Source organism: Pyrus communis, chromosome 14 (genome assembly GCF_041283825.1).
Source record: "Pyrus communis isolate YQ-2024b chromosome 14, ASM4128382v1, whole genome shotgun sequence".
In the NCBI taxonomy this organism is placed as follows: domain Eukaryota; kingdom Viridiplantae; phylum Streptophyta; class Magnoliopsida; order Rosales; family Rosaceae; genus Pyrus; species Pyrus communis.
Genome location: NC_142578.1, coordinates 18,544,297 through 18,661,668, shown reverse-complemented (window position 1 = coordinate 18,661,668; position 117,372 = coordinate 18,544,297). Strand labels below are relative to the sequence as shown.

Below are 117,372 nucleotides of genomic sequence, written 5' to 3'. Positions count from 1 at the left end.
GTTGTGTCAGGTTATCGGGTCATGTCAGAAATTGCCAGGCCTATATTTTATATACAAAACTTGGCTTTAATCTATTTCTTTCCAAACAAGAAACAATATATGTCAATTAATAGGGGAGTGATGACTACGCACCACCTATTTTATCTACTGCACGTGAAATTTGACTTCAATCTATTTATTCCCGAACAAGAAACAATGTGTTAGTTGTAAAGTGGAGTGATTATTGTGGTAGCAAATTTCTGCCATCTTCAGTGTTGACGAAAAAGTACTTATAAAACAATTAACACATTTGATCAAAGACCAAAGCCTCATAGTCTATCTGAAAAGAATGAGTGTCGAGGGTTTTCTGTATGGTGAAAAGCTTACCACAATTTGGTGGAAATTGAGGTATTTATAGGAGGGTGTGGCGGGCCTAGGTGTTAGGGTTTTGCCCTACACATGGCATCATCCTATTGTTCATGGTGTGTCGTCTATTGGATGAATGAGGTAAGAATATTCCCAAGATATTAGTTAGGAGATAATATCTTGGTATAATGATGGAAGTATTCCTAATTGATTGAAATATGGATTACTTACTTGGTGGATTTGATCTTCAATTGGAAATGTATTAAAGATAGGATTTAATAATTAATTCTAACTTTAATGTCTTTGACTTTTCATTTCCACAAGCAAGGGAGCTTTGAGCAGTCGTAGTCCACTTCTTGAACTTCAAGGGATGCTAAGCTGCACATGGGGACGCTTGAGAACCTTGCCCATTTAATGAGGGAGTCTTGTCTTTCTTGGGTAAAGGTCCATGTGTTGCCTTGTGGATTTTTGGGATTATTTTTAGCTCCACAAATGCCCCCACACCTGCTGGGCTGCTGGCAGAAAAGGGCAGTATGTATAGAAATCCCAAGCTGCTTAAGTAAGTAGAAAAGTTGTTTCCCAATTTGATATAGATCTTCTACTTTGACTTGGAGATAAATTCTTCTAGGAGAGGGGAACAAGTTACCTCTAAAATCTATTTAAATATGCCTTAAGCAGGGAGTTAAATAAATTTGGAGAGCAATTTTTATCCTACAAGAAAGAGATAAAGCAAGAGGAAAAATTGATTCCCCCTTCCCTAGCCTTTTTCTTCGCTTGCCCTTGCAAAGAATTGTTTTTCGTTGCTTTTCTTCCTCTCCGCACCACACCAAGGTAAGAAAAAATTAAATTTTTGTTTTTCTTAATTTTCTGAAACTCCGGAGCTTGAAATTTTGGCTTAGCAGGGGCCGAGGATTTGAATAAAAATGGCTAGAAAGCCACGGTTTCTGCAAGGAGTAGCTCAGGGCTGTTGCAGACAGGACAGCTTGGCTGGAAGTTAAGGTGTTTGCTCGACACAACACAAATTGGTTGGCTGACACCAAGTGCCAACTCGCCTCAGGCTAAGGAAGTGTTGGGGCATTAGGAAGGTGGGCTGGGCTTGGAATCGTGACAGCGAAAAAGACAAAGAATGAGCGAGGTGTTGGGGAGCCAGCCCTTTTTTTCCTGTTAGATTAGGTCGTGAAGGCCTTTGCGCTAAGGGAGATTGAGAGCAGTGTCTGGTGTGCTAGGCCTCCTGGTGTGTTGGGGCGTCTGGCGTGCTAGCCTGGTCTGTGAGAAAGCCTGGCGCGCTGCTCCACGTGCGTTTTCATTTTATTTTTATTTTTATGGGCAATCGTCTAATATTTTTTTCCTTGCACTTTTGTAGGACTTTTCTAAAAATGTCTCATTCAAGCCATAAAGATGACGAGTATACTTCGTCATTGTATCGTCAGGGAGGGTCTTCTGGTAAGGTAGGCTACTTCAAGGGTGCTCATGTTAAGACCAATTATGACGAGTTGTTCAAGGACTTCCTCGAGGCGTACAAGCAAGTGATTCCATTTGGAGTCTGCGTGAGGCGTGCAAAAGAAGAGCCGTGAACCATGCAATGGGTCTCCTAAGAGGTAATCTGCTCCATGAAGTGCACTCCTACCCAATGTTCTCTAAATGAGATTGGCATGATGGTGGGATTCTTCAATCTAAGTAGGTTTTTTAACTTGGACCTGACTATAGATGAGTTCTGGCAGTTCTTCGACATATGTCATATTGATCGAGTTAGCCTGCTGACAACCCGACATAGGCTCCTTGATCTCTTGAGAAAATTGGATCACGATTGTTCCAAAGACACCTTGGATATAAGTGGAAAGTGGGAATCTGACTCATCCCTGAGTTGCGTGTTCCGACAGCCGTCATTGATGGTAAGTGATTTGTTTCATCTTTGGGCTGTTTTAGGCTGCATTGTGCTTTTGTTGAGCTACTCTTGACTTTGATTTATTGAATGCCTTCTTCTGCTTATGTAGATTCAAAATTTGGCTCAACTCCAAAGACTTCGTCAGATATAAAGAAGGTACATGTTGCCTTAGGCATACTTGCTGAGTATCGTGAGTGGCGCTAACTATTTAGTCTTCTTCATCAGGAGAAAGATAGGCTGCCTCCAACAGAAGAGATTAAGCAAATCAAGGAAGAGGTGTTTGCTCGTCCGATACTGTTATAGAGTTTACTACTAGTAGAGGTGGAAAAAAGAGATATTCCGCTGCTCGTGGGAGTTAGCTCGCTGCTAAGAAGCTGGTCATTGACTTGATTTCTGCTAAGGGGAGGAAAAAGATTGTTGATTCTAAGCTATCAAAGCATGTTGCTCCAAAGATGGCTAAAACCATTGCTGAGAGGATTGCATAGCGCAAATTCTGTTGTGCCCTTGACATCTGGGTCTACATCAAGATGTCCATCTAGAGCTAACTCTGGTTTGGCTTCCGAGAGGCTCACCGCTATGAAAAGAAGGAAAGTGGATTCTGTTGCTAAAGTGGTGCCTAGCCATGTTCTCCTTCTGCTTTTACAACTGATCCGTCTGCTGAAAAAAAGAAAATTGATCGTGTGGGCAGTGGTGAGAAATCCAACCAAGTTTATTTCTAGAGAGTTTATTGAGATTTATGCACTACTAAAGGTTGACCTACTCGAGGACCTTGATGTTTGTGCTAAGTTCGTTGATAATGTTGGGAATATTGTTTGCTCAAGTTCCTTCTGGAAATGTCTTCCCAACTATATGAGGATTTCTCTGCTTACTGCGACGCATAACACTTTGATCTTGGCTGCCAAGTCAATGAGTGTCAACTAGAATGTGATTGAGGCTGCTAAGAAAGTTGAGGCAGCGATGGCAACTCAAGCTCGCTCAACTGCTAAAAGGATTAAAAAGTTGAAATCTAAAGTCATTGTTTTAAAAGGTCTGATGTATCTGCCCCCACCTCTGTGCAGCTGGAAGCTGTCTGCCAGGAAGTTAGTAGCTTGATGGCTAGGCTTGATGCGACTCAGGTGATGTTAGAGGCTACAGAGAAGGAAGTTAACCGCTACGTGCCTCAAATCCAAGACCTTGAGCATGTCAATTCGAAACTTCGATCAACCTATTGTGCAAAGGATGTGGAACTTACCTTCACCCCTAATAATGTGACTTGTCTTCAGAAGGTTGCCAGTAGACTTAAGTCCAAGGAAGTTGAGCTACAAAATGTGTTGTTTGCCAATGAGAACTTGAAGAATGAGTAGGATCTCGTATTGGGTTGATTAAAAAAAAAATGAGCAGTGAAGGAATGAGAATGTCGGCCTCAAAGTCATGGTTACTCAGGGTCAAGCTGATTTCTACAAGTTAGTCCATTTAGATTATCTACCGGGTAAACCGTTTCATTATGAGTTTTCTAAGAAGAACTTCGAGACATTATCCATTTCTCCAAAGAACTTACTTGACTTTTCTTTTGAGGTTGTTGTTGGTGGAGCAGTTGGTGATGGTGCTGCTGAGGCTGGGGCAGCTGAAGGTGAAGTGTTGAAAGGTGTCGCTACTAAGAGCGGTGCAGCTGCTGAAGGCGTGGCGACTAAGTAGCCGATAAGTGTTCTACAGTTGTTAGACAGGCGTTGGGCGTTGTTGCCTTGGGCCTGCAGCTGCCTAGCCTGTTGGATTGATGGTGCTACACTATGGGTCTACTGTCTGCAGCTCATTTATTATGGCCTGAAGATGCACTGTGGACCACTGCAATGGCGGCTGCCACTGCTGGCATGGTCACAGTGGTCCTGGTGGTGGTAGGGTTGAACCCTTCACGGCGATGAGCCTTGATGAACGACGGCATGGGGCTATATCACGATCTCCATTGTCCAGTTCATATCCTTAAACATAGGATGTTCCATTAGTCGTAGTTTCAAAATTTCTCATCATCATATTTCTTACACAGGGCTATTTCAAAGAATTTATAAAAACTTTAAGAATAGGAATGTGTGGAAACATTAACATATAAATGAAAATTTTGAAACATTGAAAGCGAGAGTCTTCTTCGAGCGTTTAAATTAGGCTCTCGATGAAAGCACCAACTTGTGGTAGCAAATTTCTGCCATCTTCAGTCTTGATGAAAAAGTACCTACAAAACAATAAGCACCTTTGCACGCCTACAAGGAGTTTTTTTTTTTTTTTTTTTTTTGGGGGGGGGGGGGGAGGGGGAATGCTTGGCCAATGGACCTCCGATGCCTAAGTTAGTCTCTCTGAAAATAGAGTGTTTAAGGTTTTCTGTATAGCAAAAATCTCACCAAAATTTGGTAAAGATTGAGGTATTTATAGAAGGGTGTGACTGGTCTAGGTGTTAGCGTTTTCCCCTACACATGGCAGCATCCTATTGGCCATGGTGTGTCATCCATTGGATGAATGAGGTAAGAATATTCTCAAGATATTAATTAGGAGATAATATCTTGGGATAATAATGGAAGTATCCCTAATTGATTGAAATAGGGATTACTTACTTGACAGAGTTAATCTTCAATCGGGAATGTATTAAAGATAAGATGTAGTAATTAATCTTATATTTAATGCCTTTGACTTTTCCTTGCCGCGAACAAGGTAGCTTTGAGCAGTTGTAGTCCGTTCCTTGAACTTCCAGGGATGCTGAGCTACACGTGGGGACGCTTGAGAATCTTGCCCATTTAATGAGGGCAGTCTTCTCTTTCTTGGCTAAAACTCCACATATTGTCTTGTAAATTTTTCGCTCCACAATTACTACACCTTTTTTTTCTTTTTTGTACTCTCTTACTTCGAGTGCCTATCATGTTCCCTGGAGACTGAGGACCATTCTTGCTGATATTCAACGGTTGGTGAGTTTCTTTGAGGATATTTGCTGGAAGCATGTATTCAAAGAAGCCAATTTCCTAGCAGATGCGGTCACTAGTGTTGGTTTCTCAGTTAATGACTTCAATGTTTGAGATAAAACTATTATGTTGGTTGCTCGTCCAACTTTTTTCTTTGATTGTACTCGGACAAGTTGCCCTATGGGCTTTTCTCTTTATTTCAGTTCTTTCCTTTTCTAGGGAAAAAAAAAACAAGAAGAAAATAAATAAATTAAAAAGCGCAAAAATATAAATGTGGGTATATAAGTTATTTAATATTAAATATAAATATGGGGGTGTATTCAACATTTTGTGAGATGCTAATAAAAATAGTCATTGTAAAACATTGCTATGCTTAAACATGTACTTAAACATGACAATGCATGTTTTGGTAACTACAAAAACCCATAGAATTTGGTGTTATTTTTTAAATGAGACGCAACTTTTCAAAAAAATCAAATTACCAAAAGTATTAGAACACACAATTCAAGTCATTCTTCCGTATGTCTACCTTCTAGGCATTTGTTAACTATTGACGTGGCTAGTGTGGAGCCCATATTTAATAACTTCAAAAGGAAAGATGTCATTTTTTTTTATCAATAATAGCCAAAATTTAACACCAAATTTCATAAGTTTCATTTTTTATAAATTCTTTTAAATATAGCAGAAAAACCACTTAAATAGATATAAATACCCTCATAATTAAAACCTAATAAACATAAAAGACAACACCCTATTAGATCAGAATTAAGAAAAAATGAGAGGCACGTTTCGTGATGTCAAACCAACTGTAAATTGGAAACAAAAAGAAGTCCTCAAATGAAATTGAGAAACTCCATGTCACCAAGAAGAGAAGAAAAGAAAGACTTAAGAGGAGTACAAGAAACAACGCGAGCAAAAATGTCAGGACCCGTGGTAGTACTACCGACAAAAATTATGATGCCAATGAGAATTTAGAGTCCAAAGCTAAGATGGAAAAGAAGAGTAAAGGGCCTAGGCTTGGAGGAGTTTGAGTTATTGTGGACAAAATCAGACCATAGGGAGGTGGTACGGGATGCAAGGATGTTCGGGGATTCCATCTTTTCATTTCAAAACCTTTGAGTTCCTAAATCCCCAAATTGCCCAACTTAACATCAAAAAGAGGTCGAAATTTGGGGATGATTTGTGAAACATGGACACGGATACGGCGATACGATACGACATGACACGGCAATACGAAAATCTCTAAAAAGTAGGATATGATACGTGATAGGTATGGCAATTACAATTATAATTAAGAACATATTTTGATAAAATAAAAATATATAATTTAGAACATATTTTGATAACACAAGATCATCCAAATTCAAGTTCATTTGATTTGTTGGAGAAGAAAAGTTGAAAATCTAATTCCCTTGATATATATAAAAGAGGGGTGACAGTTGTATTCATAGTTTCAATTAGAGGTGGGCTCTTCATAATTCATATTCACTGATTTCAAATAAAGCTCCGCCTCTTATTAATTTTTTCTTTTTAATTTCTTATTTGAAAGTGTAAAAGTATTCTAAAAGCATGATACTTTTATCCCAAATGTGGGATACGTGTATCCATCCATCCAAAGTGTATCCGTTAACCATGATATGTATCCGATGAGTATCTGAGAGTATCCGGCAAGTATCATATTCGAAAAGTATCGAATATGGGATATGCAACCAAAGTAAAGTATCCATGCATCATAGGCGATGATAGTTCCCCAAACAAAGATGCAGAGGAGATCTATTCAATTGTTTTGGTTTTTCTATGTGGTTTTGGATATTGAGGACATTTAGGTCTATTCATGTTAATTTTCTGTTATATTTGAAAGATTTTACACAAGGTGACCTTTGTGAAAATGGGTGTTAAATTTGACTATTATTGATAAATTCTCGCAGTAAGGTAACAGGTCATCCATGCTAACACATCAGCACAACAGATGTTGGTAATCACTAATCAGCGGTCCCTTCTCAGAACTAAATAGCTGAGCTTTCCATATGATGATCTCCTAGCTAGCTGTATTCAAGTAGGCTAGTAAGTGAGACTGCAAAAGGAGAACCAACTTCTATGGCAAGATAAACCCCCATTGCAGCGGTTTAAGGCAAAAGGGTGGATGGCCCCTCGCACAGCTCCTCTAGGGTGAATGGCACTTGGTGTGTTTGTGTTGGTGTCTGCTGGCTTCTTGCTGCTTGGTATGCTGCAAGAAGAGTACAAAGTTAGTTTTGAAATGTGCCTTTGTGGGGCCTTAGGTATAGGCCTTGAGGCTCACAATCAAAACTAACAACAACCATGGCGTGCCACTGTTATCTCAGTATAACAGATGTAGAACATATTTGGTTTAAGTCGATTACTTACACTCCAAGTTACTCAAACTTCTTGTTATCAAAGGATTGTCGCAGATTGGTTAAGTCTACATTAAGTTCTTTTTTTTTTTTTTTTTCTTTTGCCTTATAAACAAGGACTTTTAGTTCATGATCTTATATGTTCAAATGAAGGGAGTCCAAAGCCCTTTTAAACCATTTGCTTGATTCCATGTTGTTCTTAATGAAAACAGGTTCCTTAGATGCTTGCTAAAAAGTAAATAACTGGATATAACTTGAATACATGCTAAAAAGTACATTTAGATGACAAATCTACCAATTTAAAAGACAAACAAAGAGATTTGGGCAAGATTTCACCATGTCTGGCAAGGTTGAACCTCTTGCAGCCACTTCTCTTTAAGTTTACAAAGGTTGTGCACTAAAAGTGATGGATGGTAAACATGTTTTACATGAGGGAATCGATACTACAACACTAGGGAAGGTAGCAGAGCCTTTACACTAGACAAAAGATAGCTTTTCTAAGGAAACTATTTCTAGAGGACTGAATCTGGGTTGATTTCAGCTTTCTGGATGCAAATCTTACTTGAGAGTAGAGTTTTGTTTGGTCATTTGATTGGTTAAGTGTCCTTGTCTCAGATGCTTGCTTTCCTTTTTATAGGCAATTTGGCCCGACTGCTTTTAGCTCTACTTTTGCACGAAAGCTCTTTGAGGGTAGTGAGTCTTTATCTTTTTACTTGTAGTGCCACTAAAAAGTGTTTTTTGGCTGATAGTAGGTTGGTCTCCATCACTTGTCACTTTTTTCATAAACACATGGTCTATGCCTTGGTTGAGAAGGCTTTTAATTCGCATCAGGCTTCAAGGTTGGGCTTCGGGTAATTGCGACCTATTTTAGCGCATTTGGGCTTCCTTTCTACTAAGCCCAATATTCAAATATTAAACCCAAACAGTGGCCCCTTTAATCATTGTTAAATCTGCAATACGAGGTGGTAATGGTGATTAAAACGAACTGCATGCTCTTACTCGAGACTTGCACCATTTTAAACAGCCGTTTTAACTAAACCTTTGCACTAACCCATAATCCCTAACGTTTACCATATAACCTTCACCTAAATCCTTCAGCCAAATACCTTAGCCATTTTAATCCTTCAAATTTCCAGAACTTCCTTGCCTTCATAGTTCTTCTTGCTTTCTATCTTCGATTATATTCCATCCTCTTTTCACAAATCATCGGCTCCAAAGACTTCTCGCCCTGCATATAAGTTTGGAGAAGGCCTTGTTAACATGTGTCGCCTTCTTAATGGCCTTCATCGTCTTCAGGCAGGCCTGAATACTTCAATTTTCTTTGAAGAATGATGAGTACACTCCATGGGGCCTACTTAAACTTCCAAGGTCTCTATTGTTGGGGAGAACAATATGCCCAAAGCTGATTGGTTCACCCTTAACCCATACTCGACCGAATCTGGCATTTCTTCTTCTAAGTGGTCATCCCACAGAAGAGGTTTCCCTCTCATGAAAGATAAAGCTTGGTTGAAGTGGGTAAATGAGCTCAAGGCTATCTTAAAAAATAAGTGGATGGACAATGGCCTCTACGAGCTCATCATGCTCTCTAAAGTCACGGTGGTTGCTAAGCTTGAGCTCCTGACCACAGCTCTCCTTTTTCTGGAACACTAGGACCAACACATTTGACTTTGGAATGGGTTATATGTCCCAAATTGTCCTCGACATGGCTCAAATCTTTAGGCTAAGGCCCTTGGGCAAATGCTTAGATGTGACCTATGACTGGTCTTCCCCTTCTTGACCGACTGTTAAAGGTTCGGGCGACCCTGACTCCATCATTCAATTAGAGTACAATTCTTCAACATTCAAGAACTATGGGACCTTATTCACCGGCTTCATCCCTTTTGCCAAGAAAACCTTCAGCCCACCTTCAACCACCGTAAATAGGGACTAGGAGCACGTGTACTTTCTTTTGTACTAGCTCAACAAACACATTTTTCCCAATAAATCCAATGGGGTGAAATTGGAGTGGATCCCTTTGCTGGAAACCCTTCATTCCTTCAAGGATAGCCCTTTCTTCTCACCATCTCTACCATTTATTTTTGGAAATGACCAAAGGCGAGCCATTTGAGACCAACCTCAATGGGCCAGCCTGGATAGTCTAATTGTGGCTGCAATGGTACTTCCCTGAGCTTCGGGCGCCCAACCTGGAGTTCCCCAAGGAAGTAGCTCATGCCCGAATTTTGGCTGAGGTATCTCCCACCAATCACTCAACATTCTCCTAGCTCTATTTCTTCCGAGTTTGTAGAACTCGGGCAAACTTGGAATGGGGCACCTCGGTCTTGAGAAGATACCTCTAGTTCTCAGGCCAAATTTTTCAAGATGCATTCGGGGAGGATGTTAGCAAATTTTGCAATGAGAAGTTCATTAGCTACATCTAACTGAGGGATCTGGCATGGGTAGTTCGAAGCGACCGTCGTTATCAACGCGGGCTAGAAGTTTTCCACCCGAATTTCTGTGGTAGGCATCTAGGCTTCAAGTGAAGGAAAAATTTGTGAAAACAAGTTCATTTGAGCAACATCTATGCATGCAATTAACAATTAAAAGGCGGAATCATGCTTGTATGCACTCAAAAACAAAACTTTACCCATGAAATTCAAAGCCTAGTAGTTATGGTGAACGAAGACTCAACTTAAGAACAAAGGGAGTTGAGAAATATTATACCTTTGTTGATTCCTCTTTGCATAAGCAAAGGCTAATCACCCAAGAGATAGGGTCTTCATTTGTTACTTCTTACCTCCATGGATTTCTTGGATGAGGATGGTGAATGGATTCTCCAAGTTCCCAAAATAGAGAACCTCTAAGTCTCTACACCAAGGAGAGCATTGATGAAGAGATGAGCAACCTAGAGGAAGTAAGATTGCTAGCTATTTTCCTCTAGGGTGGCCGGCCTCTTAGAGAAAAATGAGAGCTTTGTGTTCTTATCTTTTCTCCAAAAGAAACCCTAAGGATGAAATGGCTATAAAGTTGCCTTTATACCACCTCACAATGGAGTGGCAAACTTGCAATTAAGGTAAGTTCACTACCCCTCTCTATACGGTCGACCATTGTAGGTTATTTGGGCTTTGAAGCCCTTTGTGTTTTCAAGTTGTCATACAACTTGAGTTATTAGACTTGACATTCAAATCCCATTGGGCCTTACGGCCCAAAACTAACCTGAGGTCTATAACAAACATATTTGTTTGATTAATTAACATATTAATTAATCCTAACCATAAATAATTAAACCATTTAATTATCCTTACTCATCTCCATTGTTTCTTCAATCTCTTCCTTACTCGGTGTACAATCCATTAGGTTCCTTTTAGCGAGGCAGTGGGCGATTAGAACTCTTCAAATCAATTGTGAATTGAAACTTACTTTTAATTCTCCCTTTAGTGATAATACACATTTAGGGCTTCCACAAACCATGAGTGACACCTAGCAGTATATCATGGCTACCCAAGCTAATCAGAATAGGTGGAGAACCTATTCAATTTAGGATTACAATGCAATACGGTCTTTCTCTAATACAATACTCTTGACCACATTGTTTGGTTTAATAGTTTATTCATATCTACTATCCAATGTAATTCATTTACTTATATGTTACCTTGAATGTGATTTGGAACGACTTCCTAAATCTCATTCATACTCTGGCCAGAGATTCTTAATGTTATCATGGAGTATTCTACCTTAAACGGTTTGAAGGTTAGAGACCCCTTATTGCGCATTCACTTGCCTCTATGGCTAACTGGCTTAACCCCAACTATGCCGTGGACACCCTTTGACAGAGTGACTTTGACATAGTCAAAGATCAAGGACCTAACCACAAGACAACTATGATGCCTCAGGTCAAACGACTACTTTGCATTATCCCAACCATGAGTTCTCATGTGACATGAGTATGAGAACTCCTCGTTTATCGTGTTCAGTGGACTCATTCTCTATTGAGCATATACATGCTTGTCTTGGTGTCAATCACACTAATGACTCTCGACTAGTCACTCTCCCTAAGAGAAGACATAGCACGTACTAATCTTAATGGACTGTCAATGCCTAATTGGCAATCCTATGATCAGGAACGTTTAGGATATGTATACGAAAGAGAATGGTTTCATGAATCTAACTTATTTAGATCACATTCTCCCAATTACATATTCCTTGGACTTATTGTTTAAGCATATAACATTTATATGAGATGACTTTAAACAATAATTTTTGCCCTTCATATATTAAACTAGATTAATTTAAGATGTGAAATGTTTGTAAAGTATCATCATATGATTGGCTTTAGGGCACATTTCCAACATCAAGCAAGCCATCCCAGTGCCCTTTTTTTACTTTATGCACTGTGGCACTTCCTACCACCTCTGTTCTCCCCAAGAAGTCACTTTTCGGACAACCTGGTGCAGTCATGAAGTGTTAAGTAAAATCACCCGAAAGTCCGTGGTGTTAAATTTTGAATACACTCCTTCTTTTTCCACTTGGTGAGAGGCCAAGTGGACCAAGAAGTATGAGGGAGACTTGTTAGAGGTCCACGACCGTCTCTTCAGGCAGTTTACCATCAAGTCAAATCCCAAGTTAGATGAACTTGAGAACTGAAAGGAGATGTTCCACCAAAAGAACCAACTTCTTCTGATAGGTATCTTCCATTACTTTAACCTGTATTTTATAATGTTTCTATAATCTGTCTTATCTTAACACTTCTTTGGTTAACTTAATCTTTGCAGCCCAAGGCAACACTGAAGAAGTGGATGTCAGGCTGGATAAAGAAGCTATGAATTCCTTGGTCATTCAGGAGGCTACCAAACAGGAAGTTGGGTCCAGTCACGCTGTTATTTGGAGACTCTGAGGATAAAGCCAAGCGCAGGAGACTCGGGCAACTCGACGGACAAGGGCGACTGTGGTAAAGTCCTCTGAGTTTGAGCCCAATGAGTAGCCTCAACCTCAACTCTTTATTCCAGGTCTACAGACAACCCCCATGAAGAAGAGAACTAAGGCCCAAACCTCCAAAGCTTCTAAACCCTCCCCTCCTTCTTTAGTTGAAGCAAGAAGGAAAAAGCAGAAGTCTTCTAGTGATCAATCTTTTTTTCTTAGTTGTAGTTTCAATTGTTCTTGGGGTATGAGCTAATACCTTCTTCTGTCTTATGAGTAAGGCCTCAAGCAACCAAAAGGCCAACTTTTGCTTCAAAAGATAAGCTATTAGGCGTAGAGATGTACCAGAGGGATAAGAAGCTTCTTGACACTATCCTTGACGAGTTAACAGTATGGCCTCTATTCTTTTGAGCACTTAGGTCTTTTCACAATCATCTCCCTCAATATTTGCAATGATTCCTAACTTATGTTTTGAAATAGGACACTAGAGGTGAAGGGACCACTCAACCCGAGCCTTCTTCTCCTCATGCCCAAGCAGTGCATGCTTCCCCTTCTCGGGCTAAGTCTTCAAAGGTATACCCCTTTCTCACTCTTGGCTTTAGGCTTATGAATTTACCACTTTTGAAGTTAATGATCAACTTCCATTATTTTATAGGCCAAGGTTTAAGAACATACGCCTTTAGTTAGGCAAAGCTCTGCTCCTACTCATTCGACTCCTCATTCTGCACTGGTGGTGACTCCAACTTCCCAGTTTAATCCAAGGACTGAGGAGATGCTACACTTCGTGGAGGACGACAATAACTTGCTGAGTACCTCTTCCTTGAACCTTTTTTGTCTTTAAGCTTTCTCTTTATTTTTACTTATCCTCTAGTTTGCCCTTTTTTAGTCTTCTCCAGCACAGAAGGCCTATCAACATAAGCATAATGAAAAGCTTTCCCTTTTTCAGTCTTCTCTGTGGGATGTTAGAGATTGATATATTGAAGAAGTATAAGCATATTGAAAAGGGTTAAGGTTACCCTGTGCAGTCGCCATAAGTTGAACTTCAAAGTAAAGTAAAAAGTGAGTCAAGAAGGAAGTTGAAAAAGGAAGTCATTTCATTAAAAAAAGGAAGTTACAATGACCCTAGCCTAACAGATTTACATCTTCACCCAAAGTGATTATTCTAGAATAATAAGTTTGTAGAATTGTAAAGATTCTATTAGGTTCAGCTAAGATAGTACTGCTATTAGTCAATTGGGATTCATCATCCTCTATTTCCATATTCGCCTTCTTCACCTCTTCAATTTTTTGGTGAAGTTTACAAGAAATGGTCATTTGTTTAATCTTCAGCACAGAGAGCTACTCATCTAACTTCTGGATCTCAGAAGTCACCACCTTGATCCTATCTTCCATGACTGAACCTTTCATCCACTAGCTGTTGTATGGAAGCCGAAGTTCTAGAATGTTTCTCCTTAAAGCACTTCACCCAATTGGCTTGTCTATCAACCCACTGATGCTGATCCTTCAGAGCTTTCAAGTTCTCAAAATAGGAAAAGAAAGACTAGTATTGAACCTTCAACAGTTGATTGGCTTGTACAATTTAGTAATAGCCTTCTCTACATCATGAAGAGCCCTAAGACTAAAGGAAGTTGAGAAATCCCTCAAAGACCACTCTCGGAAGAACCGACGTTGATCCTGAAAACTTTGAGGCTCAAAGGGATGCCTTGGGGACCTTAGCCTTATCTTAAGTTGCCCGAACCTTCTGAAGCGCTCGGGCAAAGATGTTGTCACAGGAATGGATGAAAATGGTAGGGGCATCACTCCAACACCTTCGATGGTGACAGAGAGGGCAGCTATGGTTGGAAGAGAATGAAGAGGCCCAGTAGTAAGAATGGAAATGGCAGTAGCAGTCTTCTTCTTCTTTAGCCGAGGGATAAAGATCCCTATGATCCCAGGTGGCCTAGGAAAATCTACTTTGCACACCAAGGGCGGAGGAGAGTGGCCCGAGCCATCGCCAGAACACTGTTGCAAACCAAGGAAAAATGAGTTAAGGGGATGGTCCGCGAATGAAGTTAGAGAAAAACTAGAAAAGAAAACTTGGTTTACCTGAATTGAGCCTGGAGCCTTGGAATGAGGTAGAGGAGGTGTTGTTTCCTTTAGTGGTTGAGGATGATTAACCCTGCTTGTTGAATGAGGAATAATGCCCGAGCCCTCATCAGAGGCCTATGAACATCAAAAGAAAAGACAAGTGTCAGTGAGCTAGTTTGTACAAAGCAAAAAATAGAAGTTTAAAAACTAGTATACCAGATATGCAACTTAAGATTATTGGTGAAGTATTTCTGTTACCATGGAAATCTAGGAAACCCTTGGGCTAGTCACATCTGAGACTACAAGGATCTTAAGGACTATTGGCTCCCCAAATGAAGAGACAAGGAAGGGTTTGGAAGCTTTGGGCCCTAGTTCTCTTCTTCGTGGGGGTTGCCCAAGGACCTGCAATAGTGAGTTGAGGTTGAGGCTGCTCCTTGAGCTAGGACTCAAAGGACTCTACCACAGTCGCCTTTACCCACCGAGCTGCCCGAGTCCTCTCCAGCAACGTGACTAGACCCAGCTTCCTGTCTGGCGGCCTCAACTGTAGCCTTCTGAACGACCAAGGCATCTGTAGCTTCTTCATCCAGCCCAACGTCCATTTCTTCAGTGTTTCCTTAGGCTGCAAAGATTAAGCTAACCAAAAAGTGTTGAGAGAAGACAGATTTTGGAAACATCGTAAAATACAGGTTAAAGAAATGGAAGATACCTATCAGAAGAAGTTGGTTCTTTTGGTGGACCATCTCCTTCTAGTTCTCAAGTTCATCTGGCTTGGGATAAGACTTAATGGTAAGCTGCCTGAAAAGATGGTCGTGGGCCTCCAGCAAGTCTCCCCCATACTTTTTAGTCCACTTAGCCTCCCACGAAGTGGAAAAAGAAGAAGTGCATTCAAAATTTAACACCACAGGCTTTCAAGCGATCTTGCTCATCACTTCAAGGCTGCACTAGGCTACCCGAAAAGTGACTTCTTGGGGAAAACGGAGGCGGTAGGAAATACCACGGTGCATAGAGTAAAAAAAGGGCATTATGATGGCTTACCTGAAGCCTAGCTGCTTACCACAGAAATTCGGGAGGTAAACTTCTAGCTCACGTTCATAACCACAGTCGCTTCGAACTCCCTCCGCCATATCCTTCAGTTGGATGCAGGTAATGAACTTCTCCTTGCAAAATTGGCTAGCATCATCCCCGAATGCATCCTGAAAAATTTGGTCTAAGAACCAGGGCTATCTTCTCAAGACCGAGGTGCCCCATTCCAAGTATGCCCGAGTCCTACAAACTCGGAAAAAATAGAGGTAGGAGAATGTTGAGTGATTGGTGGGACATGCATCAGCCAAAATGCAGGCAGAAGTTACTCCCTCGGGGAACTGTAGGTTGGGCGCCCGAAGCTTAGGCAAGTACCACTACAGCTCAACTAAACCATCTAGGCTGGCCCATTGAGGTTGGTTTCAAATGGCTCGCATTTGGTCATTTCAAAGAGTAAACGGTAGAGATTGGTAAGAAGAAATGGCTCTATGGCCACATCGTTGAAGGAATTAAAGGCTTTCACCAAGGGGATCCACTCCAACTTCACCCCTTTAGATTTATTGCGAAACATGTGTTTGTTGAGCCAGTACAAAAGAAAGTATATGTGCTCTTAATCCCTATTTGCGGTGGCTGAAGGTTTTCTTGGCAAAAGGGATGAAGCCCGTGAATGAGGTTTAAGAACCAAGGGTATCTTCTCAAGACCGAGGCACCCCATTCCAAGTCTGCCCAAGTCCTACAAACTTAAAAAAAATAGAGGCAGAAGAATGTTAAGTGATTAGTGGGACATGTCTCAGCCAAAATGCAAGCAGGAACTACTCCCTCAGGGAACTTCAGGTTGGGTGCCCGAAGCTCAGGGAAGTACCACTGTAGCCACAACTGGACCATCCAGGCTGGCCAATTGAGGTTAGTCTCAAATGGCTCGCCTTTGATCATTTCAAAGAGTAAATGGTAGAGATGGCCGAGAAGAAAGTGCCCCATGGCCACATCGTTGAAGGAATTGAGGGCTTCCACCAAGGGGATCCACTCCAATTTCACCTCCTTGGATTTATTGGGAAAGATGTGTTTGTTGAGTCAATACAAAAGAAAGTACATGTGCTCCTGGTCCTTATTTGTGGTGGCTAAAAGAGGGCTGAAGGTTTTCTTAGCAAAAGCGATGAAGCCTATGAATAAGGTCTCGTAGCTCTTGAAAGTTGAAGAATTGTACTCTAATTGAATGATGGAGTCAGGGTCGCCCGAACCTTTAACAGTCGGGTAAGAAGGGGAAGACCAGTCATGGGTCACATCCACGTATCTACCCCATAGCCTTAGCCCTAAGAATTGAGCCATGTCGAGGATGATTAGGGACATATGTCCCATTTGAAAGTCAAATGTGTTGGTCCCAGTGTTCTAGAAAAAGATAGATGTGGTAAGGAGCTTAAGCTTGGCAACCACCGTGACTTTAGAGAGCAAGATGAGCTCGTAGATGCCATTGTCCATCCACTTTTTTTTTAAGATAGGCTTGAGTTCACTTACCCACTTCGACCAAGCTTCATCTTTTATAAGAGGGAAGCCTCTTCTGTGGGATGACCACTTGGTAGAAGAAATGCCAAATTTGGCCGAATATGAGTTAGGGGTGAACCAATCAGCTTTGGGCATATTGTTCTCCTTAGCAATAGGGACCTTGGAAGTCCAAGCAGGCCCCAGGGAGTGTATTCATCCCTCTTCGAAGAAAATTGAAGTATTTAGGCCTACCCAAGGGCTATGAAGGCCATTAAGAAGGCGACGCATGTTAACAATGCCTTCGCCAAACTCATATGCAGGGCAAGAAGTCTTTGGAGCCATTGGATTATTTGTGAAAAGAGGATGGAAGAGAATCGAAGACAAAAAGAAAGAAGAACTGTGAAGGCAAGGAAGTTCTGGAAATTCGAATGATTAGAATGGCTAAGGTATTTAGCCGAAGGATTTAAGTGAAGGTTATATGGTAAACGTTAAGGATTGTGGGTTAATGCAAAGGTTTAGTTAAAAAGGCTATTTAAAATGGTGCAAGTCCTAAGTAAAAGCATGCAGTTCGTTTTAATCATTATTAACGCCTTGGATTGCAGACTTAACAATGATTAAAGCGGGTACTGTTTGGGTTTAATATTTGAATATTGGGCTTAATAGAAATGAAACCCAAGGGCGCTAAAACGGGGTCACAATTGCTCAAAGCCCAACCTTGAAGCCTAATGCGGATTAAAAGCCTTCTCAGCCAAGGCATAGGCCATGTGCCTATGACTGAAGTGACAAATGATGGAGCTCAACCTACTATCAGCCAAAAAGCACTTTCTAGTGGCACTACAAGTAAAAAGATGATGACTCACTACCCTCCAAGAGCTTTCGGGCAAGAGCAAAGCTAAAAGAAGTCGGGCCAAATTGCCTATAAAATGGGAAGCAAGCATCTAAGACAAGGACACTCAACCAATCAAACAACCAAACATACAAACTCTGCTCTCAAGCAAGATTTACATCCAGAAAGCTGAAATTAACCCAGATTCAGTCCTTCTAGAAATAGTTTCCTTAGAAAAGCTATCTTTTGTCTAGTGTAAAAGCTCTGCTACATTCCCTAGTGTTGTAGTATCGAATCCCTTGTGTAAAACTTGTTTACCATCCATGCCTTTTAGTGCACAACCTTTGTAAACTTAAAGAGAAGTGGCTACAGGAGGTTCAACCTTGCCAGACAAGGTGAAATCTTGCCCGAGTCTCTTTGTTTGTCCTTTAAATTAGTAGATCTATCATCTAAATGTACTTTTCGGCATGTATTCAAGTTATTCCTAGTTATTTTCTACCTAAGTGTCCCATTTGCATCCAGATCTGGTTAACTTAAGGAACCTGTTTTCATTAAGAACAACCTGGAATCAACCAAATGGTATAAAATGGCTCTGGACTCCCTTCATTCGAACATACAAGATCATGAACTAAAAGTCCTTGTTTACAAGGCAAAAAAAAGAACTTTATGCAAACCTAACCCATCTGCAACAATCCTTTGATAACAAGAAGTTTGAGTAACTTAGGGCGCAAGTAATCGACTTAAACCAAATTTGTTCTACATCTGTTATACTGAGATAACAATGGCATGCCAAGCTTGTTGTTAGTTTTGATTGTGAGCCTTAAGGCCTATACCTAAGGCCCCACAAAGGCACCTTTCAAAACTAACTTTGTACCCTTCTTGCAACATACCAAGCAGCAAGAAGCCAACAGACACCAACACAAACACACCAAGTGCCATTCACCCCAAGGGAGCTATGCGAGGGGCCATCCATCCTTTTGCCTCGAACAGTGGCATCTTGTGTCAATCAAGCATCATGTGAAGAACTCATAAGTGACGAATGATTCACATGAGACACCACTTATCGATGCTAAGAAAGTCTTTCTCATAAGAGACACATACCTCCCAACCTTCAATGTGAAAAACAAAAATGTTCATTTACCTCTAAGTAACCGATTCTTTTTCTTTTCGATCAAGCAAAACAAAATTTCCTACATGATCCACTCATGGTGTAACCTTCCTTCCAAGCTATATACAGTAATGAGCTTATGCCTAAGCAGCACAAAGGGAGAAATGTTGGAAAAGTTTGATTTAACTCGAGCCGACTAAGCCAGTCCCCTCATGCCGCATAACCAAGTTTTACCAAGCTTCCCACAAACGTACGAGATAACTTATCGACCTCCATCCGGTATGACATTATAACCGTTGAAGACCAGATGATTAACAGTATTGAACTAGATTGATAGAGTAACCAGATTCACGCCAACATACATAAAAGAATATTAATCGGACATCTTCAATAGCAACCAGCCAACTGACCAAAATAACAAGATAGCAGAACTTTCCATATATATTTGCAGTGTAAACTTGCCGAAATGATGGCAAAACATAGTAAGCATTATCAAATGATTAACATAGCAGGAGGGAAAGAACCTATTAATTCCCCCACAAAATACATTGGATTTAAAGCTATTTTTTCCACAGAAAATAAAAGGTGTGGAGCTGGAGAATTTGTTACCCTATTCTCAGTCTGATAAGGGTAATTGATAGCAAGTCATTATGAACACTATTGGCTTATGGCTATCAGTATCACCTGCGAACCAATGCGGAAACAATCCCAGCTGCTATAAGCCCAACAGCACTAACAGTAATGCCGATTCCAACAAAGCCATCTGCATTTAAAACAATGTGTTTACGATCCATCTGATTTGACGCTACAATGCAGCCACAAAAATATAAACTGGAATTCTAGTTAATACCTTTAGCTATTTTATCCTTGACGGTCTTCTTAAGGGTCAGAGCCTGTCTCCATTCAGGGGCAATCTGCAAATCGAGCATGAATATTGTACGAACGTTAGAAATCAAAAAAGCAGGAAAATGCAGGAAACTCATTTTTAAGCCAGCAAAAGGTCAAAGTCACAAAGTTTCTAACTACAAGACTGAGTTAAATAATAAACGACAAGTAAATGTCACCATGCTAATAATCCGCTAATTACTAAAGATGCTCAAACACAGTGCACACTCAACGTTCCAGAAACGGACCACGCATTTGAAGGTTACCTTCAAAATGTCAACTTTTATTGATGGTTCAATAAACAGATCCTACGTACAAATAGCATTGTTCTGGCCAGACTTTCACTTAAAGATGGTCACCAATCATATGATCAATGCAAGACACATGAACATGTCGCAGGTAAGAGAGGTGACTATGTCCCTACAAGTTTTCTAGTAAAATTTGGTGCAATCCAAAGAAAGTTAAGAACAAACCTCTAAGCATTGCTCCACTAGATGCCGACAAGTTGAATATTCCCCGGTTCTGAAGTATCCAACAGCCAGAAGGTAAAGCTTCTCTCTTTGATGCAAAGGGGAGCTACCGTTGGCCAATGAAGCTGTACTAACAGAAACATAATCAGGTCATATGAGAAATTATATAATGGGTCAGGATTGGAGGACACACTTTATGACAAACATTTTGACACCCATTTTTGTAGGGTCCATTCTGTAACTTTTTCCAACAATTTGAACCGTTTATCTTTTTAAATGTTCTTTCAAAGATCATGTCTACTAAAAATCACCCAAATCCAAAATCATATGACCGTTGGATTAAATGATAGTCATTTTAGCATTTCTTTGCAAAATCGTATTCGTCTATTTTTTTCACTACAAATGAATGTTTTAATGGTTTTGTATTTGTCTAATTTGTTGCAAAAATGATCTATGAATGATAAATATAAATATAAACGGCTCGGATCGCTGAAAAACATTGCAAAGTGGGCTTAACAAAATGATTGTCAAAATGTGTCTCCTAACCCATATATAATACTTTAATTTTTTTTTTTTTTTAAATGAAAAGTACAATCAATGAAATAATAGATTGGTAGAATTTTGGTATGCAGAAGTTATCAATTACAAGAAACGGGGAAAGGCTCAGCTTGTTGTAGTTTATAAAATTTGTTGTGTCATGGATGGTTGGGTTCCAATTTTTTACGACAGAAAGAAGCAAAAAGCAACATTACTATAGTTAATTTATGGTCCAACATATCCAGAAAATACGAGGCAAAAAACTTCTTCCCCCTTTCTCCTTCACAAATCTCTTCTCGTTTTCATCTTCCATCTCCCCTCTCCCTCTTCAATAATCATAAAACAAAAGACAACCGGTCCGTTTGATGAACATTTTGTTTTTGTTTCTGTGTTTGAGATACAAAGGAAATACATGGAGAAATGAGGGATATAGAAGAGTGGAGGAAGGATAGTACGAGAGATGAATAAGAAATACATAAGGAAATGCACATTATTAAAAAACCATAAATTATTCTGCGTTATTTTCACTTTTCAAGATTTTGTTTTCATTCATTGTTCTCTATTTCTTCCCCACTCTCCTATCACCCCTCTTCATCCCTCCCCCCTATACTTTTCTCATATCCCAAACACAACAACTGAAAACGAGATAATTATCAAACATGCCCAAAAATTAACCCAGGAAAATGTTGTATACCCTTGGAAACACTTTTAAACAATTAGAGATCAACCGTGAAAGTAATCATGAATTCAATGGTCGAAGAAGAAATCGAAAACACCAGCTCAAAACCAGAAAATTAAATTAACAAAAGCTAATAGCTTAAGCCAAATTTGCAGAATTAAATTAAAAATTAGATGAAATGCGGCTTATGGCTATTAAAAATAATAATTATAAGCAAAAATGTTACCTTCAAGCATTGCAATTCCACGCTGCACATCTTCCGGTTGCCTTGAGTGAACAAGCGCCCATGACAACCGCATAATGCTTTCGCTCTTGTGTTCATCCGAGTCACCCTTGTTGGCCTCTGCTACTTCTTTCTCACACCCCTAATAATTTTAATCAATTCAGAAAAATAAAAAAGAACAAACGACTTTGGATGAACAAAGAGGAACCCAATAGATTACAATCAAAAGAAAGAGGAACCCAGATCTCTGATTGGATTTTCTTTGGGAATTTTCTCGGGAAACAAACGGAAAATGAGCAATGTAATGTATGAACTCACGTGGATGACGTCGCCATCGCACCAGGGGATCTCATCGCCACCGCCACCGCTGAAAAGGTTAGCGACGGAGTCGAAGAACTTGTCGAACAACTGTTCCATTTTTGTGAGAACGTCAAAGATGAAAAATGGTCGACTCTCAATTTGCATGCATGGTCTTACTTCGTGGGGATTGGTTTGGATTGGATTGCTATCTATAGGTTTCCCCAAAGATATTTTCGAATCATTTTCTAATTTAGATATTTAGAGGTCTTTAGGTATTGTCTTTTGAAAGAAGGGCTGAAATTTATCAAAATTAATGTGAATGATCCACGTTGAAACAATGAAGAAATAGGAAGCACTAATATTTTGACTCGAAAAGTTTGTTGTATTCCGCTTTATGGCATGCACCAGAACAATAAAGAGTAATGAATTTTTCTTATTTTTCTACGAGTACGAGAAAAATTGCTATTGAGAAAGCAATACTCACACTCACTACAAATTCTCAGTAAAAATTCTCTCTGTTTTCTAATTCATAACTCGTTATCATCGTGGTAGTAGTCTATTTGATTTATTTGAATGCTTTGCATAAGGGCATTGTTGTTTTATACATCTCTTCATCACCAACTATGTGCTCACGTCTTATTCCCATAAAGACATGAAAATGCTTTGCCTTCTCATAGTTTTTATGTTATTGCCTGCTTGTATGATTTGTTATTTGGTTTACCACCGAGTTAATTATAATGTGAATGGTGTGGTATTAGCTAGGGGTGGGTACGATTCGGTTCGGTGCGGTGCGGTTTTGAAGCTAAAATCAAAATGAAACCAAACCGTTTGGTTCAGTTTGGTGCGGTTTCAAACAGTATCGGTTCAGTTTTTAAGAAAAAAATATACAAGTTAAAATACAAAACGCTCGTTATCTGAAGCTTTCCATGAATGCAATCAACAAAGAACTTTTTTTAAGAAAACTTATCTAGAAGAAAAGTAGTTTCTAGTAAGATCATAAATCATAACTTGAAATGAAAGATTAGAACATATTATTAAGCATTTACCAATCTAGACATGTTAGAGAGTACTCTGAAAGGGTATAAATTAAACTTAAGTAGTAGCAAATCGAACCGCTACAAAATGTCATAAATCCGTATATAAAATGAAATTAATCCCTCATTAAAAACCAGTAAAAAGTCCTCACAGAGCAACCTTATTAGCTAGCTAGGTACCAATTGCCACGCAAAAATTTAAGGCTTGGGAAGAAGAAATGAATGAACGGTTTGCAACTTTACATGCATACTCTGTGTAGTAGATAACATGTATGAATGATCCAATGTCATGGACTCAGGGCACATATATATTATAATTGCCCACCAAACATACTTGCATAGTTGCACCCTCAAATCTATGAGGAAGCTATGCATTATTTCCCTTGCAATTTCGATTTCTCAACGTCCTTTGTGTGGAACATTTTACCTGTTGATCACATATCCAGTGTAGGACAATGCACTCAAGTACCCACCCCTACTGATGAGTGATGATATTATGTAGAAGAGAAAGAAAGTGATAAATGATGATATTCTAGTGTGGTTGAGTTCATACTAAATGTATGGACTCTAAGAAACAACCAATTAAAACATGAAATCTAATATGGGCATTTAATTAAATGCTTATTAATATTTACAGTGCGGTTCAGTTTCGGTGCGGTTTTTGAAAACCAAAACTGAAACCAAACCGTTTCCTACTTTGTGATTCGATTCCAAAACCGAAACCGTTTCAAAACTGTAAAATCGAACCATTCGGTGCGGTCCGATTTGGTTCATGTTTCGATTTCGGTTTTCGGTTTTAAGTGTCCACCCCTAGTATTATCGCTCTTCTCATAAGATAACTACCCACAAGTAGTCTTTTAATTGTACTCAATCATTAAGGAAGTATAACTACCCAACTTTTAAGGGTGATTTCAAATTAGTCCAAACATTTTAAAACATTTAAAATAACTACTCAACGTTTTGAAAAATGAATATTTATTAGGTGACTGGCGTTAAATTAATGATGGTATAAACAAATATTGAAGCATTTGGGAACTCTCTCACTTGTGGAGCTTTGAATCCCAATATCGACCCCTTTTAGCCAAGCAAAAATTAGTGTTTAACTCAGCTAAAGGGGCCAATTTTGGGATTTAGAGCTTCAAAGATGGCTATCAATGAAGACAAACTTCAAATTTTGTCCATGTGTGACAAAATAAAAAATAAAAAATAATTTGTCCATGTTATTATTTAAAAATAATGACATCATCGCTTGGCGTGGTAACATCATCCCTTAACGTTGATGGCTTAATGAATGTAACTATTTAAAAATAATGTCTAATTTTCAAAACGTTATGTAAGTATTTTAAATATTTTTAGAGGTTGGGGCCAATTTGGCTCAACCCCAAAGGTTGAGTAGTTATGCATACTTAACCCTATACTCAAAGCCATAATGATATACACCACATGGATGGTGCAATTTTTTTTTTTTTTTTTTTTTTGGGGTGGGGGGGGTTCAAAGGGAAGATTTTATTAAAACACCAAACACACACTTACAAACAAACAAAGGCCCAACTTACACCTATAAACAGACAAAAAAAAGAGCCTAAAAACAAAGAAAAAACAGAAAGTGAGCCCAACAACAGGCCCAAAAACAACAAAACTTCCGAGAAGCATCCACTGCTTTCTCCATCGCTAATCCGAGAAGCATCCAGCCATTCGGTCTTCATCCACAGCCGATCATCACCTCCTCAGACGCCACCTGTGCATAGCTATAAGCAAGAAATAGTCGGCAACCAAGAGAGAGAAGCCAACCACCTGTGTGAAGCTCAGGGAAATCCCCAAGCGACACTACTAGAAACGGCAGACAAGGAAAACGTGGTGGTGTTGGAAACACCCGAGCCGGTGAAAGTGCCGAAACTCTACACACGAACTCAACAGAAAACATGGCTGAAGATCGAAGCAAGGAAGAGTTGGGAAGAGGTATAGTCCATATTGAAAAATTGGGAGAATCACCAGTAGATGAAAGGAGAAAAGAAGGAAAAGAGAGAAAATAGGACACAGCAACATACCCCAACTGAAGCTAGGGCCGGTGCCACCAAAGATGCTTAGATTTGAAGTCTCACAAAAGCAGTGAGAATGACTCTCACTTCGGAGAAAAGTACACTTATGGATGGTGCAATTATGCATCTATAAATACTAGTGTCTACGGTGAAAATTTGGAATATAAATGATTATTTCCACATTACTACGTTATTATTACTCGTAATTCTTGCAAAACTAAACAAAAGCCCAAAATGTACATAATGTTGGGAATTTTAAAATGAATAATGATAGGGAGACAGAAAATTTAAATCAAATTTATAAACTAAATGATGTCAGTGTCACCAATAAGAAACAAAGCACGTTAATCGACACTTAATTAATAATTCAATCATCTACAACCACATCATTTGGTTTGCAAATTTGGCTTAAAAAATTTGATCTCCCTAGCATTACCTTTTTAAAATTGCTAACTATTAAACATGCGCATAATTTTCAGTTTATTGCGACAAAGGCTTGTAGCTCTCTTGAGTGATTAAAAACATTTCTCCACACCCAAAGTCCTATGCTTTGAGTTTTCAATCTTTTGTGAATGGTTGGCAAGAAAAAATCGGCTCACGATGTATGATGATCTATCGAAGGAAGTCTGGTGAAGGAAAATAATCAATTTCTTATTAAACTCAATTTTCAAACAAAGTATCTAACTATTTGTTACAATTGATTGACTAAATACAGTCTTTTGATTAATTTTTTGCAAAGATAATATTTACATAGTGATTTATAATATGAATGGTTCTAATCATAAACATAAAGTCCTGTGAATCGGCCACAAAATTTTTTGAGTAGAAATTCCTACTCATTCTTGACTAGTCAAGTACTATTCAATTTCAAGTACTGTCCTAAAGTACTAGTAAAGCCTGTTGATAAGTTCCAACATAACAAAAGACGCTATTTACTAAATATCATTATATACTTAGGTGACGTGTGGTGTTTAGGATTAAATTGGATAACTCACTCATTTGTTGAACGAAAAAGAAACGAATGTCAACTATCTAAACACCAAACGAGGCCTTATAATGTCATCTCTTGTTCCTATACTTTGGGCAAGGCTGGGTGAGCTACCTTCATCTTTTCCTTAAGTTTTGGTAGGATTTGCGCAACATAAGAAGGCAGGTCTTTGATTGTTGGTGGGCATTGTTCTAAAAAGCTCGCCTAGGCGGCTGGGCATCATCTCGATTAGTCCTTAGACGTTTGAAATTTAAGAAAGTACGCCTAACACTAAATTCTAAACCCGCCTAGGCGCTAGATCCCAACCTACCGCCTGACTAGCGCCGTCTTTTAGAACCTTGTTCGTGGGGTCAGTTTTGGCAGATCCAGTTGAGATGTACCTCTAGTGCCGTCCCTTTGTGAACCGTGAGTTTTTGTTACCACAACTCTTTAAGTAACAGCATGAAAAATACCTAACTGAAAGCTGAAATGATAACCCGAATAGCGGCATTAAAAGCACTTCGCCTTTCGAAAAGCTTGCATTGCATGCTCATTAAGCACGTTACATTACCAAAACACAATGAGGAAATTGCCGTCGTTTACTTGGAGCTCCATTATTCTTAATTCACAATCTTAGAACAAATTTGAGATGATAACTCGTCCTAGGATATAAGGCCAGGAAGTTACTCCTGAACTTACAATTACGATACGTAGTTTGACCTAGATTATCAGCGTCAGAGCTACAAAATTTCAATTAGCCATTCAGCTCAATCTCCTTCATTCATCTGTTTCTTCCGCTTTCTCCGTTGATCTCTCAAACCTGAAAGGTGTACCAATATCAACAGAGTCAAACAGAGCCCACAGAAGCTAAACACCAACCACCCCTCACATCCTCCACCCAAAAACACACAGAAAGAAAAGGGAAGAAGAATGTACGTGTTTTCTCCTCTTTTCTTTTCCTCCTCAAAGTCACCATGTTTCTTCGCTTTTGAGCCACCTCTTTCCCATCAATGTGTACCTGAGTGAGAGAGAGAGTATAAAATACTGGAACCAAACGGACATAAAATAGAAAACGAAAGATCTTACTCTGAAGGCTTATTATTCACCGCAATAAAGTTTGTTAAATGAAAGTAAATTCCAAAAATTTTTCATGTAGTAATTTCAATATCACGTTCTCATACATCTGCCGATAATCTTATGGTAATTATATTTTATCATGCATCATCTATTCATGCAATAAAACTTTAAAATCAGATCACAAGGAGAATAAGTACAGACTGACTATAGCATCTAGGTACTACCTCATGCCCAGCACTCCGAAGTGCCTGGAGTGGTTCCACGCAATCCTGACCAATTACTACCAATTTGCTTCTTTTCTTATCTCCCGAGTCACTGCTATCGCCAAATTTTTGCTTAGCCAATTCTTCGAATTGATGTAGCAGGAAAGGTGAAACACCAGCCTAAGAAAATAATAATAAAACAAAGGATCAATCTCATGTGCACAAAACTAATGTGATTAGTGGCCATAGGTGCAAACACAACAATGCTGAATCCCCTTATAAAGTTATATATGTATCAATCAAAATACCCTTGGTGGAGATCATACTCATATTATTTGGTCGAGCCAACCAATCATTAGTTCAATTCCAAAGCTCTCGAAAACCCCAAATGGGGAAGAGAAAGTTATTAAGAAATGTCAGGTTACAAACAGAAGTGATTAATTCTACATTAAATGGCCTTTCAATTATGAGTCACCATTATTTGGCCCTTCCTTCGCGAAACAGTCTATACTCATTTTCAGACCATTTCGAGGATACTCCATTTAATGCAATTAATCTTATTAGGTGGGTGTTTTGAGTTGAATGTTATGCTCTCGCTGTCAGTCAAGCTTTAGGCTGATATCCTATCTTTCCTTGTAACTCATCTTTCTTTTCATGGATATTAGTTTTTGTTTCTACATTTAAACAAAATGATAGCATGAAAAACTCATTCTGGCAAGATTAACAACTAGCTTCTAGAAAAGGTCAAAGTGAATAAGATCATTTCCCATCAAAAAGGAAGAAAGTCATTTAAGATCCTGAGATAGTTACCCCTGTCAAATAACGATGTGAAAATGACTTCGGTTGTAATGGGCGCGAAAGTAACATCTTGAGCTCCTGTGTTTCCAAACAAAAGTAGATCAGCTGATATAGCTCCAAACTGTAGACTATGCATACTTAACAATCATAAGAGGCACTTTCAGAAATCAGAATCTTCATATTATTAGCAACCTGCTGCAACTTCTTTAAACTCGCAGAGCTGGCTTTCTTTTGCTTATGACTTTTCACCCTTTCCTCCTCACTGTCATCATACTCCACAACTAATTCAATCAATGCTGCATTTCTTTCGAACCAATTTTTCTTTGATTTCTCCTGAAAAATAAAATAAACAAGTCATCACAAGAAAATTTAATAAAAGACATGAAGGGGAATTAAGAGCAGACTCGAAAATTAAGGCCATGCAGATGAAACATAATATAGAGAAACAGGAAAGGAAATAAAAAAAAAAAAAAAAGAGAGAGAGTAATATGATTGTAATGATTTAGATACAGCAGAGCAGGTAAGGCACAAAGAAGAAAGAAGAATTAGCAGATTAATAACTTCTAATCTAAGAAAGAAAAACAGCAAACACCCAGCAAGTCAAAGGACCAATAGAATGATACCGGTTAAGAAGCTTGTGTGGGAATAACTAATCAATGCTTCAATACCCTCTTCAATCAACGCAACCAGTGTCCAGTTACGAGATAATAGGTTTCATTAGGACTAAAAATTAACCCAAGGTATGATTTCCAACCCACGTTATTTTATTGATCAGGCATGAATGATGCATGGAGCCGGTCCAATGGCATACAAAAGCAGGACAGTCCATATCGAGTTGATTGAGACTCAGCTAGAGCCAGCTCAAACAGCATTAGACACAACACAAGGCCTATTTGGTTGGGCCTTGTGTTGTGCCTATTGGGTTGAGTCTTACATTACAACATGTTATATTTATGTTATCCTTAGATTATAAGATATAGTTTTGTTAAAGAATAAATTATTCTACAGTGATACCTTAAGTTATTTGTATTTGTTCAACAAATATTAGTAGCAACTTATTTCTAGACTAGAAACATCACATTCACACCCATGTAATGAATGAGCAATGTGATAGACGTTTCTGTAGTGAGATGGAAGTTACAAATAAGAGAGAGATAAGATATGGTATGTGAGATAGTAATGCAAAGAGTTTGTTTAATACCATATTAGCCTTCATCTTAACATAATATCATTTAATAAATTTTAATGTACAAATGATATACCTGACATTTTCGATATTTAGGTTGACAAAAAAGATTCACGTTTTCTTTGGGGGGTGGGTGTTTAAGGAGAGTTCACATAGTAATAATCTAGATTATTTAACTATTTAACTAGTCGACTTTTTAATTAAAAAAAATGTTAAAAAGTCAGGTAAAGCTTTGTGAGTTCTAGGCTTGTTCTTATGGCCCATTCAATCGTTTGGACTAGGGCATTGGCCAAGCTTTTCCTCATCTGGGTCAGAAATTTCAGCCCAGCACCCAGTCAAAAAACCAGGTTGGCACCCTGTCAATTCACTCCAGCCCGTGCGTTTGCCTGGCACCCAGCCCAAGCTGGTCTCCAGACCAGCCCATTTTTGACAGACCTTGGGACCGGGCCATTTGTGTTGTTGCACCTGGCGAGTGGCGCGTGGGCACGAGTAGCAGACAACAAAATCAGAGGCGGGGCCCAGCGGCACAGGCGCACTAACATCTCCCCCGGGTGGGCGACGTGGCCCAATTTCTGCCGTTGGATTTCCAACGGCTAGTTATTCTAGACCATTGGATTTCCAACAGTAAAAAAAATTTGAATTTCACTTTTAAACTGAACCGTTCGATCACACATCAACGGTCCACGTTTTTTCCCCAAAAAAAAAATTTTAAGACAGAAATTAAAAATAAAATAATTAATTTTTATTATTTTATAATAAAAAATAATAATATTTTAATAAAATTGACCAGCCTATTTTTTGTTTTAGGGGTGGAGATGCTTTGGCCTATTACTATTCATTAAGGTCTATTACTGTTCACTTGAGTGGATAAATGCGCTGGGTGCTGGCGCGAAGTCTTTAGGGGTGGAACCCTAGGGTGGGTAAGGCCTAGCCTTTCATGCCTCAGGCCAAGTCAGACAGGACCAACCAATTTTGCAGCCCCATTGAACACTAGAATTGCACAGTAACAATCTAAATTGATGTAAATACCTGGGAATCTTTTCGCATAATCTTGTCTATTTGACGTGCAAGAGATAACCGTTTCATGACCTCAGGCAAGTATGCACTGTCCATGGGAAATCGCTGAAAACTTTCCTGGGTACAGAAGAAGAAACATAATAAGGACAACTGTGGACAGAAACCAGACTGAAAACATTAAGTGCTGTCACTGCTAAATTCAAAGTAGCACTTAATTTTTCCTTAATTTTTCCTTGATGTAATGTTACCTTGGAAAATGATTTGCACAATGAAGCAAATTTGGAGGTCTCATTTGGCGCAATTAGTGCAATGCTGCACCCATCAGCAGAAGCTCTAGCAGTTCTACCACTTCTGTGAACATAAACCTAGTGAACAGAAAAAGAACAAAACAGCCCAGTCAGAAAATGTAAGGACCTCATCAAACATGGCAAAAAGCATCCAGATGTTTACTTCTGCGGAATGTGGGAGCTGGTAGTGAACAACAGTTCGAACACCAGGAATATCCAGGCCTCTTGCTGCAACATCAGTGGCCACAAGTAAACCATGTTCATTTCCACGAAAACGATCAATTGCCTGCATTCAGCACCATCAAGAGCGGTAAGCCTTCAAGTCCATAACCAGGGATCTAGAATCAGGATATACTTTTGAGTTTTGACACAAAATCAAAGGTATCCAAAGAAAGAAAATACCACATCATCATAACTAAACAGAAAATTATGTCTGCATCTCCATGTGGCTCCAAGCACAGTACAATGTAGGAAGTTCACAATAACAATATTTTTCGATGAAGCCTTTCAAATTTTCATCCTCTTTACCAAGTATGAAAAAGAAAACAAATAGTAACAGTTTACTATTCGTGTACGATCGTTTATCATAAAGAAAGGAGAAAGGAAAAAAGCCATCAGATCTGTCCGTAGTCATGTTGGCTAGGCCAAAAAATTACACATTTCAGATTGAACTCTAGCAGGTTTGGTAAGATGATTGTAAAAGTACCTAAAAGAAAAAAAAAACAAAACAAAAGAAGAATCCCTTTGCATTTCATAGTTTGATTCATTGGAATTATACTAATTTAAAATAGGTATTTGTTTATTCATATAACTGCTCTCTTTAAATTACACCAAGTGGCATGTGGTCCAATATCCTAGTGGATAGGATGTTGGGTTTCTACCCATGTGTCCCGGGTTCGAAACTCCCCCTCCCCTAAATTATTGTAATAGTTTCGAACTCTTCCCCCTCCCCTAATAATAGTAAATGCAAAATAATTAAAAAAATACCTACTGCCTTCAGGTCCTCAAAAACTTGAACTGAAAATGTTGAAATTCAAATTTTCTTTCCTAAATAACCATTTTAGTAGTGTTGAATACAAACAATCTTTATGAAGCATTCACATCACCAAAACTTACACCGCAAATCTGAATTTGTCTCTCAGCAATAAAATTTAAACATAACTTTTTCTTCGCAATATATATCTGGTACAACCTTATTTAACTTAATTGGAAAAGTGAAAGTCAAACCTTCAAGCGAGCTCGCTGCTGCATCTGAGCATGAAGTGTCCAGACATTGATGCCAAGAATGCGCAGGAGTGATGATATGTGTCGCAAAGCTGCAACTGATGTACAAAATACGATTGTGCGACCTTGTCCATGAACACTTAAAATATAATACAGGTAGGCGTCTTTATCTTCTTCCTTGCATCTGCAATTCTAAAATGATTAAGTAACATTCCACTGAAAGGCTCATGAACTAAAACCAGAGAGACAAAAAGAAATGGCTAAGCAACTGTATAGCACAATCCAAGTAGTCATCTCGCTCAAATTGATATTTGGAATATCAACCACATGATTAGGTGCTAACAATAACACCGAGTAAAAAGCTTTGAGGAAAACTTCATGATGTATCATAACAAAAGCCAATGCCTACCCAAATTTTGCAAAAGGGTGCAACAATACTTCAATAAAATAAAAAATAATCACTTGACTTTGTAACTAATATGACTTCAGTGAAACATAAACATCCATAATCTATTAATCTCCCATGACACTTATCAAGATCTGACAATTTCACCTAGGTAAATGAATCTATAATACAAGATTTAACTACATACATACAACTATTAGGCAACTGAGTAATAAAGTTTCCTCATTTCATAGGCAATAAGAAGCCACGAAGGAGTGCAGGCACAATAGAGAGGCAAGAGCATATTGAAGGTACACTGGCTTTCTGATATGCCAATGTTTGTTATCAGGTCCTCTCCACAAAAAAGTAGACACCCTTCCACGCTTTGCACTAGAGGAAACAACACTCAGTGTCCAAAGAGGACCTATTTAACACTTGCGTACGTCTGTACTAGAAAATTTTCTTTATTCTATAAACATTTGGAAAATATGAAGAGTCTAGGCATCATAGTGAGGCAAGAGCAGATTAAAGTAGAGAGCACTGTTTTTAGTCAAAAGAAGGGACACTCTTCCTAGGTCTGCATTAGAGGAAACAACACTCGGTATCTTGTGAAGACTCCTTTACAAAGTAACTTGGTGTAACAAAACTTCCCTTGTTTTAAGATGAAGGAAACTACTAAAGAGTGTACTCATCATAGTGAGCCAAGAGCAGATTGAATATACAAAGCACTGGCTTTCTGAGATGCCATTATTTGTTATCATGTCCTCTCTTAAAAAAGGAAAGAAGACAATCTGAGGCCTGCATTGGAGCAAACAGCACTCCATGTCTTAAGAAGACCGCTACTTTGCCACTAAAGCTATTAGGTAACACATTGGAAGAAAAATCTCTTTATTTTTTTAGAAAAAGGAAAACATGAACTGTAGGCATCATAGCGAGCCAAGAGCAGACTGAAAGTACAGAGAATTAGCTTTCTGAGATGTCATTGTTTGTTATCAGGTCCTCTTTTAGCCAAAAAGGGAGCCACCTTTCCGAGGTCTGCATTAGCAGAAAGAGCAATCCTCGCCTTCCAAGGACCTTTTCTTGGGATTCACATTCTTACTATTAAGCATATACATACAGTGCAAACTTAGTGTAGGATATCAGCAAATGACAGGAAGGCAACAAGGCAAAAGATGACCAGGCTTCACATGTACAAATGAACGAAAACAGGGAGAGGAATTCACTGTTTGAGCATCTATGTCTGATCACTGAAAGACCTATTGCCCATATCTTCTTGTAATTTAGGAAAATATATTATTGCTTCCTATCATAAAATAACAAGGATGCAGGAAAGGAAGATAAACTAAAGGAGAATGAAGGAAATAAAAAATAAAGAGAAAAAGATTACAGGAGGAGAAAACAAAAAAGGCAGAATGAGAAAAAGATAAATAATACAAGGAGACAGAAAAACTGGGATAAGTAACTTCAAACCAATATTTGAATGATGTGTGAAAATCATCAACCCTACTACAATTTATACAAGCAATCTGAAAATAATAAGGCACCAAAAATACACCAAAAGGAATACTTGAATAACATGACAACTGAAAGCCAACACAATAACAAATCGTAATAGAAATGACTCAACTCTAAATTGTGACGTGGAGATTAAGTTTGTGCTCAGGCCTAAAATAACTATACTTTCATTCTGAGGAAAACTAACAAAAAGGGCTTGAAAATTTTGAGTTTTAATGATAAGGACAAAATAAAGAGTAAAGTGAATAGTACCAGGATTGACTTTTTAGTGTAAAAATGTGGTTTTTTGTTAAAGTGAACAATACCGCAGGCTTTTTGTTAAAACTCCCTTCATTCTTTGCATCCATTATGAAGGCATTGAACCTTAGCTGGAGCTAGTCACCAAGCATGAACCAGTTAAACTAAGGTATAGAAGTGATTTGCACTAGCCCTATCTGAAAGAAATAAAATGGCATCAATTGTACAATCACATATTTTTTTGGGGACAAATTACCAGATATCTAGTGTTCCGGGAAAAGTTAAAAATTGTGTGACCAACTTTTGTCGGAATAACTAGAAAACAAGTTAAGGTATAAAGAAAACACAAACATATTAAGCTTCACATAATTCAATGGACAAACAGAAATTTCAAAAAAATCAAAAAGTAAAATGGCTGAATTAATAAAGTGAATCGACTTCGAATAGACACTTCCAGAAACTATATTAGCCATCTCACAACGAAGTTCTTATTATTGGTCAAACATCTAATAACTAAGTACACGATACTACGTGGAGATTTGTAGCTCCAGAGGAGTGAGTACTTATATCCTAATACCTTCAGTAAAAGCTCAAACCCACTCCCCCCACTTCGTACCAAGAAAAAAACTACAATCGGTTACTTATGATGCACAATGGATTGAGTATGTTAACCTACATATTGGATCTAAGGTGTAAGATGTCCTACCATTAACTTAGTTACTAACGAAACCACCAACAGGCCTATGTGCATATGTTACGGAAGTACGCATGAAAGTATATACATAAATATTATATATATATTGGAGAGAGAGAGAGAGAGAGAGAGAGAGAGAGAGAGCTGAATGGAAAAAAATAAATTGAAAACACTACTCTAAAATGACAAAGTCGGTAAGGTGAAATGTATTCTCATGAATAAGAGTTCCACATGTCAAACAATAGATGGATAGGTTCTCATGAAAAAGAGCTCCTCATGTCAGATAATAGATGGAGAGGTGAAAGGCACGTACTCAATGAATGACTCCACAAGCTTATTTGCCAAAATGGATGTATTTGTTAGATCAATGATGGCAACATTGTCTCTCATCCCTGCTCGCTCACTTAGAGCTTCTATAGAATTCACCCCATCAGACATTGATTGGTTGGGTTTTTGTGAACTACGCTTTAACTTCTTACGGAAATCAGGAGAAAGTGCTATAGTAGCAGAGAAAACAAATGTTTGTCTTTTCTTCCTCTGGAAGTTCGAGATCGCAACAGAATTTTGTGCATTTTCAGAATGAGATTCAGTTGATGTATTCCTCACTGGAAGCATGTCAATTATTGACTGCATTTCATGAAAATGACCATTTTCTATCATTCGATCAGCCTCGTCCAGCACAAAAAAAGACAACGAATGTAACTGCAAAAGCAGAAAAAATTAGTCAAAAATCAGTTTATCTATACATGTCAAAGGTGTACGCATGCATGTAGCTCATTAATGAGCCTGAGCACAAGCACTACTTGATACCACAATTGCAACTAGTCATCATATTTTTTTTCTAAAATATGGACCAGTGAAAAAGCTAGAACGGGATAGCCTCTTCCAATCAAGGCTACATACATTAATATTAGCTTACATGTATGACATCACAAGTTACTTTAGAGTGATCAAACAAATGAAAAACTTCAACGTCGTACAAGCTCTGCTAGAGTTCACAATCCTCCTAAGATGTTTCCAGTTTTCTTATTCAGTAATTACTTCCACCTCTTTTTTGTAGTGGTAAACTTGTCTTCGTGGTAACATAGTTATGCCTGGTCAACTGGAAAATACAATCAGTACACACATGTAAACAAGTCTAACTAATCTTGAACTCCTAGGTCTAGTCTTTAGTAGTCCAATTTATAGAGAATCAAATTACTATTTTAATCATCACGCAAAAACAAGACATGAATACTAACAGCACATTGCACAATAATGATAATTCAGAAACTGAAAATACTGACATGCATCAAAACGGGAAAAAATGAAGGGAAAAGCAAAATTTATTGTGAGAAACAACATCTTGTCTTGCATTAAGCAAATGTTAATCTTCGTTCAGTACTGACCTCGACAAGATGCTTTTCTCCACCAGACATAAGTTCCCATAATCTCCCTGGAGTCCCAACAACAATCTCAGGTCTACCTTTTAGAAGTCTCTCCTGCTTTTCCATTGACATCCCTCCAACTATTGGAACCATTCTAATATCAGTATCCTTGGCAACTGCCTTTAGATGATCAGAGACCTGGAAAAGGAAAATCGAAAAATCTCACATTAAAATCTCAACATGCAGATTCTGAATCGAACAAGGTTCACAAAAACCCACATTTTCAACTGATTCAAAAAGAAATTTCAGTATTGCTGTTAAAAAACAATATGGCAAGGCATGAGTAAACTGTTGCTTCCCAAATAATGCAAAAATAGCCATGAGATACATTACACTTTTCAGAACCTTTAACAAACTTTTGTGGCCATGCTAATATAAGTGCCAAACAATCCTAACATTGGCTGCAGCCAAACTTTGCATTTTCTTACATGCTGATATGAAAATATACACAAGAACACCAGTGGCAAGAAAAACAAACAGTGTAGTAGTTTGTTGTTTCTTCGGTTGCTAATACATGTTCCCACTGTTGCATTGAGCAATGCGAAAAAATTTCGCCAAGACATTGTGCATAGATCAGGAAATATTTTAGGAGCTACCATACAGAAGAGTCCCTCTTGGAAAGCTCACAGGGTAAACTTATATGCTCTCTAGTCACTAAAAATGACATGGGGACAGAGAGCTACAGAAATTATATGAGGTTACTGCTTAGTGTATTTACTAGTTCTCAAATGGCATCTAAAATCTTTAATCCTCAAAACACAGTAATGCCCTTCTCCTTTGCTTGCATGAAGATTTTAGTCCTAATAACAAAATCCTCAATACCTGTGTCATGGAGGTGGCTTAATTAAGACAAAGGGAATGACAGATTGTAAGGGCTGATGTTATCAAATCTAACACTATTAAGGAGATATATCTCTTTCAAGTTTTTAGGCTCACAAGTTGGGCTTAAACATGAGTGCAGCAGAATTGTAGACTTCTTGTTTGGCCATTATCAAGGGTCTTCGAATTGTATTGGCTTCTCTTCAAATTTACTTAGCCACTATGTCTGCTTCTTCCACCAAGCACATGTAGCACATAGGACTTACACTATCATTTTCTTCTATATCGTCGGACATTTAGTTCAGATATACAATTTAGGGGAACTTCAGGCACTTGATATACAAGCCTTTGTAGTTCCTACACTCATGTCTTGTTTTAGTTACATGGAATTACTGACAACCACGGAATGAAGAAGTAGCTGGGTCAAGGTAGGTTGGTGGGCTGTTTATCATATATCCATTCCTTCTCATTTATTATAAAAGTAAGAAGTACGTAAACATGCCCTCAATGTTAACTTGAAATAAGGAAATAAAAAGACATATGGAGTACATGTCGGCCATATATGTAGGATTCCTGATGCATGATTTGGGAATGAAAATCATTCATTCACTAGGAATGGACTGTCATTTATTAGAGAAACCAAATGCTTAATAAAAAGAGTTTCCAGAAAAGGAAAACTGTTGTTTTGTGGAAAATTACATGAACAGAATCAACTGGCAATTACCTGAAGTGCAAGTTCTCTTGTGGGAGTAATGATAAGGGCCCGTAGAAGACCTTTTGGAGCAAACTTCTCTGCTTCCACCCCCTTTTCATCAAACATCTTTACAGCCTTTTCCTTTTCATCCAATAAGCGTTGCAAAATGGGCAAACCAAAAGCAAGGGTCTTTCCAGACCCTGTTTCGGCAGCACCAACAACATCCTGTCATATAAACCAATTTAATGAGTACCAAACAAGAAATGATCATTGCCCATCAAAAATGTTACATAACAACCTTAACCAACCTTCCCTTGATGAGCAGCAGCAGGAATACAAGCTTTCTGTATTGGCGTTGGGTTCTTGAACCCAAGCCTATATATTGATCTCATGATCAGATGATGGAGTCTCAACTCATGCCATGCATAATACTCATCTTCATCGAAACTCTCTTCGTCAATTTCTTTTTTTCCTTTGCTATCGTCATCTAGAATCACATTTCAATGCAGAAAGTGATGAGAGTATCTTAACATAGCACGTCCAACAAGCATTGTCAAAATTACATGTGCTTCAAGAAAATATACAATAAGTTCAAAAACTGAACTAAACGTGTGAATATTTTAATTTGAGTGAAGAGAGTGGCAGGAAAAAGTGATCAACCTAATGGTGGTTCACCACCCAACCTGGCTAACCACGACCAGAAAGTAAAGAAATTACACATGCTAGCATGTAGGTTTAGCCTTAGTATAAGACACATCAAATTTTATACAGAAGAAATAAATTCTCCATGGCATTCGCCTGAAAAATCAATCAATTGAAATTTGAAGGTGCAATTCTTATCAAAGAAAAGATAATGAAAGTGCAGTTCAAATTCTGGAAAAAAAAAAAAAAAATCCCTAATTCCATAATCATTAATGCAGTTAATATGCATGAAGTGATGTTTGACAATAACATTGAATTGAGATTATCACCAATCCATCAACATATTAAGGGCACATTTCATAATTCTTTGTTATTTAAATTATGGATAAAAGAAGAAAGTAAAAAGAGTGATGGCAAAGATGAGGGGAAGAGGAGAAACATCATATTGGAAGGTCTATAAATAAAAACCAAAACCAACTTCAAATAGTTGTTTAGTTTTAGTTTTAAGTACTTTCGCCCGTTTCTTCTTTACCTTCTCATCTCACTCTCTCCTTCCCAACATAAGTAACACAAACAATTTTGAACCATATAATGCTCTAAAATCATACAAATTCGATCAAGTTTGTCGTGGCATGCCCAGTGCTAAATCTCTAACAAACAGCACGGCACCAATGCAGAAAATAAAACATAAACAAATAAAATAACGAAATCAGCACTAAATTTTCTATAAGTAAAAAAAAATACAGGACTAACCAACTGTACTCTCCACATTTTCCAGGGTCTTCTTGGCCTTGCTCTTCTTCTTCCTGTTCTCCTTAGATTTCACATCCTCATCCTTACTTTTGTCTTCAACCTCATTGTCACCATTTCCATCAACATTCTCAATTCTCTGAGCTTCGTCGGGCTTCTTTTTCTTTTTCTGTTTCTTTTTCTTCTTTTTGTTTAGCTCGTTATCATCCTTACCCAATCTCTCTTTTCCATCCGCCTCAACCCCATCGCCAGCACCCCCATTAACTCCGCTGCTGCGCTTCCGCTTCTTGGACTTTTCACTTTGCTTACAGTGTTCCTTGCTATTCCTATTTGCTACTTGTGGTTCAGGAATTTGAAACCCATATGCGGCCTCATCAATCTCCTCAAGCATTAGGAAACCTGCATTCATTCATATAACAACAGCAAACTTAAACCCGTAAACCCCAGAAATCAACTTTCCCCTATCTTCTTTTCCAAATTTTCCCAGTAACCAAACAGAAAAACAAAACGCAAGTCGTTATCACTATTCAATCAATGGAATAGGATAGAGAGATGGCACGACGAACCTCCTTCGAGCTCGTTGTTGCCGACCAGTTGAGTGAAGGCGTTGTCGTCGTTGGGGAGAGAGGGGTTCCATGGGAGCGAATCGAAGCGCTCGAGCTCTGCGTCTTGCTGTTGAATTTGCTGCTTCTTGGCTTTTCTCTTCAATCCGCGGGAGAGAGGTGGTGGCGCCATTGTGACAGGAAGGAGGCAGCGAGTGAGGAGGCTGCAGGAGTAGGGTACCGGGCTGGAGGGAGAGGGTTGGGGAATACTTATAATTTTGGGTTTTTGCATGATTTTCACTCGACAATTTTGAGATTTATTTCATTTTGGTCCCTTTAAACTTTTTTCCGTCCTAGATTGGTCCTTGTTTTTTCATTTTGGTCCTTAAATTTCCCTCCTCAATTTGAGCTCTAATACTTTAGGGGCCATCTCTAACCGAGAAAGGTCTTGTCTTCAAACCAAAACATGGTCTGATTTGTCTAAAAATTCATCTCTAATCGATGGCTAGGCTGTTACTTATGGAGCTCATCAGACCATTATTTGACCAAAGGGGTATCAAGCTGACCAAATGTAGCCCCCCGTTAGCCCTTTTTTGGGATTCAGCTCCTCAGTTGCAATAATTTATTCAAATTCAACAACTAGAGTTGAAAACATCAAAATGTAGTTTAATTCAATTAATCAAAAAATTTTAAGTATAAACTTAAAACTAATACTTTATTGAGGGGGTTTTATTTACCTTCTTCGGTTTGAGATAGTATATGAGTATGACTTGACACTGTTCATTTAAAAATAATTTTTTGCAAGGCTATAATTTTGAACATGACTATATTTAGCCATTTTTATTTCGATTAAAGGACATAGATTTCAACTTGAGTGCAAAGGGAATGTGTATAATTAGAGTGCATGTGGCAACAGAAACTAACAAATCAATCAAGCTGGATTAGCTTGGCTTTAAGCCTGGCAAACAAGTCATGTTTGTCGTATTCATATCATTTTTGTGTAATGCATGTTATGTGAACAGGTCGTGTCGTGTCATATCCATTATCATAACAGGTTCTTAAAGGGTCGTATCATTTTACCTGTTAAAATTAACAGGCAAAATGACCCGACCTGATAAGACCAGTTAAGAAAATAGAAAATTAAAATTAATGGGTTGTCTCAAACTTTGTTCTTCATTATATCTCACTATTGTCGTTAATGGTTATTTCTCATTCTTTATTGTCGTCTCTATAAATTCAAGTATGATTAAACTGAAATGTACCACCATTCTTTAAAAATAAACATTGACATGTACTAACACAATTTATTCTCAAATTGCCACATAAATATATTTATAATGTGTTTTTTTAGTAATTTAAAATTATTAAATTAATATTTTTCTTATCGTTAACGGGTTACCCACGTGTATGCCTAAACCAACCCGTTATCTTAACAAATGCTTATCGAGTTATACGATAACAACCCAATTTGTTAACGTGTAGCCCCAAAACTTATTAATTTCGTGTTGTTTCGTATCGAGTTATATGGTCGTGTACGAAATTGTTAGGCCTACCTAGCTCAAACTAAGCAGGATAAAAATAGTAAAGTGTTTGATACAGTGCTAAATTAGGTCTCAGAGTAAAATATTTTAAAACCCATGTTTTTAAAATTATGAAACAAATACAACGCCATATTGAATGCAAGATTTTCAAGGCTAACTACCTTTGAAATCAATCATAACTCCTCATTGCTAAATCAATCATAACTCCAAGATGCAACCTTTGAAATCTCATGGCCGACCCTAGGTTGGTTTAGGCACTACAACCTAGGGTCGGCCATGAAATAACATGTTGGCCGGGAAAAGTCTCAACTCTAATCGCTGACATGAGCCTGAAATTGCATCCGTGGCGCTACGGTAATGAACACAAAATCAATAAGATGAGTTTATTATTACTAATCTTATTTTACCTCTGGAAACGATTTGTTTTCTCCCCAAGCTATGGAAGAGAACAAAAACTGGTTTTCATTGCGATGACAGGAATACGTGCTGAAATAAGAATGTCACTATCTATGTCTAGCTCTTCGAAAATTCTTGGCTGCGCTTGGCAGCAGCGACGACCGCATTCATCAATATTCCACGGAATCCACCCTTCTCCAGCTCATGAATGCCGGCAATGGTAGTTCCACCAGGTGATGTTACATCATCTTTTAGCTGACCTGGATGCTTCCCAGTATGACAAGCCATAGATGCTGCTCCGAATACCTGGCAAAAGACGCAAAGAATCGGACCTCCTCACAACTCGGAATTGAAGAGAAACAAATCGACAAAATGTTGATGAAACCGAGATCTATACTGTTAAAGTTTGTGAGAAATAGAGACACATTGTGTGATGGTTTGATGATGCAAATGACTTCTTGATTACTAAACCAGCAAACAATACAAACAGACTTACAGTTTGAGATGCTAGACCCAATGCAAGTTCTCGAGGTAGACCTGCAGCAACTCCTCCATCTGCCAAAGCCTCTATCGCCAAATATATATATGCAGGACCACTGCCACTGTATGTTTATAAAATGTATTAATCAACCCACAATTTATGAGTCCACCTCTCACGTTACAGGTACAATTATTGGGACAAAACTTAATGGTTGACGAACCCAAAAACTTCTCTGTAAGCTAGGGTGCCAGGGTACTTTAAAGGCAAAAAAATGACTCTAATTTCAGTGGTGAAGGGATCAGAATCATTTTATGATAGACAAAGTCACATACCTCAGGCCAGTAACTGCGTCAAAGTATTTTTCATCAGCTTTCCATGTCTTGCCTATTGATCCAAATACTTTAGCTATGAGGTCCCCATCTTGTTCTGTTGCACCTCCTCCCAAGCTCAAAACTATTTCACCAGAAGATAGAGGCGTGTGAAATTTTTCATCCATTATACAAATATTGGCACACCAAATTACAAATAATATGAAAACAAACCAAGGAAAATGCACATAAGATAGAGGGAGACTTGAGGAATTCTAAAATACATTGACTAAACATAACTAATCAGCATTTCACAAGTCTTGTCACGATCACATGTCATAGCAGCATGATCTACAGTGGCCAGATATCATATTCCAAGCTTTTATCTAATTAATACTAAAAATATACTTTTCTTCAGTATGCAAAAAGTTGATATTTTATATAGGGAGTTCTATAGGCGAGAGAAAGTATTAACATAAAGCTTATATTGGGAGAGTTCTAAAGAAGAGAGAAAGTATTAACATAAAGCTTATAAAGGGAGAGTTCTTTAGGCGAGAGAAAGTATAACATAAAGCTTAGTAAATATTACTTTAGAATGGCTCGACAAAAACAAAATATAATTTTAGAAAGAAAAAAAAATCCTACCAACCTATTAACAACATAAACGGCCACTATATCCTAAATTTTAGTTTTTTTTTTTTCCTCAAAACGAGCCATTGGCAAGGAATTGATGCACGGAATCTGCTGCTATTGAAAGAATTACCGGCTTTCACTGAAAAGCTGATAACTATATGGACCATATAATTGTATGTTAGCATTGTACATGTTAACTTAAACAAATCACACTGTAGCAAGCACAGTTTACAGGCCATAAAGAAGACGATTATCATACATTTTTAACATTCAATATGAAAGACTAAAATATTAAAAGGATAACCGAAGTACCTGAAGCTGCTGCACCGACAGCTGAAGGAGTATTTGGCATCACCCTAATAAATCGGCTGTGACCTGCCCATTCCTGAAAAGGTTGGAACAATTTTGTTGAAAAAATAGTTGAAAAACTGGACATCAAGAAAGACAGAAAAGGATGTGCTCATACAAGTAGGTATTACAGAACTTAGAGAACAGAGGTCAAGAAATAGCAAGAGATAGTAGGTACAATATATTGTAGTTATAAGAATTCACATTATTATTTGCAAAGTATAAACTGATAAAATTATTTATTCCAAACAAATTAGAAACTTGAAAGTCATTTCCTGGATCACGCCTCCCTGGTAGCATTAAGAGCTTCCAACCCAATAATTATTTAGAGATAAATGGACCAAAACAAATTATTCTGTTCCTGAAATCACAAAAGTAGAAACCCCAAATTACTAAAATGGCTCTAGATATTTGGAAAGTCAAGGGATAAGAAACTTCAGTTTTCATTACTGTGTAGTCACAATTTGAAGGGTGAAAACAGGTTAAATTTAGGAGTGGCTAACTGTTGTAAGTGTAGGCAATTGATTCACGTTGTGGAAAGAGAGAAATGCCTTGTCAATATCTCTCAGAGTCAGCAATGTTATTGTAAAAACAGCAACATACTCTTTCTGGTTGTTGGCACATTCAAAAATGGGATTAATGACTATTACACTGTTATTGACACTGACTTGCAAGGAAAGCAAAGGAGGAGAACTGCATGTCCCCAAAATTTAATTCAATAACGGATGATAAGGTGATGACATTTGATGCACACATGATATATTGCTCTTCCAGTTCATCAAATATAGTGTGTATGTTTTGTTTTATTTATTGCTATTTTATCCTCTATATAGTTAACCGACTTCACATTTCTCCAAAATAAAAAAGCCCATCCTACTTTGTTTTCTATGTCTACAATTTGGTGAAGAGTAGCATCATATTTTCCATTCACTTGACACTGCAAGGAAACCAAACGTGGAACAGAACAATAGATATATTCATCTATGGAACTAGACAAAGAAAAGAGCGACTCTTGATGTTCTTTGGGAACAAATGTCCTCTTTTACTGTCATCTTCTAATCAGATCCATAGGGCAGAGGCAGAACTAAGAATTCGCTCGGCAGTCAAAAAGATTACATAAGCATGAAAGACTGACATTAGCCCATCCCAGCTCTTTCGTCCTCCCTTTTCCCCTTTGCAAAAAGTTAATTTCTGACTCTCTGCCATTCTGCGACCACACCCTCTGACCCAGCCCTCTCATAGTCAATCTAGAGAGTTGCAAAAGGGCAGGGATGCAAAAGAGGGTTGGCCTGTGTTGAATAACAGAGAATAAGGGGAGCTAATTTTACTGGAAGAAGGGGTACGGCTAGCCAATGTGCTTGCAATAATGTGTTAAAAAATAAAGTTATACATGTAATATTCAGTTATAACCACACAAACTCTTAGCTATGCCTTGCATTGCGTATTTTTCTTGTTTCCGCTTGCCTTTTTGTGCCCGACAACCATGTTAATCTTTTCTTACGTAGTACTCAGAATAGAGCTTATTCAACAACTTGGTTATTCTATGTGCAACACTGGAATCAGCAGTTGACACATGTAAAATGCTTAGAAAATGATTTCATTTTCCTTTCGGATTCCTTTCAGAAGCTGAATAGAAAACAATGAAAATTGACACACTAAAATTGGAAGATAGAGGTTCAAAAATGAAATACAGAGTGTTTTTGGCCAATCCATACAGTCAATGTGGATAAAAGCAAGAAGAGTTGTAAGTGAGAGACCTGCAGATCTTTCAATTTGACACCAGCAGCAATTGAAACAAGCAGCTTCTTCCTGGAAAGCAGCGGCCTCAACTGCAAAACTACATCTTTAACTGCACGAAATCAAAACCGCGACGATATCATTATCTAGTAAACAATCGCAAAATCACCACCAAAACATTCATGCCCATATACCTCTACAATCAACCCAAATTATTTCAATCGTCCAACACCAAAATAAAAAATAAATTAAAAAACCAATATATAAGAACAATCAAATCCTCCAATTAAAATCATTTTTCCAAACAAATCCGAGATAATGGAAAGTGGAAATACCAACTTGAGGTTTGACCGAGAAAATGACGACGTCACTCTCTTCGACCACCTGCAACGACACAACTTCAGTCACTCGGCCAATTAGATACAGAGAAGTGTAAAAACAGGGAAAATGGGAGGGCGGGAAAGGGGTCGAACGTCGTCGTTTTTGGAGTGGAGATGGACTCCGAAGGACTCGAAGGCTTGGCGTCGACTGGCGTCAGGGTGGAAGGTAGCGATGCGATTGGGAGGGAGAACGCCCGATTGGACGATTCCTCTGGCGATGCTCTCGGCCATTTTACCAGCTCCGATAAACCCTAGCTTGTATGTTTCCGTCGGGATGGGTACCGCCTCCATGGCTGCAATGCGACGCGGTATCGTTGCTAAGTCCTCTGATTCAGTTTGCTAAGTAGAGGCAGAGGCCCGAGGGAGGGAGAAAGTAGTTTTTTTTTTATTTTTTTATTTTTGTAACAAACATACCAACGGGAAAAAAGTGGACTTAGCATTACAAAATTACATGTCAATAATATAATTTAAATTTATTTTAACGGGATATCGAACTTAATATATCTCATATATAAAGTAAAATAAAATATAATTAGACGTAGTTCTTAGCGGCATCGCTAGTTTGTTGTTTGTTTGTTTGTTTTGGAATGATCCTCCAACCCAAAACAAAAGGAAATTTGATTTGATATTGGATTAATGGATTGGATGCCACGTGAAAGCATGGGTATTGGTGGGGCGATGATGTGTGACACGTGTCGTATTGTTTGATGTTGGATTTAAATATCAAGTATGCTTTTCATCTGACGTGTGAAGAAAGTAAATTGATCGATTTTCTTTCCTTAATTTTCGTATTTTAAAAGTGTTTAATTTCCTTCAGTCTCCCATTTTTATTGAACAATTATTATGGCATGGTTGTTAATTATTAATTTTTCTTCTTGCCATTTAGTATTACGATCTAATAGTATTCATATTCACTGGTAAGTACGAGATCTTAGGTTTAATTTTCGCCAAAGGTAAATTTGAACCACATTACTGGTAACCCATTGTAAGGCTTAGCACAGTCTCTGACCTCCTTAGTGTAGATAATTTCGTTTGTTAAAAAAAAAAAAAAAAACTATTAATTTTTAGTTCTTAACTTCCATCTTTGTATATAGAGGAATTGATGATAGATGGAGAATGCAAGTGGATAGTAACTCAGTTAGTTAAGAGTATTTGTCTTTGCTCCTAAGGTTCAGTATTCAATTCTCCCCTTTGTGTAATTTAAATGAATGTAATGTAGATTATCCTATTAAAAAGATGGGGAGAGAATAGTAGTAGATTTATAAAAAAAAATGTGTAGAGAATAAATCAAGTAGGTGAGAGATTCAGTATCAACTCGCCCTCAACCCTTAGATTAATAGGGCAGACCCCACATCTAATAGTTGGGTAGCACTAGACAACCACCTTAAAGGTAGATGACTAAACAAAATGATCATCAAATGTCTTAATATTTGAGCATTTCAACTTGTTGTCAACTAATTTTGAGGTGAATACTCCAACTTAACATGGTGTTAGAGTAAAAGACCTACAATTATTTTTGTAATATTTCTTTAAAATAATCAACTTCACATGGCATTCAAATATACATTCAAGCACTAGGCAATGACTCAAACAAGGAGCAACATGTTACAATTTTCTGTGAATGGTTAGTCTCCAGCATTCAAATAAAGTTTACATCGTCTTTGTCACGACACCGCAGGCAACCTTACTATGGCTAAAATTAACATGTGGAAAGCAAAGTCATAGGTCAATCTCATGGCTACGCTTATTCGTAACAACAATCTCATTCATCATGCTTGCATGAAATGCACCCTTCTCAAGCTCATGAATCGTGACAATGGTGGTTCCTCCCGGTGAAGCAACTTGATCTTTCAGCTGACCTCAATATTTTCCTGTTTTCATTATACCATGGATACTACTCCATAGAACTTCAACACAAGACAAGACAGATCGAAACGAGAAACTATAAACTAGAGGCTCAGGTTGTAGGCAAAAAGTGTAGCATATCATGAATCTGCCTGACATTTTTGACTTAGAAAAAGGGCTTTGGCTGATAACGGCAACTACTATGATCATGTGGTTTATATACTGCTTATTGTCTATCGAGTGTCCTCCCAATTCTATTCTTTAATAAAAATTTGTAACCGGTTTTGTTCATGTGTATTTCTCTTGTTTTAAACTTTTTATTTCCCAAGTGTCAATAGAGTAGCAAGAAACTTAAACTAAAGGCAAATATGTGCTTCTTAGGTGTTGTGGATGCAAATTTCTGCCATATCTTGATTTGACGAAAATGCATCTGTAAAATAATAACACCTTTTATTAAGACCAAAAGCCTCACGCACCAACGATGAATGGAGGCTTTGGCCGAAGAATCTCCAATGCCAAAGTTAAAATTTTGAAAAGAATGTGTTTAGTAGTTTCTGTGTAACCAATAGCTTAGCATTTTAGTGACATAAAATAGGTATTTATAGGAGGGTGGTCAGCCCTTAGGGTGGAGAATGGCCAGCCATATATGGTGGTATTTGGAGAATAATTGCAAGATATTATGTGAACTAATATCTTGCAATTAACATGGCAATTATTCCTAAATTAAATAGGGAGTTTTGGGAGTTACCTTTTGAATAAAATCAATAAGGGATTGATGAGAGAGATTTGAATAAATACTATATTGATCACCTTTGACTATTCCTTGATTGAGCCGTTATTGTACGTTGCATGCCCGTAGAAATCCCAGTGTACCTCGAGGGTAATTTTGTCATTCTAACCCAAAAGTCCACGTATCACCTCTATAATTTTTTGGATTATTTTTTGCTTCACAAATGCCCCCACATCTAATGGGTTATTCGCAGAAAAGGGTAGTAGGTGTAAAGATCTCCAACTTTAATGCAGATTCCCACTCAGACTTAGAATTAGATTCTTCTAGGAAAGGGAAATAAATCGCCACCAAGGCCTTTTAAGCCTACCTTAAGTAGGGGATTAAATCAACTTCGGAGAGCAATTATTTATCTCTATAAGAAAGAGAGAAAGCTAGAGGATATTTGTTCCCCCTTTCCTATAATTCTTATTTGCTTGCCGTGCAAAGAACTATCTTCCGTTGATTTGTTTTTGGTCTTATCCTTGTCGCACCAAGGTAAGAAAAACTTAATTTTCTTTGTCTTCTTCTTGGGTGGTGCTATCACGGCGTAGTTGTCGAGGTGGTGCGACACGTCTAATGGCAAGGGCAATGAGTCTGCTTAGCAAGGGCTAAGGATATGGTGTGGCAGGGGCCACGGCTTGGCTGGAGCCAATGGCTGGCTCAACATGGGTCGATGAAATGGCGTGGCATGGGCCACGGTTTAGGCTGCTCGACTTGGTTAAAACCAAGGGCCGCTGCATAGATGAGGTTAGGGCTTAAGGCGCTGGTGTGCAATGTTGGTGTGTTAGCTCGCTTACTGGACCTTTAGTTGAGAAGAAATCATTCTGCTACTAAAGAGACGTTAAAGCCTACTACTTTTGCTACTACAATGTCTATGCTGCTTGCCAAGAAGAAAAAAACTGCTTGAGTTTGATTTCTTAGTTTTCGTAGATGGAGTAATCGAGGATAGTGCTGCCAAGATCGGAAATACTGAAGATAATGTGTCGAGTGAGCAAACTGCTGAGTGTGAAGTGGCTGCTGAAGGCATGATGGCTATTGGAGAGCCCAAGGTCATCCAAGCTGTTAAATGAGTAGTCTTCTCTATTTAGCTTGTCTTGGATTTTGGCGACCTTTGTATAAGTTTATCAATTTGCTAGAAATTTAATAAACTGCTTTCTTCGCTTTACTCTATCTTTGTTTTTCTTGAAACTTTGCTTGCTTGAAGCGTACTGCAAAACTTTTAGCCATATAACCTTCGGTCGAACACGCTACTTCGAAAAAGGCTGACGAACCCACGGAGTCACTATGGCCGTGAGTTTTGGCATATTGCAGCGTTGAGCTATTGAGATTATTGTCGACTACTACCTCCCGACCATTTGCTTAGCTGGTATTCGAGTATTCAATCCTATGAGTTGCGTGGCCTGCATCACAACATGATAAAGATCTATAGAATATGAAAATCTTTAACTAATCACATCAAAATAAGTATATATGTGAAAATTCACGAGCAATTTTCCCCCTTCCGTTGAAGAGTAGACCCGGATGGATGACAAAGAATTAGTTTATCCTCTCACAATGGAGAGCAAACCTATATAGGTGTCGAGGAATTGGTTTATCCTCTTGCATAAGAGAGCAGACCTAGATGAGTGTCGGGGAATTGGTTTATCATCTCGCATTAGAGAGTTTACCTAGATGGGTGTCAGGAAATTGGTTTAACCTCTCACTAATTGAGGTTTTCCTTCTTCGTGCTAGAATATGTTTAGTATAATGGCACAAGTAAGGGTGTCGAATCCACAGGGACTAATTGGACCTATATAATCACTTGTTTTGCAAGAACTTTTTACTAGAGAAATAAAACTAATCAATGTAGGCAGATTTGTTGTTGTAACTTGAAAGCATAAGGAAATGAAGTAAACACAAATAAATGAATCAACAACTAATAAAATGAGATAGTACCAATGGAGATGAAGCTAGGGATTCGATTTTACCATTGCTAACCCAAGGCCATGTTTGTTAAATCAGTTTATACTCAGTCATCTACCTATTTCTTGAGTTTGTTTCACTTAGATATGATCAACCATATGATGTGTGGATTTGATCAAATGTCTCTAATCATGAGCCTAATTGTGATGTGCAACTTTGGTTCCTAATCAAGAATATGTAGTGCACAAGAAACTTTCACAAAACCAAAGGGAACACTCAGCAGGATGTTTGCAAAACATTCCCTTCATTCATTCACATATCCACCAAGATTATGCATGATGTGTGCTTTAATCTTGGCTAAACAACCTGTGGTTAATTCAAATGATGATTAAGCATTAAAATCAACACATTAAGTCACAATTAAATCGGAGAATGAAACAAGAAATAGATAGATTAAATGAGAATTCTGAATTAACTACATGGCAATCTTGCAAGGCTACATCGAATCCCTAGAGAGAGATTAGTTACACTTCATGTTTACAAAAGGTTTGACATAAAAATATATAACATGAGTGAACATAGGATTAAGAAGAAAGAACCCTTGAAGCAAAACTGATGTTGAAATCCCTTAAGAGTTGCCTTCGGTGTTGGTGCTCCAAGTGTGTTGTAAATGAAGGTGGAGCGGCTAAGGTTGAATGGTTTCTGCAAATGGGAGAGTGTATGGAATGGAATGAAGCCGAGAAGAGATTGTGTAGAAATGGAATGGGAGCTTGCGGCAAAGGGGAAGATTGGATGTGTTTGTGGTGTCTTGTGTATGAATGCATGGGTTTTTATAGGGGGAATGGGAGAATATGTGGGTGATTGTTTAAGAGTGAATGTGGTTGTTATGATTGAGAGTGCATGTGGATGAAATAATGATGGAAAAAGAGCTAGGTTGTTGGTGTGTGAATGCATGTGTTGAATTTGTGATGCAATGATGAAAGAGCATGTGTGTGTGAATGGTGGTGCAATGATGAAAGAGTAAGTGCATGTGTGTGTGAATGGTGGTGCAATGATGAAATGATGAAGTAGGAAGGTGGAAATGCATGTGTTGAATTGGTGGTGCAATGATGAAAGAGTAAGTGCATGTGTGTGTGAATGGTGGTGCAATGATGAAATGATGAAGTAGGAAGGTGGAAATGCATGTGGCTAAGGGTTGTTGATTGGGCTAGAGGTTTTGCATGGCTCAAATGATTGTTTGATTGGGCTAGGCCCTTTGTTTTATGTCCAAAGTGCATACAAGGCTTTCAAATTCGTCCAACACTTTGGCTCCAAGCATATACTATCCATTCCAAGCCCAATTTTGCTCCAAAATGCTCCAAAATGCATCTTTTTGCTTCCTTAGCCATATGAACCTAAAAACACACGAAAATGGCTTAAACTACTAAAACAACTATGAATTAACAACATAGATGCACGAAAAAAAGCTAAGTAAGTCGCCTAAATATGCTCCTATCACTCACCCTGGGGACAAAACCCAAATAGGTGTCGAGGAGTTAGCTTACCCTATCGCACTAGAAAGTTTACCCAAATAAGTGTTGGGGAATTAGTTTACCTTCTCGCACTGGATAGCAATTAGTTTACCTTCTCCCACTGGAGAGCTTACCCATATGGGTGTCGAGGGATTGGTTTACCCTCTCGCACTAGAAAGCTTACCCAGATGGATGCCGGGGAATTGATTTACCCTCTCGCACTAGAGAGCATACCCAGATGGGTGTCAAGGAATTGGTTTACCATATCGCATTGGAAAACAATTAGTTTAATTTCTCGCATTTGAGAGCTTACCCAGATGGGTGTCGGTGGATTAGTTTACCCTTTCGCACTAAAGAGCATATAAGTCGTTGTCGTTAGCATAACTGAGGAAAGCTAGACTGTTAGACAACTGAAATAATCCTCAGCCTGTGAGGTCTTGTTCGGCAATCTGCTTAAGACTTCGAACTGCTTGTAGAGCCCACGTAAATATGTAAGTGGGAAGCACGGTGTGCTGCTTCCGAACCATCGTGTATTCTTCTAAGGCTTAGTTGATCGTCAACTGAGAATCTGAATGAATTGCAAGCTTCTTCACCGCTAAGTCTTTCACTAATAGGGGTTGTTAGCAAAGCCTCGTATTTTGCCATCTCTTCCTTTGACGAAAATACACCTGCAAAATAATAACATCTTCGATTAAGGCCAAAAGCCTCATGCGCCCATGATGAATGAAGGGCTTTGGCCGAAGAATCTCCGATGCCAAAGTTAGAATTTTGAAAAGAATGTGTGTTAGGAGTTTGCGTGTAGTCAATGACTTAAGACTTTAGTGGGATAAAAGGGGTATTTATTAAAGGGTGGTTGGCCCTTTTGGTGGAGAATGGTCAGCCATATATGGTGGTATTTGGAGAATAATTGCATGATATTATGTGAAATAACATCTTGCAATTAACATGACAATTATTGCTAAATTAAATAGGAAGTTTTGGGAGTTACATTTTGAATAAAATCAATAAGGGATTGATAAGGAGTGATGAGAGGTATTTGAATAAATACCATATTGATCACCATTGACTCTTCCTCGATTGAGCCGTTATTGTCCATTGCATGCACGTGGGAATCCATGTGTGCCTCGAGGGTAATTTTGTCCTTATCACCCAAAAGTTCACATGTCACCTCCATAATTTTTTGGATTATTTTTGGCTCTACAAGTGTTATTGCAGATAAGACAAGTATGAGAAAATCCATATGTTTTTATAACTTCTTAGCTTATAGAAAGCTTCAATTTCAGAAACATGCATCCAATACAACATATAAATCTCTTGCTTGAAAAAGGACAGCATAACAAATGTGAGAACAAGGAATAATTGTAATCTAAAACTACTTCAGCAATGACTGCAGCGGTACAAGGAACTAACAAATCGACCATGACTAGCGCATTCCTGAGTAAAAGATTTGAACAAAGTAATCAAAACATGAAAGTTAACTTTACCCTAAACTAAAATTAATGATATCAGAAAGCTTTTACAAGCACATCACAACAACGTTAGGGTAAGTTCCTTTTTTACTTACTAGATACTTGATTCATCATTTTCATTGTTACTGTGCCTGCTGTATCATAGTAAAAATATACAAGAATGACTTTCAAACATGAACAAAATAGATTTGTCTATCAAGTCATAAAGATTGCTTCTGGAAATTGGTCAAGGAAACATGCCTTTCGATTTATAACAGCACTTATCCACCAAATAAAATTGCAACACTATAACAGGTATATTTTAGCTAAAAAATTCCAATGTTCATAAACTACCTAATGGTCTACGCTGATTCGCAATTAGATAGTAAGCATAACTGATTACTATTGGTTATGGAGAATAGCAATTTAGTAGATCCAATTTAAGAGCCGATGCATAAACTTGCCCTAAAAAACCAGCTTGTAAAGAAAGGGTGCCCATAAAGCTTTTAAACCACTTGAATATATGTTATTTTTCCTGTGTGGGACAATGGGTTCCTAATGTGAAAACCAACAATAGTGTAATTATACAATAGCCCAAGATCAACAAATCAACAAACAAAGGTGTGGAGAAGAACAAGCTAAAAAGATGAATCAAAACACTCCAATTTCTATTTTCTACACAAAAAAGATCTGGCATTGGGAGGATCTGCTCCAACCAACAAGCAAGGCCCATAACGAATTTAAGGGGTGAACAACATATATGTTGCATGAGTTTCTCTCTCTGTTTGATTTTATCATTCTTCCAAATAACTCTAGGATGATCAATTCTTGTTTAAAAGTTTTGGTTTTAGATACTTGGATGTTGGTTAATTATATTTATTATTACTGAAGATTTGCGCAAGTGTATGTTGAACAAGATCATCTCACTAGCTATAGGTAATATTCTTTTTCTCTTAATTATTTATTGATTCGGATCAAATTTTGATCAAGTTCCAAATTAGACTTGTGAATGAACTAGAACTTGATCAAAATTTGATCCGAATCAATAAATAATTAAGAGAAAAAGAAGAATACCTACAGCCAGTAAGATGACCTTGTTCAACATACATTTGCACAAAACTGCAACAACAATAAACATAATTAATTAGCATCCAAGTATGTAAAACCAAAACTTGTAAACAAAGAATTGATCATCCTAGAACTATTTTGAAGAATGATAAAATCAAACAGAGAAAGAAACTCATGCAACATATATGGTGTACTGTGACTACCCGTCCCAATTGTCATTATAATTTTCTCCTCGAGTATGTGAGATGACGATTTTGCCCTCGGTGGCTTAGTGACGTGGATGTACATATGCAGTTTTAAATAATCTTCCTCGCTATCATAATTAAATCGTACTCAACGTCATGAGCGCGTCGGTGCGAGTTAAGGTCGAATTGGATTCCTAATGAAAATGTTACAACAATTAAAGAATGAGTTAGGGTAGAAATATATTGTTGGGTTAACTATATTTTATTCACTAATCAATTAGTGCCTGTCATGTCTAGCCCAATCAGATTTTAGGTTGAATTGTTAATTTCCTTAGGCTAATTGGAACCTAAAACTCTCTCTCTTTCTTTTTCTCACGGCAGCCCAATCAGGGCCTTACTTCTTTTTTTTTTTTGGCCAATCCGTGACCACACACATACATGTACACACACACACACGTATCCATGACCCTCTCATTCTTTCTCGATTCTTCTTTCCGACTGTACAACCGTGACGGCCAGCACGTCTCAACTTCGATCAGGGTGTGTCATGTTCACCCCTTAAATTCGTTATGGGCCTTGCTTGTAGGTTGGGATACATGAACATGAAATTAGAGATTGCGAGCGTGCCACTACTAGTTTTCACTAATAGATGGTGAGTGTGTGATAGAAATTTCACTATTTAGCTTCTAACAAATAGATTGCGTCATTAGGTGAGAGTGGCTCAACTTTATATTCTTTCTTTGCCTTGCTTATTAACGACTTTACATATGTAAAAAAAGGAGTTTAGGTGGCTTACTTCGATTTTGAGAGAGTTGAGATAATGTAAACTACTACTTGATATTGAGAGGAAATTAGAGAAGCAATGATTTAAAGAGGATTACTTGTGAAGACATAAGCTATGATGAACTGAAAAGGAGCTTGCTAAATTGAATAAAGCTTTGAATAGAGAGGATGCCGTTATTGGATTTTGAGAAGTGTTGTTTGTTGGATTGAGTGTCTTTTTTCCCCCTTACTCTTCTATTTATAGTGCTCCACAAACCCCTAGCCTTCATCATCCTCACCAAAATATCTTCTTTTGTGGACTATAATCAAGAATGCCTCACCACCACATGATTTTTAACCATAACTTGACAAGTTTTCCCCTAAGGCTATAAGAGCATCTCCACCTATCCCCCAATTGTCCTTTCAATTATGTTGAATTGCCCCAAATCCAAAAAAATTTGTTCCAACAGAGGAAAAATTGGACGGCGTTTGGGCCTATAAGGTTGTTGTCCCCTCAACTACCCATGCTGAAGCTGCATAGGCTTGCGCCTATTAGCTACAGAAATTGCCACTGTGTGACCCACCTACGTGCACAACCTAGAGGTGCTGCCACCCCGCTCTTGCTTTCACAATCATTGAATTTTCGACATTAGAAAATTAAAATTTTTAGATTGTGCCACATGGCACAATCTGGTGCCTTTGATTTAAAAAAAAAATTTGAAAATGACACACCTCAACCTAAATCTAGGCATGTCGGCTGTCACATGATGGTGACGTAGCCATGTGCGTAGTGCGAAAGTGACAGTGATATGAAGATGCGAGAAATCAAAAAACCAATTAACTAATGCACACAAGACAAGTAAATAAGTGCGGGAATAAGTGTTAAGAGTGTAGATACACATAGTCAGAGCGTAGGTGCCAAGACGCAGTCCAGCAAGCTAAATACTAATTATACAGGGTATGAAAGAAAACACTACATTGATGGATGTCTGTCAAAACCGCCGTAGAGTCCTCATGAGCCACCAACACGTACTTCTATCTAGAACCTGGAGGGGCGCAAAACAGAAAACGTGAGTGGGCAAAAACAAAGCTTTTCAAAACCATTTCTCTTTCCAAAAGTAACAACCCCTCACCGTAAAACCCGTATAGTTTCCCAGAAAATAAAAATACATACGTATATAAAAATCACGCTCGAGAGTAGTGAAACTTAAATATATGCCATGTTAAGTATCCCAGTTGGAAATAAGTAACTAGGTGAAATAAATTAATGTAAAATGATATGTCAGCTGGAGTCACCTAACGTGACCTATACGACTGAACCTATAGCTCATCAAATATGCCTGCACATGAGTCGGAACCAGCTATTATGGTCTACATGACAGGGCTGGGTGTAAATAAGTACGCTCAAGTGGTACAATCATGTGAAGGTTGTACGAATAATTCCGGATCACCTACAAGTCGGAACAACCTAATGTGGTATGTACAACAGTGATGTGCACCAAACTTGGATCCAAGGTAGGCGTGCGGTGTGGAAGGTGAACATCACGTGAAGGACTGTGCCCTGGCCACGGATGCGAGCACTAGCACCGGGGTATAGGATAATGAGTTCTAAATACGTCTACGTATAACCACAAACAATGCATCTACTATCATCAATATATATATATATATATATTCACATAAAGCTTACCTGAGTGTCCGCAACATCAAGCAACAATATGCATATCTATACTAATGCATACTCTAAAGCATAATGCAATTGACATGGCATTTAAAACGTAATTTCATTTAAAACAAATTTCTGGGAAAACGCAAAGCATATATACGTAAATATAGAAAACCAAAAGCCCACTCACTGATATGTAGTTGGATCATAACCCCCGAGTCTCGCCTGACTGGGCTCGTCCTCCGAAAACGTCTCACCTATATGTGAAATATCTATTTTAACATTAATTTTAAGTACATAACCAAAATCGTGTAACAACTTCTCAAACATTGCTTAATTGGGGTGTTTGATATACCATCGTGGCATACTCAACACCACGAGCATCCCCATATTTTTAGAATAATTTTCTGACGTCCCACGCACCCTCACGCGCTGCCCACGTGTAGGCACGTGCCTGGCACACGGACGGAATTTTAAACGCCGTTAGGGAATATTCCGCTAAATAATAGGATATTCCGTTAACTTTACCTATTATGCTAAATAATAGAATATTTCGTTAACTTTACCTAACGCCGTTAGTATGTTCCATCAAAGTTGACGGAATATTCCCCTTCCTTCTCTGGTGGTTCGCCGGATTCTGGCGCCGATCGCCGTTACGTCGCCGGAAACTAGAAAAAATTCAAATTTAATATCTCACTCAAATCTCAACCAAACTTCACAAACTTTACATGGATTTGAAACCCTGAATGTGTAGAACATGTTCTTACCACTTTGAAGTCCTAAAACTGACAAGGACTAGTCGAAAAATCCTTCGATATTCCGGTCAAAACTATAACTCGAGGAACTGACCAATCCCGACGTCCAAAACCTTCCAAAACTTCTCTATGATCTATTCGAAGTTGTTTTAAGACTCCCTTGAGCCCTGAAACTCCATGAAACGTCCACGATCATGATGGAGTAAAAGAGCACCTTGCCGGAGCTCGCGAGTTCCTGGGTTTTCAAGGTTCTTTCACAAAATTAAGCGTATGATTAGGTTCCTGACCTTGCGAGGAACTCGAAAGTGACCTCCACTAGTTCGATCTATGCAAGATGAAGATGGTTAGGTGTGTGTGTATACGGACTGGACGAACGAATGAAAGATCGAGAGAAATGATGAGGGTATGTATGTGTGTGTGAGTGTGTCCGTGTGGTCCGAATTGGGCATAGATAAAAGGGATCTTAAGCCCTAATTGGGCGGCATGTTTAGGGCTAACAATTGACCCCAAAACAAACCTAAAATTCTAATTGGACCCAAGAAAGTAGGAGGTGTGGTGATTGGTTCATTTCCTTCGCCCAATTACACAATCGTTTATTCGTAATATTTTCGTTACGAACCCAACTTGGCCCTAAATCATAATTACGTCAACGGAAAAAATAATTTAAAACCATATACGTACATTCACGTCAATACGACTCGATGGTATAATCGTCATTTTCACACAAAGCCCAATTACACAATCATTTATTCATAATATTTTGGTTACGAACCCAACTCGGCTCTAAATCATGTCAACACTCTTGTGACATCGAGTATGATTTAATTACGTTAACAAAAATAATAATTTAAAACCATATACGTACATTCACATCACTACGACTCGAGGGTATAATCATCATTTTCACACAATCGAGGATAAAATATATATTAATTCGGGATGGGTCGTCACAACCTACCCCCTTTATAAAATTTCGTCCCCGAAATTTCTTTACACTAACATAAAAAACCACTAATATCCATAAAATAAGCGTGGATACATATCTCACATATGATCTTCCATCTCCCAAGTGGCTTCCTTCACCGAGTGGTTCCTCCACAAAACTTTCACCATGCGTACAGTTTTGTTCCTAAGAACCTTATCCTTCCAGTCTAAAATTGTCACTAGTTCCTCATCATATGTCAAGTCTGGATTAATTTCCAAAGGCTGAGGAGGTATCACGTGTGATGGATCGAAGACATAATGACGAAGCATAGAAACATGAAAAACATCGTGCACCCGTTATAATTCTGGAGGTAACTCAAGTCTGTAGGCGACTTCACCGACTCGCTCAGTGATTTGGTACGGTCCAATATAGCGAAGACTTAACTCACCTTTCTTACCGAATCGTACAACGCCCTTCCACGGGGATAGCTTCATAAATACCCAATCTCCAACTTTATACACCCTATTAGTGGCGTGTTTATCAGCAAGGCTTTTCTGTCGATCATGGGCCGCTTTTAGGTTAGCTTTAATTACGTGAATATTCTGGGTAGTCTCATCAACAATCTCTGGGCCCACTAACACCCTCTCACCAACTTCTAACCAACAAAGAGGAGTACGACATGATCTACCATAGAGTGCCTCAAAATGTGACATACCGATACTAGAATGGTAGCTGTTATTGTAGGCAAACTCAATTAAATCTAAACGCTTATGCCAAGCGTCGCCAAACTGCAATACTGAAGATCTTAGCATATCTTCTAGTGTTTGGATAGTTCTCTCAAATTGCCCGTCTGTCTGTGGATGATACGCCGTACTATAGAGCAATCTCGAACCAAGAGCTTCCTGGAAAGCCACCCAAAACTTAGAAGTGAACTTAGGATCCCGATCAGAAATAATACTAACCAAAACCCCGTGGTATTTAACAATCCCTGATATAAATAACTCAGCTAATCGGCTTAAAGAATAGTTCTCTCGCACTAGTATAAAGTGTGCTGACTTAGTAAGTTGATCCACTATCATCCAGATGCCATCGTAACCATTTTGCGTACGAGGAAGCTTGTACACGAAATCCATAGTAATATTTTCCCATTTCCACTGGGGAGCAGGAAGTGGCTGCATCAGTCCAAAAGGCTTTTTCCTCTCAGCTTGACTTGCTGACAAATTGCACACATACTCACGTATTCAACAATCTCTCTTTTCATTATAGGCCAATAGTAGAAAGGTCGAATAGTGTGATACATCTTGGTACTCTTAGGATGCATCGCATATGCCGATATATATGCTTCATCGAGAATATCTTTCTTTAGTTCTTCAATATTTGGCACGTACATTCGACTTCCCTGCATAAACATGCCATTAGATTCCTGAATTCTAAGATCTTTCTTCTTTCCTCATGATACTGCCTCGGCTAATTCCTGAGATTCCTTATCTTCTGCTTGAGCTTCTAGCAACCAATCAATTAAAATCGATCTGATATGGAAACTAGCAAGTAAAGCTTCTTCCCGATCTATCACTTCCAAATCAACTCCAGTAGATCTCAATTTTGTGAGAAGAGGGATATGGCAAGCATAAAAAGCATTAATATGGCCTTGAGATTTCTTGTTAAGTGCATCTACCACCACATTTATACAACCAAGATGATACTCAATTGTGCAATCATAATCACTGAGTAATTCTATCCATCTCCGTTGTTGAAGGTTAAGATTTTTCTGGGCGAATAGGTATTGGAGGCTTTTATGATCTGTGAAAATCTTGCACTTTTCTCCATATAAATAATGTCTCCAAGTCTTCAGGGCGAAAATGATGGCTGCTAGCTCGAGATCATGGGTAGGGTAATTCATCTCGTGTGGCTTCAACTGTCGCGAGGCATATGCAATCACCCTACCATGCTGCATTAATACGCAACCTAAGCCATTTAAAGAAGCATCATTGTAAATCTCAAAATTACCACTGTCATCTGGAAGCGCCAAAACAGGTGCGTAAGTGAGTTAATACTTTAGTTGCTGGAAACTCCGCTCACAATCATCGTCCCACTCGAATCTAACTTCTTTTCTAGTCAACCTCGTCAGTGGTAACGCTATGGTTGAAAAATCTTTAACAAACCATTGATAATAACCTGCTAAGCCCAAAAAACTTCGTACCTCAGTGACTGCTCTTGGATGCTCCCAATTTTCAACTACAACTATTTTATATGGGTCCACTTGAATACCCTAGGTTGATATTACATGCCCCAAGAATGCCACTTGATCTAACCAAAACTGACATTTGCTAAACTTAACATATAATTGGTGCTCCCTCAATTTCTTCAAGACCAAATTGAGATGTCAAGTATGCTCTGCCTTAGACTTAGAATACACCAAAATATCGTTAATAAAAACAATAACGAACCTATCAAGGTATGGCTTGAATACTCGATTCATCAGGTCCATAAAAACTACGGGTGCATTCGTTAACCTAAATGGCATCACGAGGAATTCGTAATGACCATATCAAGTCCTAAAAGCCGTCTTAGGTACATCTTCACTTCTAATCTTTAATTGATAATACCCAGATCCCAAATCAATCTTGGAGAACACGTAAGTACCTGGAAGCTGGTCAGATCGATCATTTATACGCAGCATTGGATAACGGTTTTTAATTGTTACCCGATTCAACTGTCGATAGTCTATACACAACCTCAAAGTCCTGTCTTTCTTTCGTACAAATAAAACTAGAGCCCCCCAAGGTGAAGTACTAGGCTGAATGAAACTTTTATCAACCAATTCCTGCAGCTGGGCTTTCAATTCCCTCAACTCCGCGGGAGCCATTCGATGCGGATTTAAGGAAATAGGATATGTACTTGGGAGTAAATCAATAGTGAATTCCATTTCTCTATGTGGTGGTAATCCAGTTAAATCATCCGGAAAAACATCAGGAAAGTGCCTAACTACCCGTACATCCTCCACAAGGTAGGCGTATCCTCATTCAATACCACGTGAGCCAAATATCCCTGACAACCTTTCCTCAATAACCTTTTAGCCCTCACGGCAGAGATAATGCCTTGCCTTAGTCCACTACATATACCCATGTTGGCACGATTGTAATGTAACCAATCCATCTTGGCACGATTGTAATGTAACCAATCCATGCCCAGAATAACATCAAAATCAACGATATCTAATGAAACAAGATTAGCTGACATGACGACGTCCTCTACTAGAACAGCTAACATAACATGTCTCACCTTTAGGCATCGAAAACTCTAACTCATAACCGAGAGTTGTAGGGTAGGGTAGGGTTGCGTTGTTTGAACAAATGTATGAGAAATAACAATGTGTGTGGCATCATAATCAATTAATACTCTAGACAAATGGCCAAGGATATTTAACGTACCTATAATCAAATCGGGGTTGTTCTGAGCATCCTACAATGTGATATGATGAACATGGCCCTGAGGCTGTTGTCGTCCTCCACGACCCCTGTTAGCTTGGTTCCCACGTCCTTGTGTACCTCGTCCCTGACCAGGCTAGTTAGGCTGCCTCGATGATCATGCACTGCTAGAAGCAACCTCCACGTTCTGGGACTGTCCTTTGGAATACCACTGCGATCCACTACCTGAATATGACGTTTAACCTCTTGGATACTGAGCGTAACCGCTCTGATGATACGGATCGTGTGGGTACTGATACCGTCCTCCAGAATATGGAGCTATGTCCCCCTGATAATGATATGCTCCACCATAACTCGTCTGGGTATAAGTACTGGGCTCCGGGACTTGCAAAATAGGAGCTAGTGGTGGCAAGGTTGGTGGCTGGGGCTTCTGCTGATTGGGCACTGAATAGCCCGATGTCCCATCTGGCCATACGTGAAATATCCATTGCTACCTCGCCTACATTCCCTAAAATGACGATTATTGCATCTGCGACACAGTGGGCCACATGAACTGCTAGAATCTCTCTGTCTCTGGAACCGAGAACCTCCTAAAAATCGGCCGCCTTTCCGCTACGCAGTGGAACTCAAACCCCCACTAGAAGAACTAGAACTAGTACCACTTCTCTTAACACTCTGCGTTTTGCGAGGTCCCTGGAATGACTGGCCTTTATCTTTATTATTATTTTTCTTTTGACTATTATCTTTTTCTTCTTCTTTTTCACTGTCACTGGGCATATTTTCATAATCCTCAACCCGCAGTAGAATCTCATAAAACTCCTGATATGTAGAGCAAGGAGTCGTGGTCGCCATAGAACGCCACTTCTTTCGAGTACCCCATTTGAATCGTCGAAGCATCTTAGCAGGATTTTCAGCAATCTCCAGACAATACCGAGACAGATTAGTAAACTTTCTAGAATACTCAATAGCTGACACTTTTCCTTGCTTTAATTGCGAGAATTCTTGCCTCCTACAATCCAAATACTCTGGGCGTACAAATCTCTTCTGGACTAATCGCTTAGAAACCTCCCAATATGCAGCTTCTTCCGGTGACAACTGAAAAGATTCTTGGCTCTACCAGGATGCAGCCTCCTTACCCAAAAACCAAGTGGTCGTCTCAACCCATCTACCCTCACGAAAATTCCCATGTCGCTGCATCACTCGATAGGTTTTCTCAACATGGTTAAGCCACTGTTCGGTTCCCTCGAGTCCCTCATTACCCACAAAATTATTCAACTTTAAGTTATATATAGTCTCCAAGGGAGTTCTCTGGGTGGACGAAGTGAGGACTGAATGGCATTAGTAATAGTCTCCCCAAGTCTCAGAAGAGGTACGTGGCTCTCTATAAGGTGGCATGAGGTGGCATGTAGGACTCTCTATGAGGTGGCAGAAGAGGTATGGTTCTGACATAAGACATCAAAATGATTAGAATACTCACAAAATATGCAGGACTGTCAAACCTAGGCTTTGATGACAAACTAACACACCCCGACCTAAATCGAGGCATGCTGGCCGTCACGTGATGGTGACGTAGCCATGTGCGTAGTGCGGAAGTGACAGTGATATGAAGATGTGAGAAATCAAAAAACCAATTAACTAATGCACACAAGACAAGTAAATAAGTGCGGGAAGAAGTGTTAGAGTGTAGATACACATAGTCAGAGCATAGGTGCCAAGGTGCAGTCCAGCAAGCTAAATACTAATTATACAGGATATGAAAGGAAACCCTACATTGATGGATGTCTATCAGAACCGCAGTAGAGTCCTCGTGAGCCACCAACACACACTTCTATCTAAAACTTGGAGGGGTGCAAAACAGAAAACGTGAGTGAGCAAAAACAAAGCTTTTCAAAACCATTTCTCTTTCCAAAAGTAATAACCCATCACCGTAAAACCTGTATAGTTTTCCAAAAAATGAAAATACATACTATATAAAAATCACGCTCGAGAGTAGTGAAACTTAAATATATGCCATGTCAAGTATCCCAGTATGGACATAGATAGCCAGGTGAATAAATCAATGTAAAATGATATGTCAGCCGAAGTCACCTAACGTGACCTGTATGGTTGAACCTATAGCTCATCAAATATGCCTGCACACGAGTCGGAACCACCTATTGTGGTCTGTACGACAAGGTTAGGTGCAAATAAGTATGCTCAAGTGCTACAATCACGTGAAGGCTGTGCGAATAATCGCGAGTCACCTACGAGTCAGAACCACCTAATGTGGTCTGTACGACAAGGCTGTGCATCAAACTTGGATCCAAGGTGAGCGTGCGGTGCGGGAGGTGAACATCACGTGAAGGACTGTGCCCTAGCCACGGGCAGGAGCACTAGCACTAGGGAGCCGGATAATGAGCTCTAAATGCATCTACATATAACCACAAAGAATGCATCCACTATCATCAAAACATACTCACCTGAAGCTTACCTGAGCGTCCACAGCATCTAGCATCAATATGCATATCTATACTAATGCATACTCTAAAGCATAATGTAATTGACATGGCATTTAAAACGTAATTTCATTTAAAACAAATTTATGGGAAAGTGAAAATCATATATACGTATATATAGAAAACCAAAAGCCCACTCACTGGTATGTAGCTGGATCATGACCCCCGACTCTCGCCTGACTGCACTTGTCCTCCGGAAACGTCTCACCTATATGTGAAATCACTATTTTAACATTAATTTTAAGTACATAACCAAAACTGTGTAACAACTTATCATACGTTGCTCAATTGGGATGTTTGATATACCATTGTGGCCTACTCAACACCACGAGCATCCTCATATTTTTAGAAGAATTTTCCGACGTCCCATGTGCCAGCCATGCGCAGGCATGTGCCTGGCACACGGACGGAATTTTAAACACCGTTAGGGAATATTCTGCTAAATAATAGAATATTCTGTTAACTTTACCTAACGCCGTTAGTATATTCCGTCAAAGTTGATGGAATATTCTCCTTCCTTCTTCGGTGGTTCGCCAGATTTTGGCGCCGATCACCGTTGCTTCGTCGGAAACTGGAAAAAATTTCAAATTTAAATATCTCACTCAAATCTCAACCAAACTTCACAAACCTTACATGGATTTAAAGCCTTGAACGAGTAGAACATGTTCTTACTACTTTGAAGTCCTAAAACTGACGAGAACTAGTCGGAAAATCCTTCGATATTCTGGTCAAAACGGCAACCGAGGAACTGACCTATCCCGACATCCAAAACCTTCCAAAACTTCTCTATGATCTATTTGAAGTTGTTTTAAGACTCCATTGAGCCCTGAAGCTCCATGAAACGTCCACGATCATAATGGAGTAGCAGAGCACCTCGCTGGAGCTCGTGAGTTCCAAGGTTTCCGAGGTTCTTTCACAAAACTAAGGGTATAATTAGGTTCCTGACCTTGCAAGGAACTCGAAAGTGACCTCCATTAGTTCGATCTATGCAAGATGAAGATGGTTGGGTGTGTGTGTATGCGGACTGTACGGACGAATGAAAGATTGAGAGAAAGGATGAGGGTATGTATGTGTGCGTGTGCGCACGCGTGTGGTCCAGATTAGGCATAGATAAAAGGGATCTTAAGCCCTAATTGGGCTGCATGTTTAGGGCTAACAATTGACCCCAAAACAAACCTAAAATTCTAATTGGACCCAAGAAAGTAGGAGGTGTGGTGATTGGTCCATTTCCTTAGCCCAATTACACAATCGTTTATTCGTAATATTTTCGTTACGAACCCAACTCGGCCCTAAATCACGTCAACACTCTCGTGACATCGAGTATGATTTAATTAAGTCAACGGAAAAAATAATTTAAAACCATATACGTACATTCACCTCACTACGACTCAAGGGTATAATCGTCATTTTCACACAATCGAGGATAAAATATATATTAATTCGGGACGGGTCGTCACAGAAAATCAACGATCAAGATTAATCTAAAAGTAACAAACCCAAAAAATTACCAAAAATTTTCAAAAAAAAAAAAACAATTTTATTTCTTCAACACGCTAAAAACTAAACACGCTTAAATTAAACACACTTAAACAAATTAACTAAATATTTTTAATTAATTATGTTTGTTTGTAATGCTACGTTTGCTTTGTATTTAAAATTAAATTATCGGAGTTAAACATAATGTTTTATTTTCAAAAAACAAACTTATTAAGTGGACACTTACAAGGCATACAAAATAAAATAAAATAAATTATATTTATGAATAGTAATCACTCTTGCCTTTACCCTTCATCTTCTCAAATTGATAGACTTGCACAAAAACAATTATTGTTTATAGTGAATGGGAAGGGCAATTTCACTGCCCTTGCCCTTGCCCTCGCCCTCCTAAAACGGGTGGATGCTCTAAGCCAACTATTTACAAGGTTGTATAAAACATAATAATGATTACAACGTATTTTTAGGTTTGTTGGTTAAGAGGGTCAACATTTACACCCGAGGTCCCGACTTCAATACCCCCTCTTCTATTATCGCTTGTATTGAAAATAAGCTGAGTCATTGTGAAGTAAAAATCAAAAGAATAACATGTTTTCATTGTAATCAACTTAAGGTTAGATATAATACAATCGCAATCTAATGGTTAGATATACTCATGTGAATATAATACAATCACCATCTAATCGTCGAGATCGTGAATCCATTTAGTACATGTAAGTATGTTGTAGCCAAATCCCCAAATTTAACTCTATCTTGATAAAAATTTGGGTGTTAAACAGCTCAAAAATAAAAGAAGCAAAAATAATGAGACCACACTTGTGCAACAATCATCGGATCAACAGAAACACTGACCCGTTTACCAGTTCTCCAATAACGCAAACAAAACTATATATAATTTTACAGACGCAATCATACAACAATAAGTCTAGTGGTGCATTACTCTGACGTGGCTAGAGCTGAATGCAATACATCTTCGAGATACTTCTCCGCAGCAGCATATTGTCTTTTCTTGTCCTCGATTGCTAAAGCAGCCAAAGCTTTATCCTGCACACATACATATCTCATCAACCTCCCGATCTTTCTAGGACCTAAATAAACTGTGATCAATTAACCTAAGTAGAAAACTACCGGAGGCAAGTCTTGGTAGCTTCTCAAAGTATCAAGGACGGGCTTTGTCTTCTTCTCTAATTCCTTTCTGTGATCGGCCAATTCAACCAGCATCCCATGGCTAATCTCTGGGGTGTAGCCCACGCGATTAAGAGTTTCCTGTCCAATAAGTTTATAGCACAACTCTTTTTAGGAATAAATAAAGAAAATTGGGTTTTTGACAGCCCCATATTTTACAAAATAACAAAAAATTTGGATGAGAAAATGCGTTCTTCTTGTGACTTAAATATGAAATTTCAATATACTAGCCAATAGAGACCGATGAACAATTATTGCTAATTTTATATCATCTACCAAGCAGAAATTTACCGGCTACATTCTACCTATAGCATGATTGCTCCCAAACTAAGCTACTCTTAGGCAATCACCAAAAGTAAGAATTGACAAGCTGCGACAGGTTGAACTCCCAAATTTTCTATCAATCGTCACCATTCATAGAAAGCCCACTTTCTTTATGATAAAGGCTATGCAGATGCTTTATGAAATGCACATTTTGTCATAATCCTGATTAGTTCTGTGTTCCAGCATTCTGGAAACATAGGCATGCATTCAAAAACCAACAATATAATTTGTTATCAACTTCATGCAACTGGACCTTAATTATTTTCACAGTTATAGAATTGTAAATTTATAAGATCCTGGAATACATATCAAAGTTCTATGCGCCATTAACTATATATTTTCTTTTTCCAATTCCAAATTTTCTTTTCACCTCATAGGAGGTATATCTTTATTTGTATAGCACATCTTCTCCACTAGCACCACCCAAAAACTCATGCATGCATGAATATTATATATATTGGCACCACTCCACTAAAACGGTGCCAGAGTTGTTGCTTCAGTTTGGATGTATAACAAGATAACTCTTCAGATAATGCAATTTGTTCTATACTCTTAGATACTGATGCTCAAGAAATATCCACCCATACAAACTGGAACATGCAGATGATGCAGTTTGACATATGAGCCTCTTACCCAGAGAATCCTTCTAATCACCTTCTACAACCACCGCCTAATATTTACACACCTAAAAACAAATGGTAACAGTACCATCTACGTAGTCTGTTCCATAGACTTACCCATTTCATGTTATCTCACTATAAATGAAATTGATTTGAGTGCATGACAATCTTATATTCTCTGAATTCATTCTCTACAAGTCATTGACCAAATTTTGACACCAACAAAACAAAGTGCGGGAGCCGAAAATAAATACCTTGAAACGGACAGTCTCTTGATTGTACTGTTTCTCCTTACCAAGCATGAGCACCAAATTGTTCTTCCAATGCTCAACATGCGCCTCACATTGGCCTGCATCATCTTCTAGTTGAGCAAGTGTTCTACCAAAGTTTGAAAACTCAGCACATTCAGAAAAACCAAAATCCTACATTAAAAACCATACTCTTAACTTTACAGTTCTTGGAATATATCCAACAAGATCATACCTTTTCAAATAAGTTAACCTGGAAATCGCCTTTCGAGTGTAATCAAGAAGAACATTAGACTCTTTTTGCGCTTTAGCCCTCTTCTCCTCCACACCCGTCTTCCTCAACGATATATCCCCCATCGCCACAAGAAAACTAAAAAGCAAATCTCCGATGTCAGTCCAGCATTCAAACAATGTACAACCCACCCTTCATATGTCATCTCAGAAATCAAACAACAATGTAATACCCACATTTATTATCATTATTTCAGGTGAACGAGTCAGTATTCAAAGCAAAATGTAAATCCAGAATTCAAAAATACACACCTGCTGAGCTCAGTGTCTCTTATATTCAACAAATTGGCTACATTGGCTAAAACCTGAGCTGATGACACCACATTCGAAGGCAAACCCTCCTGTGCCAAACCCACACTCTCCAATATCTCTCTGATCCTCGCAGCTAACGCCCACAAGCACAAAATTTCAAATTTTGAAAAGAAAAACACGTACAAAATATACAAATTAAACAATATATATATATAGGAAGAAAATTGGAGCAGCAGATACCTTGGGCTCGGTATTCGGAGGCTTTGAGGCGGAAATCGGAAGCGAGGATCTTGGAAGCTTGAGTTTGGGCCTGGGAGAGAGTGGCAAGGTTGTGTAAATACGCCACCGAACGAGGGGTATATTCGAAATCGGGCACTTCTTTTCCGGCTTGGGAGAACTCTTGAGTGAGCCATTGCTTTACGTCGCCGATTCGAGATGCGTCCGAACCGCCACCGCCGGCGCTGCTGCTCTTCGACGTCGTATCGCTTACAGAGGAGTCGGTCATTGCGGAGGGATTGCTGAGTCGATTCAGTGCACCGTTGGCTCGTTCGTTGGTTTTTTAGATTTGGGGAATTATTTGATTTGAATTAAATTCAAACTTTCGTATGTTTGCATTTTAATTTTTACGAGAGTATTTCACACCACTCGACTCTATTTCAAAGGGAGGAGTCATTGGTTAAAATATTAGCATCGATGAAAGTAGCGATATGTAAATTTGTAGAATTATTTATGAATAGATTAATATTGGTTGATTTGCTAAAAAAGAGAATTTAAAATTCGAATGTTAAATATTGATTTAGACAAAATAGAAGAGTATTTTCAATATTTAATCGATGTTATCGAAATTTAAAATGAAATTTTAGGTAATATCAAACATTTGTTTAGACAAAATGTAAGAATTTATCTTATATTTAACCGATATGACAAAAATATTGACAAAATCTATGGTTTTTAGGAAGAAATATTGACATTATCGAAAAAAATTTAAAACATTGGGAGGAGTTCAATTTTGTAATTAAAAGGTTGTTTTCTAAAACACGGGTGATGTTATTTTAATTTATACATACATAAAAGTATGACAATGAATCTGTAACTTCAAAAGATTGAGGTTAATTGTATGGCCGGCACTGCAGGCGGCGGCAGCCGAAATAACCGGTTACCGGGCACCAGGTATGCTGGCAGAGTCATTTGTTGCAAAATTATAGGTTTATTTTTAGTTAGTCCGAATTCTAACTTAGAGGCATTCAGTTATAATCCAGCGCACGATAGCTTCACGCCACTGATTTTTCAACCAGCGCAATGACCAATTGTGCAAATCAACTACATGTAACTCGATTTAATCTCATTTTGTTCCTATAACTCAAAAACCGACGCTCTCAAAATTCGCTTCGCTTTGCCCTCTAGAACTCTGTTTCAAATTTTTTATCCCAACTTGCCACCTAAAACATGACTCGTCTCTATAAAGCTCAAATTTTGCTCAATATTGACTTAGTCTGCTCGTTTCTAGTGTAGATTTAAGTCGGATGAGACTGGCTAATCAATTTCTTTTTTATTTTTTTTCTCTTTAATTTCTTTTAAACCTAATATTTTCTGATTGTTAAATGCTGAAGCATAAGCGAGATTTACAATCAAATTTATTGCATATATAGCATAATCGTATTGGGTCGTGAGTCACATTTATGCTTAGGAGACGGCTTATAAATTTCAAGAATAAGAGAGAATACACAAGTCAAAGTGTAACAAATTTTGAGTTTCTCGAAGTAAAGTGATGACTTTCAAGATACAGAAGGCAAAGCAAGATTAAAATGGAATTCCAAAAACATAGCCAAAAATAAGCCAAAATGTTAAATTAAAGCTATCCGACTGCCAATAAATTTGTAAACTATATAACATCCTGTTGATCATGATAAGTCCCAACTTTGGAGCAATTCATAAATCGCTTAGTTCAGTGACCGATGTTTGAGCGTGTAACGCTCGAACAAGCCGTCACTGAACAACACTCTCCAGAGAAAGGAGAATTTGACCAGTGAAAGGCTAAAAGCTTACCAGAACCAGGAATCAACCATTCATTAGCTACGGCCGGACCGAGAAACGAAATTCTTTATCCATTTGACAGACATGATACGAAATGAAAAGGTTTCTAATCGTCAAGGTTGAAAATACATGACATCACATAAACTAGACACTAGAAACTAGAAACTAGAAGGGCCACATTCCTCAAAAGGATATGATACAAAAGTGCACCCAGAAGAAGGCATCACCAGATGCAACGGTATGTAACATGAGACTCGGTAATATCACCACTGTAAGTAACTTTCACTACCTGCCCCTTCTCAAGTCCGTAGTACCTTGAAATTGCGTCTTTTCGTGACAGTCGGGGAAGCTGCAGGAGAACAGTTGATGAAATTAAAACAGCGCAAACATTACAGTTTAGCTACCAGTCAGAAGCCAACCAACCATCTACGTGAAATGTAATAGTAATGTACAGTTTTTTTAAACTAGAATGCAACATTTGATGTACGATTATACCAAAGCACTTCCAATACAAACGTAGGTGATTCTTCTTACTGGGACAGTCCAATAGTAAAATTGACCGTTTCAAGGAATCACGGTGGGTGGAAAGAGAGAGAAACAAGACTGCTAGATGACTACCATAAGTTAACCAAAGATAAGAAAGCCTCCAAAGCTCGAAGGCTTATAGGACCAAAAGAAGGGAGATCCATGAATCGTGAGGTAGGGACAGTCAGAGTTTCCTCAAATTGGGGTCATGGAAACCAGTTCACCATAGTTTGCTCTGCATAATATACGTCTATAGGCACAAAGTAGTATCAGTTGCCATTTCGATATGCAATCTCAGCTGAAGTTCCCAATAGAGCAATATAATGAGATAATCACATATTGATCAACAATAACATTAGAGAATTCCTTCAATATGTGGCCACTTAAAATATGCCCACTTGAACGTTTATGTGTCAAGTTTTGATCTGTACTTATATTAAAGTTTCAATTTAGTCAATGCACTTTTAATTGTTTTAATCAAGTGTTCCCCCTATCATGGTATCCTGGATGCATCAAAGATGTTAGACAAATTTACGTGGTGATTCATCACTGTCACCATTTGTATTTCCTCTATCTAAATATGGAGTTAATACGAATGACATAACATGGGTCCAACCCAATTCACTCACCAAACCATCCCTACCAACCACTCACACATAAAATCGTAACACTCTTTTTCAACAACATATCAGAAGAAATTTCAAACAACAGCGGGCAACCACAGCGAAAGTCAGATAAGCAATTCAAATCTATTCAAGATTATTCAGAAATTAAGAACGATATGAAGGATCTCCAGAGAAAGAAAATCAGAGTCTGGTTTTTCTTTACTTAAGTTAATAAAATAACCTGCTTTTCTTCTATGTTGTACTTCTTTAGGAGTTTTTGTTTCTCTTTGTCCGTCAGCACCCTATGCTTTGGCTTCAAGACATGCTTCGTGATATTAACAAGCAAGTCGGTAATCTGCCAAACAAAAAAAATATATTATGACAGGAGTGAGAAGGAGAACTTCTAAGTGAACGAACCATTAAAAGTAAAAGGCAGAAACACTTTTACAGTTATCAGTAAGTGTTTTCGTATAAATGCTGTAAAAATGCAATTAAACAACCAACTAAGGTGGGTTAACAAGGAAACAACAATAATTTAATATGCTACGTGAAAGTGAGAACAAATGTCAAGGGAAAAACAAAAGGCTAAAGAAACTGTTAAAAATCATATTTTGAAATGCTTTCCGTGAAAACCTAAAGAAATAACAAAAACACAACCGTACGTACGTACCTTGGTAAAAAAATTAACCAAGCAAATAATTGAGGAATTTTCGGATACCACAAAAGGGCTTATTTTTAGCTATGACACTTGTACTCTTCACCAAATCTCAATAGCCCCTACACTCTATATTGGCTCACTTAAACACCTGCACTCTTCCTCAATGTCCCGCTTTACCCTATTTCATCAAATAAGTTAAAAGGAGCCGTTGATTGTGCTAGTGTGGCATGGACAATTTAGTCTTTTCAACTATGTTAGTAAGACCCATGAATGCAAGGATGTGGGCTAAACTAAAACCAGGGTTTGATTTCTTCATATTAAGGAAAATAAAGAAGGGGAGAGCAATGAGGTAGAAAGTCTCCCTAAGAATCTTTGCAAAAGGATCCGAAAACATTGAAATTGATTCACGAATCTTGAAATTCAACCCTCTAAATTTTATATTTTTTCTCTTAGCCTGGAGAAATCAAACCCTCATGTGAGTTTAACCCACCTCCCATTACCCATGGGTTCCACTAACATGCCACGTCACATGCCACATAACCAATGTAGTTGAAAAGACTAAATTGTCCATGCCACGTCAACACAATTAACGGCAGTTGACCACCCTAAATCACCTTCCCCAATATTCTTTATGCCTAGATATAAAGAAGCCAACTTTATCGCTGCATTTTGATCCTTAAAGGCTTAAACAGCACTTAGTTCATCAATTGTATCTTCTAAGAGAATGCTTATAACGCCTCTCCAGTCATAAGCCATCCATAAAGCTAATCCAGAGAATCAGAAACGTAGTCAAATGTAATCACCTTGCAGGACTTGTTATGTAAAAGAATGAAATGCAAAACATAATTGACATTCGGAGACAAACCTGGAATATTTCAGTTTTGAACGGATAAAGCTCCAGAGTTTTTAGAGCTTGGTTTGTTACTTGGTTTTGGGTAATTAATATGAGCCCCGTTAAAGTGTCCTTATTAGCAATCTGAGAATGTAGCCCACGAATCACATTAACCTTCACGATACCAGGGCCACAGTAAATGACCAGCATCTGCAATCCAAACATTAATCATAAATACCAATTGCGCATAAGTTATTACTAGGATCACTCACACTAATTTCAAGTGAAGAGCATAGCATATACATCAGTGCTACGGTTTATGCCTTTGTCTAGTATCCATGCATAGTACTTTAACATTTCAATTCGATGGTAGGTAGGAGAAATCACATTGACTAAAGTGTAAGGGAATTGTGGAAGCAACCGAGGTTAAGTAATCATATCTGGTCTGGATAAAGTCTGCATGCATATCACTAACAAGTAACAACATATCTAACATCCCCTTTAAGCTGTAAGCCTGTAAGGAGGACCTTCCAGCAGCTCAGTTTGTACTTGGTGGCTTGGCCACATGATTTACTTTATATTAGAATATGACACTAGAGATGATACCAAAGCATGACAGCATACTAATACAACCACATGAAGTATTACAGAATATAAAAAATTATTAACTCGTCGTGACTTTGTTCATATGAAAGTCAATCAGGGAGTTGTACGTGTAACTATTACTTAAGATGCAATTTTAAGGACAACTCAGAAATTTATTATGAACTATGACATAGATCTGTCCTAATGAACAAAGGGTTTAGGGATGGAGTATAAATAGGGAAAGAAGATCAAGAAGTATACTGAAAAATAGATTCTGAAGTTTATAGGGACAGACATCCAAAAGAATAAATAATCACTTTGCAATATGATACAGACATCGAACTCAAACAAGCTTCTAAAATATGAAACACACACTCCACATTAAGCACATGAACTGCTGGCCAAACAACAAACGGATGCTAAAAAACAGTATACAGATCTAATCGCAAACCTCTTGACTAATGGTAAAACCTCAGTTAGCAGATTAGCTAAAGCCTGGATTTTGATCAAGTAATTTCATATCCTCCACAGGAAAATCCAGCATCTTTTCTTTTCAAATAACTTTTGTAAATTCCTAAATCTTATATCATTTATTGCAACCTTCAAATGAAATTACGCCACCGGTGGCCTGGTAAACATCTAATTACAACTGCGCATGCATGCCTAGGTTGTATTGAGATTTATCAAAAACAGAAAAGACCCACAGCACCAAAGAAGTCACAAGCACTGAATCAGCTTTGCTTCTTTTAGAACCATAAACACAAAAACCGCAAGGAAGCAAACGAACAGTGCGTACTTATTCCTACACATATTGCTAAAACCCTAAACCCTAATTGTTTGCTAAGCCTCAAAATTTCCAGAAGTTGTAAGCACGTAGATCATGAAATCCGACAGAATACAAGTACAACAATGGACAAAAACGACCCAGAACCAGAAATTCTTCTTTCTATTCTCTTCCATTTTCAAGTAAATAAAAATACATAAAATAAAATAAATTCAAGAAAAAGAAAGTCATGAATTACTTACCCTGTCGGAAGGGTCGGCGCAATGAGTGGCGGAGAAGCGGAGGCGCTCGATATCGGGAGTTGGGCCGTGGAGGAAGCGGAAGTCTTGGAGAGAGAGGTCGATTTCGGAGGCGGGAACAGAATAGCCTCTGTCCCTCAGCATCTCCAGCACCGTTCTCCGTGACAGGTAGTATCGGTGGCTCTCCGCGCTGCCGTCGTCCACGTGGCTGGTCAAGCAAGGCCCCAGAATCTCCCCGTTGGTTTCCCCATTCGCCGGCTCTCCCTCCACTTCCATCTCTCTCTCTCTCCCCCTCCCTCTCCTGAGACCCGTCTTAAAGACTTGAACTCAACTGAGAAAGTACACTCTCGCTTTTGGGGTTCTGGGAAGTAGTATCATGTGTATGTGTTTCTTTTTGTTCCGGGTCAAAACAATCCCAACCGTTGCTGATTTATTACAATAAATCAACCGTTCAGATTTAATACTAAGTCTGCTAACCAAGAAACTTCTTGACATGCGCTGGAGAGGTATGGGCGGATGCGATCGGTACTCTTGATATTCTGATCCTCTGTAATTATATACTCGAATTATGTATTTTGTAGTCATCTTTTGTATTTTACTGTTACTTGTGGGTACCTATTATTCATTGTTTTTCGTATTAAAATACACTTATATATTAAAAAGGATATACATAGTATACCAAAAAATTAAATGAATTTATACATGAGCTCAAATATTAAGAGAGAACAATTAATTGCATGTGGTCTAATATCCTAGTGAATATGGTATTGGGTTTCCATCCATGCATCTCAGCCCCAGGTTCAAAATTCCTCATTTCCTATGCATCCCAGGTTCAAAATTCCTCATTTCCTAAATTATTATAATAGTTTCAAATCATTCTCTCCCGTTAATAATAATATTATTATTAATAAATTAAAAAGAAATAACAATAAATTACATATACGAAAATATTCAAAATCTATCAAATTTTGAATTTGAAATTTGCGATGAGATCCAATCTAGTTCTAGAATTTTGGAATGGAAATTGGAAATGATGTTTCTAATCTGATTCGTCTAAAAATCGCCCCTATTTTGGTGTTAAAGAATTATTCCTTAACTCATTGCGTCCCATGTTCAAAACATATTCCCTCCCTTAAGTGTGGATTAATTAGTGTATGATATCACTTGTACTAAAAACACTTTGTATTGGGCTTGAACATGTCCCCTCCCCAAATTAAAATTAATTAGTGTTAAATAACGCTTGTAATCCGAAAAGAAAAAACAATTCGTATCAAACTCGTTGGAACTTGGAACTTTAGGGGGCGTTTGTTGTGAGGGACTATCTCAGACTGGACTAACTTATGAGACTAAGTTGGGTTGGCTTACACTAGACTAAGCTGGACTCACTTAGTTAAGCGTTTGATGTAGTGACGGACTAAAAGAAGGATAATTAACAACTATAGTATTAGGCTTTTTTATATTAACACCCCACAAAATGTTGAATGGACCACACATTAAAATTTAATATTAAATGACTTATTTACCCTACTATGCAATGACAATTTTGACCTTATTAGGTTTAAAAGAAAAATAAAAAATTTCTATATACACCCCGAATCACTTTTAACTTATTATTTATCTTCTTCAACTATCAAAACCCCTCCGACCCTCTATTGTTGAACAAAACCCTAACCAATGAAACTACAAACATGTTGATTGAGAAAAATTATTTTTGACGAATGAAACACAAAATCGATGTTTCAGAAGCTTCATATGAGGTAAGACTTCATATTTTTTGTTGTTTTAGTGATTTTGATGACATCAATAATTATTTAATCTTTTTTTTTTGCTGCATTATTCAAGCTTTTATGTTCATATTCATCTTTTAGAGATCATAGAGATTACATGAAGAATTAAACACCTAAAATCACCACCAAATATTAAAAACATACAACATGAGTTTTAATGGTTGAATCGCAAACAACCCACATATGCTTTAAATCTCAGGCGGCATCTTTTGTCAAAATCTCAGTCGACATTTTTTATCCAAATTAAAAACTTTATAAGATTTGAGAGAATGTAGGGTGTATAGAAAATATGGGATGTATGTAGAAAATGTAAGGTGTATATTGAGAATGTGGGGTGTAAGGGTATTATGGGAAAGTATGTGGGGTGTATTAAGATAATTTTTAATTGAAAAAGTAAATGTATGGTGTATAAAATATGTGAGGTTTATTCAACAGGGTGTTAATATAATAAGCCTAATATTATATTATTTAATACACATTCAATAATATTTTATTATTAATTTAATATATTTTATTCAAGCTTTAGCCCCTTGTTTTATGTGTCTAGAACACTCTTTCGTTCCGTCCTTTATTAATTCAACAATATTTTAATTTTTTATCCAACCTTTCTCTAGACTCTGTTTGGAGGGTTCTTTCTTTACTTCCTAGTTTCGTCCCCCATAACACTCCTTTTCTCCATCATTTGTCCTGAAAAACCACAACCTTCAAAATCGTTTTTCTTGTGCAAAATCATCCTCAAAACTACTCTCTCCTCCGTCTCCGTCTCTCCATTGCTCTTCGTCCCAAAGCTACTTTCTCCCCTTCTCTATCCATTTCTCTCCGAAATTTTATGGGAAAAATGACAAATTTCTGGGAATTTTTTAGAATAAGGAAGAATTTTTCTATTAGGATTGTTGTTGTTATCGTTTTGCATTTTTTTTTTTTTCGAATTTTGGTGTTGAGATTTAGGTAGCAGTGAGGCTAGGTTTCAGATCTGGGAAATGAGTTGGCAAATGGAGTTGCCCAAAGCATGCTTACGGGCTTGTGGACTTGCAGCATTTATAAACTTGCATCGTGCAATCGTTTTTGGAGATGGGATTAGCAATCCCATGGTTTTTGGGGGGTTTAGCTAAGAAATGCTAGTCTCTTCTTTAGTCGAAGCGAGTGAGAGCTAATCTCATTAAACCTAAGCCTTCCAGGAAAGGTTAGTCCAGTCCAATCCAGTGCATTTTAGTGAGGGCAAACACACACCTCCTTATTCTATTCGCAGGTCATTCACATTTCACAGTGTTGATTTGTTATTATGATCTACTAAACTTTGTAATTAAGTTTTAATTATTGGTTACAGATATTTAAGAAGCGAGTAATACTAAGCAGACTAAGTCTAGATATTTAATAATACAATCATCAACTTTCATGTTATTTAGTTTACAAAATTTGGTCTACAAATTTAGTTCTTCTGACATTACCCTTAAGAAACATGGGAAGGCTAGTTTTTGTACAACTATATATATATATATATTAAGAGGGTGAGAAAATATATTAATATTGTGACAGCTCGTCCCGGGAATTTTGAAACGTACACGTGAAAAGACGATTTTGCCCCTAGTGCGTTTCCTTTACGTTTTGTGTTATGTTTTGGGTTTTGTTGGCATGTTTTGAGCCACACACACACTCCCACACTCCACACCCTTTTCTCCCTTTCCCTGCACCTGTCCCGAGTTCCCTTTCCCATCCCATTTTCCATACAACTTACGGACACACACACAAACCACCCAAATCGTCCCAGATCGAAGGAACAAAGTACTTATCCATGCTCGTGAGGCTCGTAGGAGTCCAACCATACCCATTTCAGGTAAGAATACCTTCGTTTTCATGTCGAACTCGGGATGCCCGATTTTGGTACTGTTCATGCACACGTAATTTCTCACGTTTTTGGGAATTTCAAGCTTGCAGGAAGCTTGGTGAGGTCCCTAGGAGGCTCGGGGTGGTTCGTTTGAAGGTTTTGGACGTGGGGATCACGAGTTTCGAGGTTGGCCGAAGTTGGGGTGATTTTCCAGGTGAGATTTTGTGGATTTTAGCACTTGAAAGTAGTATGATTGTGTTCCTCTCGTTGTAAGCTTCATTTTGGTACCAATTTTGTGAAATTTGGTTGAAAAACGAAGGAGATATCACGATTTGAAAATTTCCCGGTTTTCCGGCGCCGGAGTCTCGCCGAAGAAGACGACGGAATATTCCGTCAAATCTGACGGAATATTCCTGACGCCGTTGACAGAATCTGTTAGGGATAACGGAATATTCCTGACGGCGTCAACTGACGCCGTCAGCGTGCCAGGCACGTGCCTACGCGTGTGGCCGTGCCTTGCCCGGCGCGTGGGGGCGCGTGCGACGGTGAAAAATTATTTTAAAAATATGGGGATGTTCCTGAGGTTGAGTAGATCACGTTGGTGAATTCATACACCCCATTTGAGCATTGTATGAGAAGTTATTTCTAAAGGTTGGTTATTTGATTTAAAATTAACGTTTTTGTAGTTGTTTCGCATATAGGTGAATCCTATCCCGAGGACGAGCGTGGTCACTCGAGGTAGAGAGGTTACGACCCTTCCACATACCAGTGAGTGGGCTTTTGGTTTTCCGCATATACCTATGTACTTATATTTTTCCCAGAAAGTGATTTTAAGACGTTTATTCGTTATATGCCATATTTATATTGCCGGTTGTTATGCATGATTAGTTGCATTGTTAATTGTTTATATATATATGTGTATTTGGTGCTGCGGACGCACAGGTAAGTGTCAGGTAAGTGTTATTCATGTTTACATTCAGTAATGATTTGAGATGCTTAGAGAGCTCATAACCTGCACCCCCGGTGTTAGTGCTCCAGCCCAGAGTTGGGCACAGTCCTTCATGTGATGTTCACCTCCCGCACCACACGCTCAGCTTAGATCCAAGTTAGGTGCACAGTCCTGTCGTACAGACCACATTAGGTGGTTCCGACTCGTAGGTGACCCGCGACTATTCGCCCAGCCTTCACGTGATCGTAGCACTTGAGCGTATATATATGTATTACACCCAGGCTTGTCGTACAGACCACATTAGGTGGTTCTGACTCGTGTGCAGGTTTAGTTACTGAGATTGAGACGTGAGCTCTATATTCAGCCGTACAGGTCACATTAGGTGACTCCGGCTGACAGACTATATGTTATTGATATTATTTTTTACCTGAGCACTTGCATTTCATTTTGAGATTTTGGCATGACATATTCTTGAGCACGATTGGTATATATATATGTCTATTTTCTGGGAGGTATACATGTTTTACGGCGAGGGGTTAGAACTTATTTGTTAACTGGTTTTCGAAAAGCTTTGTTTTTGCCCACTCACGCTTTTGTTTTGAGCCCCTCCAGGTTCTAGTTGACTAGCACGTTTGGTGGTTTCCTTGAGGATTTTCCCGGCATTTCTGACAGACGATCACCAGCTTAGGCCCACCTTCGGGTGTACTTTTGTTGTGACATTTTCTTTTGGACTGCTTTAGGCCTTATGCTCTGAACTTAGCGTCTCACTATGCTTGCACTTGTTATCACTTTATGTAAAACCAGTTTTTATTTATTCGTATTACTATTTCCATTATTATTTTATTAGCTTCCGCACTGTGCACATGGTTACGTCACTTCCACGTGACGGCCAGCATGCCCTGATCTCGATCGGGGTGTGTCAAATATCGAATTTGTCATTTATAAAGTTTGAACTTAAGAACAGAAATACCATTAAATTGTGGTACATTCAATCATGTTCTTTTAAGGTTCTCATTTTGAGGACCTGTGATGACCAAATATATATTAACCACAAGATTATATTCGTGTAGATCCAAAGACTTAAAATATTTGACAATTTAATAAAGTAAAACAAGAAAATGAGTTTTCTTATGGTTCATGGATTTTAAGTTGGTTTTACTTTCTTAAGTTATTAAATATTTGAAGACTTTGGCTCTAAACTAATATAATCTTATGGTTAATATGCATTTGGTCCTACTCAAAATGAGGACCTTAAAAGAGCAGGACTGAATGTATTACAATTCAGTAGGATTCCTATTCTTAAGTTTGAACTTTATGAATGACAAATTTGATATTGATATATATTCTCACACTCTTAATATAAATATACAGTTGTATAAAAGAATAATATTTAAAATGAAAAAAAAATGTAGCCTCTAACATTCAATTTCAATTTATCCTTCTCATTTATAAAAAAAAATATATCAGTTCACCATTTGGCTTCGAGGCAATTTCATCGTATCAAATATACGTTTTCCATTGATTTAAAGGAAAATTAGAATGCCCTACACTTTTTCTATAATTGTTAGATTAAACATTCATCCTTTTTAAAGATTTGATTAAGGTGCTTGATGTATATCCCGAGGACTGAATGTATATATTGTTGTTGATGGTTCCACTAACTTCATCCCCGATTTTATACCATTGTTAACGGCAGATAGGTTCTGTGTGGAGTTCAATGGAGGACATCGACGTTTGCTTCTCTTTTTGTTGTTGGGGCTTGGTTGGTCTTCACCTCTGGTGTTTGTTGGATTGCTGGTTCATGGTCGCCGGAGCTTGCTTTGACTACGGTAATGGAACTTAGCGGCTAAGGTTTTCAGTTTTTTTCTCTGTCTTTCTTTTTCGGGCTCAACCCTTAAGTTGGGCTGTTGTTGTGTTGGCCCATTTTTTGTTTATGTTTAGTTGTGAGCTTTTGTTTTGTATGTAAGTCTACCTTTTATCAAAAAAAAAGAAAAAAAAGAAAAAAACATTACAATCAAGTATGAATTTGGTAATAGAATCGCATGAGAGTTAATTTTTGAGCAAATTGAGATTAAGTACTAACTGAGATACTAGTTAGGAAACAGATTTTAAGATTAAATTAAATTAAATCAAAACAGGACCTTTAAAAAATGTTCCAAACTTGTTTTCATACAACTAATGTTTAAAATATCGATATTGCAAATTTGTAGAAATATTAAGGGATATGTCAAATATCAATATCAATGGAACTGGAAATGATGGACATTTAAAATGAAACTTTAGGAATTGTCAAACATTGGTTTGAACGAAATATAAGAGTTTTTCTGAAATTTAACAAATGTGTCAGAAATATCGACAATATTTTGGCCTAAACTTAAGAGTTTCTCGTGAAGTTTTGACTTCACCCTATTTCCATATCTTTCTCTAACTTTTTGGATATTTCCTTAGAAACATCGACTGTATTGAAGAAATTTTAAACACTGCATACAACCAACCAACCATGCATCACTCATATTTATGTACTTGGCCTGGAGCAATTAACTTCCTGTGCCCTCTTCACATTTTCTTCACAACATTTCACTTCGATTTCAAAATAGTGATTCTGCCATTAACATCCGTTGACAGTGATTGAGAATTTAGATTACGCTATTTCCCAAGGGATAATACTTGGGTGCTCACTAGAGAGTACCCAAATTGCTAACTACTAAATTCAAGGAAAGAGATCCTCTGTGGATCTCTTCCATTAAATTCATCCAATCCCCAAATCCGGATCCTTGAAATTTGATTTAACGGCTACAAAAAGGAGTCTCCTTTAAAAGTTATAATAACTTTAACCATTGGATCAAATTTCAAGAGTCTAAATTTGAGGATTAGGTGAAAGGGATCCGAAGAGGATCCCTTTCCTAAATTCAAAAAATTTGTCAAATGAAACGCTCCCCAAATGTCTACTATTCTTGTAACCAAACACACTATTTCCTCTCTTTTCTTGTATCCAAACATCCGTTTTCTCCCTCACCTACCCTACCTCCACCATCACCTCCCTCTCCATTCTCTGAAGCCATGACAGCTCCACGCCCTCAAATTTCACCAAAGACATGACAAATCAGATCCATCTTGCTAACCCTATGAAGGATATTTCACCCAAACGTCTACTACCCTTGTCCCTTTAAAAGTTATAATAATTTTAACAGTTAGTTATATTTCAAGAGTCCGGATTTGAAGTTTGGGTGGAAGGGATTCTGAAAGGATTCCTTTCCTAAATTCTAAAAAGAGGGTTTTAACGAAAAATCCACGATACTATTCATTTTAACGAAAAATCCACGATACTATTCATTTTAACGAAAAACCACATTTTTACACTAAAAAATCAATCCTAGTACTATTCACTTTACCCTCTATTTTGTCCTTATCATTAAAACTCAAAGTTTTCAAGTCTTTTTCATTAGTTTGTCAAATGAAACGCTCCCCAAACGTCGACTATCCTTGTAACCCAACACACTATTTCCTCTCTTTACTTGTATCCAAACATCCAGTTTCTCTCACCTACCTCCACCATCACCTCCCTCTCCATTCTCCGAAGCCATGACAGCCCTCAAATTTCACCAAACCCATGACAGATCAGATCCATCTTAACCCTATGAAGGATATTTCACCCAGAAGAAAAATAATGAAGGAGGTTGAAATTATTCGGTAAAATTTAGAGAAAGTTGGTGTTCAGTAATGCCATAGATTCCACGATGGAGATTCCGATGACGATGACAGGGTGCTGGTATGTGTTCCACGATAAAGAATAGGAGGATTATGGGGCGGCATCGACAGGGAAAGGATGGAGGAGAAGTGAGTTGCGCCGACGGAGGAGACGAGGTTCTCAGAAGGCGTTGGGAAGACGAGGTTTCTGGTGATGAAACCATGGCAGGAGCAAAGCAATGCAAATTGGTTACAAACAAGCTTTGGTACGAACTCGAACACAAAATAATTCAAAGAATTGCAAAATTGAATGTCATGAAAATGTGAAATTTATTGCATACTGTTCAAGAAGACAATGAACACAAAGAACCAAAATCCTAACAAATATTAAACAAACTTGAAACAAAATCCCCTAGGCACCTAAGAACAATAGCTATATGCAATCAGTAGTTGGCATACCAGTACCACATTCACAAGCAGCAAGCAGGGCACCTAATCAACCCGTTTTCGTTGCAATCCTGGCATCTCCTCAGTTCCCCTTCATCCTCATCAAACAGCTTTCGGCTGCCATTACATGTCGGGCACGGTGCAAACCTTGCATCCCCACATCCTTCGCAAACAAACCCGCCATCCCTCACCGGAAACCCCCTCAAAAGCTTCCCCAATTCTCCGGCCTCGTTGAGTTGCTTAACCTCCTCTGCGCCTCCAACATATTTGCCTCTAACAAACACTTGTGGCAGACTCACCACCTTGTCCCCAACCGCGTTTTGCAACTCTTTCCTGTACTCCGAGTCCATTGAAACGTCCCTCTCGTCTACTGCCACTCTAAATCCCCTAAATATCATCCGAACGGCGCAACAATCCTCGTAAGTCTTTCGAATTCCTCTCAATGTGGTGAAGTAGATAACGATTTTATCCTCAGCGCCCGGAAGACAAAAACAAGCATTTGAAAATGGGGAATGTAGCAAAGGTGTACTAGTACAAGTGAATGATCTTACAACATTGCATCGGTTGTTGCTGCTGTCGCCCAACTGTCTAGAGGACAATGCTCTTCTGTAAGTCAAGACCACATTGGGGTCCATTTTCGACAACAACGATTCCTCGGATAAATGCTGCCACAGAGGCTTTGAATTCGACGAAGAAGAAGAAGGGGCTGGCAATGCGTGCTCAACCTTTACTTCCGAGTATTTCGCCGATTCGAAAGAATCAAACGGTCTTCTTGAGTACCTGCAAGAAGTGGCCTTCTCGGGAAAAGCGATGGGGCGGTCATAAATGGGGTGTTTTGCAGAGAAATGGGAGTGGAAATCGGAGTCGTTGAGACCATCCATGAGTTCCCAGGTGTTGATGACGGAGTCGGGGGAGGAGGTGGAGTGTTGTTGGGGGTGGGGGTGATGTTCAGGAGAATCGTGAACGTTGAGATTGAGGAGGGGGTTTAAGGGAGATGGAGGGTCGAGACGGAGGGAGCCGTAGGTGGTGGAGGTGAGGGAGACGAGGTGGTGAGTGTCGCCTTTTCGGAGAGGAGGGTGGTGGACGAGAGGGGCGGAGGAGATTGAGAGAGCTCTTCTGGAGGTGGGGAGAAGTGGGGAGGAATTGGAAGAGTCTTGGAAGGAAGTAGGAGCAATTTGTGAATTCTGTTCTGGGTTTTTGGTTAGAAGGGTGAGGGGTCTTGAAGCAGAGCACCCCATCTCTCTCTCTCTCTCTCTCTCTCTCTCTCTCTCTCTCTCTCTCGCACAGACACACACAGAGAGAAAGAGACTTTTTGGTTTGGTTTGTGTCTCGTTTGTTTTCTGAAGGGAATAAGATTGTTGCTTCTAGTTCTAGAGAGAGAAAGAGAGGAGGATTGTGGAGGTGGGTTTGGGAGCTTTTAGAGAGAGAGAGAGAGAGAGGAGGAGGAAAGAGAGAGAGGGAGTAATGTTTTGGTGAGGAAGAGATTTCAAGAAGGAGAAGAAGGGGTTTGGGTAATTGAGAAATTGGGTGGGAGAGGGGAAGTTGAATAAATGAATGAAGGCACAAAACGCGGTTCGTTTCTAATTAGGTTTTTTTTTTTTTCATGAATTTATTGATAAATAAATATTAATTTTGTAATTAAACAAATTTGTTAAGGCGCCCTAGTTGTACTAAATTTGGAATCATTGGAGGCAAAACCTTGGATTAAGGAAATCATTAATTTTGGAAAGTTTCAAGAATCATTTGCAGTAAAGGAACCGGTATGATATGTCGCAGTCTGCATTCATGCGTGTGGATTGACATTTGGATCAATTTCTGCGCTCATAAGGGTAAATAAGGAAAGGTGTTTCAATGCGCACCAAACTTCAATACATACGCCATTGTCATTGTATGAGTAGAATGATAGTTGAAAAAAATTTCTTCTACTTGTACAATAACATGCATATCGTCTTGTATTTTGGTTACATTGAAAAGTCTCTTATAAATAAGATAAACATGTCAATCCGAATATTTATGGTTAGCAGGGGAAAGTGATTCGAAGTTAAGTGCAGAGATGAAAGCATATTTGGTCTGGGTAATAATACTAGTGTAATGTGGTTATCTTCATGTCTGCTTGTTACATAATGCTTCAAACGAGTAATTTTTGTAAGGTTTGACCTCCATTGCTAATAACAAACTAAAACACTTATCACAAACAAACCAAGTTCTGATATAATTTGACCCGTATAAAAAACATTATGGTCTTGTTTGTTTTGAATTTGAGTCAAACACGCGACCAACACATTGACAATAACCTCTGGATATGCGTCGTGCATGAACCAAACATATTATACTGTTAGGTAAGGCTTCAATTTCACAATGCAGGACATGTCCTAGTTTGATGCTTCAAATGTTATAGAAGTGAAGAGTATTACATGTGCAACGCAGGTTAGAAAACTTGCATTGAAAGCACATTTACTTTCACATTTTATATTAAATTTGGTTCTTTTTTTTTGTGTATCTTGTTGCAGGACCAACTTAGCAACTATCTTTATATAACAAATTATCACCCAAATTGAATGGTGTGAACACAACTACCTCCACCAATTGTGATAATAAATAAATAAATAAACCTACCTCCACCAAATATTTAATGCGAAAACATAAATAATTGTAGATACAACAAACAAAAGTGACAAAAAGTGGAAACTTGGCTATGGACGGAGTTGACTTAGGCCATCTCCAACCGATGGCTGGTCAGAGGGCTCGTTTTAGCTCTCTGGCCCTTCAAGATTCTCCAAGATATTAATATTTTAATGAACAGTACATGGTCATATTTGCCTCTGTCTCCAACCGAGGGCCAGATGGCTTGTTTTAGCCCTACCACAAAAAACCGTTTCCAACCGAGGGTCAAAGGGCCATAGGGCCAAACATAATTTATTATTTAAAAACTACAACTTAAATTAAAAAAAACGGCTAAGTGACGTCAGCTAGCCGTTGGAGTAGGCGTTTAAGTTTTATGTTATTAAATGTTTTTTAAAATGTTGTTTAAGTTTCATATTGTTAAATGTTTTTTTTTTATAGTGTATAATTTGTATGTTGGTTAATGTTATTTAATATTGTTTAATGTTGTTTCATGTTACTTAATTCAATTTAATGTTGTATAATGACTTAGGAAGTTATAGGAAAAAAAATATAATTTAAAAAAAATATGAAACAAATTTTGTGAAATAGAAGTTATAGGATAAAAATAAAATTTAAAATAAAATAAAGCAACTATGTGAAATAGAAGTTATAGGAAAAAATAGAATTTAAAAAAAAATGAAAAAAAATTTGTAAAATAAAAGTTATAGGAAAAAATAGAATTTAAAAAAAAAAAATTAAAAATAGAAGTTATAGGAAAAATTTTGTAAATAAAAAATAATAATAAAACTATAAAAAAAAAAAAAAAATTCAATGCAACGGCTAGCTGACGTCAGCTAGTTGTTGCATTTGAATTTTTTTTTTCTTAAGCATTCATGTCGGTTATTAAATAATATAAACGTATTCCTGTCGGTTATAACCGACAGGATTCCCAATATTTCTGCCCAGCCCTCTAGCCCTCTCCGATTCCGTGGGGCCCTCTCAGATTCCAAAGCCCTATGGCCTAGCCCTCGGTTGGAGACGGTTTTCGGGCTATTTTCGACCCTCTGACCCTTTGGACCCTTCGGTTGGAGATGGTCTTAGGCCCAGCAGGGGCCGATGCCCCCCCTCCCCTCAATTATTTTTTGTTGAAAAAATATTTTTTTTAATTGCTTGTAAAATTAATATTAATTCTTTTATGCATTATTGTTATTGTTGAAAGAGCATATTCAGTCATAAAATTTCTAAAGATCGATTGAGAAATTGGATGAGAGATCAATGGATGAATGATAATATGACTATTTTTTAGATAGAGATTTGATGGTATTAGTGATGAAGTTGTCATGCAACGTTTCAAAACATAAAACGCGTCTAGGGATATTGTAATAAGTTGTATAAAAAAACTTATGGATTTATATATAAGTGTTTTGTTGAGTACATTCTTGAACTTTTTAATTTGTGACTTTGTTATTTGAGGGTGCCTCCATCTATGCAGATCTCTAGCTTTGTCCTTGGACGCATCAACCATTTAACGCTAAGATATATGATATTTTCTATTTGGTTGGTTGCATATCTAATCGTTAAATGGTAAATATATCAAGTAAACTAATGGAATATTTGTCTGTCCAAACTTTGAAAGAGTGTAGTACATGCTTATCAATCTGCTACTTGCATTAGGACTTCTCAAATATCCTTTCTTGTAATAGACAATTGTTCTAATTATTAGCATTTTCTTGCCAAATTAATTCTATAAATTAATTGATCTCTTTCATTCAATCCCGTTCTCCTAGACCCTACGGTCCAAGGAGATTGTGGCCAATTATTGTTCGATCTTAGACTTCTTAGTACAAACAGTGGAGGTGATGGGAGTTTAGGAGAACGGGACTATTCTTTCTCCATATACAAGCGGTATAGAGGAGAGAAAATGCATACTCTGTTCACATGAATGAATGTGAAATAAAGGTCCATAAACTAAAAATCCATAAAAATTCATGGGTATTTGTCCTTGCACTTATCACAATCCGGAACAATGATCATTTTCTATGTTAAAATTTACATCCAAAATAAAAGGTTTAAAGGAGCAAATTAGGGACGAAAGTTTTAATAGAGTTATCCAAACTGATCATCGTTCCACCTTGTGACAAGTTAGGGGATCAATACTCACAAATTTCTATTATCCTAAACGTGCAAGTGTAATCACATAAACCAAGTCGAAGACTGTTGTCAAAGGCCTTCAAGTTTCCAAGATCCTAGAAGAAAACAAAATGTATTGTTTGCCCCATATGCCTACTGGAGTTCTTTTAACCGTTGGTTTTCAATCAAAGATATAATGACCGAGATTTAACGGTTAAAAATTCCGGAGCCTGGGTTACTTTGGACCAGAACTTTTGAGATTGAGATGCTAAAATTGAGCATGGGTTTAGTTTGGGTTTGGGTTTGGGTTTGCGAATATCTGTTATCTGAGTTCTACCAGAAAGAGACTGAAAGAATAATAATGAATCCAAGAAAATGACATGGTTTTCCAGCAGATTGAAATGGACTTATGATAAATGGGAAGGACCACCATTCACAAAATTATTCAAAAAATTAGGGCTAATTCCACGGAGGTCCATTCATCCCATGTGGGTTGAGCTGCCAAGTCATTATCTTTGCTAACTTTATTGCTCTATCTTCTGCCTTATCCAATCTCTTTGTCTCAGAGAAGCAACAACAAAGCCTTACCCTACTAAATGAGATCAGCTGTATGAATCCTAACGCCACTTCGCTCGGTTTTGTGTCAAGTTAGATACAAGTACTCCAAGTCTTAAAGAAGAAAGGAGCAAATAAAATTCACAAATTTGTTTGATTTGCATAAACTTTCCTACCAATGAGATTATTTGTGTAAACAGTGGCAAGCCTGTACTCATATTTTATCTCAAGCCTTTCTTGGACATTGAGACCGAAAGAAACACTTGGGGCAAATCACGTGCAGCATAGTTTGTCAATTGATACATACTTCTTACATGAATTAATATGACAAACTATTAGTTAAGGAATCAACTGTTATATTATGTAATCCACTCATTGTTGGTATAAAAGGTTGGCTCGATATAAGTCAAGATGGATGTGAAGATAGTCCCCCATCGGAGAAGTCCCAACAATAATCTAAGGTTTAAATATAGGTGTTCCACTTCTAATTGCATCAAGGCTTTTTGAGATAAACCCCACACATGAGGTTCATTGGGCTTGATACCACCCAGGGGATGGAGCCTAGGTGAATAAATGGGGACAATATCGGTGCATGGCGGCCTCAATAGTGGACAATTATGGAGCCCATGACACAACACTAATGTGGTAAAATATATATGCTCCTCCACTAATTTTTCAAAAGAAGAGTCACAAGGGCAGGTTTGATTTGATGTACTTCCTAATTAAGAGTTTAGTTGTGAAATTTTGATTAGAAATATATGTTGGCATTCATTTGGAAGAAAAATATGCTACCCAAGTTAGTACCCAGAAGAGCTCTAACTTTTTAACCCTAGCATTTGTTTTGGTCTAGAGATTTGGATTTATGCAGTTAACTCAGTGGTTTATACAAAAAGAAACATCAAAACTGTAAGTTTTATGCAAAAACACTCGGCACAATTGGCAAAAAAACCCTCATTTATCCACCTGTCATCCTCCAATTGATTCTTAATCGTGAAATTCTTACTACTACTTAACTCTTGCAAGTTCCCAAAGTGGACAGATTCATCTAAGATACACAGATCATCTAGGCAGGGCATATTAGATGCTGGGAAGAAAGACAAAGACTCGACTTTAATAAAGCAGCTGTTGAGTGCCACAATTTAAGGCTGGGAGAAAAAACGAAGAAAAACGTTGCGTAGCCATCAAATTAGCATAAAACTATGGTTTGAGCTTAGGAAATTTGGTAACAATGTTGCCGAGCACGAGACTTGGTTTTAAAGCCTAGCACCCAACAATCTTATTGATTTCCAAACACAAACCAGAAATATACAACTTTCCAGTACAAAGCACAAACCCCAGTATGACTTTGGTATTTCATATGAAACAAAAAAAAAAAAAAATGAGAAAAATACAAAATCCCTAACTATGATTTTGTATTTAATATGAAACAGATCACAATTCCATTGTAAAAAAGAAATATACTCACAGTATTTACAGTATTCACAGTATAAAATTAGTAGCTCTGAATGTCCAGGCCATGCACCCACCGTCCCTTCACCGTTATTTACGGATTTTAATCATCTGCAAGTGTACAGGAAAAAGGAGTCGCTGTTATACAGAGTTGAAAGACCAAATGACTGAAACTCATTAATGAAGTAATCAAGCTACGTGTATCAGTAAAACACGATACAGGGTGAATCGGGTAAAAACAAGAAATTTGGATTGCATCAACTTTAATTTTTGGAGCTGAAAACCTGACCTAAATAAAGTTGTATAGGGTACCAAACTTGCTAAATAGCTGATGCACCACTTAGACAAGACACATTTTCTCCTACAAATATGCTTAGAATATTTTGATTCTATTTTTTGCTTATATTCTTAGCACAAATCTCAATCGAGATTCCTCTCTGGAGCATCATGTTTGTTTGTTGAGTTGGAGTGCAAAAACAAGGTGATGGATTGGGTTGGTTGAAATTTCGGGCTTGTGAATAAAATGGGCACAGGGACTTAGAAAACCAATGACAAATCTCCCATCTCATCAGAAAACAATTATCATTTTAATGGTGATATCAAAGTATGTAGAGCAGGAACGCCTTGGAGACAGACAACTAGCAGGAAGAGAAAAAATTTGTTCCAAAATATAAGGCTTGCCCAGCACAAGACTCAAGTAAATGTTATGATTAAAGAACTCAAGTGCAACCATAACATGCACAAAATAAATGAGCTTGCTGGATCTGTCCTAAATGCTTTGCCCTTAATAATTATTCCCAAAATCTTGATCGACCTGGCTTATGCTCGGAAAGATTATCAAGGTTATCTTCATTGTTCTGATGATCCACTAGCAATCGAACTTTTGAAAAAGTTATTTAAAGAAGTAGCAATGAAACAGTTACTGCAGTCATCCCTTGATGTTGTAAAAAAATGGTAACGTTCCAAAAGAAAAAGGCAAACCGTCAAGGTAAAGGTCGATAAGATTCAAATGAGGTTGCTAATGTGCACAAATGATGGCTACCTAATTGTGTAACCCATCACTACCCGCATTGTGACAAGCCATATAGAAGAAACAATGGCCAGTTACAATCTCAATTTCTACGGCAGCTAGGTACTTGGGATTTCTTTTGTATATGGGTACAGGGGCACTAGACTTACAAACAGCCTGCTTTCCAAAGAGATCATGTCTGCAGGATATGTGACAGAATTTATAAATTCTACATATCTCAAAAAGTAAAATGATATTGCAATCAGATATTAGTTATTTCCTGACATTGATACAACACCCTTAGTAACGTATTAAAGACAGCAAGAAACTCACCATAAATCAATATTAACATATTCTGTGAATTGAGTTTGATTTCGAAGTTGGGCCTCACTAGCACCCTTGTGGGCTACTCTTTATAAACAAGTCTTTGCTTTAGGTAAGACAATCTAAACACTCACGGGTATTTGATTCTTTCCTGACTTATAAATATTTCTTCTCTAACCAAAATTCTACAGTTTGTATCCAATTCAATTCACACAAAAATTAATGTTAAGCAAGCATAACTACCTAATAGAACCTCAAATTACGTCCCGGAAAAAGGTGATTAAGGTACTTTTCTTGTTGACCAGCAACCCTAAAGCCATGAGTTTGTCATTCTTGGAAACCCTAAACAACACATCTTATGATCGGGCCCTAAGCGGATCATAAAGTGGATTGGCTGGCCTAAAAAGCATAAGCATGAGTCCTTGTCTAGGGCGTGGTTTCTCCAATTTGTGACGTAACTATTAATACTAGTCATTAAGGTATCGTTTGGTATGCAGACGGGACGGGACGGGACGGGACGGGACGGGACGGAACGGAATGGGACGGGACGGGACAGGACGGAACGGAATGGAGCGGGAGCAAAGATGCCCTCGGATGGAAACAAGGAGGAAGAAGAAGGAGACAGAGAGGTTATAATTTTGTGTTCCACGGATGTGGAACGAGTTGTTCCGGGGGTGAGGTGTAACGAAAATTCACCCAAAACTCGTCCCGTGAAACCGCTCGTTCCATCCGTTTTAGGCGCACCAAACGTGGGACGGAACGCCTTGTCCCACTCTGTTCCATCCCGTCCCACGTACCAAACTATACCTAAGGGCTTGTTTGGTGGGCTGGATGGGATTAAGCCTTAAGAATAGGGTTGGATTGGTAGGGACATGTAACACAGGACCTGTAATCCATGTATAAAGATACGTCGGATAACCTATTTTATTGTGGATTCATAAATCATCATGTCCGTCTCACATTTAGACACAACAAACAACGTATTGGACTCAGGTTTATTTTAATTGATCACAACCCAACCAGCCCATCAAACATTCCCTAAATGGATTACAGTCCGGAACTATCCAAAAAACAAGTGGTGGAACCATCCAACAAACAACATGTGGTGAATTGCTCAGGTGAATACGGTCTTCCTCTTCAACCAACTACCGTTCAAACCCTTCCCCTTAGCTTACACTAGTAATGTGGCTTGTAACTGATTGCCCAACAAACCCATCAAGCAAAACAACCAGACAAAGCTTGACAAACATGAAATCAAGCAATCAACTGAATTTACAGAGACAAAAAGATGGAGGAGGAGGAGGAGGAGGAGGAGAACAAACCAGAGAGCATAGGAGTGGTGAGTCCGGAGACAATCAATCAGCCGACATGCAAAGGGCCAATATCTCCGGTTCTAAGGGAGCCGGCGACTTCATCGGCAGCGGCTAAGCAAGACGAAATCAAGCCGGTGAGGACCAACCACACCACCTTTGCCATCCAAACAGTGACGCCCCATGGCATTACCATTTTTCTGGGGAGGCTACCTTTCCCCCTACAATTGTTTTGCACCTTGATCAATCCCAGCCCCCCTTTTGGGGTAAACTAAAGTAAAAAATAGTCGGAAGAGTTCAGGACAAGGATTTACTTTTTCCTTTCCCTTCTTGGTTTTTTGTTTTTTTTTTTTTTTTCGAGAAAAGCCAAAGAGTCATTCAAAAGTAAGACTGTGTATAGATTATCAGCCAAATATTATGCAAAAAAATATCAGCCGATGGAGAGTTTATTGAGAATCACTTTCAGAGTTTCTTTCGCTTTTTTTTTTTTTTTTTTTTTTTTGGAGTAAAAATTATTAACACTCAAAGTTTTAACTTCAACCTTTAAAAAATCCGGTCCATCCAAATCGTGCCCAACCTATTACTGAAAATGCTCTAATCTCAAAGAAAATTTGAATCTAGCACGCAATGAATTTAATAATAAGATATTAAACATTAAAACAATTCACCACTTGCTGTTGTGATTAAACCAACCAAACTATGACAACGTATGTTTTGCATTAGAGAAGGCCTTAGGCCCTTATTAATAACAAAAACGGTTGTTTACTTCAGGAGCTGTTAACTATTACTCGGGTCGTATTTTGATCCCTATTTTGATTTATTCTAAACAACAAGGAAGGATATTTAAATTTGGATATAGAACGAAAAGCACGCTGCTATAAAATATACTTTGGTTAAGTTCAGATATGTGTCAAAGTTGTGACTTCTAAAACTGAACAATAAAGGGAAAATAACTCAATACAAGAGGAATTTGCTAGTACATGATCTAAATCAAATTATACATTGTAGGCTTGATCGTAGCCACATTGGTTTAAGTAGATTTGTTCACCCATGCAACAAGATTTGAATCTCCATCGTCGTAATTTAAATAAATTTAAAGTAGAGCATCACTTTGTATAAAAAATAATTTAGTTATCATTAGGCCAAAATCCTTGCACATTTGAGGAGGCCAAAATCCTTCACATCTCAAATTCGCAATGCTTATGCCTTCTTCAACTTCAAAATTAGGAACAGCTTTCTGAAGATTAAATTGTGATTCCTCACAACTTTGATTTTTCGTTTTTGAGTCAAATACAAGCACCTTTGAATTTTGGTCAACAATGCATTCAGTTCATCGATCACTATTGACATGTAGTCATATCATATGTTAAACAACACAACCTCAATTTAAAAGATGATCGTGTGCTTCACAGATGATCATGTACTTCTCAATTGCGCAATTTAGACAAATTGGCTAAGAAAATCGACACTTTATATTAAATCAAATTCAAATACCAAATACCACGAATTTTTAATTCAGTTACCAAAACTTCAATTCAGATTTCTCTAATTTAATCTTTTAGAAAAAGTTAGGGCCAAATAGTTACATTTCATAAATCCCAAGGTGAAAATTGTAATTTAGCCTAAAATTTAATCTCAATCGTACACTCCCTACCTCACCTATAAACAAAGTTGCATCCCTCTAGGGTTTTACTTCTCAGCGCGCAGCCTCAATACAGTTCAGTCGCTTGCCGCCGTCTCTTCTTCTTCCTCCAGCCGCCGCCTCCCTCCGCAATCGCAACCATGGTAATTCTCCCTCCAGCTAATTTTCTGTTTGTTTCCCGAGAAACCGAAAAGAAAGAGAACGTTGAATTTGTTGTATCTGCAGATCATTTCTGAGAAGAATCGTCGGGAGATCTCCAAGTACCTGTTCCAAGAGGGAGTTTGCTACGCGAAGAAGGACTATAACTTGGCGAAGCATCCCGACATCGACGTCCCAAATCTGCAGGTGATTAAGCTGATGCAGAGCTTCAAGTCCAAGGAGTATGTGAGGGAGACGTTTGCTTGGATGCACTACTACTGGTACCTTACCAATGACGGTATCGAGTTCTTGAGGACTTATCTCAATCTCCCTTCTGAGATTGTCCCTGCTACTCTCAAGAAGCAGGCCAAGCCTCCTGGCCGCCCCATGGGCCCCTCCGGTGACCGCCCCCGGTAATTCGCTTATTGATTTATGTTGATGGAATTGTTTTTGGTAGAATTGCGAAATGTCGAAATGCTTGTTCGATTTGTTGTTATATATTATTAGGAAGTTGTTATTTTGATTGATTAGTTTGATACATTGCTCATTTTTGGTTTAGAGATTCTGCAATAAACTGCAATTGATTGAAATGTGAGTGGGGTTTAATAGATGATTGAAGCATATTTTTCGGTTGGGTTTTAACGAAATCACGCCACGTTTGAATCAAAACACAGCACATTTGAATCTAATATTGGTTATTGGTTATGTAGGAAGAAGTTAATTTGAACAGAATTGCAACGCATTTGAATCTTTGTTAATTATTCGACCAATTAACTGTTACAGATTTGTGCTTCCTTTCCTTTTCTAGTCCATTTGTTGAATGTTTTGTTGCGTTGGAATTTAATGGTTGGTTTGATGATGGTGTGAACAGTGGTCCGTCTCGCTTTGATGGAGAACGTAGATTCGGTGGTGACAGGGATGGGTACCGTGGAGGACCTCGTGCACCTGGGGGTGACTTTGGAGACAAGGGTGGAGCTCCTGCTGATTATAGACCTTCTTTTGGGGTAATTTCCTTGCTCCGAATTAATTTGTTTTCTATTTTGCCCTTAGGTTCTGTTTGTGTTTACCATTTGTTGGAGACGGGATCAATTTCACTTCGATGTCAACTGAAAAAGAAAAATCACTACTCTTGGAATTTCAAAACTGTTTTCTATCCAATACCATCGAGCTTTTTACCGATGACTTGATAAGTGTTGCATGACTAGACAGTTTAGTCACTTTGAGAATAATATGCATCCGTGTTTTTTCTGTGTAGTGTAGAAGCAGCGCCCTATCTTTCCTCCTTGTTAGGTGTCAGTGTTAAAGCGCGTAATATGAAGACCTCTTAACTCATCTTTCTCGTTGTGTCTGTGTTTTCAGGGTCCCGGTGGAAGGCCTGGCTTTGGTCGCGGAGCTGGTGGTTTTGGTGCAGGCCCAGCTAGTTCTAATCAATCTTAAATAAATGGATGTTGAGAAGATGACATTCTGTATTAGGAGACAATAGCGGTTTTGTTTAATTGTTCAAATGTCTGCAACATTGTCGGATTTTCTTCGATGTTTATTTTCTTTTACTTTGTGTTTGAATGGCACCTTGAAAACGTATTTGCTTTCGGTCATCTATCCACAAAGTGCCACAATCACGGCCATGGTGTGGCTAGAAAGGTAAGAACGAAGAACTCGAAACTGTTTGATGCTTCTTTGGCCAAATACGACATACAAGTGGAAATTGCACTATGAGCAACCCGAGGGAAATGGGTTCTGCCCAGAGGCCACGGATAAGTTTTTTGTCATTGGTTATTGGTCGAGCCACTGGAATGGAACGAGATAAAAATCTTTCGACATCTTACATCGCACTTGTAACAGTTTTTGCCGTCGTTGGCCCTTCTTTCACTAATGATACTGCGATTTAGTAGTCCCGCGAGGGCCTATACTCTCCTTATCGCTTGCGCTAGCTTTTCACTCTCGAGAAAACTGTCTCTCTAAAGCAAACCAAAGCACGACAATACGTTTGCCGTTTGAAGCGCTGGTAGCACAGGGCATCCGCGCCCGGCCGAGTCAGAAGGCCGATGCCCTGCATCTTGTCCAGCCCCAAGTAGGAAAGTCTTTATCATATTATATGACCAACTATATAAACAAAGTTCAAGATTAATGTATAAATTCTCCTACATCCCTCTCAAAAATTCAACATAAAATAGACCGATCTCATGCAACTTTGGATACACAAACTTTGAAGAACCCTGAAAGCATTGAGATTCCCCTAAAACAGGAAGAAAGCTTCACAAAATGTTCCACTTTCCCGCTAACGCCTGGCAAATCATCGTGATACAATATGCCGCACTCAAGGGATAACCAGATACTGCAAGAGTTGACAAATAAGATGCGTTTAATTTCACACCACAGTATGCAGCAAGCAACATACAGTAAACAAAATAAAAATGAGGAGTTTTAAGGTCAAAAGCAAAGCATGAAATGCAACTGGACTCCAAGGCTAGAAAATGAAGGGAAAAAGAACGCATAAATGTAAGGATGGTCAACACTCTGGTCATCAAATTTTCATTCAAGAGCATGAAAGGTACTGGAACACTAAAAAAATAAAGACGAAATACGAAGAAGTTTGAAGGAAGAGTTATCTACCGAAGGATCCTAGATTCCCAAGGATTCCACTCTAGCATTGATAATGAGAAGATATATCGTAATTACATTGCAGGACCTTTTGTGTACCAAAGCAATTACTTCACACAGAGTTCACATTTTCAACTAACAAAAACATTGATTGCGTGCCCGTAAATGTACAGTCATGTGCTTGGATTTAAAACTCAGCTTGATCATAACGTTTAGTAGGAAGCTTGAATTCAGCCCAGCCTGATCATCATGCTTAGTACAATGCTCGAATTCAAGCTTCAACAACTACTAAATGTACAGTCATGCGCTTGAGTTCAAGTGATGTCTAAAATTTTAGATAAATAGTTAAGTTTCTTGAATAAAATGTTAGTATGGATGAATATTTTTATTTGGAAATAGGATGAAAGAGGATAAATAAATGAATTTCAAATATGTCATCATACTTGGTTATTTCAATACATTGTATCCACGGTATTTTTATGCTTTTCCATATAATGTAGCCTTGCCAAAATCTAATCATCTTTCTAAATCCTTCCATCAAATCCTAACCGTGGTTCTTTAAACTTTGTAGTCAAACTGAACAAAAGGTTCCATACACTGATACATGGGAAGGGAAATAGACCTAAAAAAATTAAACATTATACTGATGAAAAGCAAGGACATACTTGAAATGAAATCCTCAGTATAGTCTGTCTCAACTTTCCCATGAGCCATCGCACCAACCTGAAAATACAGTATTACAATAGCTCCAAGCGAAAACAGATAATATTCAAATATAAGGCCAATGCATTAGCTCCGAGCATACCACAAAAACAAAGTCCGTACTGTTTTCATCACTAGCAACATACTTCTGTATGTTAACCAATTTTTCTGAACTGTATGAGAAGCCTGGAATGCAAGAATACATATTCAGTTTTCAAGATAGATATGAAATAATGGTTGGCGAGATCAAGGCTGATATGCAGCATAAGGGTTGGCTTTTTAGTCTACTCACCTATTTTACGAGAGTTGACAGGTAAATACTGTGTCACAGGGTTCTTTATCACACGCATAAGTTTCTCACACTTACCAACAGCAGATATACTCAGTTTTTGTAGCAGCTGCACTGCAAGATGGTTGGCAGGATTAAAATGACAAAATAGCCTTCGGAAAAAGTAAAGAACAGTGTTGCTTTGCATAAGAATTGGATGACAGATGAACTTACACATGACACCAGCGAACCGCTTAAATGTTCTCGGAATACGAACATATGGCTTAACTTCAATTAGAACACCTGCAGCAGTTCTCACATACACGTTCCGCAACCTCCCAGCTTTATTAATTGGGCTATCTAAAACCATAAGGAGAGCCTGCAGACTTCAATAGTTAGGATCACATAACACTTCTGTAACTTAAATCAATTATTTTAATTTTTTTTCTTCTGAAACTGATAGTTACTTTCTTCTTCTTCTTTTTTTATAATTAAAATCCATCGATTAAAGGAATCAAAGACAGCAAACCGAGGACAAGAAGTCCCGAACACTAAAGAACTCCTGAAAGAAAGCTAGAAAAAGAAGAACGCAGAAAAAAATAGATCTAGAATAACAGAACAAAGCACTAGGAGCAGCAGCTTTGAAACACACTCCAAAAATCTGACAATTCTGAAACCAAAAACTCAACCCTCTCCAACAAGTATTCCTTCTCCTCCTCCCTCGAACCATCAAACACCCTTCTTCACTTGAGACACCACATCCCACGACGGTCTTGCTGCCACACCTTCTTACAAAAGTTTCCTCATCTAACCAGAATGCCTCTAATTCATTTCATGTAATGGCCAGCAATATAATGCCAATTCAATTTTGAAACAGCTACTTTATGCAGTTCAGAGTTCATCCTATCTTATATAGTAGAGCTTAAACCAAACTTTTTTTGTAGCAAAGAGTGGAAATAAATTTACTTCATATATACAAGTTTCATGGAATACAACAAATAAGCAACCAATTAGACAGAGTTTGCTAACCTGATGAAGGATATCGGGCCGGTAAAGAGCAGGATCCTTGTTGTTCTTCCTCAGGAAATTTGAGTGCTCGTCAGAATTCAATAGCTGATAAGTCTGCAAGCAAAATACAAGTTAAAAAAAATATTGAGAAAGATGCAAGAGTTGTAAGAAAGCAAAAGGCTTAGACCAACACTGAAGAAACAAACTAAAAACCAAATATTAAAAGCCTTAAACACCCATTTACCAGCTCCTACAAACAAATATACAAATGAAAATTTTAAAAACTAAAACAAACAATTAAATATAAAATAATAGAAATAGCAATGAAAAATCAAACCTTTCCAACTTTGGCAACTTCCAGAGAAGCTTTCTCGAGAATGAAGATAGCACCAGGTCCGTTCTTGGGGTTAATCTCTGCTGGGGCCATTGGAATACCCTCGAGCTCAATTGGGTTACCCTTCCTTTCTTCTGCTTCATTTCCTTTGCTCCGTTTCTTATCGGCTTCCTCTGTCTCTGTTTCTTCTGGTTCTGCTGCCGCTGCTGCTGCTGCTTCTTCTTCTTCCTCTGCTCTGTCGTATACATCTTCCTTCTTCTTTCGCTTCTTTCCCTTCACTGCATACGGCCTCACCATTTTTGTAGCTCAAACTCGCGGTTTATCGGCTTCTCAGAGACTGAGGCCACCAGAATATATGGCTTGATTGGAGAGTATTGTATTGGCAGTGAGAAAGTGAGAGTTTGGAAAAGACGATTATCACACGTTTAGGGTTTAGGGCAACATGTGATGTCGAGCTCCAACATTTTGGGCTTGTAGGATTTTGCTCATAGGCCCAAATCTATCTCCGGATTAGTTGTGGGGCCATGCTATAGAAAATTTTTAATAATCTGAACTATCTATTTTTCAAATTGCAACCTATTTGCAAATTATTAGCTAAGTTTGAAATATTTAAGATATCTAATTGAGTTGAAAGAAATTGACGAATACTATATTTAAAAAAACATTGAAATTTCATCCTGGCAGTTAAATGGATAAATTGTTTCGGATTAAATTGAATTTTTTTTATAGATGATCTATGAATCGAGACTTATAAAATAAACAGTTCAGATAGTTGAATTTTGATAATTCTCATTTAAAAAAAAAAAAAAAGGAAATCCATTCCTTTAAATAGCCCGGAATCATAAGTAGTGTGCCTAATGAGTAATTCCCATGTGAGATTGAAAATTTAAGAAATTTCAGAACGTCCAACTAGATCATAGCTTTGTTAGAATGTAGTGGAAGATGAAGATCAACACAACGCACCTGTACAACGCACCTGTACAACGCCCAAACCACAGTCCATGGCCTACATATCCAAATTTGAACATTGAATACTACTTAAAAAAAAATGAAATAAAACAAGTGTGCCAAAAATAGGATGGTGGTTCTACGCTAGTGTCATGCATTCAATGCGACGAGCAATCAATACTTTGCGACAATCAAAGCAGTCTTGAATTTTGATCCCGATTTGACCTCCACTAGCCATGAGTTGACGACTTGGATTCTCAAAGAAATAGTTGATGATGTGCAAAGAATGATTCAAGATCATGTAAAAGTTTCGAAGCATCATGATTGCACCATTATGTGAGATAGATGGTTGGATGGAAAAAGTAGGAGTCTAGTCAAATTTCTTGTCAACACCCTGAGGGTGTGTTTGTTTCACGTTCTTAGGTGGGATTGGACTAGGTGTGGACTAGGGGACTTGTTAGCTTGTCTAAGTTAGTCCTCCGCTAAACTATGGGATTGCTAAGAACCTCACTAAGCGCTTCCTCCTTGACGTGAATTGGTGAGAGCATGCTTTGTTTCCTTCTCTTTAGAATCCCAATCAGTCTATGAATCTCACTACAAATCTGAACTCGAGAACCTTGATTTCAGCAACAATACAAGAATTCTTTGTCTCGTGGTCACTCGTTTTTCCACTTCTTTTCTTACGGTTCAAAGCTTATACAAACAAAAGGACAATCTAGTTGCTATGTGTTCCTTCCAAGAATGGTAACTATGCAAAATTTCGTGAAGCAATGACAATTAAGAATTTTCTTCTGGATCAAGGGTCCATACTTGTTTGTATCAACAATTTATTAAACATACATGTATATTAATAGACATATACACAAAATCTTATAGTTGTTAAATACATTTGTTTATGTATATTTCATTTCAATGATGAAATTTAAATATCAAGTAGAAAGTAGTGATTCTACGCCACTTAATACTATGATCTAATGTTATTCTTCTTCACTTATAAGTTAGAGGTCTTAGGTTCAATTCTCCCTAATCACATTATTATGGCTCGCCCCTTGTGAGGCTTTAGCCCACTCTACCACCCCTAGTGTAGATAATATTCGTTTGTTAAAAAAAAAGTAGTGATTCTACAACACCAAGTTCACATGATTAGAGTATAATATGACATTTAATTTGGATTATTTATCACTCATACTCACATTAGGAATAAGAACGAAAGTAAACAATTATGACATGTGAAACTTGCCCAACCAAACCCGCCATAAAATAGTTTGCGTGAGTTGGTTTGCCCAATTTATTGGGTGGAAATAAGTTCGAATAATGTGAATTGAGTTGGACAACAAGTTGAAGTCGAACCCTACCCAATGATCCATTGCCCACCCCTAGTAGGGAGTGGGCTCTTTGGGGCTTTGAATCCTAGACTTCTCACCCTTCTCCTAATGAGCTAAGTTTTCTCCCTATCTCTTTCCAAGTTTTAGTGAAGGGAGCTGGAAGTTGGATTTGAGGTGATAACATGAATCTAACGTGAATCTGAAGCAATAAAAATGGTGAGCGGGGGTGGCAGGTTCGAGAAGTGTTCCTTCTCCGCTTCAGTATAACTCAGCAACAAGAGAGCAATCAGTCAGAGCTTGAAACATCCGGATCGACCCCAAGAGGTTGCTGAAAAATGACAAATTGCCGGGAAGGCTGCGGGGAGGGGGAAGTTGACGATGCTTGTTCTGCCATCGCGGTGGCTCCAATGAGGACACTAATAAGCACTTGTTAATGATAAATCTAATATTACATTCATTAAATAGTAACTAGATGTTCATTAAACAGCACACGAGGCACTGGCTAATGATAAATCAATCTCTAATATAATCATAAGCAACTTATGGATTTATTTTTGTTCATGACCACTCTTTGCAGCAGCAAGCTGCTTTTTAAGGCCGAGGACCTCAACTCCTTTTGAAGCTAACAGGTCCTTTAGCTTGACTGTAGCCTCCTCATACTTCCTGTTCATGTGATTGGACTCGTCTAGGGCGTCCTTATATCTACTTCGGAAGGCATCTAACTTTGCTTGTGCCCCTCGAAGCCTCATTCGGAGCTTTGCTTTGTCTATGCTGTTTTCAACTTGATCCTGACCAAAGTATAGTAGGCCAAATTAAGGACGCAGCAAAGAAAGATTATATTACTTGCGATACTTCTTTTCTTTCTTTTCTTGAGAGGAAACAACTACGCATGAAAGTTTTAGATTTGAATTCCGACTCCACATGAAATTTTACTTTCATATTTTTTTCTTATTCCCTGTGGTGATACGTCACTCTTAATGCGACCGTTGTGAAGAAGTTAAACACTTGTGGTAAACCCCATTAGCAATTAAGGATCACATCAAACTTCCATTAGTTTTCCATTAAAAAGGGGCTTAAAATTGTCATTTCAAACAATTCAGGTAACTCAGAAGCCAAAAGCATTAGAGTTTGAGAAGGCCGTTCGCTGACCACAGAGTTGGGGACTCACTAATTTATTGAAATTGGTATTTCATGTGCATTGTGAGGCTTGAGGCCCGGTGTAATCACCCTAAACATAGTTCTGAATGGGTTTTGCAAGATGAGGAGTATTGAAGATGCTTTAAAGACGCTAAACAACATGACGGTGGACAAGTTTTGTGCGCCAGAGTAGGATCAAATAGAACAGACTAAGAGGTTTTGGGATGATGTTATTTGGCTATCACAGAATCACAGAAACACAGCAACTTTGTATATGCTTCAATTATCAAAGGGATTTACCTTCAAGGGACGTTAGATCAAGCATGTCATTTAATTTAGGAACGAGTAGATGCTGGGGTCTTTCCATATCTTTACAGACATGTGATTAATGCTTCTGTATATTAGTATGAAGAAGGAAGGAAGCATATGAACTTGCAAGAGAGATGGAAGAAAACGACTGAAAACAGAAATCTGAAAATACAGTTCAATTTAAGCCTCAAGCCTCCGAATTTCCATCAAATCCTAATTTCAAACACCTCAACTGTATTATGCGAACGACCATCCCAAATGGTACAACATATGAAGTTAATTGTTTGAAAATGATGATATTAACCCCTTTACTAACGGAAGACTAATAGAATTTGGATTTGGACCTTAATTGTTAACAGGGTTCACCACAAGGGTCACCTTAGAATTGAGCTCTCACCACAGGGACCACAAAAAAAATTGGCCAAAATTTAGTTAAGATTTCTTGACTTCATTTGGAGCTAATGGATCTTAACATCCAAATGGTTAACCGGACCCAATTGTTGAAACTCAGCTGTATACTATTGTTTATCTTTATGACTACAAATATAGCAACTACATTGCAGGACAAATTCAAGTATATAAGCACTTACTTTGTGAGTCTTTAACTCCATGCTTGATATTCTCCTTGTCAGTTCCTCGACTTGAAACTTTGCCTCCAACAACTGGTATCAAGTTCATCATTATATGAGATGAATCTCAAACAATTAAGTACCACTGAGAAAAAAGAACTTTTCAGTCACCTACCAAATCATTGTAACGTTTATTAAGACTTTCTTCTTCAATTGCAAGTTTCTGGTGCTCTTGGATCTGAGTCACTAGATTATCCCTTTCAATTGTCAAAACATGGAGGTGGTTGTTGAGACTCTGTAGACAAAAACCAATGAATAAAAAATATTGAATAAATTTCAAGAATAAATGTTAGTTTCTTCCTTACAACTAACTACTATACTTCTTCCCTGAACATTATGTACTGTTTCGAAAAGAACAGAAATGGAGATATTACCTGGTAGTCATTTGGAAGTTCGGATAACTCTTTTATTTGAATCAACAAGCCTTCTCTTTCTTTACTCAGACAACTGAGCTCCTTCCGAAGCACATTCACCTCCTCACAATCATTAACTCCGCACGTCCCCCAGTTTGAGCTCAACATCTAAATGGTTTACAAGTAATTTTAAAAAAGAAACATACAGAACAATGATAAATACGTGTAATAATACCAAACAGTATTTTGAGAAGAAGCAAAAAACTCACTTCTTGAGATTGTTTGCTCAGAATATCATCTATACTCTCACCACTATTCAGTTGATCAATCCCCAAAGACTTTTCCACGCTGCAACAGAAGTATAATAAAATAATAATATTTTGGTCTTCCAGATATTCACAACTTTGATGTTCAGATTCAAGACATTCATTGGATAAAAAAAAAAAGATTCAAGACATTCTAATACATACAGCAGGGGAAAAATGGAGTAATTTACACCGGATGGTAGAAAATAACAGGAGAAGAAATATTTTGGCAAGCAGAAATGTTGTCCTAAGCCTGCCGGATAGATAGAATAACAAACCCTTAACGGGGGAACATGAGTTTTTAGGGAATCGGTCAGCATGAATCAAGCTAACAACACCCATTACCCAACCCCAACAGAGCAGCAGAAGAAACCAGCCCATATAGACTGCGTACTGGTTTCTGAAAGTTGAGGCATATAATTCAAGATTTATAGATTAGAAGACGTATGCTATCTTTATCTTTTATTAGAAGGGTGGGCTGAAACTTCAGAATAAAAAAGAAAAGTTTGCTGGAAAAGGACCATGATCATTTGTGATGTATATGCATGCATAGCAAAGATTAGACAATGACCAAGATGGTGTGAAACAGTGGCAAAGCCATAATTTCATCACCAAACCCAGTCAAGCAGCTCAGTTCAAGCACTGAGAGCTGCAAAAATACTAGACCTTTTGCTGCACCACAGAGAGAGAGAGAGAGAGAGAGAGAGAGAGAGAGAGAGAGAGAGAGAGAGATCGCCACCAATGGTACCCAAGACCAAATAATATTTAAGACGTAAGTAAAGTGGAGAAAAAAGGAGGGAAAGGAAACTGAAACAAACCTGAATGTCTTCTGTCCAGCTGTTTCCTCGCAACAAGTTAATCTTTCCCTTAGGACCTTGCACTCTTGTCTACAAGAGTCCAACTCATTCCTCACCTAACAGTTTGACATAATCGCAACCAATAATCAATAAGAAATACTGTGGGTTTTGAACATTCTATATCACAATTATATGCATCTGCAACAGGAAAAGACCAACCACAATAGTTCTGAATATACTTGGACAAATGGTCAAAATATCGTTCCTAATCATAATAACCAAATGGGAGAAACAAAATTGATATGTTTAGACAGGCAATTTAAATAAAGAGAATCTTTTGTGACACCACAACCAAGGCTTCAAGGAAGTTCGGCAGGAGAGAATCAAACTGAGGGTGATACAATAAGGTCAATTCAATGAGTGGGAAAGAACAGTGAAACTTAATGGCCAAATTTACGCAATTTTCTCTCGAATTCAAGGTTTTGGGTAGAGATCATATCGAAGACTAGCAAGGAAACTCTTCATAGTGTACACAAGAGCGGAGATGAATACCACCTCAGACATTTCCCTGGTTAATGATGTAATCTCCATGTTGTATAACTTTGATTTCTCTTCCATCGCTTCAATGGAAGCCTTCTCCTTAGCTGACCATATTGCTCTTTCCTCCTCCATTTCCAAAAGGGAATCTGTAAGTTGCTGCAAACGAAAGATACAAATCAAATGAGCAACTGTGCACCAAGAACCAGTTACACACACAAGCTTAAATAAGAGCTGATATTTTTATTTTATAATATAGGAAAAATTACTGCCCAAAATTAGGCTACCATTGCCAAGTCTTCCTTTTCTTCAGTGAACATTTTAATGGAACCTTCCATCTTTTGCTGCTCAAATGTAGAATCTTCTAACCTCTGCTTCTGGATGTACAGAAAGGTAACAATGAAAAATAAGAAAAATTCACATAATAAAGACACTAGCCATTTATTGATGGAAATGAAAGTACAAAAAGACTTGGGTTAGTGTGAAAGAGAAACAAAGACAAGCTTACCAGGGCCAAAAGCTCTTCCTGCAAAGCTTCCAGTTCCAAGTTTGATGTGCTCAGTTTTTCAGACAGGTTTTCTAATTCAGATGCTAAAGCATCGTTGGTGGACATAGCGTCTTCTTTTTCCCTGTATACAGCTGATAACTCTTCTTCTAGAGAATTAATCTTTGTCTCCGTTTCAAAAGCATAAACTTCCATCTTTTTGTATTCTTCCTGAAAAACAGAAAAGACCAAAAAAATAGAGTTATCATCATTAAATACTTAACAAAACTATGATGCTAAAATCTATATTTTATCCAAACGAGGCTAAAATGCTTAAGTAGAGTAACTTAAAGACCAAAGAACATAACAAGTAAATTCATGTAAATTTTACTTAAAAACCTCAACAAAATATTTACTATTCTCTTGTCAGCATTGACAATTATTTTCTTTTTGTATAAGTCGCTCGTCAATTCAGCATATTGACTTGTAAAGCTAAAATAACTTGCATGTTGTGTTACCAACATGATGCATAGTAAAGGAGCAGAAACTAGACATCATTTTCAGCACCTGCAATGTCTGTTCGAAGGCAAGGTTTTTTGCTCTTTTAGGATCTGATGTCTTCAAACCCTTATCATTAACTGAATCACGCCTTCTGCCAGCAAGTGACTCACGTTTGTTCATGTCACGTTCAAGAAGAGAGTTCTGACTTTGCAATCGTTTTATTTCTCGTTCAGCAGATGCTTTTTCACCCTGCAAATAGGCGAATATGTTGTAAAGTGAAAGGCTGTGATTTAATGATATCAATGACCAGAGCCAAAGGCACTTAGTATCAAACCTCCAGTTTGGTTTTCTCTTGTATGGCGTTCTTCAGCTTACACTCTGTCTCTTTCAACTTCATTCTTGTTTTTTCAACATCTTTGCGCAGATTTTCCTTTTCCTTGGCCAAAGAACAAGATGATAAACCTGATATTTCTTTTTCAAGGACTTGTATATGAGAAATATATTCTCCCTTTTCCAAATCCTGTTGTTCCAACATTTCCTGAAATAATAATCAGAGAAAAGGACTTACTAATGATAATGGTAAGAATATTGCTTTAAAAAATGATAGTGATATAATGCCAACATAAAAACTTACCCTCAAAGACTGTTCGGAATTTTGAGTCTGCAGTTTCAGTTCTTCTATCTGGTTCTGAAGATCAACAGATTGATTGTACAAAAGGAACTGCATACCATATATTAATACAGTTTTTTAATGTGGTCTGGAAGTAAAAAATTTCAGGATGTCTCACATAAGTAAAGTTATAACCTAACCTTTTCAGTCTCAAGTCCAGAAACTTTCTGCATCATGTAAGAGTTTAACTTCTCATGGTCACTGATAATTGTTTTTTGTTTCAAGGATAACTCGCACATTAAAGACTTGAAATCCTGCATTACAATGAAATCAGGCCATATGATGGTAAAAAAGAATTCAAATGTTCACAGAATAAAGACCACAGCAGCTTCAGAAAATAAATCAATATCACCTCAGAGATAACATCTTAAGACATCTACAAACTATTTCTTTTGACAAGTATTAGAATATAAGAAAAGTCATTATAAGATGATGCTTCAGAAATACTCACTAGGAATGTATCGAATAGCACAGAGAAACTCTTAGAGACCTCATCCAAAACTGAAGATACACTTTCAATTGCTATTTCTGAGCTTCGAACTTCCAATATTATTTCTTGGACCCCCTTTGCAAGCTCAATCACAAAGTCAGAACTTCCATCCTAGATGAAGCTATTGAAAGTTAGCTGCATATACTTTAAAAGATAACATGTATACTCAACCAAATCTACAGTATGAACACTATACAAGTTGTGAGTAATAGATACTAATGATCGTCATAGAGTTTAACACAAAAGAAGGAGATCGTACATCAACTTTTGTTACAGATTCGTTCCAACTACGTTGATCACGAGCTACCCTGGCCTCCTCACGTGCAACTTGAAGCTCTTCATAGAGCTATTTACATTTAAAGAGACATGCCGATTTTAAAATTATGAGACAGAAGGAACATCTTAATAACAGATCTAAACAATTAAAACAGAGAAATGAGTTCTCTAGATCTTTCTAACCAAGAAACCATGGAGCAGGAAGTGAGTGGGCATATGTACATACATAAAACGGTAACTTAAAACAGATACAACAATTTGACTTCATGTGTAATACCCTACTGCTGAAAGCTGAAAAGATTTGATCATTTTTAAAGGCTGTGTTTTTGAAACAGGCTCTTGTGAGTCTGACAAGAGAGAATATACAAGGCATTTTTACCTAAAATACTTTCAGCTGATAGCCTGTCAAATATATATAGCCCTTCACACGGGGAACCCCGCTCAACTGTAGCTAGTCCATATTGACACACGCACGTGTATAAAGGTATGTAGTATATACAGACATGGAGGCATATTGAGCGGTGGAGAGAGAGAGAGCTATCAAAGGTGCTTTAAGTTCTTAAAATGAACTGAATACGATTTTCTTTTTCTTTTTGTTATTGCAGGTGGGTGGTGATAATAAGCTTGAAGCTTAAGTTTGCAGCAGATTAGCGCTAAAAATATATAAAATAAAAATAAAAGCCATGCAATTGACTGTCAATGCAATTATTGACGTAAACATTTAAACCTACTAAGATCCCAAAAACATCCTTAAGAGTAGCTCTCTAAACGAATTGATGAAGCTGCTCATAGATTAAAATCTATTCACACGTTTATATAGAACAACTGACTAACATAAACTATGATTACCTCATCAAACTTCTCCTGGGCACAAATGTTTTGCTCGGTTGCCAGCTCAACTACACTATCCAGATTCTGCTGGCTTGAAGACTTCTCTGTTTCAAGCATCTTAATCTGCAAGTAAAGAACAGACGAAATGTCAAAACGAATACAAATTCAATTAGAAAGATACTGAATTATCAGAAGTTTAACGTGCATAACAGATTAAAAAAATTCCGTTTTAAAGAAATAAAGAGCAAGAGAATTACCTGTTCTTGAAGTCGCTTAATCACAAGAATAACCTCTGGCTCTCTTAAACTACCGTTATTGTCCCCATTAATGGGACCTTTATTGATATAAGACTTGGAGTAATCATTATACATTGCTCCAGATAACATATCAGCCTCAGCGAGCTTCCGTGTCAAGCAATCAATTTGTATCTCACTCAAAGTTCTCTGAATGAGGTAAAGATTAGTATAGAGTGTAACAGCATTTGCTGATGCATTCAGGGGCAGAAACAGTTATATATAGGAACCTGAGTTTCATATTTGATAAGCAAATCTTCGTATTCTGCTTGCAGATCTCCTAATTCATTGTCCTGTCAGACAATGGAGATTAAAATTGTGGGTTGCCTAAGGTTCAGTATGGCAAAATGTAATAGAAATAGTACAAACCAAGGGTAAGCTTTTCGTCCTGGGTGGCACTTTTCTCCTATTAGTAACATGCAACAAAGCACATGGATCAGGAAGAGCACAGTCCTCCAACGTGATACTTTTACTTTCTTCGTCTTCTTTGCAAGACTCATTCTCAGAAACTTCAATCTCATGCACCAGTTCTTCAAAAGGAAGAAGTGGTCCGATGTCACGCTTCAGTCTCATAGGTTTTGCAGCAGATGCCTTCGACTGGATGGTGGATGGCACCTGAAATGCAGGAAAGTAATAATAATAAAAAATTAATAATAGCTTAAACTTATCGCACAACCGGATGATAGACATGTTCAGAAAATTCAGGGACCACATCAACACAGATAACAAAAGCACGTGAGATGTATTTGGAGCAGCCTGTGTCTTATCTTTATCCAGATTAGGCAATATAAGTCACAAATAAAAACTTAACAAGTTTTTACAACGGAATCCAGCCAAATGAAAGATATGCATAGCGTTATATGAAAGTATTACCTTATTCTGACTAAGGAATGTCACAAAAGTATTTTAAATTCTACTTTGTATGGGGAAAAGGTTCAACTCCACAAACTGTGATGTTCGCCCCTTAAGATTGACTGCAGATCCTTTTCCTAATTTCCGGCTCTATTTGGGGCCATATCCATCACATGCCATCACTTTTCTAGATGGTAACACTTTCTCCTGTTTCCTATGAAAGAATTTGGAAGATTATGCTGGAATTAGAGGGGAGGAAGTATCTTTTTAGGCTCCAGTATCTTCTGTATCACTGATGCATATGAGGATGTTTCTGCCCTAGTTAGATGTTGAAACTTGAAACAGGGTGGTTAGATCTTAGATTCAGTGGGCCATGTTGTCCAATCTTTTGTGTAATCTCCTTTTCGTTTACCAAAACATACTTCCTATCAAAATTAAGAAATTTCCACAGCTGTATTATTTGGGGAAGATTAAAATTTTCATGATTGCACATTGGTGGTGAAAATCTTGGTAGCTAAGCTTTGCATTGATTTGTTCAGCATTAAATGCAAATAAAATTACACTTCCAGTAAGTACCACCAACAGTGCCCAGTTTTTACTTATTTTGCATTCTACAATAAACTAAACATACAATAAACAACACATGGGCAAGAATAAATCTTTCGTGAATCTATTAAAAATTGGTATTTGTAAACAAATTTAACATGAGAATTAATTATCATATACACTTAGTAAGAATAAAGTATTACCTCTCCCAAAGTCTCCCTTGCAAGTTTACCTGGACACCAAGTATCACGCCTCTTCTCCTGCAGAAACAAACTGGAAAACTTAAATAGAACCAGAGAGAAGGAGAACAAGAGATAGATAGACAGACAAACAGGGAGGGACAAGTCATAGATGTACATATGGTCGGGATACTGTCACCTTCAGTAACAGGAAAGCCGGAAAGGGCCTAAAACAATTTTTTTAAAGAAAAGTCACATAACCTGAGTTCCACTGAAACACAAGGAAATCTATTGGAAAATCTCCTAATTTAGCTACTGATATGCTGCAGGATTGCCCAGATTATGCATCACCATGACTTGTATAATTGTATTCCACCAAAAAGATAGTATTTAATTGTCATTGGTTACTTGACCCGTATAACTTCTTTTGCACAGCATTTCCTCTTCACACCTGGGACTAATGTACATAACAAAGGTTATCTGCATATAAACCTGCCCAAAGAAGTAAAGGATCAAGGATAATGACTGGTACAATCTTCTTTTTCTGTTCCATTGCTTGAGGGTTATTCATTTTTCCAGGACTGCTTTTTACCAATTAAACCCTTTTCCAGCAGAGCTAGTAACAAAATCAGTTCCTCCATCTCAAAGTCATGTAAGTTCCTTCTGAATGACGAATCCCAGCTAAATTGAATTGTTAGGACCTATTTGATCCCAACAATTGTTGAGATTGTTTGACAGATTACAATGCCTCCTAACTCATAAACTGATCTGTCAACACTTCCTCCCGAAACCTGACCCTTTCTCCATCCTTAACATCAATTTACAGGGCACTCTGAGAAACTACCACAACCTGGTGAAAAATGTTTTTTCATGCTTACGACTTGACCCACAACTGTGTCCCATCCATTTCCTTGGATTCCATCCCACATACCCTACCCCTCCACCCATCCCAATTACCGAACAATGCTTTGTTTATTTATTTATTTATTTATGTTTTGGTTACCTATCCCTAATCCCTGTCTTTGTATATGAAGATTTAACTAATCTTATCTCATTGGCAACGATACATTATAACATCAAGCATATATTTTGTGTTTATAGATAACAGAAGTTTGAACTTTGAAGCTGTTATTCTCATTTTCATAACAATAAAATTAGGAAACAAAACATATATATGGACATCAAAACTCATTATACAGAAGTCTGCAATGAAAGATAATTAATCATCATGCAAACCTTTTTCAAGCGGTCGCGATTCTCATCTCTATTTGAATACAACACCATTGAACTCAGGTTCTCAATTTTCTTAGCTTGCTGTTGCACCATCTTCTCTCGTTCTGCTTGGGCTTTCTTTTCCTCCTCCAACTCCAAAGCTATACGCTCCCTCTCTAACTCAGTCTGCACAGAAAGTATGCATATTCCAGAATACACTTGAATTCAACTAATTACAATAAACATGAAGTGTATATTTCCAAACCTGCAATAACGTATTTCGTAGATTGAGGATTTCCTCTGCCCAATGTTCTGAATGAGATTCCTGAAACATGCCGAATATTTAAATTCCTTTATTTTGCATTGACAATCTATATTTATAATGATTATCATACATGAGTGACGACAACTAAAATAAAAGCAAAATCAACCTGCAATTTCGCTCGAAGCTCCTCAATTTCTTTCTTTTGACGCTTGAGAAGAGCAGCATCTGTTAGAATCTGCCAGGAAGGACATACGTTGAAATAATAACAATTAAAACATATGATAGACATACAAGAACAATTCCTATGTCCAACGGATACAAACTTAGGAGAATCTGAAAGGGAACATTCAAAATTAACCCAAGAAAGATTGCAACAAATAAAGTGAGTAGAAAACCTCATTGACATGAGCACAATTCGTGACACGTAATGCTCTACTTGCAAATTGGAGACTGCTTTTAGTCTCATCTGCATGAATCTGACATAAAACAAAGGTATGAGAAACCAAGAAGAACACAAAAATGTAATATTGAAAAGTTAAAAGAAAATTCATCCCACAAAACGCCCATTATTTGGTCTGAAAACAGATTCAAAGAACCAACCATAGAAAGGAAGTCGCCGGACATCCAGATATACAAAAACATATCCACATATGCATATTATTACATATCCAAGCGATGTGCAAAAAGGGGCAGATCTGGAACTCACTTGCCCTTACACTGCCATATGCTTTAGGACTGTAGTGATGGTTGGTTCAGGTTTCTGGGGTTGGTTGGGTTATTCCTCAGTCACCTTTGGATATTCTTGGTGAAATGTTTAAGACTTCTGGGGTTGAAAGGAAAGAAAGAATATAGTGGAACTGTATTTTGGTAGTTTTGTCAGACAGAAATACAAATTTTGGGATGAAAGAAAGAATTGTTGGGAAAAAGAATGAGTAGGTTTTTTTAGTTAGATGACAGAGTTATAGTTTGGTTTTGTTTTGTTTTTTCTATGAAATTATCACGATGATGGTGACCTGGGTGCACAGAGTCTTGTTTCTTGTATTTTGATTGGTATTAATAAAGCCTGGTTCTCACTAAAAAGGACTATAGGAAACATTACTTGTGCAAGCGTGATGTTGCATATTATAGCTGTGTTTGCATTTCCACCCAAAGCAGGTTGCAATATGCGCGTAAGTTTGCTATCTCGATATGGGACATGTCCCCTGCATCATATATTGAGGAAGGTCAATCTATGTATAGAGATATACACTTAAGATCCAACGAATGCAGAACCTACCCTTGACTCTCAGCACCTTCACTCAGTTTTTTAATGACAGTTCCCAAAGTCATAAGGCTTTTATTGATATGGGAACCCTCTTTGAGCCGAACACCTTCTGCACCGGTTTTTGCAGCACGTTCTGAACCAGCTAGGTCTACTAAATTCTAGAAACAAAAGAATATTTATGAAAATTAGAAATAGAACAAAAGAAAGCATTTGATCCATAATAAAATAGGAGGAAAGGAAAAAGAAAGATATACTGATTTTGACAGAAACATACCAGAACTGAAACACGGACCGCATCACAAGAATTAGCAATATCTTCACCTTCATGTTTATCTCGGCTTTCAATTATCTATTTAAAGCATAATAATAATAACCATGAGCCACATAAGATGTATAATCTAAATGACAATCAACAATGGTAAGAATGTAAAAGTATACCATGCGGAAAATAGTGTGGGACCTACTACTGTACAGATTCATATTTGTCTCTCCGATATGCCGATGAGCTGAAATTTTAAAAGATAAAAGCGTCAAAATACTTTCAAATGGCTGATATATTTAATAGATAGTGCACACAAAAACTAGGGCAACCCATAGCACCTTTGTTTCAGGTGAAAGGAAGGGATTGAGAGTGTGCGGTGTTTGGTGTTTTAAGGAGAGTGTCTCTACATGTATGGCTGTGTGTGTGTGTTTGTGTGTGTGAGGGTGTGAGACTGAGACAAAGACAAGCCTAAAGATTGTATTGATAGAAGTTCAGAGAGACAAAGAATTCGAAGAAAAGGAAAAGCTGAGAGATGGAATGATTTTGGAAACTAACTACAGTACTTGCAGTTCATACATTCTTTAATCCTAATAGCATACCCCAAACAGAAGTACAACAGTGATAGCTAATCCGTTTAGGGAGAACTTAATAATTCTTGAGAAGTACTTTAATACAGATGAATACATATAATACTGTAAAAAGTAATTACACTCTCCAAACTCCATGAGATCAAGGACTTGCTCTGGAGAGGCAACAATTTCTTCTCGCAACCCAGCAACATATATCCCTCGCTGTATTCATAAAAGGAAACAGAACTTTCAGTTACTTAAGTACTGATAAACTATCATAATAATTAAACTATAATGTAAATTCAATACCTCTAGACTTTCATGAATTTGCAACTTTCGATGCTCAGGAGCCAACAAATCATTTATGTCCTCATTATAGATCTCCATATAAGACATTCGTAATAGGAATTCCCGATCCACATCCTAAAATCAAGAAATAACTTGAGAATGCGCAATTGGGCATACACTGGGTTTCCAATATAAATATTAAAATAAAATTTCTATGTTAAGGAGCTAAACCAGTGAACAAATTCATGAATACAAAATAAAGAACTATGGTCACTGGTAAGTCTTAAAGAATAATTGACTTTAAGTGATCTATTTAGCAGTCCACACACTATAATACTTAAACTATGTATCAGATGTAACCTACTCAGTTTAGCCATTTGCGGAGTCTAGGACAAGTGGACAACATAGAATAGCTTCAGCCACCCTTACATTAAACGGATCAAGCTGCGTCCTTAGGGGTCCCAAATAAAATAAAGTGGCATCAACAGTCACTCCGTACAAGTCTCAGCTACAAAAACGATTACGAAATCGCTGTTTGATTGATCTAAGTATGCTAATTACCAAAGTGTATTAATTAATATTACTAGAAGTGTGCACAACAGTTTTCTGCAGCCAAGAACTGAAATGATAAGATAATTTCTAGGCATATAAAACGTAATCATATAAGTTTGAACGAACATTTTAAGCATTAGAACTCGCACCTTGTTTGGTCAGAGAAATTTCAGAAATTAATTACTTTGCAATTTACAGTGTTACCAATAATTCATACCAAATTACACATTTGACAATCCAACCAAAGTACCTCTTGAATAATGTCGAACATATCGCGCACTGCAAGAGGAATCACCCCCGGTTCAGTAGCCGAGCCTCGAATGGTGTGAGTTTTCCCACTGTTAGTTTGCCCATATGCAAACACGGTTCCTATAAACAAATAAGCAAAAAAGAAAAAGAAAAAAAAAAGTGACAATTCAAAATAAATAAATAAAAATATCATTATTTAAATTGGGAACATTGAAGGTACCATTGAAGCCGCGAACCGCGGCGGCGACTATATCTTTGGTTTTTGATTCATAGACCTCGAAGGTCTTACAATCTTCACCGAAAATTCGATCTACAAACCCAAACAAAACAAATCTATGTAAATTGGAGAAAGAGAAGACATCTAACCCAGGAAATTGAAAAGTTCAGAGGAGAGAGAGAGGGCTGAGCGGGTACCGAATTCGAACTTGGAGTAGTTGGGGATGGCGATGGAGTTGCCGGAGATGCGCCAAGGGCTGGTCTTGGCGTCTTCGGCTGAGAGCGGCCGAGCACGCACAGTGACGTGTATTCTCTCCATTCTCTCTGGCTCTGCAGAATTAGGTGGCGGTTTTCAAAAGCTCATTTGGGTTTTTGCTTTTGGGTGCTCTGGCTTTTTTTCCCGCCTCTGTGTGCTTTGGAAGTGGGAGAAGACAACGCTGCTAAATTACGGAAATAGGCTTCTCGAAAAGTATTCGCTGGAAATAAATAATAAAAAATTAGCTAACTCCTAGCTCACGAGAGAATTTTCAATGTGATCGGCACACGAAGAGATACATAAGATTTCTTAACACTTCCATTACTATTTTATTATATTGGGTTTAGGGTCCACTTGGACCCACTCTCTCAGTTCTCCCAGCACTCACCAGATTCCTCTCCCTTCCTCACTCAGTTTCACACTTTCCTCACCCTTTGATTGTTCGCACTTTCCTCTTCCTCCTCCGACATACACACACGACGACAACGGCGACACCACCACCGATTTTCTAACAAACTAAGACCATACAGCACCATCATTACATTCCTCCTAGCACCTTGAACTCGTCGAGTTGGGCGAGACTGTTGGTGCAATATTAGAAAATATGAAAAATAACAATATAATTCCAATGATAATAATCATAAGGAAATTCACAACATCAATTATATATGAGATTAATATAAACAACTAGAGAGAAAGTTAAAATAATTGACAAACTTAGAGATTGAGGCTTGCATAAATGCAATGTCCTAAAGATAGAATTTCGTCCCTACTCTTGTGCTTGTAGTTCGATAGGCGTCCATCTCCCAGGATTTAACAATCTATAATCCAAAGTCAAAGCACTTCAATCTTCGGACTCTGGCGAACTTTATATATTCCGTACTCTCAAGACACGACTCGGAATTTGACTCACAAAGCATGAGAGAAACAAAGTGGGGAAACCCTATTTCTCAAGAGTAAAAATTAACTCTAATTTTCTATATTTAATACCACTGGTTTCATGGGTTTATATAGAATCCAATGTCTACTTATTAAAGAGATGTAATTTTTCATCTATAAGTATACATCACTTATCAAGGGACATCTAAACAACATAACCTTTCTAAGAAATTGGTTAACAATATTTTTCATTCAATTATTAAAATTATATATTACAATATTTCATATTATAATATATAATTTCCAACAATTCCCCACATGAA

General features: G+C 38.0%; 10 protein-coding genes across 12 annotated transcripts; 1 reads left to right on the top strand and 9 right to left on the bottom strand.

Annotated features, from left to right (window-relative positions):
- Nucleotides 1–19,322: 19,322 nt before the first annotated feature.
- On the bottom strand, nucleotides 19,323–22,272 carry LOC137711970 (mitochondrial fission 1 protein A-like). The gene is made up of 5 exons (XM_068451119.2): nucleotides 22,029–22,272; nucleotides 21,714–21,852; nucleotides 20,275–20,396; nucleotides 19,767–19,830; nucleotides 19,323–19,679 (listed from the first exon to the last, which is right to left on the bottom strand). The coding sequence occupies exons 1-5, from the start codon at nucleotides 22,173–22,175 to the stop codon at nucleotides 19,597–19,599; spliced, it is 555 nt and encodes a 184-aa protein (XP_068307220.1). The 5' UTR covers nucleotides 22,176–22,272; the 3' UTR covers nucleotides 19,323–19,596.
- A 4,304-nt stretch (nucleotides 22,273–26,576) lies between these two features.
- On the bottom strand, nucleotides 26,577–39,834 carry LOC137713250 (P-loop containing nucleoside triphosphate hydrolases superfamily protein). The gene is made up of 15 exons (XM_068452542.2): nucleotides 39,572–39,834; nucleotides 39,009–39,404; nucleotides 37,922–38,100; nucleotides 37,644–37,838; nucleotides 36,062–36,238; nucleotides 34,987–35,375; nucleotides 31,846–32,026; nucleotides 30,782–30,904; nucleotides 30,580–30,696; nucleotides 30,344–30,448; nucleotides 28,321–28,461; nucleotides 28,141–28,206; nucleotides 27,352–27,510; nucleotides 26,987–27,068; nucleotides 26,577–26,870 (listed from the first exon to the last, which is right to left on the bottom strand). The coding sequence occupies exons 1-15, from the start codon at nucleotides 39,738–39,740 to the stop codon at nucleotides 26,818–26,820; spliced, it is 2,532 nt and encodes an 843-aa protein (XP_068308643.2). The 5' UTR covers nucleotides 39,741–39,834; the 3' UTR covers nucleotides 26,577–26,817.
- A 1,623-nt stretch (nucleotides 39,835–41,457) lies between these two features.
- On the bottom strand, nucleotides 41,458–45,778 carry LOC137713097 (pyrroline-5-carboxylate reductase). The gene is made up of 7 exons (XM_068452353.2): nucleotides 45,465–45,778; nucleotides 45,327–45,375; nucleotides 45,012–45,103; nucleotides 43,219–43,291; nucleotides 42,298–42,418; nucleotides 41,981–42,086; nucleotides 41,458–41,790 (listed from the first exon to the last, which is right to left on the bottom strand). Exons 1-7 carry the CDS (start codon nucleotides 45,660–45,662, stop codon nucleotides 41,602–41,604), a joined length of 828 nt encoding a protein of 275 aa, XP_068308454.1. The 5' UTR covers nucleotides 45,663–45,778; the 3' UTR covers nucleotides 41,458–41,601.
- Nucleotides 45,779–66,288: 20,510 nt separating this feature from the next.
- On the bottom strand, nucleotides 66,289–69,627 carry LOC137713714 (AUGMIN subunit 1). Its single transcript, XM_068453056.2, has 6 exons — nucleotides 68,785–69,627; nucleotides 68,545–68,677; nucleotides 68,237–68,371; nucleotides 68,008–68,131; nucleotides 66,753–66,890; nucleotides 66,289–66,668 (listed from the first exon to the last, which is right to left on the bottom strand). Exons 1-6 carry the CDS (start codon nucleotides 69,047–69,049, stop codon nucleotides 66,561–66,563), a joined length of 903 nt encoding a protein of 300 aa, XP_068309157.2. The 5' UTR covers nucleotides 69,050–69,627; the 3' UTR covers nucleotides 66,289–66,560.
- Nucleotides 69,628–70,586: 959 nt separating this feature from the next.
- Nucleotides 70,587–75,168, bottom strand: LOC137712772 (DNA-directed RNA polymerase V subunit 5A). The gene is made up of 4 exons (XM_068451933.2): nucleotides 74,810–75,168; nucleotides 73,232–73,408; nucleotides 71,950–72,063; nucleotides 70,587–70,927 (listed from the first exon to the last, which is right to left on the bottom strand). The coding sequence occupies exons 1-4, from the start codon at nucleotides 75,080–75,082 to the stop codon at nucleotides 70,802–70,804; spliced, it is 690 nt and encodes a 229-aa protein (XP_068308034.1). The 5' UTR covers nucleotides 75,083–75,168; the 3' UTR covers nucleotides 70,587–70,801.
- An 8,197-nt stretch (nucleotides 75,169–83,365) lies between these two features.
- LOC137713290 (uncharacterized protein At3g28850) lies at nucleotides 83,366–85,060 on the bottom strand. Its single transcript, XM_068452578.2, has one exon. It carries the CDS (start codon nucleotides 84,737–84,739, stop codon nucleotides 83,525–83,527), a length of 1,215 nt encoding a protein of 404 aa, XP_068308679.2. The 5' UTR covers nucleotides 84,740–85,060; the 3' UTR covers nucleotides 83,366–83,524.
- A 4,948-nt stretch (nucleotides 85,061–90,008) lies between these two features.
- LOC148691326 (uncharacterized) lies at nucleotides 90,009–93,203 on the bottom strand. The gene is made up of 2 exons (XM_088683903.1): nucleotides 92,895–93,203; nucleotides 90,009–90,350 (listed from the first exon to the last, which is right to left on the bottom strand). Exon 1 carries the CDS (start codon nucleotides 93,076–93,078, stop codon nucleotides 92,932–92,934), a length of 147 nt encoding a protein of 48 aa, XP_088540029.1. The 5' UTR covers nucleotides 93,079–93,203; the 3' UTR covers nucleotides 90,009–90,350; nucleotides 92,895–92,931.
- A 1,325-nt stretch (nucleotides 93,204–94,528) lies between these two features.
- LOC137712862 (small ribosomal subunit protein eS10z) lies at nucleotides 94,529–96,212 on the top strand. Its single transcript, XM_068452039.2, has 4 exons — nucleotides 94,529–94,667; nucleotides 94,750–95,075; nucleotides 95,534–95,666; nucleotides 96,022–96,212. The coding sequence occupies exons 1-4, from the start codon at nucleotides 94,665–94,667 to the stop codon at nucleotides 96,097–96,099; spliced, it is 540 nt and encodes a 179-aa protein (XP_068308140.1). The 5' UTR covers nucleotides 94,529–94,664; the 3' UTR covers nucleotides 96,100–96,212.
- Nucleotides 96,213–96,734: 522 nt separating this feature from the next.
- Nucleotides 96,735–100,009, bottom strand: LOC137712940 (uncharacterized). Its single transcript, XM_068452146.2, has 7 exons — nucleotides 99,579–100,009; nucleotides 99,263–99,355; nucleotides 98,468–98,612; nucleotides 98,258–98,368; nucleotides 98,069–98,151; nucleotides 97,929–97,986; nucleotides 96,735–96,997 (listed from the first exon to the last, which is right to left on the bottom strand). Exons 1-7 carry the CDS (start codon nucleotides 99,870–99,872, stop codon nucleotides 96,918–96,920), a joined length of 864 nt encoding a protein of 287 aa, XP_068308247.2. The 5' UTR covers nucleotides 99,873–100,009; the 3' UTR covers nucleotides 96,735–96,917.
- Nucleotides 100,010–102,278: 2,269 nt separating this feature from the next.
- On the bottom strand, nucleotides 102,279–116,369 carry LOC137713592 (P-loop containing nucleoside triphosphate hydrolases superfamily protein). 3 transcript variants are annotated; one of them, XM_088684464.1, is made up of 33 exons: nucleotides 116,113–116,369; nucleotides 115,919–116,008; nucleotides 115,700–115,818; nucleotides 114,919–115,032; nucleotides 114,750–114,831; nucleotides 114,217–114,284; nucleotides 114,053–114,127; nucleotides 113,791–113,936; nucleotides 113,614–113,716; nucleotides 112,910–112,990; nucleotides 112,681–112,749; nucleotides 112,515–112,574; nucleotides 112,274–112,435; nucleotides 111,062–111,118; nucleotides 109,830–110,075; nucleotides 109,691–109,753; nucleotides 109,425–109,610; nucleotides 109,186–109,290; nucleotides 108,320–108,406; nucleotides 108,022–108,171; nucleotides 107,711–107,824; nucleotides 107,535–107,621; nucleotides 107,235–107,438; nucleotides 106,967–107,149; nucleotides 106,424–106,630; nucleotides 106,203–106,286; nucleotides 105,934–106,074; nucleotides 105,400–105,494; nucleotides 104,546–104,624; nucleotides 104,298–104,444; nucleotides 104,039–104,158; nucleotides 103,885–103,956; nucleotides 102,279–102,636 (listed from the first exon to the last, which is right to left on the bottom strand). In XM_088684464.1, the coding sequence occupies exons 1-33, from the start codon at nucleotides 116,231–116,233 to the stop codon at nucleotides 102,397–102,399; spliced, it is 3,957 nt and encodes a 1,318-aa protein (XP_088540590.1). In that variant the 5' UTR covers nucleotides 116,234–116,369; the 3' UTR covers nucleotides 102,279–102,396. The 3 variants fall into 3 exon arrangements, with proteins under 3 accessions (XP_088540590.1, XP_068309012.2, XP_088540591.1); XM_068452911.2 differs by having other exon boundaries at nucleotides 106,203–106,292; nucleotides 116,113–116,368; XM_088684465.1 differs by lacking the exon at nucleotides 108,320–108,406 and having other exon boundaries at nucleotides 106,203–106,292; nucleotides 116,113–116,368.
- Nucleotides 116,370–117,372: the final 1,003 nt, after the last annotated feature.

Excerpts from the sequence above, each read along its gene's own strand:
- LOC137711970 (XM_068451119.2), bottom strand. The coding sequence starts at position 22,175 with ATGCAAATTGAGAGTCGACCATTTTTCATCTTTGACGTTCTCACAAAA. Across the intron at positions 19,831-20,274 it reads TAGTGGAGCAATGCTTAGAG|ATTGCCCCTGAATGGAGACA; the intron begins GTTTGTTCTTAA and ends CTCGATTTGCAG. Across the intron at positions 19,680-19,766 it reads CAAGGATAAAATAGCTAAAG|ATGGCTTTGTTGGAATCGGC; the intron begins GTATTAACTAGA and ends TTTTAAATGCAG.
- LOC137713250 (XM_068452542.2), bottom strand. The coding sequence starts at position 39,740 with ATGGCGCCACCACCTCTCTCCCGCGGATTGAAGAGAAAAGCCAAGAAG. Across the intron at positions 30,697-30,781 it reads AGCTCCCACATTCCGCAGAA|GTTTATGTTCACAGAAGTGG; the intron begins GTAAACATCTGG and ends TCTGTTCACTAG. Across the intron at positions 28,207-28,320 it reads GTTTAAAGAAGTTGCAGCAG|GAGCTCAAGATGTTACTTTC; the intron begins GTTGCTAATAAT and ends TTGGAAACACAG.
- LOC137713097 (XM_068452353.2), bottom strand. The coding sequence starts at position 45,662 with ATGGAGGCGGTACCCATCCCGACGGAAACATACAAGCTAGGGTTTATC. Across the intron at positions 43,292-45,011 it reads TCAAATTGAAAGATCTGCAG|GAATGGGCAGGTCACAGCCG; the intron begins GTCTCTCACTTA and ends CAACCTTTTCAG. Across the intron at positions 41,791-41,980 it reads TGGGTCTAGCATCTCAAACT|GTATTCGGAGCAGCATCTAT; the intron begins GTAAGTCTGTTT and ends GTCTTTTGCCAG.
- LOC137713714 (XM_068453056.2), bottom strand. The coding sequence starts at position 69,049 with ATGACCGACTCCTCTGTAAGCGATACGACGTCGAAGAGCAGCAGCGCC. Across the intron at positions 68,678-68,784 it reads CTCCGAATACCGAGCCCAAG|CTGCGAGGATCAGAGAGATA; the intron begins GTATCTGCTGCT and ends TGTGGGCGTTAG. Across the intron at positions 68,132-68,236 it reads AGGTTAACTTATTTGAAAAG|AACACTTGCTCAACTAGAAG; the intron begins GTATGATCTTGT and ends AAACTTTGGTAG.
- LOC137712772 (XM_068451933.2), bottom strand. The coding sequence starts at position 75,082 with ATGGAAGTGGAGGGAGAGCCGGCGAATGGGGAAACCAACGGGGAGATT. Across the intron at positions 72,064-73,231 it reads TCAAAACTGAAATATTCCAG|ATTACCGACTTGCTTGTTAA; the intron begins GTTTGTCTCCGA and ends TTTGTTTGGCAG. Across the intron at positions 70,928-71,949 it reads ACAACATAGAAGAAAAGCAG|CTTCCCCGACTGTCACGAAA; the intron begins GTTATTTTATTA and ends GTTCTCCTGCAG.
- LOC137713290 (XM_068452578.2), bottom strand. The coding sequence starts at position 84,739 with ATGGGGTGCTCTGCTTCAAGACCCCTCACCCTTCTAACCAAAAACCCA.
- LOC148691326 (XM_088683903.1), bottom strand. The coding sequence starts at position 93,078 with ATGGTAATGCCATGGGGCGTCACTGTTTGGATGGCAAAGGTGGTGTGG.
- LOC137712862 (XM_068452039.2), top strand. Across the intron at positions 95,076-95,533 it reads CCCTCCGGTGACCGCCCCCG|TGGTCCGTCTCGCTTTGATG; the intron begins GTAATTCGCTTA and ends TGGTGTGAACAG. Across the intron at positions 95,667-96,021 it reads ATTATAGACCTTCTTTTGGG|GGTCCCGGTGGAAGGCCTGG; the intron begins GTAATTTCCTTG and ends CTGTGTTTTCAG.
- LOC137712940 (XM_068452146.2), bottom strand. The coding sequence starts at position 99,872 with ATGGTGAGGCCGTATGCAGTGAAGGGAAAGAAGCGAAAGAAGAAGGAA. Across the intron at positions 99,356-99,578 it reads AAGTTGCCAAAGTTGGAAAG|ACTTATCAGCTATTGAATTC; the intron begins GTTTGATTTTTC and ends TTTTGCTTGCAG. Across the intron at positions 98,152-98,257 it reads TGTCAACTCTCGTAAAATAG|GCTTCTCATACAGTTCAGAA; the intron begins GTGAGTAGACTA and ends CTTGCATTCCAG.
- LOC137713592 (XM_068452911.2), bottom strand. The coding sequence starts at position 116,233 with ATGGAGAGAATACACGTCACTGTGCGTGCTCGGCCGCTCTCAGCCGAA. Across the intron at positions 115,819-115,918 it reads CGCGGTTCGCGGCTTCAATG|GAACCGTGTTTGCATATGGG; the intron begins GTACCTTCAATG and ends ATTTGTTTATAG. Across the intron at positions 109,754-109,829 it reads GGACGAAAAGCTTACCCTTG|GACAATGAATTAGGAGATCT; the intron begins GTTTGTACTATT and ends ATTGTCTGACAG.